The sequence below is a fragment of the Pyrgilauda ruficollis genome, unplaced genomic scaffold, assembly GCF_017590135.1.
Source record: "Pyrgilauda ruficollis isolate IOZ18807 unplaced genomic scaffold, ASM1759013v1 scaffold51, whole genome shotgun sequence".
Classification (NCBI taxonomy): domain Eukaryota; kingdom Metazoa; phylum Chordata; class Aves; order Passeriformes; family Passeridae; genus Pyrgilauda; species Pyrgilauda ruficollis.
In genome coordinates, this window is record NW_024526711.1 from 61,277 (window position 1) to 194,104 (window position 132,828).

At 36.9% G+C, this 132,828-nt stretch overlaps 1 protein-coding gene across 2 annotated transcripts; it reads right to left on the bottom strand.

Moving 5' to 3' along the window:
* Positions 1–10,616: 10,616 nt before the first annotated feature.
* On the bottom strand, positions 10,617–116,968 carry LOC121360486 (pleckstrin homology domain interacting protein). Of its 2 annotated transcripts, none has more exons than XM_041480346.1 (40): positions 116,795–116,968; positions 116,627–116,685; positions 116,417–116,446; positions 116,199–116,258; positions 106,270–106,420; positions 106,059–106,157; positions 95,438–95,598; positions 90,126–90,347; positions 89,433–89,533; positions 83,209–83,279; positions 82,333–82,433; positions 82,176–82,216; positions 81,009–81,107; positions 78,880–79,033; positions 77,773–77,907; positions 62,651–62,779; positions 57,373–57,598; positions 54,310–54,447; positions 53,052–53,235; positions 52,270–52,393; positions 44,380–44,520; positions 43,510–43,586; positions 42,601–42,832; positions 39,436–39,555; positions 35,741–35,848; positions 35,194–35,318; positions 34,906–34,988; positions 31,617–31,728; positions 31,338–31,399; positions 29,647–29,802; positions 27,553–27,673; positions 25,741–25,866; positions 23,658–23,730; positions 23,212–23,262; positions 22,770–22,919; positions 21,145–21,297; positions 18,945–19,108; positions 18,189–18,469; positions 17,715–17,876; positions 10,617–15,937 (listed from the first exon to the last, which is right to left on the bottom strand). In XM_041480346.1, exons 1-40 carry the CDS (start codon positions 116,838–116,840, stop codon positions 15,294–15,296), a joined length of 5,472 nt encoding a protein of 1,823 aa, XP_041336280.1. In that variant the 5' UTR covers positions 116,841–116,968; the 3' UTR covers positions 10,617–15,293. The 2 variants fall into 2 exon arrangements, with proteins under 2 accessions (XP_041336280.1, XP_041336279.1); XM_041480345.1 differs by having other exon boundaries at positions 10,617–15,940.
* Between the last annotated feature and the right edge of the window lie 15,860 nt (positions 116,969–132,828).

Here is a 132,828-nt window from a genome sequence, read left to right on the forward strand (position 1 = left end):
GAGTCCCTCCTAAGGCTGCAGCAGGTGTAGCTTTTCCTTCTGCACTAGACTGAACTTCATCTGAATTTAAAAGGTGGGCAGTAGGGGACAGACATGTTTAGAAAGGGGAAATTACTAACATTTTTCATTGCTATAGTGATAAAGAGAAAGTGTAAAAAAACTGAGAAAATGGAACATTTCCTTCTGCTGTCAATGTAACAGCAGCAATCTATGAACAGAGGTGTTTGGGTAACATTCTGCGTCCATACTAGCCAGCAAAGCATTGGTGCCAGAGAACTACGGGTTGTCCTAGTCTCCTTCCTCTTTGATGGTGCCTTTCAGTCTCACTCCCTTCACCCTGCCTGGAGGAAAGTGAGAGCAGGTTCCTGGGCAAACAATGTTTTTTTTCAAAAGTTTTGGTTTAGCTCACATGTGTAGAAAGACTTAAGGCTGACAAGTACCTCTTAACAGAAAGGAATGGGCAAAATCTTAACATGTCTAACTGCTTTGTTAAAACAGCTAATATAGAAGGTTTCAAATGACATTATTTTTAGGATAACCAATTCTTTCTAAATATAAATATTCAGAAGACACAAACAGCTCCAACTATATACAGATAATCAATGGATCATTTGATCTTTGCAGGCTTTATCTTTAGATATGCATGGAACTTTCCATGAAGTTGAGAAGCAATTTTAGGTGAGCACAGTTTCTGATTCCATTCATAGACCATTGCCCTAGGTTTTTCTGGGAGCGAAACTAAGTCAGGATGCTCTACAGTTCAGAGGACTTGACACCCTTGATTATTGTACATGGATCAAGAATAAAGGACCTTTGAAAGTCCATACAAAGCAAAACCTTTTGAGTATTTCTACTGTACAAGAATTAAATCTCACAAATAAGCCCTTCAACAAACCAAAAGTCCATGAAGTCTTCTTAAATTAAAATGCTGTGTATGTAGGAATGGATATAATTTTACTTTTTCTAGACCAATCATTGTTACATGACCAATAATCAAAATTTCACTCCTTCTTAGCCCACAGATTTTCTGTCTGCTATTCCTAATTCAGATTTTCTTGAACTACAATATAGAGCATAAGATAGCCATCCAATGCTAAAGCGTCTGATCCTACAAACATGTAGTTGCTTAATTTGGCCATTAATTTGGCTAATTGCTCTGCCTTCAGAGTCAGATAAATTTTGAGGATAACATGTATAGGATTATTGCCATGAGTTACGTTTAGTTTCACATGGAGTTCAGTTACGATGTTTGTGTAGAAAGTTCCAGATCAGTCTGAGAAGCAAATGACAGAAACTTCCTCTTTGTCACTTGCTTCCCCCACAGCACACCTTGCTGCTCAGAACAGACCATGGCTGACATATCCTGGGTGCAGACAGTAACACCCTACCTTGTCTTCGAGAGCCACAGCTTTAAACAATCTGCCCACGCATCCAGATGCAAGTAAGAGCTTGTTGAGATGCTCCAAGAGGCAATTATCCTTTAGGAGTAAAAGTGGTCATCATATTGTTTTTAAAACCTTCTCTAGTATTCTTATACAGATTTTTAATATTTAAACTTTGAAGTTTCACTTCCATAGCAAAGAGAAGAAAGGGTCAGTGACCATGAACAATTTCTCCTCAAGATTAATATCAACACTGCAAATGAATATTCTTTCAATCATCACTTGTACCAGTAACCCATATGTAAATTTTGGAAAATACCATTTTTCATTACAAGATTGCTTTCTTCCTGTACTCGGACCATAGGAATTGTTAAATTACATTCAGATTCTGCAGCTTCAACTGTTATTCGAGAATAGAGAGCATGAGATATTTTTAAAATGGTGTACATAATCAAAAGACTATTAAAAAAGCCTACAGGTTTTTGCATAAATCTAAATAATAAGTGGTTGATTCATTCTGTGAGGTCTGAAAATTATTTCACTCTGGGTTTTTATGCATAAGGCAAGCCTAGTTCTCATTTCATCAGGCCAGTCTTGTGCTTTTCCTGCTTTATGTGTTGGAGTTCCACAGGTGAACCACACAGGCAGCGCACTGCACAGGCCACATGTACAGCTGAGTCTCTCTTTGCATGGTTCATTTTCAAGATGCCAATGTCTGCCAATGGACACCACGATCAAAAATTTGGATCTGATGTAATAGTCTCCACTTTTTATTTGGAGATATGTGTGTGGGATCCTGTCAATACACAGCTTCTTAATTCATAGACAGAATGGCACTCCTTAGTTAGCTCTTATCATTGTCACTGCCTTAAGTAATTTACTGTGAGTGAATTTTGTTGGTTAAGAGTCTGTACTGAGTCATACTATGCAAGAAAATATTTCATAACAGTAAATGTCAAAAGGTGATGGAAAATTAGAACAAATGCTACTTAAAATCAAATGCTTAATTTTCATCTTTTGAAAGGGATATAACCCTTAGTAACATATATTGGAATGTCCCAAAAAAGAATGAGGTTAAGGCACTCAAGCAGATTAATAAGATTTTTATGTGAAGAAATCAACAATTGCTATTTGAATTTTGAAACTAAATACAGTCATATTAAGCCACAAAAATGCCTGAGGTGTGATTTAAATGTTGGTTCTGTATAGGAATAGCCAACCCACCCACCCTTCAGCTTCCCAGGACAAAGTGTCATTGGGGATGAGAAAGAGAACTCTCTTACAAATAAATGCAGTAGGCAAGGGGAGCCTTACAACCTTTCTGTTATTTGGATGCGCTCGGCAGAATCTGTTCCATACCACTGAGATATTAAATACTGGGCAGGAAGAGCAAAGAGCAGCATGAAAATCTGCAGAGCTGCAGCTGCATTGATGTGAGGCATTCCAACAGGAAGTTTCGTCAAAGACACTTCACTGCTCCCTACTCTGAAAAGAGGAAGAGAAAAATTTTAAAAAGAGACAAAATACGTAGCTGTGAGCTTTGCTAGATGTGTAGAACTTAAAAGTTTCCTTCTGGTTCACAATATAATGTACAATCTGTACTCAGGCATTTTGGTTACAGCTGGAGCACACTTATTTTAGGCCACTTTAACTGTATTAAATTTCATGGTACTTACAAAAGCTAATAGAAGACTAAAGTACACAAGACAGCAAAAACCTGTTATTTATACAGGCATCTCTTTTGTCTGTAAATGGGGGTGGGGGGGAAGAAAAAGGAACTGGGAATTTGTATGGTTGTCCAATTTGCAGTAAAAAGCTGCTGTCTGTAAAGCAAATTTGTTGTGCTGCTTTGTCATCTGATTCAGTGCGTTAAACATGTCTGGCATAGCAGATTGATGGCCTCAAAAATAATCTGTTTGGAGTCAGTGATAATTGCACATCTGACAGAACTAAGAGGTTTTTCTTTCAGGTTGAATGCACTTATAGCATTGTACCAGGTTGATAATGTGCCACAGTCCCACCACTAGATTAGAAAAGGATTTGACATCACCTCTCATTCCCACAGGCACCTGAAACACCATACCAGTGCATATTCATGACTCTTTCCTCCTTCCCCAAACGATCAAGATCTTCACCTTCACCTGAGGAGCATTTACTGTCTTTACATCTGTGAGGCTTTTTCAAATCAGAAGTAAGATGGGCTGAAATTTGAAACTTGTGTCTTGTACACAGGTGTTCTCAGAGTACCCAGGTTTACTGCAGCATTCACCCACTCTGTTCTCCAGGAGCAGCTGTTACAGCTCCTGCTCTCTCCTGGAGTGGAATACTCAGCCCCCAAGCAGAAGCAATTCAGTACAGGATCCCAGTTGCTTCTAGATCCTGCTGTCCTAATTTATGTAATATGCAAAATAATTTGTGTTACTGTAATATACACAGCACATGTGCACATGGAAAGGTAGGTTTATGAAAACTGCCCAACAAAAGCAGTCAGGATCACAAAACAATGCCAAAGGAGGTTCAAAGAATATTGTAAGGAATATGAAAACATCTTAGTGTGTGATGAAACCTTACCACAAACTGCATTTTTCACTTCTGCATCATCTGCTTTAGAACCACCAGTAAAGAAAAAACATCTCCTAATCGCCTTTTAGATGTTTTCAGTAGCTGTAGAGTACTTGGTTAGCCTTGTGTGTTGTGGGAGGAGGAAGAGTCACAGTTCAGCCAAATAGCCATGGGCACCCTGCGAGGCCGGAGGGCTGGGCAGGACCCGCGGGTCGCTGCCCTCTGCACTTACACAGTACGGCAGTACAACTTCTGCCGCTGCACATCTTCCTCCCGTCTCTAAAATCGGCATTTTGAGCAGCCCTCAGACAGAAAGGATGCGGTAGGACACAGTTTGCCCGAATCCAAACATTTTTGTGCATATTTGGAAGCACCCGAGCGGGGGCCGAGCCGCAGCAGCCCCGAGCCGGCAGCGCCCGGGGGAGCCGCAGCCCCTCTGCCCCTGTCCCGGCCCCCGCTGAGCCCCGCTCCCGGCCCCGCGCAGCAGGCGGCTCCTCACCCGGCGCACGGCCCGGCCCGGCCCGACTGCGCGCCCAGGCGGGCTGCAGGTGGGGCCGAGGGGAGGGTTGTGCCCTCCCCTGCACAACAACGCCCTAAAACACACCAGAGAGGCGAGAGACGAGCCTGAACCCGGGCCAGGCTCTCAGCCGGGTTGGGAGGTTGTCCCCTTCTCTCGTCTTTTCCTCACACAAAAAGTTCTAAGAGCAGAAGGGATCAGAATTTCTTAATCTCAAAACGCAACAAACACCGCATGGACTTTTTATACCCCGACAGTTTTAGAGAGATTAAAATAAAGAAATAAAAAGTTTAATTTTTTTTTTTTTTTCAGACTAACAAAGAAAGTAACATTTTCAATTTCCTTACCTAGGTATTTTTTTCTGTGAATGTGGATGAACAAGTGGCTTGAACCGGCTATGAATAGAAGTCCGGTGGTAGTTCTCTCATGTGAAGTTTATGCAAAATATGTCGTAACACAGCTCTGTAACGCAGCCTCATGTCGTGCCTCTCACAGCGCTGTTGGTAACTTCAGAGAGCGCCTGGTGCAGCCCCTGGCCCGGCGTTGTCATAGCTGGATGCCAGCACAGCCGAAGCAGGAGCTCCTCAGTGGTTTCCATGGCACACGTGTCAGCAACAGGAACTCCGGGGCTGCCCCTGCTGGGCTGCTCAGGGGGGTCAGACCCGGCCATGAGCCTCATCTGTGTCACGGATTTCTGTGGTGTAAATTCAACAGCAAGCAGATTTGCTGATGGCACCCAAATCGCAGTGGGAGCAAACAGAGGAGGCAGATTCAAACTGCAAATGATCCAGAGAGGTCAGAGCAATGGGAACATTATAGACAAGAAGAGAAATTCATCAGTAGCAAACGTTGGGCCTTACCAAGAGAAAGGAAATGTTCTAGCCATCACTTTTCACTGAGCACAGCTCTCCAAAGGGCAAGACTGAAAAAAACCAAAAAGGTTATCAAGCCATACCTAGTAAACATATGGGAACTAAGGGGCCAGGCCTAGGATGAAATTTTGTTGATGGATTTAAACCTGTGCAACATGGCAGGAATGCCCAATTGAAAACTCACATTAATATTAGCCTAGACTAGAAATACAAATTCTACCCTAAGAAAAATAGTTTTTTAATCATAGAATCTTAGATGGTTTGAGTAGGAAGGGATCTTTTCAAGGGCACCTAATCCAACCGCCCTGCAATAAGCAGACATCTTCAGCGAGATCAGGCTGTTCAGAGCAGCCTGTTTGCCCCACAGAGCCCACCCCAAGGAGAACAGACTCGCTGGGGCCATCGTGGCTGTGTCTGCGTCACCCAGCCCAGGCTGCAGTAAATACTGGGACCTACCAGCTCCCTTGAGCAAAACCTCAGGAGCCATGTAAACACCTGATCCTTCCTCAGGGAGACTGAAGGTTTTTAAGTGACTCAAGCAACTTATTACTACCCAAACATTAAGACATCTTCTTAATACAAAGTAAGTCAAATTGCGAGATGAAGATGCTTCTTTTACAAACAGGTTTTTGTAAAACTCCATGTGCTTGAGCAGAGATTTTCAGTGCAAGAGCCAGAAAGAAACCAGCCCTGTGTACTCTGTCTCAGAGGTGGGCAAAGAGGCCAAAGCCAGAGGAAAATACACAACTTCATAAATTAGCATGCAAGAAAAAATAAACAATCCTAACCATAACACAATTTCAGATGATCTGCCCCTTCTTAAGACAATGCTTATGTGAATTTTCTAGTAATTTTTCCTAAAGAACTTAACCACTGATTGCCCTTGTAAACTTTATAGATCAGAAGAGTTTAACATTAGCACACATTTTACAGCCTCAAACACTTTACAAGCATTAAACAGCATAAATGTTTTGAGTTCCAGATATTTAATCTTTCACCATGTACTTGTGCATGCAGACTAATTGGTGTCAGTGAAGGACAACAACAGCACAGACTGCACATAGACCCAGCTCCTCACGTTGAGGTTCTAGCTGGGTAAAAATAGGCAGTGTATTGAGAGGCACTCATTAATTAAGGACTTCTAAGTAGCTTTTTTTTCTTAACGTTTTTGACAACTGTATTCCAATTTTTAGCAGTTCATGGACGCTTACTCCATCTTCCTTAACAGTTAAGAGAATTCAAGTTTTGAATAAGGTGCTCAGATTTCAGAAAAATAACCCCACTAGATTTCTCTGCTACAGAATACAAACACAGTAATTCTTTCTAATATTTTAATCATATTCTAACCAGGTTTGCATTTTAAGTTCTGTCTTTATTATTTTGAATGTCCTTGTTCAAAGTCAGATTCCAAGATCTGAGACAAAACACAAATTAACAGCTGAGGTTGCCTGGCTCTTGAATGCTAACATTGTTTGAAGTCAGTACCTCCAGGAATAGGCCTCTGCAGAAATTTGATGCTGAATGACTTGGTTACCTGCCTCTTGCTTCCTCCTTCTTGGTTTTTTCTTTGGGTGTTTTTTTTTAGTATTTATGTATCTAGCTAAATTAAAATAAAAGGCCAACAGACCTAGTTTAGGTAAAATCTTCCCATTTCAGAGACAAGAAAAGGAAGCATGAAGGAAGTTTTTATGGCTGTTACCAGACTAGGAACATAATTCCCAAATTCTCTATCCTGTCCTCCCTTCAGCACTCACACAGATTTCAAAGTATAAGAGAACATTCATAAATTCTCACTGCAGTCCTGTCAAACAGTAAATTAAGCCTCTTGCAAAGATTTCTTAGCACAATATTTCTCTGGGCTAGAAAAACAACCAGACGTTTTGAGCTTTGAGTTTCCTGTTAACAGTAGTAAAAGCCACAAAAATTATATTTTGCATTATAATTTGTTGCACATTAACTCAACTTTATGCTATTTAAATTCCAGTCACATTGTCCATTGCTTGCTGGCACTTGCTTTATTTTCACATGTGCTTCAACAAGCAACATTGATTAATTTTTAAAACCATTATACTTTGCTCATTTATCTTTGGAAAAAGTGACAAACATTTTTTGCAAAGCTTATATTGATGGCTAGAGCAGTGAACACTGGCTTTGGCACAAAAACTTTTCACTTGGAAAGCAAAACGGTCAACTTCATCGACCACACGATTTCCTTCATTTAATGAGCATTATGGTCTGTCCTGGTTAGAGAGGGGGTGGAGTTAGCAGTGTGGGTGTGACCAAGTTGTTATTCTGTATCACACACTGCATCACCTGGACATGGACTCCGCAGGAAAAGCCAGGCGCCCTTACTGGAACTTGGCCACTTTTGCCTCTCCTACTTCAGCAGGAGGGTGACAGCAAAGGACTTGCAGACTCCATCCTGGGATACTTTTCTGGGACATGGTGCTGAGGCGAGACTGAGGTGTGGCTCCCATGTGTGGCACTGCAGGGACAGTGATCAGGGACAGCAGGAAGCCAGCATCCCAGTGGGACCATCCTCCCCTGCCCTGGTGTACAGGAGTGTTGGAAGCGGCAGCAAAGGCACTTGCACAGAACTGAGCTCGGCAGAGCAGCAGAGCAATCCTTTCCCAGATGACTCAGCTTCCAGGAGGGGTTTGTCTATCACTGTTTTCCATTATTTTAGGCTGGGAAACATTAGCCATGGGAGCTCCTCCACCACATTGCCTTTGTTTCCCGACTACCATGTGGGTAGCGTGCAGGAATGATCATCCTATTGCCTTTGGAAAAGCCACATGGACATAACTCACGGGGAGTGTCTGGCACCTTTGTTCTTGTTCCTGGTGGTGAATACCTTTCTGTGGGTAAAACACCTTCTCCTTTTGTGTTGTACTGTGGGTGTCTTATTCCATCATTTCGTGTTTCAGTAAGTTGTTATCTCTACCCATAGTCTCTCCTCTTTTGTCTCTCCTTTACTGGAAGGGGCAGGGGCTGGGGTGTGCTTGTTTGGAGTTGAATTTCCTACTGAAATTAAAATGTGTTAAAATCAGCAGATGCTCCAACAGCATTGCCAGGTACCATTTCACAACATCTGTTAATACTAAGCAAAGCCTTGATTTCTACACAAAGTGAAAGAACTACAGTAGGTTTCCAAAAGATACCTGTCACAGAAATGGGAACAGGGATACAATTGTATTTTAAGGACTTTGTACAGAGTTACACAGGAAAATATTTTTTTAGATATTTTCAAAACAAAGAAAACGTTATTAACTGCTTAAGACTATTCTCAACAACAAAACTAAAACCCTGGACCTGGAGTGGCTTATGCTTGGATGAGCACACTACTATTACTGTTGTGCTACAATACTGGAAATGTACATTCACCAGAATTACCACCTACCTCCAGGACAAAACAGCAGTACCAAAGTGTGTCATATTTTCAGTATTCTTAAGTGATTTTCTCCAAGCAGAATGTGCCAATGAGCAAAACTCACACGCTTGGGACAGAGATTTTTCTTCGGTTGCTAAAACAAGTCTCGCTTTTGCTAGACTTCACATGGAGTCTAGAAAGTCACAGGGAACTCAATTCATTCCACTGTGACCATTCCACATTCCCGTCGCTCAGAAGCACACATACCTGCATCTGTGAGGTGAGTGAGAGTCTCTTCCATCACTTCCTTGGGTTTTCAGGTAAGGAACGTAAGGAAAAGATCATCTGATAAAGCAAATAATGTGAGATTAAACAGAATCCACATTTCTTTTTTCTTTCATCTATTGAACAAAAAAAATGTAGAAATAAACAAACCAACCGTGCAGTTTTGTGAAAACATATCCTACGTTGACTTTCCCTGGCATCACCCACTCAGGGCAGCTAGGCTGCAGACCAGTACTCTAGAGGAGGGAGGCAGGGGATTCTCTCTGCTTAAGTGTTTCTAGCGTCTTCTAGAGCTGTTGGAAGCAGAGATTTCCATGGATTGGATGTAGCTCTGGTACAAACAGTTGTCACCTGAACAGGGAAGGCTTCCTGCAGAGTTAGAGGCAGGTGCCCTGGTGCACACATGAAGGTGAGCTAAGAGGACTCAATGAGGTGTCTTCAGTGCCAGACAGTACTGCCTTTATATTGCCTCTTGAACTGCAGGGCTTAGTGAAAACACCTGCCAAATAGCAAATTCTGATCTCTGTCAGAGAGTGCTCCAATTCCAATTTTATCTGTTCCCACTTACCCACTATACCATACTACCAGATACAGCTATTCCATATTCCACAAGGAATCAAGAGGAGCTGAATTTAAGGAGTTCTGAAAAACACACAACCAATCATCCCATAGCACAGTAAATTACCAGATAGAAACAAACACTGTTGGACAGCTTAGAAAAACATGTTTTCTATTTATTTAAAAATAAGTTTGTAGTTACTACATTGCAGTGACAGTAATTCTTACACATACATTCTAGTTTGTATAAAAGGATTCAAAGTATTATGCATCAAAACTAACATAGAAAGTGTCCACATAACAGTAAAGAAATTTCCAATCCATATGTACAAAAAGAAAGGGCACTGTTATCCTGGTGAGATATTTCAGGTTATATATAACATGATAATCTAGATTTCTGGAAGGAAAAAAGCCTTGATAAAGCTAAAGAATTATAGTTTTCAAAACTGTTACTCATTACATACAACAGATTTGTGTTTTACATAATTCTGTACAAAATAAGTGTAATTTTTAATCTGAAAATTTGTCAGTTTTAAAATTAACCTTTCTAGGTAATTTACTTGAAGTTGAGCTCCATTCTATACATATTGAAACATTATGACAGAATTTTAATTCACGCATGATCATTATCCAGTTGTCCACCACACTTCCGCAGTTTTAGTATGGTCCAAAAATGTAACTTCTCTATGGTCTCAATGCATCAGCAAACCGACCTGCACAGTTGTAAGCACAAAACAGTACATGTACATCACACAGTACATGACAGGTACTTCTATTTCTTTCTACTCCTAATTTGTGTGACCTCATTCTTTGTTCTTTCAGTGTAGAAATTCATAGTACAGTACTACTTTCCCTCCCTAAAATGTATTGTTTGCATTATTTGAAGTGAATTTCCTGATGTATTTATCTGCATTAAAAAGGACCCAAATGACTACTTGTCTCACTACATACCTCCTAAAAGCTAAATTTATTCACCCTTATTTTATTGCAGCATATAAGGTTTCTCTCTAGAGTGCCTTGAGGCTGTTAGAACCTTGGGGAAAAGGGCGGGGGGGGGGGGGGGGGGGGGGGGGGGCAGGGGTGGTGAGGGGGAAGCAGCTAATCACCTTTTTCTGCAATTTAAGATGTCCTTTAATCTGGCTGCCTGGCATGTTTCCTTCTCTAACACACTGTAAAACTGACATGGCGAATTCCCGCATCAAAATCTGCAGAAACACAAGAGCACCTGGAGGTTAGCTCTGGTTTAAAAGCTACCTGCTGTTTTCCCCCAGACATCATAGAAAGTGAGCAAGCTGCATTCACGGTTCAAAAACAAGAAGCTACATAAGCTGTCAATGCCAGATTTGTTACTTGAAACACATTGTCAAGCCTTGGCCAGATTTATGAAATGTAATACACTTTCCTCTGCACACAAACAAACATGTATATACAGTAATTTACAGCAGAAAACTAACAGCCCTTTTATCAGTTGAATATCTAGGTCCCCTTGGAAACCAAACTGTTACAAGAACTTCAGGGATAAAAGAAAATATATACTCATTTTACACAGTTCATTTGTCTTCATTTAGGTCGTAAACAGAAAATGAGCTTTTGCTGTTTCTAGGTGAGGTTTCAAAATCCTCTACCTTCTCTATCACAGCACTGTAGCAGACTTATAATTAAATATTTTAAAACACTGTTAAAAAAGGAAAAAGAAAAACCTTTGACAATCTACTGACAATCTACTGTCAAAATATACTATTTTAGAAGAAGGTAAGGAGTCGGGACACAATGTAAATATTGTGGTATGGGTATATTTTAATTGACCAGTGATGTTAAAATTACCTCAGCAAGATTCTCATGCTACAATAAAATGTGAATGTTGATGAAAGTGAGCTTAAAAACCTCTCACCTCCAATCTACTATATAAATACAGGGTGAAAGGGTCCCATCCAGTTAAGCCTATTGCTTTTATAGAACCAATCAACTATTTAACATGTGCCTAAATTCAAATTACACACTAAAGCATTTACTTGTAGTCCTTGATCCAACAAATGTGAGCAAAATATTTAAAAATGTGGTGTAAAAATCGTAACAAGCTTGAAATTACTGAATGGACAGGCTATTTTTTGTGTTGCATGTAGTCCTTTTTTTGGTAAGACAAAAGCCTCTGGCACAGAATTGGTACTTAAAAATATTTGTACAGCAGTATAGTGAATAAGCTGTCTCTACACTAAAACTTATTTTTTAATAGATATTAACATCTATACGTGCTGCATCAGGGTCCTTTATCAATTAATAGCTTTACAAATATTAAGCCATAGGAATATTCAACTCAACCAACTCAACCTTACAAGTCTATCAACAAACTGATCACAGGTACAAACCAGACACTGTACAAATAAACATCTGTAAATCTTTATCACAGCAGTCGAATCACTGGAGGAAGACATTTCTCTGTGAAGTTGTATCACTGGTCACTGCCAAGTGACAAAGAGCTCTAGTTCAATATTGACAATAATAATGAACACTACAGTGGTAAGATTTCAGTTCAGTTCCCAGAGAACACACTAACAACAGAAACAGAGTGGCTAAAGAGTTGTTAAGTATGTAGGCACAGGTACAATGATTCCTGTTTAACATTAAGAGCACACTTATGACAGAAGCAGAAGTATTTCCTCACTGGCAGTTAAAGAACACACTGTTATCGAGATACCACTCAGCAGCAAATACCAATTTTAACGCTTCCCAGTAGAGCATAGAAGTACCAGAACAGTATCCTTATATCCATGTCAAATATAAATGAATTTAATTAATAAAACTGAGTTAATTGCTGCCAGATCATTTGCATGTATGTGACTATGAAGCTATGTTATTTACAATGCAAATGTAAAACAATCACATGAGGTTTTGATACTCCATTTTCTGAACCAGTTGTTAGGTACTTGAGATGGCATTATAAAACATGCATATAACTATAGATCTTAAATTATTTCAGAACACTGACCAATAGTTTATTGCTCACATTTAAAAACCTAAGACTCTGTAATCAAAAGCTCTTTTTCTGTATTGATACAGTATCTCACAACAACCTCAAATAATAAATTTTTCCCCAACCAAAATACAGTCTGATGGTGACTAAAGTCTCATAAATAAAGTTTGCAACCTAGTGAAATTAAATTATAAAAAATATAACTTTTAAATAAATCTGGTATTAATTTCTAATAAATGTCTAGTGTTGCTTCTATAAAAAATTGACCCAAATTATCCACAGTTTATTTTTAAAGGAAAACATTAATGTGTCTAATAAGAATCAAAAACTTACTGGCTAAAGTCACCGATATTACTGGGTGGGAAGCAGTACCCATGTTCTCCAGGTAAGGCCTTCTACCCTCATAAAATTAAGATGTACACTCCTCTACCTACTGTTAAGGGAACGCAGATTATTTCAGTCTCCAAAACTTACACACAAGGTATTTTTGATATATAAATATATACATAAACATGCCATATAAAACATTATTACAAACGGAGTAAATACAGAAGATGAATTTTAGATATAATCTATTTTATATATTACAATGCAGATAACATCAGGAAATTACACATTTTCAAATGATTGCCTTCATCAGTGAGATTTGACAAATTTAACAAGTGGAATCAATCAGTTTTGAATTGTGAAGCTGTATTGCAACTGTACAAACGTAGCTTGTTATCTTACCACATGTTTAGTGACTCAGTTTTAATCAGATGATAAAGAAATACTTGTTAGAAAAAAATAAATATGCCAACAAATCAAATACAAACTAATCCCTGGCCCCCAAATTAAAATCCATAACAATTCAAAGAGGATCTGGAAAATATCTCAGCCATTTTTTGTAGCAAAACGAACTACCTAAAACTAGGTATGGTGGATAATAATCTGCTATCCACAGTAGCCTGTTTCTGTTACTCTTGGTGGCAAATACCAATATTCTTTCTTCAAACTTTTAGGCTTTTTTTTGGTAAGAAAATAAAGAGTGAAGAATCAGGCCTCAAATACATACACAGAATCTGTGCAAATTTAAGATCTTAATTCTGCATGTCTTCCCTTCCAGACATTGCAGATAATGTCTAAAAACAAAAAAAAAGCATAATCAGAAAATTTTGGTTACATTTTTGTACCATACCAGATCTCAGTAAATACGACTACTTAGGTATGTTTTTCCCTTGAAACTGGACAACACTTTTTTTAAGTGATAGAAAATGGTATTAAGGTTTGTTTGTAAAGGTATAAAATAACTAAATGTACCTTAAATAAATAACTGCTTTTCTTTTCCAGAGCAGTACATATAACAATACATTCCCCTAAGTCATATAGTTATCATTTACAATAGACAACTTAATTTTAGTAAGGATGCAAGAAATAATAGAATACAAGGCACAATCATTAAATGGAATTTTTCTTTAGGGTGTATATTGACATATGTCAGCGTGATATACCATAAAAAGTGCAGAAAAACACAATGTGCAATGAGACCACTGTATAAAACATGATTGCATAAAAAGTGATTTGGCCTTTTAACCCTAATAATTGAAAATAACCAATCTTCCCCTTAAAATTAAACTATAAAGTATGACATTTTAAAATTTTCAATTCTAGTGCTATCTAAAAAATCCTGAAAAAAATTTATACCTGGGTAATATTTTAGACATATGTGTTTATGTATATATTAATATATACACATACACTATTCTTTGTAGGTCATTTCAGCCTCTTAAGCATGTCTAAAGTTGTAGAAACAACAATCAATCTGGATCAGAAAGTAAACATCATAATTCCATACCTGTCCTGTAATTTCCTTGAATCCTTTAACCAATTATACATTTAGACTAAAACATCTCTGTCAAAGGACCCCACCAGTGCATTATTTTCTACCAGAAGTACCAAAAAGGATACATTTCAGAACAATGTTAACAACTTACTATTTAAAACAAGACACAGCTTTTATCACTGCAAATGGTATGCTGTACTGACACTCAAAAAGAAAAAAACGTTTTCCACTGCACTGATTCTCAGTCTTTGGCACAATAAACAGAGATTTAGTGATTGATACAAGAATCAAGGTCTGAAAAATTAGACATTAGTCAAACTTTTTCCAATGTGGATATATATATTTGTGATTATATTTTTGCTATGTTTGGCAGAACTTGGATAAACAATGGCCTGTGCTAGGCTTCTTTTGCAGCTGAACATTCCATCACAACTGAAATTAAACTTTTTCAGATTAGCAAAGTTTGGTATTGTATTATTGAATAGAAATGCAAGTGAATTTACTGCCACTTTTTGCCAAAGTCTGCCTTCCTAGGCGACTTGACTTTACAATCAAAGTGTATCTTGCTTGGTCAAAAATAGATTTCTGTTTTCAATTTGTGGCAATTAAAAGTTTTATTACCTTTTCTCAATTGTGTAGAGATATTACATACTACTTGAGCAGAGTAGCTCTGAACTCTGTACGTCAGTCAGAAATTGCTTCAATTATTCTTAACTGTGAACAAAACGACTGTTGAAATGTATAACCTATTTGGAGGGCAATAAATAGCAAAAGTTTAAAATATATATTTCTTTCAAAGAATGTTCTTTCAGTTTATCATTTTGCTAAATTTTTCTCCTCAAATCAGAGCATACTCTTCTAACCCATAATAGCAGCAGGGAAGCAGAAGTCTGTTCTGCTCTTCCTTAACTGTACCTGCTTCATAGCATTCTGAAGTAAAACCCTTGGTAAAAATTACCAACCAATTAAATTAGCTTTTGCTTTTTCAGTCAACTTTCGGACTCTGCCTCTGCTTGAAGTTCCAAAAGTTAAGGAGGTGTCTTCAAACAATAGCTGCCTTTGCTCTTCCTCAGAGTCATCTTCATTGTAAAAGGCTGTCCTCCTACCCTGGTTTCTAGTTCTCATGTGAGGTTCAGAATCTTTAAGCTCTTCAGAACCCTCCTCCATAGGCTCGTGTGTCTTTTTCCTCCTGCTTCTTGTTTGCATTTTAACATTTGCAGGAGCTAAGAGGTCTGAGCCTGGCTGGCGGCTCTTTATCTTCCTTTTTGGCTTTCTACCCCCTCGGCCTTTTTTTTGTAACAAGTCTTCCTTCACATTATTTTCAGAAAGAGAATTGCATGCAGTAGAAACAGAGGCTTCCTCTGGTATATCCCTTGTGGTCTGGACTGTATTCTGCTCTGCAACCTTTTGCTGTTCAACAATTTGTAGCTTTTTTGGTTTCCTGCCTCTTTTCTTGTGCACCACCACTTCACAGCTACTGTTGTTAGTCTCCACCTTGGGCTTCCGTCCAGGACCTCTTTTAACTGGAGGTTTCAAAGGCTGTCCTCCATGTCCATTTACCTGAATGCTTCCTGATGCCAAAGCATTATTCTTGCAATCTGCTGTAAAGAAATGGCACAGAAATGTACACGTCACATAACAGATTTGCATTTACATTCATTTTCACGCTGCCTTAATAAAACTCTTACTAAAATATCGGAATGGATTCACAGTGATTGCCAATCTGTCAAAATCTAAGAAACCCAAAGTTGAGCTCAGAGAGTTTCATTCTACAATGGAATGAGGTACTAACTTCTAGTTGGATTTAGCACATGGTAGCTGCAAGGAAAAAAACCCCGAGAAACAAAAAGCCAGGAAAAATGCAGGGGGGGAAAAAAGAAGGGAAAAAAGGGAAGGGCTGACGGGTTTTTCTCAGATGATACAACGCCAGTTGACAAAACTCCTATTTTGTATCTGCAACAGCAAAAGGTTGCTGAAGAAGCACTGGGAATGGTGCAAGGATTGGGAATGCTTCACAGTAAGTCATCTCTAGAGAAATAAAGATTTTCTTTCAACCTGAGGTAGCATCTTTTGTATCAAATTTTTAGAGATTTCTCACACTAACAGACAGCAGAATGTACTTGCTTGAAGACCTTTACAGGGTATGAGTTTTCATTACATGAGGGGTAATCAACTTCCTCAGAGGGGCACATCACTGGACCTCTTAGAAAAATGTTCTGACACCACAGCCTTGCCTAAAATATGGCCAAGAACAGGCTCACAGCCAGCATGATAGTTTCTGCAGCCCTTTCATGAAACATCCACACACAGCTTCTGCTGTGTTTGAATGTGCACCATCATGCACTAAAAGCACAGGCCTCCTCTGTCCTATGAGTGGATGTAAGGAGGCAGGACCATGTCAACAGCTTTCAGAAATCCCTCACATCCCATCCTATAACAGCTACATATTTAGCCATGCAGTGTGGGAACAGCTGGGGCCTTTGTGACAAAGCTTACAAGCAATGAACAGATGATTTAACTTATCAGACCATGAGCTACTTTTTCAGAAGCATAGATGAGTAAGAAAGAACTCCTTGGGGAGAGGACTACAAGGAGTAGGCAGATTAATTAGATGGGACCCAATTTGCAGACTACTGTGTCCCCATTTTCAGAGAAAAGATGTTTAGTGGATCTGCCTGCTTCAAGCATCTTCCAAACAGTTCAAAGCTCCTTCATAAATAGGAAAGCTTTCTGACTAGGAGATCTTATTTCAGCTTCCACAGAAGCTTTGAATTTTAAGGTATTCTGACATCAAAAGACCAAGCAAGCTCACTCAGGAGATTTCATGAACTAGGTCCAAGCAGGCCATTCAAATATACTAAATAGAAGCAGTAAACACTGCATAGGTTTTTTTGCTGCGCCAGAAAATGAAAGAATGAATTTGCAACTGGGGTCCTCTGATCTTTATGATTGGTCCTGTGCAGAATGTTATTACACTCAGTGTTACTGACCCAAATATAACCCACAGAAGTTTTATGTGATTAAACACACAGGATTTGAAGTGTGACCATGCAGAAGTACGCTTTGGAATTTAGGAACTTTTAACATTACATTTGTAATAATTTAAATTAAGGTACAGATATGTTAACATCTCAAAATCATCTAGACAACAGTTATCACACCATGGAAATGGTGTTAAGAGTAGTCAAAACCATGCTGATTCATCAAGAAGGAAACTAATGGTGACTGAGTTGTTCCATTAGATTTCCATATCCTGCTAAATCGTAATGCATTCTAATTTCCCTACCTCCAAATTACCACAACTAAAATACAACACTACAGTCACTACATCAATAACTCTGAGGGTGGGGAGGAAGTTCCAGAGAAATTTGGTACCTTGTGGATTAAGAGTGGAAGATTTTACTTTGCGCTTGATTTGCTTCTCTTTCTCGGGATTTTCTTTCGTGGAGTTATTCCTAGTGCTATGACTGTAATCAGACGGGGAAGGGTTTGATACAATATTCTGGTTCTTGGAATGTTTGGTTGAATTCTCCAGTACTAGAAGGATAAAAAGAAAACAAATTATCAACTTAAGTAGTTGACACTACATTCAATCTTATTGGGCTAAAATGGAACTCACGTTCTACTACAAACAATTTGACTCTGTGATCCAAAAGGAAGAAAGCTGCCTAGATAAAACAACATAGCCTAACTTGTTCAATTTTCCTCTGAAGAGCCTCAAAGGCCCATCAGTTTGAAAACAGACCCAGTCTTAACTGAGAGAAATATATTAGATTTCCAAAGAGCTAGTTTTATCTTAAAAAACATTCATGGCTTAATTAATAGAAAACCAAAAGCATTTGAACTTGCCTGACTTTCCTGACCCTGCAGTAGTATTAGGCTTTGTAATTAAAGGCTTTATAGTTAAAGGCTTTGCTCCTGAAGAAGTAGATGGTTGCTCTGTAACAGCCACATCTGTTATCCCCCTATTGCTTCGAGTCCGCACAAGGGAGGAGGCCTCAGCGGCTTTTCCGTTCATCTGAGGTGGAGCGTGTCTCAGCGCTGTCGACCGTGCAGGTGCAGAAGATGATGAAGTGGCAGAAGTTTCTGCCTTCAGCTGAGGTTTTATTAATCTCCTCTTCCTTTCAGGGCTGCAAAAGGAGTAACAATTTGTATCCTGGATGACCACCTTGTCATTTTACAGGAATAAATAAAATTAAATGCTAGTGTCTGAGATTGTGGGAGTAAAACAATCACCTCTGCATGAAGTATGTTAAAAATATGGCATTTACTGTGGAAATTCATGTAAGTTGTGAGCTTCTGGAAAGTGAATCTTTACAATAAATACTATAGTTATATGATAAAGCATGATGCCATCACTATCCTAACGATGCTGTTTTACTGTACACATTTAGCAGTTATTTGAATTTTAAGCACTTACACTAGGATAGCTCTAAGTAAAGTTTAAAACTCTTCCACATCATAGGGACTTGCATGTCAAAGCTACCATTCTGCAATATAGGGAATAGTAAAGGAAGTATTAAGAAAAAAACACACTAAGTTTTATTGTTTAGGTATGTCAAAATTTCACATCATTTCATGAATACTGTAAAGGAATTAATGTACCTGGATGCAACACTACTGGAAACTGAGCTGCTTCTACTCCTTTTTTTCCTTCGTTTCTTTATTGTATTTCTTTTATGAAAGCGTAGGGCAGATTTATAATCTGATAAAATAGAACTTATGTGTTCTTCAAAGAAAGCAGAAAGGCGCAAGCTCATGCTGTAGATCTGAAAAAGAAATGCCAGTAAACAAGTTTGATACTTTTCCAAAGTGTCCCTTTACTTATTTATCACAGAACAATAGCTAGAAAAGTAAAAAGAGATTAAAATAGAAATGTTTTAAGGAAATCTATAATCTGTCTCAATAAATATATGCTAACCCATGTGTAGGTTTGCTTTAACTATTTTAATGGTTTTGAAAAGTGTATCACAACTGAAGATGACACAGAAAAGGAAGAATGGGAAAAAAGAGTCTTTCAATTGCCTTTCTAGCATGTATCCCTTTCTAGTTTCAACAGAAATCACAAAGAGAGATCCTTAATGTAATTTTGCTGTATCACACCTAGGGTCAAGAAATCTTATTTTCTGCTCTGTTAACTTGCATCGTTATATCCTATATTTGAACACCAGTCTATTCCTTTTATAGATGAATTAATACTACAAGTAAGTTGGCTGCAACAGGTACAATAAATGTATTGGAATTATGTAGGTGCACCTTTTTTTCCCATCTCTAGACTCAGATGATTTACAGAGACTCCCAAATTCAATTTGGATCACAAGTAATTATTTGAGCACAGTTGCTATTAATTCTGGAAACAGAAAAAACCACCAAAGTGACCTGTACTTTGAGGAGACACAGCACCTTCAATGAAACACAAAGTAATGACACAACAAACCATCTGAGCACCAGACTCGATAGGTTTGACAGATTCTGCACGTTACTGGAGACAGCATGCAAAGGAATGTGTGTCTGATACGCCAAGAAAAAAAAAAAAAAAAAAAAAAAATCTGATGACTTTAGGTTTAGTGTTCAAGAAAGCATCAGTGACATCAGTTTACTGTTCAAATAAGCATCAATGACATCAAGTAAGATGCTAAAATATAATTACATATATTTTATGTCATTTTATGTGCATGACATAGTAAAAACATCACATTCAACTACACATTGCATGCACTGAAAGCAAATAAGTTCTAGAATATTAAGACTCTTGACATAAGAACCTTCCACTTCCACTTCTGAGTAAAACAAAGAAAGATTTATTACTGTACCAATCTGTTTGGAAGAAACATGAAAAAAATGAAAACGTCAAAAGACTCTATAAAAATACACAAATCTAATGTCAGGTATGGTGAGGTCAAGGAGAGAAAGAAAGACCACAAAAGAATCCAGACCTGCCCCAAAAGCCCTGCCATTTGCTGCAACTGAAAGAGTCATTCTTTTATGGGGTATGGCAGTCTCAACAGTGAATGGGCCTGTCTGCTACTGACTGGAGAGTAATCACCGATCCTGCTAGTCACCTACTAAGAAATTTGTGCCTAGGTCTTAAAACAATGAAGTCCTAATGATTAACTATTTAGAGCACCCAAACATAAAAGCTGTTAATAATTCTGGTCTTAAAACCTAACACACATTAGTAGAAGAAAAGCTACACAGAAGCCTTGAACCCATGTAAATATGCATCCATAATTTAACTGCTATCAGATACTGCACCTACTACTAGCAGGACATCTCAGCATGAAGAGCTGTCATGTTTGTACTGTCCTGTTTCCCAGAAGTCCTAAGAGCTTTGTTACAATCCTACTGCACAGTAGTGAACAGCACAGAATTTCAACATCCTCTTCTGTCCATACCTGGATGTTTCAGTTTGGGGCAACCTTCAAAGTAAAGAAGGCCCCTGTGTATTTGTTTTGAAAATCTGGTTTCTTCTCAAAAATATCGGTTAAATATCACTATTGTACTCATAATCCTGGTTCTACAGAACTCTTCTTCCATGTGGTTTTCCATTTAGACACACTTCCTAATATTTACTTTTGAAACACACATGCAGAACATCAGAACTTTTGGTATTTAAAAAGCACACATTTCTTTCCTTCGAATATAAAGCTGCAATAGTTTCTCAGAAATATTAACATTTTAAGAACAGAAATAAACTTGTTTTTTAAAAGCAATCAAATTACACTGTCTCTGCTTTTTCGGTCCTATATTTTTCAGATATAAGTGTTCTTTCAAACAACAACAATGGAAAACAATAAAATCTTACCCTTGATCTTTTACTTGGTGTATAGGCCTTGGAATTGCTGAAAATAAGTCTCACATCTTTACATAACTCCATTGGTGACTCATAGTTGCCAGCTTCCAGTGTTTCTCTAACAGTAGCAAAGTCCATAGGAGTGTCAATAATATCTCTATAATCCTGTTTGGAAATAAGCAAAGCAATTTATTACATTTTTTTTTCTCCCAAGCCTTAATATATCACTTTCATTAGGATGGGTTTGATAAACCTGTTTAATCAAAATGTCCTCTTTAAATAACTATGGAAGACTGCTGAAGACATTTTTCCCCTTTCCACTAATATACAACATACCTCCCTTGCAAACATAGCAGGGTCACAGTTAGAAGTTAACTGATAGATGATTTAATTGATTTTATAAATCTATTTTCTGAAACACAGAGCTCAGAATTTGGTGTCCCAAGGGTTGCATTACTGACACACTGACATGAAGATAACAGTGATATGAAAGTGTGACTACAAGCCTTCTGGGCAGCTTAGCAGCTCAAACTTAGGACTAAGACTAATACTGTTCTCACATATTAGCTGTAAAATATGAAGTTTGAATACTTGAGCCTGATCAGAGGCTTATCACATCCCTTCTGAAACCTGAGCAGTTTGCCAAATGGAGACCTGACAATTTACGAATGTAATGAAGTATCAAAAACTCCACAGGTTTAGGTAGGACCCAAGTCAAGCCAACAACAGAAAATTTTTTTCCAGGCAATGGAAGAAACAGAGACATGCTCATACAAGAAAAAGCTTAAATACCAAATTTAACCAAAAAGTTAAAGTTAATCCATCAGAGCAAATAGAACCTGCAGGAATGCCTCTGCATGTTAAACAGGCTTGTGACACCAGGGAGCAGTGTGTTTCATGCCTAAGCCTAGTAGAGTGCTCTCTATCAGCTCATTTGAGGGTCTCAGATATATAGGACCACTTGTAGTTGGCCACAGCATAAAGTTTAGGTTACTTAAAAAATAATGGTACCCAGTGGCTGCAGAAGTGTAAAGACAGATCTATTAGTGACTTCTGAAAGAGAAGCATTTCTTTTCTCTAATTGAGACAGTGAATTTTGCCCAAGTTAATCTCCCTGGAGTCATATTTTACAGAATTTAAGATATGCTAGAAGGAAAGCAAGCAAAATCTTTACTTTATTACTTTAAGTTTTCATATAATCTTACTTTCAGTTTTTGTACTCTGAAATGGAACAACTGATCCTTGCCAACACATCACATGCAGCAACCATATATACACATTTCATACATATGACCATTTTTGTGTCAGAAAACGAAAGACATCTTAATTGCAAAAGCTGTAATTTACTTTAAAAGCTGTAATCTACTTAATAACATAAGCATCCCTGAATATAAAATATTTTCCAACAAAAGTATCTGAGAGAGCAGAGAAGTATTATTTATTTTGAAATTAGTTGAAAAAAACAGTAAACATCATTAAACAAGTGACAGTGAAGTGCTGAAAAGAATTCTGTCACTACAACTGCCTGAAGTTTCAATTGAAAGAACTAAAGGAATGGTCAAAGTTAAAAAAAAAACAAACCAACCCACCACTTAACAACTGGATTATAACCAGTCATCTTGTTCTAAAATACTCACTGGATACTCAAGAAGATCCACTGGTTGTCGAAATGGTTCAGAGTCTTCACACTGAAAAATGAGATTCAGCAGCTCCTGGCATTGCTTCTTCCATGACTGAATGTCATATGACTGAGCCCTATTACGTAGCCGCCGCTTCGGCTGATGGTCCTGAAATGACAATATGGCCTGGTGTATATTAAATAAAATAGCTGCTTTTACAAAATCTAATGGAAGAGTTACCCCACAGGATATAAATGAATTCACAACATGCAGCAGCACAGACAGAAATACTTATACATTGAACACTTCAGTAGAACAACATATCACTAAGTCCAAAACCTTCAAAAAGCTGACATTACACAATACTAGAAATATTTCAGTTTTACATTCCATTGTTTACAAATACATTTTAGCAATTGTAGCACTAAATAAATAAATATAAAAATTTAAAAACATTTACCTTTCTTTTTCTAGTGGAAGTCCCTGGCACATTTGTGTCTTTCTCTTCTTCCTTTGAGCAAGATAATGAGTCGCATAAAAAGGTTAAAAAATATAAGCATATATGAGTAGGCAAGTTCTTTTATATTTTAAACTTATAATTTGAGTCTTTACAGTCCTACCCCCATCCCTCTGAGAAGCATTTCATATGACTGTCAATTTTGAGAACCTCTCAGAAATCTAATCAGCATCCTCCAGCAAACTACTAAAGCTCTCTGCACTAAAGGAAGACAGGAGGCTGGATTTTCACCCAGTTTCCCAGCTGACAAGAAGAAACATTGTACTGACAGAAAAGTACACTCCACTTCCCAGCAGTGACTGAAACCAGTACTTTGATCCTCCACAGGACAGACAGCGGTCTTGTTTCTCCAGCATATCAATGCCAGTGCCCAAGACACAACCACTTACCTCATCAGAGTCAGACAACACTTTCTTCTTCATTGCGTTGTATAATGGAATTATGTCATAGCAGCTCTGGTCTCTGTAAAAAGAAACACAAGCTAATGTTTATTTTCTGTCATCACCTGTGGAATAAACTGTAATTTGCTTAGGAAAAGGAAAATATTTATGAAGCCATTCCCAAATAAAATGAGAATGTGTTTAGTGCTATATGAATACTAAGAAAATTGAACTAATAAGTCAAGCTAACCATCTGTTCAAAAAGTTGTAAAATATAGATCACTTAACAGTGCCAAAGTTTTAAAATTAAAAATCATAATCCTTTACCGTGCATTTGCCAGCATCAGAAAAACCTAATCCTGTACTATATAAAAGATCTGAGGCCCATCTAGCTTTTTAAGGAGCATTACAGTACATTTATTGTACAAAAGTGAAATTTAATAATTTAGCACTCATAATGTATGACATTTGAAATGCAAGTGTGGAAGGACTAACACTGTTATTGCATAAACCTGCATAATGAAATCAGCAAAACATGCTGATTCTCAATTCTTGATTAACAGGTAAAACTCCTCTACAAAGGAAAGCTCAAAGATGTTCTACTATGTAGCAATATAAACCACTGGGAAGAAAAGTGGTTTGTAACACTTTTACCACTTGTAACTGTAAACACTCAGCAACTCCACATGGAATCAGAGTCCCTAATACAGGCTACTGCCATTACCACTAGAACAGCTGTGAGAGAAGATCAAAAAAGATAAACTAACTGCAACAGCCACCGTCCATTTTCAGCTCTTTAAGATACGTGGGTAACATAAGAAACTAAGACGTATATTCTCAGAGGCATCTAGATATTTTAATCTCCTTAGAACCATGGGCTTTACTTTCCATTGTCTAGGCCTTCTACCTTACAGTTACAACCATAAAGTCTGGGCTTTACATGTATTGCTAGTTCACTTAAATTAATAGACTCAAGCCACATTAATATTAATAGACTCAAGCTATAGCCCATTATTAAATTAGTGTATCCAAGAATATCCACTAATTTAACTAAGCCAATTAAAAACATACACTTTGAAAAACTCTGAGCTACATACACTTTGAAAAACCCTGAACTGTTTAATTAATCAGAAAGAAAAACATGTAGGACAAAGATGTTAAAGAATAAAATTAGTAACAGAAAAACCCTTTAGATATGTATCTGTTCCTAATGGTATATACTTCACTAAAACTTTTAATGTCTAAAGCAGTAAAGTGTTTTATATTTTCCAGAAAATATCATATATCACAGGTACTAGAGAAATTGAAGATTTATTTATGGACTCAAAGTTGTAGATTTCCAAATACTAAACAGAGTTATAATTTTTTTTAAGAACACACAAATAAAAAATAACTTGATTCAATTTAACACTGACAAACCAAATCACTAAAAATGTCACAATTTTTGTTAAACTAATGAAGTATCTTGCTGTGTCTACAAGGTGGAAACAGCAGTGCTCATTGTGTACAAGCAAACCAAGGCTGTGGGCATAGTAAGTTCTTACAAACTTCAGTTCTGTAGATGTGTCAACTGACTGAAAGATCTTAAATATTTGTCAATGAGTTTGTCTATAGATAATAATAGAATGTTTGAAAGACAGCTACAACTTCAGTTGACTACAAAGCCTTTAATTTTTACTTTGTAAACACATAAAACATCATTTTCAAAGCTATTATAAATTGTAATCCAGATTTTAGAATTATGTTAACACAGCCAGTATTAAACTCAAAATTAGAACTCCTAACTTAGCAATGAATATATCGGTAACTTAATGAAGATCTGTAACTCCATGAACTCAAACCCATTTTTATCATTTGGGAGAAAGTCTCTCAAAATAAAATGCCATGCCAATCTATGCCACTCAATGTATTACAAAACTTGTTTTGCAAACTTATGGATTCTTTGTCAACATAAGCTCTATTCTCTTCTGCCCCAACAGCGGACAACAGGTTTATTTAAAGTGCAGAACTATCTTATTTTAGAATTCAGATATAAAAAGGCTCTTGCCTTGGTAAGAGATAGGAATAACAACAGACCTACTAAGCAACTCACTTTATGAAGTGTAGCAGAAGATCTGTGACAAATTTGGCAGATTTGACAATAGGACTTCCAGGTTCGTTAAATGTGCGAGTATTGTGTTCGATGTACCGGACTTCCCACATTAACGAAGAAAGGCGCCTGCATCAAAACAGTTGGCAGAAAAGAAAAGGAAAAAGAAATAAGGACAATTTCTACCAATGTATATGAGCAGGGAAAAAAAACATTACAGCCTTCTTCTCATGCACCATTGTTTTTCCCTTACATCAGAAAATGTGCACATCAGATATGCTGCCCTCAGTGACCAGCAGCAGGCAGCTTCCTCTGGCTTCCCATTCTATGTTATATTCTGTGGTGATCTATACAAATGGCTTTAAGAACATACAGCTGACACCCCTCAGGAAAACTCAGCTGTGACACTTCAGCTTTTATTTTTCCGTTATGATATATATAACCATCCTACATCGCCTTTGAACTCAGTTAAGGATTAACAAAATAGTAATAAAAATGTTTCAGAGTATACCTTTTTCTGACAGACAACAATCAGATTTCCCCTGATTTAATAACCTAACTATAGAATAGCCACATTATAAAAAATTATGCACAGAAGCAGAATAACTGAAAAAATAGATCAAAATCTAAAAAAGATAAGAAGATAGTAATGACTGATGGCATAAAAGTTACAGTTTTATGGTAAGCCTCATGAAAAACTACCAAAAATCAAAAGTGATCTGAACAATCCACTAAACATATATATATATATACATAAATCACTGCAAAGTGCAATACAATGTGGTAGGTTATTACCTAACTAGGCCTCAGCAATATTTCAAACTCAAACAGTCCATTTATTGAAGGTGTGTTGATTACCAAAAATAACTGCTTTCTCTTTTCACAAGAGAAACAAAATCCAGCAAAAGTCCATCTGACAGCAAAGCAGTGAATTATAGAAGAGAAAGCTGGATTACCTCATATGACACAATAAACAGGGAATTCAATATTGCAATAGAATGATAAAAAACAGGTGCTATTTTGAAAATGAAAAAGCAAATTTAGTTTAGAATTCAGTCTTCATTTAGCATGTACAAAACAATAAAAATTAACTTCGAAATTGGGCCCAAACAAAATCCTATCCATATTTATTCAAAAGAAACTAAAGTGACACTGATTTTAAAATGAGAAATAGAACAAAAACTCAAGGAAACTGACATAAGAACTATAAAGAACTATACTCCCATATAGATATTTACTAAAAAAAAAAAAAAAAAAAAACAAACAAACAAAAAAAAAAACCCACAGCAATTGAAATCAGTTTAAGAAAATATCAAAACAGTATCAAAAAGTATAAGTTTTTTTTGTTGTACAACAACTCAGAAGTTCAACACCAATAATTCAAGAAGTCAGATTCTATGTAGCTGCTTAAGTGATACAAGAATATTTTCTAAAGCACATCAGGACAAAAAAAAACCACTTGAGATATTTCTAAGGTTTCTCTTATTAAATTTTGAAAGTACTTTAAAAACTATTAAGTGGAAACTTTATCCTTTGGACTAAAAGTCACTTTACTAACCCTGCAGTTTGAATCTCACATGGCATAAGTCATTTACATAATCAGGAATTTGAACGCCATATAGTTCGAAAATATACTTTGGAGGTGTTCAATCCATTGTTGAGTTTTAGAAAACGGAAACCTAGATTGAGGATAGAAGATGAAAGGAAGTAAAAGCACGCACCCATAGCCACCTCCTAGTTTGGTATGACAAGACAAAGAGCTACCAAAAATACAGCCGTTCGTAGATCACAGCAGAACTGAGAATTGGATCTAACCTGTAAAATCTGCTTTCCAGTCTTTGCTTAATGGTACTGAGGTCTGTGGGATATGCCACAACAGTGCAATACATTGGGTAAGCCTGAAGATCCACTGGTGCCACAAATGCAGAAGCAATATCTAGATGAAAAAAAAAAAAAAAAAACCAAAAAAAACAAGCAAACCACAAAACCCCCAGTGTTATATACCACAAACTTCCATAGCAGTTTCAAGATTCACCCCCCCAACATAAACCATTTCTTCACGTTTGAAATGCACAGGAGTTTCCCAAAAATAACAGTAACTAGATACTCCAAATGATTTCTGATATTCTATTTAGAGTGCTTGCTGAGGTTGTGCTGTACATCCCATTGCTGCAGTGACTGGGTGCCCATTATGTTATGCACGAAGCACCACACTCCCCAAAGGCATAGCAAGTGCATATTTGAAATACAGACATTTGAAAAGTATAAAAATTATACACAGATGAAGGCATGCAATTCAATATAGTTATTTACAGCACAGGCTCATTTCATTTCACTTTATATTGCCACTCTCACATCTTTAAACAAAGCAATACATTAAACTCCGGCCATAAAAGTTACAGTGCTATTTCAGCCTCTGTAAGATGTGGGTAAAATCCACACTCCAAGTAAACAGAAACACTCTCTCCTGTCCCTACCTAAAAGCAAAGAAGCCTTCCAAAGCCAATCCAATACAGAGCTAGAGGGCTGCTGAGCAATTTAAATCTGTGCACCTAAACAACCTTGCTTTTTGCCTCCTGTATTTAGAATCATCATGAGGGCTTAGACACATCATTCTAACATCTTGTATCTCAAGGAAAAAATACTGTAATACAAAACCATAAAATCACCTTTAAAAGTACCAAAAATCTTTATGTGCTGCTGCTAAAAGACTGCTCTTCTTCTAAAAGCTGTTTACTTACTCTTTTGAATGTTCTAGCAACTGCTACTTTGTACCGATATGCACCACAGCTGCTATAGCCGAATCCCAAACTAAGCGGTCTACCATACACATCATAATGCAATATATCAAACAATTATCCTTAGCTTACTCTTACAGCAAAAGCAGCTCAAATTTCATTTCCTCACAGTTTTGGGGTTTTTTAACAGAAATCTCTAATTTGTTCTTCTACACTGTACAGACAATTCCTTAGAGAGAAGGGAGGCTTCTTATGCAGTATGTCAAAGAAACCATATGGAATATAAAGGTAATCAGAATTAATTCAAGAGTTAAGAGGTTTTTGACTTGTTTTGAAACATAAATCTTACTTTGCATCAAGTGCTTCAAAACTCAGTTAAAGAAAGTATCTGTGACTTTTATGTTTAATGCATGACCACTGTTAGCCCAAAACCTAAGACTGCTGATTGAACATCTTTTGATCCCCATAAAGACACACAGAAGACTCAGAAGACTCATAATTCAGCCTGTATTTACTGATGGATCTCCATCCAGACATCCATCTGTGATCAGGCAAATTTTGCAGCAATGTGTTAAACATTTTAACAATTATTTTTTCAGAAGCTGCCTGTAAAGAATCATTGCTCCACAACCAAAGAGCAAGTAGCTTTCCTAAGATAAATCAATTGCTTTTCCCTCAACATTTTACGTAATTAAGGAAATGTGGGGAAGAAATCAGGAATTAGAAAAGGCTAATACAGGGAAAATTCACATATAGATATTAATTATCTAAGTAAATCTATGCTTTTTTTCTCCTCCCCCCATCTGTCTGTAATTTAGTTAATATCCACTTAATCATACAGGTTTTAATTTTAACCCCAACATGAGATTCTGGTAGCTAAAGTTAAAAAATCAAGTAACTTGCTTTTAACATATAAAACCCAAACCCCTAGCATATGTCAAATTATCTACCAAGAAACAATAGTTACCGTGGAAAACAGGAAAAAATGTAGGTTTCATAAGTACTCACTATAAAAAAACTTCAAAAATTTTCAATGAAAAAGTTTTGTTACTGTTAACCAAGAGGTTAAATGTGAATTTTATCATATTCATTTTGGTAATGTCAGAAGTGCACATGATCATAATCTGAAAAACATAAGCCAAAAACATTTGCTATATTATTCAAACTTTACCTAGAGTCATAAGCTGATTTATCCCTGCAATAATTCTGTCACACTCCTCATCTCGGGTCCTGGAACCCCACTCTCCATCCAAAGGTTTGTAGAGCAGTGTTCTACGTTCATCGTCAGTTAAAGGAACACTAGTTCCCAGTTCTTCTGGAAATACAGCTGGAATGTAATATGAAAATGAAATAAAACATAAATGTTTGTATCTTGTGTAATACACATACCTGTAAATCAAAGATACCATGAAATAATTTTTTATAAATGCATAGTTCTTGATTTGTTCAAAGACATTTTGGATGTATCCAGTATCCTGTATATTATTCTGTGTTACATTTAAATCCTTACAATGCAGTTTGGTGTAGAGGTCCTCCCTGAAGATTTATCCTCTTCCAAATACTAATTGTAAAATTTATTTTAGAACCAACTAAGACACTCATTTATCACAGTTAAAGCTTGTGGTTTGGTTTTGGTTTTATTCTGTGTTTAAAAGCCAATACTCTTGGTAATAAGTTATTTTGGTAAGGAATGGCAGATGATTTTCAGAGAGAGTTTAAGATAACTTTGACATCACTGCTAAAACATTCTCCAGGTAGTGGTTCTACACTGCCACAGTTTTGAGGTCAAATACTAAAACCACTGTTCCTGAGTATGCAAATTAATAGTCTTATCACCTTAGCATCCTTGAGGACCTACCAATTTTGAGTAGTTTATACTGTAACAGCAGATTTTTCAAGTATGATGTTGAGCAGTCCTCTTAACAATTTCAAGAATTATAACAAATGCTGATATTTGTGAATATAGCAAAAAAAAAAAAAAATCAGATTCAGGTTTAGGTATCCTAATCAGTACCTATTCCTTATCTGAAAATGGTTTTTCCTTTCTTAAGACAACAGGAATTGGCCTTTACTAAAAAGTAAACAGGGGCAGTCTATTTTAATTATTTATTTTCATCATGTTATCACTAACACCTCTCTTTTACTTATGACAAAGAGATACCTATTAAAAGAAGGATTGAACCAAATTAAAAAATTGAAATGAACACAATTAAAATTAAAATAATTATGAATTATTTATGCTTACTTTCAAGAGACAATATTATCAAATGTTTAATAAAAATGCCGATTCTACTTTGCTTTTTAACAAGAGTTCTATGAAGTCTTAGAAAAACCTGACCAACTAAGCAAAAAACTGTGAACATGTGAATAGTGCCCATGCTATGCTGTCCACTCTGCAGCCTCTGTATCTGCTACATGTGCTGGGCCAGAGGGGGAGGAAAATGCTGCTATTACCAAACTCTCTCACAGGCACAGGTTGCATCTGCAATGCACTGAATAGCTGCAGGAATGATGACTTATCTTCAAGCAGCAGTTTCTTCAAGCTAACCTAGGGCATGGGTTTATCTTCCTAATTGTACAAAGAGTTAAGTTTAACTGTACATTATCAATAGCAATTTTTGTATTATTTCTATTTTCAACATCACTCAGTTTATCTAGCATGGCTGTTTTTTCCTAGTTCTTTTATCTTGATTATTTTTTAGTTTAGTAATTGATTTAACGATATTCTTTAAATGCAACTGGCTTACATTTAAAGTGGACCTTTTTCCCACTTCCCCGAAAAAACAGGATTGTTTATGTATGACATATATTTTAATTTTAAAAAACACTTGTACAGCAAATTATATTAATGAGGTAACATACCATTACTTGGTATCAGCTCCATGTCCCAAGGGCTCATCTTCTCAGTATCACCATTGTCCCAGCTTAAAAATAAACACACTTAAATTATCTACTAATATTGCTTCATCAATGTAATTATTTAATGTTTGTAACAAAACTTTAAATTATACACCACAGAATATTATAATAAACTGGTACAGTGAGATGCATGACTGAATTTAATGAAAGTAAGTTTCTCAGTCAGTACTTCAAATGAAGTAACTAATTTACATTAAAAAGATTGAAGATAAATTTGCTAACCAGACATTGTAGCACTGAAATAAGCTATCAGGATAATCAGGCTGAAGAGGTTCCTGGCTTTCAATTGTTCCAAACCACCAAGCATCATCTATCACTGACCTGAAACGATCACCTAGGTAAGAACACAAAATAATTTTGTCAATATAAGGCATGCTACCCTCCCAGAAAAGCAGGTTTAGAGATATCTGGCTTCATCTTGAATACAGAAATCCTTCTGAACATTGGAAAACTGTAGGCAGGCAAGCATGAGTCAATGCTCAGTTAAAAACTAACCAAACTATTAAATTATTTCTGAAAATTGTTTTTTAACCAAAATGAAAGTTAATATAGCATTTTAGAAAAATCATTATTTGCAAATCTACCTACATCTTCTTTATTTATTAATTTATTTCTTAATTTCATATAAAAGGTAAGACATTTCAATGCTTTAAGACTCCTTTAAAACTCAAATCTACTTGCATTAAATACTACATGCTACCTTAAAATAACTGAGCACTGTGACACTTCTGTATGGGGAATATTTTACAAGCTGCTGAGCTCGTCCTCTTTAGTTTCTGAAGTGCTTTTTCAGCAATGCAAATGTAACTCAAGAGGTTCATTCTCTTTACTATGCAGGCAATCTGACTGATAATGGAATAAAATTTATTAAAGCTTGCTCAAAAGGTTAGCAAAGTAATTTACTGTGACTTGCAATGGCTTCACCACCACAAAGCATTCACACAGCTGAGAAAAAGGTCAGAAACATTATTAAAAAAAATTACACATGAGAATGCATGTATTACACACCATCATAAATGCTAACATTTTCTACAACACATGCCACAAAATTAAGAAACGATTTTAGTGTAGTATTCTGTTCAATACAAGAAAAAAATGTAATTTAAGCCTGAGATTCCAAGAACTACACATTTTTATGTCGGATTTGAATATATACACACTCTCAGCTGCTGCAGTATTTGTTCCATTTCAATACATCCACGCCCTGCCCAAATGCTTGCTGAAGTTGTCTGAAATAGGAAGTAAATCTATTCTCAAAAATGGTCTGCTTTCTTTACTGCATTTTTTAAAAAATTGAATTTAATGATCACTAATAATTCAGGACAATTATAAAGCTTCTACTAATAATCCTAATTGTGCTGAAGAGAACCAAGTAAACCAGAAATATCTGAAATGCAAGATCAAAAATGTAAATAAGGGCTGATGCTTTATTTTGAAAGAATAATTTATTTTCTGAAAAGCTATAAAATTACAGTTTTCCAATACAGCCTTCCCTAGTGATCAGTTTTACAAAGGAACGTCCATAGGTACAACTAGGAGTGACTTCACTGAGCTGAATATTAAGCAGATCAAAACCACTTAAAGAGGCATATAGTGGCAGCTGCTTCTAAGGTCTCAAGAGCCACAGCATTCGTACAGACAGAATGCTAAAGCAGAAAACAACATCAGTGAAAGAACCGTCTCCTGAATCTCTACTTTCCCCATGTCCTCTGTGCTACCTCATCTATGCAGAGAGCAGTCTAAAATCTCTCAGAAGAAGGCAGCTCTAGTGCAGTTTTCCAGAACTGAGTATGCCTGAATAATGTTCACTTGAAGATAACAAAAAAATGTATGTGCAACTCACAGTGGCTGCTATGTAAGAGACAGGCATGCACACCTGTCCTAGACACACAGCTGAAGTTGCAGGAATACTTCTGGAATAGCTTTTAGCCCAAGTGTTAAACTCTTTAATACCTGGGTGAAACTTACAAAAGTTTAACTACACCTTACTATAGTTAAACTTGAAGTTTAACTACACCTTACTATAGTTAAACTTGAAGTTTAACTATAGTAATATACATCTATGCAGTAAATAGAATCTGAATGCAAATAAGAACATGTAATTTCAAACTTTATGTTTGTTTTTTTCTAAAAGGATTCATACAATTATACAAATTTAATATTAAAAAATATAATAGATACGCAGATATTCTTCCCTAAAACAAAGCCAAAACAAAAACAAAAATTCACATTATTTGCACTGGAAGCTTGATAAAAGGTCCTGGTACTTCCAATACTTTCTGTGTAGCTTGGATTTATTCCAGATGGCAAATTTCTTGAAATACAGAATGAGCTCAGGAAGCCTGGCTAGGCTGTTCACAAACAATGGCAATCATTCTGCTGCTGCTGCAATGATTTTGTGCAAAAACATGGCATGGCAGAGGAAGACAAGACCACAGATCCATAACCATAAGGAAAGAGCAAAGCTTAGCAACCTATTAGTAGATCTTCATCAACCTTGTCACTTATGAGATCTTGAAACTGAAATGATCTTTGAGAAGAAATCAAGGTTTACATTTCTTATTGGATCAGAAGTCTAGGATCTTTACCAAATTCCCTAGAGAACTGAAGATGAGCTATCTTTTCAGACAACAGAGTGTAAAGTATGAAATGATATGGAACTTATTCCTATGGCATCATGTAATTATACATTAGAAAGTACCCAACCTAAGGATAGTGCTGAGGCATACAACCTAAGGAGATCAAAGGACAGGAGATTAATTCATTCTATGGCTGAAAGGTGATCTTTGTCATCATATGGATAAGCTGACTTGTAAATAGATCTGACTGGAGGACCTACCACTCATGGGCATTGTTCCAATATCCAGTATTCCAAAATAACTGGGCACAGGCAAAGTAAAAAGAATCCAAGTCATTCCCTCATCACTTGGCAGTGAATTTTAACTATATATGCTTCAGTGAAGTTAAACCACAGGGTTTAGAAAAGAATTCCAAAAGTATAAGAAGATGGAAAGAGCATTCTTTTTGTACAATCTAGACATCAGTTTGCAATTTTTGGAAAAGTATTCCTATGTTTTCAGCAGAAATTTCAGAAATTGGTAAAAAATAATCCTAGTAGCAATGCAGTTGTAGGAGGGCCTTCAATTAAAAAAAAACAAAACAAAAACTAGATACAAACAATATATAGGTTACAAAAAGTTTTCAGCTAGCAATAAACACCACATTCCTAAAATCTATCCCTAACTATTCTCTCTGCAAATATACAAATGAAATTTTCTTTGCATTTTCTTTTAAAGATCACCTGCAATATTTAGCTTGCTTGCTGCCACTTTGGTCAAGGACTAAGTAGAACTCCCCAGCTAACTATGGGCAGAGCTTACTCTTTGACTTCAGTATAGTATTAGGATTTCTTTACCATAACCTACTTTTAAGAAAGCTATCATGAAAATAGGTAGACACTTAGAAAAACAAACAAACAAAACCACAGCACACAACTTTCCCCACAACTCACCTATATTCCATCGCCTATGCTTTGCATCATCAAACTGCTGCCTCAAAACTAGGAAATCTATGACATCTGGCATATCATGGTACCTAATTACAACAGAACACATAACTATTAAGCAATAAAACAGCAAAAGCATAACATAAAGCACATAAAAAATTAACACTTTGAAATCAACACTTGAAAAGCACAAGGTCAATATTAATGTAATCATTTAACTTTCAACCTCAACACGCCCCTGGCCATCCCCATCCAAGAAAACCCCCAATTTGCATACAATATTGCTTTCCTTACTTCATGGTGAAGGCTCCTCCAGTCAGTTTACCCGTATCAGGGTCAAGAAAAGCTAGTTTAAGACAGCAGAGAGTAGGCAATCCCACTTCATACTTAATCCCAACTATTTTCATCAGCTCTTGCTCCTAGAATAAACAAAATACTATGTACCACCACTGAAGTTAATTGAAATAGCTTTCTGAAACATGAAAACATGGGTAATTGAATGTACTATATTTCTGCCAGATCATGTGAAAATCAAGAATCTGAAATTTAGTCTTCCACAACGAGCTATTATTTCGCAATGCAATATGTTTGAAAATATTTTGCTATGAAGTATAACCATCTTATCTGCTCAAGCTGATACAAAAAGTAGGACAGTTTAAGGTCTGATTTAATTTGACTGCAAGTTAAATTTTTCCCCTTATCTTACAATATTAAGAGCACTAGATTTACTTGTATCAGGGACTTACTTCCAATTAGTTGGGGTTTTTTTGTTTTTTGGGGGGTTTGGTTTTTTTTTTTTTGTAATATTAAGATACAAACAAAAAAGAAGAAGTTGTCATACCCGCAATTCCATTTTATGCCACGGTTGTTTCTTGGGATTAATATTATAAATTTTGTTCTTCTTGGCCATTACAACGTATGCTTCATGACCTTGTCGGAAATAGTAAACCTAAAAGTGAAATGTGACAGTTATCCCACAAAGACTCTATGGAGCTGAAATGCTAAAAAGTCACTGCCATACAATGTGTGTACTTTCTATTTCATCAACTTTTCAGTCTGTTTTCCTGCCAAAGTCAGAGGTTCTCAAAAATTAAGTGGAGAAAAATTTAAAAAGCTATTATAGAAACATTTACCAAAAAAAGCAGAAAATACTTAGAACATAATTTTCTGTATGGACAATAGCCTAAATTACACATGAGTGAGGCCAACAAAATCACTAACAAAACCATCCATTTATCATTGCACCATGGAGCAATTAAATGATGGCAACAAGAATTCCACTAATCTACCTGGTTATACATCACTGCAGGACAGCCCTAAGTTAATTATGAAGTATCACTAAATTCACTATCTAGCTTATTTTTTTTGAACAAGAAATATATTCTAGAAGGAAATGTCTGTTATTGTTCTGGTAAGATTTTGGTGTTTGCTTCCATATCACTGAAAAAATAGCCTAACAAATGCCTGAACAAATTAAAATAGACATTTCCAATGCTTATTAATTTTTTTAATCCTTCTAGTATAAATTTCCATGGTTCAGACATCCAAAGTCTAATCCAGTTCTGCTTTGATCTTGTTTTATATCATACCACATGGATGAATGCTTTTATTATAAGCCATCACTGTAATGAGTTAGTGAGCTGAAACCCATTAACATGTATTCAATGAATGTATTTGAAATAGGAAACAGAGATTCCACAAACTAGTTAGAACAAAGATCTGATAAATGGCTGTATTCTTGCTACAATTTATGCCAAATAAAAGATTCTCTTCAAGTGTCCCAACATGGGATTTCCATCTAATAGCACAAAGGAAAGACAGCTTTAATGTAAAGGTCCAGTACAACAAAAAAAGCAGAGCAGAAATCACTCAAGTTTTAAAATACACAAATAAACACACTAATATTTGTATTCCTACCTACTTTCCAAAATTCTTGTATCATAAAACATTATAAAGAAGTCTTTGCCAGGTTTCTGCATTAACAGGTACTGAACTCCTAGTGTCACATGGCAAATTTTATCTTTTTTAAATAGAGGACTCAGCTCCACATTTTTTTTAAATCCCTGTTTTTAGAGTATTCAATATGCATAATATCCTCATAGGGACAAAACGTAAGCAGATACAAAAGGCATGAAAGCAGTGAGAATCTCCTAGGCACTGTCAGAATCTATCTGTCAGGAAAAGGAACAGAGGCTACTGAGAAACATCTGAAGGCAAATTTACATTACAGTCTAAACATTGTGATGATTGTTTCCCATACATTCCAGTGAATCAAAACAAAGAAAAGTGCACAGGCTACAAATGATCCCTGCTACACTTAGTGTTTCTGCTAAACCACTACATAAATTCAACCCACTGTTTACAGAAGTGAAATATTCTTTATTTTGCAAATGACTCTAAGCATTGCATTTTCTGGCAGATGAACAAACTGGAAAGATATCTGTGAAAAAAAAAAAAGAAATCATGTCTTTTCCCAAGAAATAATATTTTTATTCTTGATGAATTCCTGCTTCTGCATGTTTGCTGTAGTACCCAGACAAAACTGTTTTTTATCGTGTTAAGAGCAGAACACTGCAACAAACATGCCTGGTATTTGGGTATTCAGACATCGAAGTTGCAACCCCATCTCTCTGGTGTGTTTCCACCATTCCTCAAGTCACAGGGCAGAATCTGTAAACAGCACTATTCAGAAAGGGAAATGGGATGGTATGTGCTATTCTCATACACTAAGTGTAACTAAATATAGCACTACTGTTTTTTCCTTATTTGTTTGTGCAGCTTGAGAACAAATTTTAAATGTATCTCCCCCCAAATCTTACAAAACATACCTACCATCCAACAAAGTGTTGGAAGGCCACACAATATCTCTTCTCACAACATTCCTATAATTAAACCAACCCTTTATTTCTGTGTATCTCAAAAGTAACTTTCTAGATGAATAATTTTTTTTTCACATATTAAGTAAATCCAGACAAGGCAAGTATCACAGATGGAATTTGAGAGAGAGCAGCTGGATGACAAACATACTCTCTGTTGGGGCAATTATTGCTACTTTCTAGGCACAGGGCACAAAACTTCCTGTTTTCCCACATAAAGCATTTTCAGCAAAAGGATGTACCCTACTTAGATTATTCCTAGTACACACTGTACATGGTATTCAGCAGGTGCCAAATCAAACACAATTGTTTATCTTACTAAACCAATACGATGTTAAAGTCTCCTGAGCAGTATGGTACTGATAAATCCTTGGCTGCTTCACTGTATCCAGATGGTATCAGGCACCAAAAATATTTATTTGGACTTGATCTTTTGAACAGCAGTCTCCAAAACATGCTTCCTGGAGGGTATCAATCCATAAGCATTCTCTCTAGCTGCAACTCTCAACTTGAAATGCTCCTTCCCTCCTTCGCTAGATTTTGCTGATGTAATTTTTGTATAGCTGTGCTGTGAACTGGATCAGTGAAGTGATCCAGTAAAAACAAAACTGCTTGCACATGCAACCTCTGCTTGCAACATGCTCCTGATTCCATTTCTGAGGTGGTGCTCCTAAAAAGCTTTAGCTTGGGAACAAAGTTAATCAACTTTGCCACCATGTCAAGTATTTCTCCAACAGCATTCTGAACTATACAACAACTATGTTTAGTAACTCAGAACACATGCTGCCCCCCAAAGAGACAACACACACTGCCCATTACAGCATAAGCCAGCTATTTCCTCTTATTTTAACCTGAGGGGCTTTTAAGAAACGTGCACAGACTCTGGCTTTCAAGATTGCATTCTACCTAATACTACTTATTCATAGAATTCACTGTAATGTTCACCTGCTACACATTCCAAAACAGAAACTGGTGGGTATCCTTTTGCTATCTTATTTTGAGACATCTGGGTTATGTTTACGAAGTATTTACAGTCTGGTTTGGATAAAATACATATATACAAAACTTTTCTCGTGGTTTTCCATTGTAAGAGATGAGCAGAATTTTTTTATATCAGGAACACAAGTGATAAGGACAATATCAGAGATTTTCTTCAGAATAAATGACTTTTTTTTAAAATTACATCAAAACAATCATATCAAGCAAAAAAACCTGCAACCTTCCCCAGGAGGCTTAATTCCTGGGGTTTTTTCCAAGTCCCAAAGGAAGTATGTTTTCCAGACTTAATTTCATACCTGATTTCTTACCTGTTCTTCAAGACACTAAATGCTCTACAATTAAGGAATACTTTCATGACATAAAGCACTTCACACGACTTGTCTACAGGTGTCATAAGGAAATCAACAGACTGAATACCATATAAGAAGGAACACTACTGCAACAGCATGGAATAATAATAAAAAGTTAAAGCAACACTATGCAGAATATTTTCTAAGTACAAAGAAGCGAAAGCAAATTTTAGCCAGACCAAAGAATGCTTTTAAGAAAATCCAAAATATTTTGATTGTAAGTCTTCAGGGAAAAAAAATGCACAGACAAAAATGCAAAAGGCAAAAACAAACTGAAAGAAGCAAGGACACAGAGGGAAAAACTACAATACCTCATCTCCCATCTGTGGGACAAATGGGCACCGCCGAGGAACAGTGTCTGTAATCCATGCTGAAGGCAGCCATTCTTCCAGTGTCAAACCATTTTCTGTCAGAACTCCTACAGCCAGCCTCTGAAGAAAACATAAAGAATTAGTAGAAAATTATTGTTACTGTGAGGATTAATCTTAACTGCCTTTTGAGATTTTTTGTCGGGTGTGTGGGGACGAACTCCAACAAAAACTGAATTTAGTAACAGTCTAGTAATTATGTCTCATGCCCAAAAAGATAAAATAGAAGCAGGTCATTCTCTTGAGCCAAATTCACATGGTTGCATTGGCCAAAAAGGCACTAAAATTATACAGCTGCCTCCAATTAAGGAACCTTGCACAAAACAAGGAGGAAGAGATTTATTAAGTAAATCATGTGAAAGTCTCCTGGACTGCGTTCATCCACGTTACCTACTAGCATATTTACTATAAAGTGCTGTGGAACTGCATTTTCACAATGCATTTCCACATCACATGCTTGTAAGCAATGACACTCAAGGCAGTTGCTTCTCCTAGGTGCACACTGCTTGTCTGTATCCAGTAAGTCAGATAAAGCAGGGGTTTGTATAACAATTCGAGCAAGGCTGCTTGAAAATTCCTAACAGGATCTTGTGTGTGTGTACAGAAAGCAACCCTGGACATCTGTACAGAAATCCACTTCATACAGCCACTGCTGGAGGACTGCATCTCCAGACTGCAAAGAGGATATGCCACATGTAATTCCATTACACCAATTCAAATGTGGTTCCACATGACAAGAAGCACTGTGATGATTGCACCAGTATCACAGAAAAAAGCACACATGTAGTAAATAAATTTAAAAAAAAAAAAAATCAAAATAGAACTTTTCTATTGTAATAAGTCAATAACATAGAAGCACTTTGTGAATTCTGAGGTTCAAGCAGCTCTGTCTTGCAAAAAACTGGTACACTGCATCAGAGCAAAGTGTCTAGCTAACTGGTGAATTATGGGAAGGTAAGAAACAGCCTTTAACCAGAGAACCTTCCCTTGTTATAACTTTACACATTAATCATCAGTTTAAATCTTTCTAGAAGCCAAGTCTGATGTTAGTTACTTATCAGGAAAGGACTACTCCCAGTGACTTTATTAAATAATTTCTGAAACTGTACTAAATCCTTTAGTAATTAGTTCCACTACCTGACTACACACTCAAGTGGGTTTGGGGTGGGAGGGGGATGTATAATGGGAAAATGGCTCATATTTGAGCTTTATGTCTTTGTCATCAGGTGCAACATCTCACTGTAACAAAATAAGGAAGGAAATCATTCTGCATTTATTCCTTCCTAAACCATGATAGTTTTATACAAGTCTTTTCATCATATCTCTTCCAAACTCTCTCCCTTCTAAGAGTCAGCCTCTGTGACTGATCTCAAGAAAAATATGTTCAGTACTTTTGATCTTCCTGGGTGATCTTTCCTTGTCCTTCGCTGCTGTATCATTTTTTAGATTGATTTTTGGTAGAAGGAGATTAGAAATGTAAGCACTATTCAAGATCATTAAACGCATGTATTAACAGAGATGAACGTCAATTTTTCTCTATTCCTTTTTTAATTTTAGGATTCTGTGTGTGGCTACAGTCAGAACTTCTTTTTCTTCAATGGAAAGTCCTAATTTTGAATCAGGGTCAGAGTGAGGAAGAACTTTCTACCAGAAAGGTCTGTGAGCTCTCTGCTCAGTAAGGAGGTAAAATGCCCACCACAAGAAACTTCAAAGACTAACATCTGTCAGGAATGACAGGTATAATTAATGTTACCTAGGGATAGAGGAAAGAGAAATTATTTTCTGCAATTACTTCCGGCCTCATATTTTCTTCTGACTCAAGAAATAAGCAGGTCAGCTTTCAAAGTCTGAAATATTTAGGCCTGGTACTTTTTGAATCAAAGACATCCCATATCTCAATAACTGGGACTGAAATGGATGCAAGATTCCCAAAACACTCCTTTAAGTTTTAACCTAAGTGGAAATACTAGGCTGTCAACCATTTTTTTATTTTATAATAAGAAGCTAAACTACAAGTTTCAATCATTTAAAAAGTCCCCTACCATCTATTTTTCTTATCTGCTTTCTTATTCCTTCTGATAACTTCTTTTGGTTTCAGACTGTGTAAATAGCAATATACTATTAGTATTGACAGTGCAACTAATGACTATGTACAATACAGAAAAAATAGCCAAAACAAAGAATAGAGATTACCACCTGACATCCTGTATGCCATACCAGAGATTCACAGCTGACCTGACACTGTGCCAGCCTCTGTGTTCAAACAGCTCTTTTGTCAGTCTACCTTCTAATGAGGGCTAAAACACTGAAATAATTATCTTAAATAATGCTGAGGACTCCTAACCTAATAAATAAACAAAATACAGCTACTTAGTTTAGATGATACAGTTAGCTTCTTTGGGTACTGGAAAAATAGAAGCTATAAGTTTACAAAAACAACTAACATCTACCAGATAGATCACTTCTGGTCTCTGTAAAGAAAGAAGGAAGAATGAAGTTTTCAGATCTAACAATTAAAAACAAAACAACCTCTCAAAAAACACAAAAATAACTGAAGTCACTGGAAATTTCTATGTATTGATCTAAACTGGAATTATATTAGAAAGCAAGCAAAATACGGACAACAACAAAATCCTGATCAAGTCATATTTCCCTTGATGGAGTCAATATTGGCAAACATAATGCAAATATCATATATCATAGAATTGACAGGAAAAAATTACATGGCTGTGCAGATCTAAGAGAAATTGCAATTACATAAAAAGACAAGTCAGCACAGCTGTAAAAAATACTGGCAATTCATAACAATACTCAATTGTATTGGAAGTTGAACACTCTGCTTCCACAGAAAGGAAGTTTCTGGTGTGAGCAAGGATAGTGATAAGGACATTAGAAGTGCTCCTTACATCAAATGTATCATATTCAAAAGGCTTATCATTATAGTCATCTGTCTTGCAAGAGGTCTTTCATTACCATTTCTAAAGAGCAAAAGTCATTATGTGTTTTAAAATTAGACAATATTAAGTTGTATATGTAACTGAATCATACATCCAATTATTTCTAAGTCAGCTGGAATGAGCAACCTGTAACACACAAAGAACATCTAACCTTTTGTTTTCTCTCTTTGGGTTTCTTCTTCTTTGGTGATGTTGATGGTCCATCTTTCTCCTCAATACCCTTTTTCCTTTCCTTTTTAATTTGCTTCCTTTGTTTTTCAGGTCCTTCTTCGTCCTCTGAACTACTTTCTGCTTTCTTTGTTTTAATTTTAGGAACTTTCTTTGGTGGTTGCAAATTGATTCCTGCATCTGCCGTCCAGTCAGAATAATCACTAGAATAGTCACTATATATGATATAATAAAAAAAAAAGAAATTAAACCCTTAAAGTTAAAAAGTGTGTTGGATTACATAATATAACCCAATAAAAGATTACAGTTAACAGTCTAGCTAACTGCAATGTTTTAATAGTTAAAACCCTGATGATTAAAACCCTATATTCTATCTACAGTTTAAATGGTAATATACCAAAAGCCCTGAGATCATTTGATCTTGCAAGAAACTTAACTTATAGCATCCATTAAACCCTGTGTTTGCTTCAGCAATTCAGGATGATAAACACTGAAGTCTAGATATTGTTTTCAAGACTTCTGGTTTTGAATAGCTTTGAATGAAAAAATAAAGGATCCTCTTATTTGCTCTTTAATTTCAAGAATCACAGCTTAGATGGAGAGCCATATGAAACTGCTGCTACCTGCCTCAAGTGTCTGTGTGCCTGAAAAGAAATACCTTCCTGCAAAACAATTCTGCTTCTAGCAAACAAGGAAAAAACCTTCCCTAAATTTTAGTTAGCAACATGACTGAAAATTAAATCCTGAAAGTTTTGTGTTTTTGTTCATTTTCTTCTAAATCTGCACAAGTGTTAGTTCTTACTCATTAACTGTTCACAGTAAAAATTATTAACGTTTTCTTAGAAAGAATTTTCTCTGATTTTCTCTGCATGTTATATATACTGTCATTTACCTGGAACTGCCATCACTGTGCCATGCTCTTTCATCATCTTCTGATGTTCCACCACTGGCAACAACTACCTCCCCTTCCTAATAAGGAGAGCAGAAGGCATTGGGAAGAGGCAGAGGGGGAAGCAGAGAAAAATAAAGGATTTTCTTTAGAGCTCAATCTATAATATATGACAATACAGTGAAAACTTTTCTAGGCTTTATATGTGTTATAATCATTTGGCATTCTAGAAGTTTTATGTTAAAAAGGAATTTTAGTTTGCAGGAAGTTCCTTTACTTTAGTGGACTTATATAAAGAAGTATGAAGATATCTGTGCCTGGCCAGATGCAGTGTAGAGCAACATTTTTCGTCACCATTTGACAAGGTTAGTTTACCTTCTCAAAAATTATTTTAAGTGTTTTTAACATCATGTCTCCACATCTTTTCAAACAAACAAAAACCCAATATGAACGTTATGCACTCCTCACTCATTCTCTACCATCGTTACAGAAGCACAGAATAATTGAGGCTGAAAGGGACTTCTCGAGGTCATAATATCCAACCTCCCTGTTCAAACGGGGTCACCTAAAGTTGGTGACCATATTGCTAGGTCATGTGGGCAGTACTGACTAGGCTTACAAATTGCACATATACTTTGCAAAATACCCTTACAAATGAGCATTTTTCTCCTTTATCAATTACTTTTTAAGTCAAAGCTAAACATATACAACAGCACGTGAAAACCTAATACAACATAATTTTGAAAGAGGTGAAAGGAAACGCCCAATGAAAAATGTAACTTGAGTTTCCACTAAAACATTTCATTAGCTGAAGCAGGAGCTCAATGCTTAGAAAAGGAATGTGTAAGACTGTCTCAAGAATAAAGCTCTTACATCTGAAGAACTGTGTCCATTCTCCAACTCTTCAGCAGGCCTTGCAGTTTCTTCTGCTGCATATCTCGTACGGTAGTTGTGCTGATTAGCTGCTTGTTTCTTTGAGTCACTAGCATCTAGTAAATTATCATGAGAATGGTTCTGTGAAGATATAAAAGTCAAAATACTTAACTTTTGAGTATACATTTTATTAATACATAGCATTTTCTTTAATAATACTACTCCAGGAGGGAATTTTTGCATTGGCAAAAAGCTACAAGTCCAAAACTAAAGAGCTGGTGAAGAAAACACTCCACATGCATAGCTGAATGAATATCAGCACCAAACAGTTCCGTGTATTCTGGAAATAATTAAATTTCTCCCAGACACAAAAACAATTTTTAAATCTGCAATTATGAAAAATAATCATTCTCTGCAAAGTAAATGTCAGTTAATAAGGATTAAAACAAGGGCTAAAACATAATTACTGATAGGCTGCTAAGGGCTTGTAAAAGCTTAGAATTACACTAAAAATGGCTAAGGAAAGAAGACTCTTAAACAGAAGTCCAGAGTGTTATTTTGCAGCCAAGGGGTCAGATGTGTTAGGAAAAAAACCCGCACAGTAATACATCCCTTAGCATAGAGAGATGACTCTTAGCAAATACAGACCTTTAAATAGTATGATGATGCATTGAAGAATTCAAATGAATGAGTCAGTTTGAAAGAATATGAAGCTTAAAAGAATGAAATAAAGCTGTAATTTAGAAACACTTATGCTACAGCATTAAGAGATTTTGTTCCTCCTGTAGAATATATATAATGCAAACACTTGCTCTCTACATCAAGTGTGCAATCTTGTGTTAAGTCTCCAATCACTGCGGAAAAAACCCAAGAGTTATGATCTCAATTTCAAGAGTTTTGTGCTCTTTTTTTTTGGCACGTATAGTCGAACTTCACCCTAGCTCAAATCCAACAAAGTATTTTTTGGGCACATTACTAAGTGTCACAAAAACAGGTAAACTTCCCTCTGTTCCAGTGTTATCCTCCTGCCATAAAAAAAACCCCTCGGATATCTACTAGATGCTGATAATAGTTGGAAAAAAACAGTCCCAGAGATGAAGAATGTAGTACTGGAACAAAACAAAGAAAGGCACTAATATTTTGACAGTCTTCTAGTAGAGCAGACTGCTTGTACCTATTCCTCTTGATTTTTTCTTTTTCTTTTGCAGGAAAGAAAATACCTTTTCTATCATGTATGATAAAAGCTGGTTCATAGGTTAAATTTTCTTCTTGAGGAAAATAACTCCCATTTTTTACAGTAAAAGCTGTACTAAAACTTGGCTAATCAACACTAGCTAAGATTTAGTTTTCCTTAGCCACAACAATCATCATTCAAGTGCAAGAAGTCTAGTAACTAGTTTTTCTCCCACGCTCCCTGTTAGAAGATACACACCTTCTGCAAGCATGACTGCAACAGCTCTGTAAAGTAAGCCAGCACATCACTCTGTAAAGTTGTGTTCCAGTTTTCATCAGAGCACAGAGGACTAACACAAACTGCTCCATGCTCATTTCCGTGAGTACTGTGCTTCTGTTGTTCTGTCCTTCTGTCTAGTTGGGGAAAACTCAGCACTGGCAGCACAGTTACCAGAGACACTTCTAATGGGACTGCTCAGCTATCAGCATTTTAACATTGCCTAAGACTTTTGAGACCTGGGGCACTCATTCCTCCTTCTGGATTCAAACTGGCAGCACACAAGAGATATCCTCAAGCTCCAAGGCAGCCCTAAGCCCAGTAGCTGAATCCATCACACAGCCTTCTGTCCTTCAGCCTTCTGGGGCCGCTCACTTCTTATCAAGCTCTCAAGATTCATTATAGAAGCAAAGAGGTCACAAAAGCCAGTGCTATAGTAACTTGTTTCTGCTACTGCACTGTGCCTTTTTCACCATGAAACATAGTAGGGACATAGCAGGGACAACAGAATGGAATCACATAACCCCTGTGAAACAAATTAGTCAAGTATCCATTACAATAAGGGGACATATTTTGCAGAAGATACATTACAGCTTGACTGCAATGCTCATGTCTTCTCTCTAGAAACAAAAGTCATAAAATCCTTACCTCTCTGTTTCTCTTCAGAGGTGAGGTTTCTCAAACAGTTACTATAAATACAGCTTTTCCCTACTCAAATAGAACTACAGATGCTTGGAAAACTGAAGCACTTTGCATTACTCTTTGGTTTTGAAAAGAGCTCTTTTCTTCTGGCAGTTCAAAGCTTGAGGGGAAAAAACAACAGCCCCTCCACCCCAATCATTCCCATATGGAAAAAAGTAACACCACTGTATAAATACTGGGTCATAGTGATGCTTTGGGAAAGATACAATGCCAAGAAGAACAGGAGAAAAAAAAAAAGAAAGGAAAAAACCAAACCCACAAGTACTTATCCATGAGTAACAGAATGATAGAATGAAGCTGAAAAGGATCTCTAGAGGTCACCTTGTCTAAATCCACTGCTCAAGCAGGGATGAGAGAAGTGGTATACAATTGCCTCATCTTGCAAAAAAAATGCATTTTAACATCATTCCTATTCAACTTAGCTTTTCAAAATCTGAAGAGAAGCTGTAAGGCAGAACTTTATTTATTTGGGAAGGGGTGGAGTTGAATGTGGAGGCTTGACTATAAAGAACTACAGGTTTTTTTCTGACAAAATGTAATTATCACCAGCATGTTCAACTATAATTGAAGATATACAGCTGATGCCTCCTCTCCCTCAATATTTAACCTAAAGAAAGATCTTGGAATTGTACTCTCAACTCTAACAGTAGGCTGGGAAATAAAGCCAAGATAAACCTACGATTTGAGGTTCAGTCATCATTTTCTCTCTAAACACTTTGATGAGCAGTCATATATGCTGACAAGTACCTTGTACCTTGTCCAAGGCTTCCAGTCAGTATCAGAACACATCTGTTGATATACCAGAAATTACAGCTCCTGACAGAAGTTTTTCTGTGAAATAAAAATGATGGCATTTCCTGTATTTGAGAGGGATACTGGACACTGCTGGGGGTCTTGGCAACATCATTTGTGAGAGATACAGTGGCAAGCCAGTGATGTCCTGACAACTCAGACCACACTGCATGCTACAGTCCTTATGACTTTGGCTGCACTGGGAAGCACAGCTTTGCTGCAGTCTCATACAGGGCTGAAGCAATTTTGGGAAGCTTTGGCTGTAGCAATTTCATGGTATTTCTTAACCAGCAGAATCTATTTTTTAATGTGAAAATAAAAAAAAAAACTTTTTAAAAAAACAGGAATTAACTTCTACTAGGAAGTTTAACAGGGGCAAGGCACAAGCAGTATCAGAACCCCAACATTAAACACGTCTCTTGCTCTGGCATTTTCTCTTTGGCTAAAGAGCACCCTTCCACACTCTCTTCAAGTCTGAATCAGTGTCTGTAATTACCTAGTTTTTACTCTTACCACATCACATGTATGTAAAAAATTAATAAGAACTGTTCCAAAAACAGTGAAGATAACAGACACTAAGCACTAAGTGCTAGGCTCTGGAGTTTTAGATTATTTTCCTCTTAACATCTTGCTGATTTAATTGGAAGTATTGTTTAAATAACATGTAAGTAGAAAAACTTATTTCTGTGGAACAAAAATAAGCCAGTTCCAGGAGAACAAATACATGTTGCTCCTCCCTGGGTTCAGTTAGTTTACAATACAGTCATTTGCACCCATCACAACAGAGGCCTATGCCTACTTTAGTCCATCCATAACAATTTCCCGTGTTAATTCCTGCAAATTTTGGCATAACATTTTCACTTAGTGATAATGAGGAATATTTCCATTTTTGTCACATTTTACTAGGATGCACATCATATTAACCCTCTAGTGTACAGAAATTTCACTCTTAAATATTTATTAAAATGCTCTAATCCCAGTAGTTTAATAGACTAATCCTCTTAAGTACTTGGACTGGGAATATTTACCTAAGCATGTTATTTATCTCAATTTTCATCTGCTCCTGAAAACAAGTAATTTGGAATACAGCTCCATTTTGAAGATGTAAAAATTCCATTCTAGCCTCTTTCATTAATGTATTGGGGGTTCAAGTTTCTGCTGTTTGGTTTTTTTAAGAGTTTTTGTTTAATAATAGAAAAAACCCTCTTCCTCACCAATGACTTTGAAAGTCAAACCAAGTTCATCATTCAGCCTGCAGGTCAGTGATACTAAATACTATTTACTAAGTACTATTCAGGTCAAAATACCCAAGTTTTTAGCTTCTCCCCCACAACTCCATTAGTCCCTTAAGCAATCATGTACAAACAATTTTCTGTATGACCTGTGTCAAAGAGACATGGACTTTCAATAGCAGAACACCTCTGTGACTCCTATTTAAATTGCAGATATTGTTAAAGAAGAAAGACTAAGCTACAATTCTGTACTACTTTTAACACACACTACAATGACCCTGAATTAAAAATTAGCAATAGGACTTTGGCATCTCCTCAAAATGTAATTACAGCTGCTCTGTGTTCTTCCTTATTGACCTATACTTCAGTTTGCAATCCAAAATACTAATAACATTCATTCCTGCCCATCTTTTAATTTTACTTCTTTTGACTTCTTTCAGTTAGAAGGGAAGAAGGGAACAGAAGAAATATTATTTCATCATTATCATTATTATATGAATACACCTGATAAATTTCAAAAGTTGATATAAAAAAACAGTATTTCCTACTGGTATGAATTACAACTGAATTTTCCTATGAAGACAATGTTTTAAATACAAGCTGTGTTTTACTCTGCTCCCAGAGAAGCTGATAGTTCTATAGAGTGAGACATTTTCTAGAATTCTTGATGCTGTAGTTCTTAGGTCTAGAGATTACTGGAAGAAAATGTCATGCCCTGTATTTTGTTGGATGGGTTCCCTATCCCCTTGAGCTCACAAATTCTCTCATTAAACCTGTAAGAATTCTCTATGCAATAAGGACTATAGTTTTGCAATGGCACTGCAATATAACTTACAAGGAATAAGAATCAAAACCTACTGGATGTTCTCAAGGAAAAGAAAGATTTACACTGTGCTTTCCAGTTCTATTTTCAACCTAACAGTTTGTATTTCAAGTAACACTGCCACTGTAAAAGAACAGCAACAGAAGAGCAACTATATTGAAGTTATTAATTTCCACTTCAAACAACCCTAAAAATATTGCACAACAGTTTTTGGATTGCAGTCAATCTTGGTTCTCTTCCCAGGTGTTTATTTGAATTTATTGTGAACACTACAGAAGATGACAATTCCAATTCACTATTCCTGTTGCTCAGACACTCCTGAGCAGAAGTATTGCTCATGTTAACTGTAAGCAACAACAAAAATCATGAAAATCTGAGCAGTTAATTTAATTGTGAGACTCAATCACTCAAGATCAAACACCTTTTACTTCTTGAAACGTGCTTATTTAAAGCCCATGGGATATCTACTTACTTCGAATCCTTCTGAGATTTTACTCAAGAGATTTGAATTAGTATACTTCTCAGCAGTCTAAGTCCTCCAAAAAAAGATGTATTTAATGAAGAATCAGCTGTGGAAGAATACCACTTTTTTATGCCAAGATGTTATAAAAAAGTATTCAGTAGGGTTTATGAAGGCTTTAAGTGGTCTGAAGGTATTACTAAGTATATCAGTAATGTTTATGTAGAAAACTTACTGACATACTCATATGAAAAGACCTCAGTTGCCAGGGGTTTTTCGTTACTTCCTCAGAACAAAGGTAGAAAATTACTAAAGGATTTACCATGTTATCTCCCTCACATTCTGAGAATCCAGAATCCAGTTCACAAAACCCCAAAACTGTAAATATATGAAACTAAAGAAAGTTATTCCTAAGTAGCAGTTGCTCTGGGACATAAATATCCGGAATACAAATATGGGGCCCAAAAGATAACAGTGCTACTATTATAGTTTGGAGACAAAAAAAAAATTTTTAAACAGGATTTTAAAAAAAATTTTGCTTTAAATTTCTTTGTTTCAAAGATACCCTAAAAGTAATTATTAAAGCCACAATGCTGGACCAGCTAGCCTATTCTCTTAAACTTTTATGTCCTAATGATATTCTAGAAGAAAACTGTAACCCAATTAGAAATTTAATGGTCATTTGGTATGAATTCACATTATCAGGAAGGATCTTTTTACTAGGCTGCAGTGAAAGACAAGGAAAAAAAATAGAAACCCTTCAGCAGTGCAACTGTTTAAATAAACTAGAAGAAAGTGTATAATTCAGCACCAAAATACATTCCCTCAAGACATGAAAAAAACTTTGTTAAAATCTGAATTTGTCAGGCCCATTTGCTATAATTCCCAAAAGAAAAATAAGAGTTAAAGATTTCTGACGTCCTGGTCTTTCACTAATGAGTCCTGTCGTGTGACATAAAGCTTCCCCCCTCTATGTATAAAAGCTGGAGACAAAAGTGAACAAATTTCTTTCAGTGTATCTTGGGAAAACACACAATGTTGGTGCCTGCAGAACTGAAAAGAGTGCATCAGCACCATTTTTTATGATAGCAATGCATTGAAATTTTAATACAAAAAAGAAAACAAAGGAAAAAGTAAGAAATAAATTCAATAAAGAAATGTAAAGTTATTAGGGAACTGTGGGTAGGGGACTGTTCACATCACTTCTTTTGAAATATTTACTTTGGTTGTTTATGAAAAATGTAGCAAAACAATACTCAAATTTAATATCAAATATAAATGTGTTCATTTCAAACTTACTCTACTACATATAAAATGAATTCATCATTATTAAAAATTACAGAATCACTACAAAGCATCTGAAATTTACTTATTTTCAGATTGTTTTCAATCTCAGTTCCTTCCTTCACAGGCATAAAGTATGGTACTCTAATGAATTTAAGAATTGCAGTCTTTTGAATACTGGTTCTTTTTATTTCATTTATTCATTTTCGCACCTTATATCCCATAAGTGATTTTTACTTTTCAATCACAATTGCCACAATTTGCAGATGTTCCTGAAAGCTGTATTTTACAAGCTTTGGATTGAGGATGAACAGTCTCCTCCATATTAAGCATACTATGAAACCCAAAGCATGGGTTCTCCTTTACCATTGCTAAAATTTACTTCCTTTATTATAAAAACATAGTTGGCTATTTAGCTAGAAAAGCATATATAAGCATGTGCAATTAACAGCTAAAACCAATTTTAAACAAAGAAGACCTAAAATTCTTTCTGTAAACATAAAACATATATATTTCAATTTTTTTAACCAGCAAGAATATGCAAGATTGAACCTTTTTGCAAGTGATATTTTTAAAAAAGCATGTCACTTATGACAATCTAATTCTTAATAGAACTTATTTCCTCCTACTTAACCTATCCTGCTTTCATCTTTACTGAAAATGTACTCCCAGCTCTATCAAAAAGCATGACTTAGATATACCCCATAACAGCCCAAAATATGATTTTTAGGGTACTATGAAAGAAAATACCCAATTCTCTATTTGGAGATGTATTTAATCTGTTAAAGTTAAGAACTGTGACTTGAGTTTTAATACAACCTTTCCACAGAACAGTATGTCAAACAGTAGACAAGAGCAGCAGGGTGTATTGATTGATAGTGACAGACTCCCTACAGCAAATCTTGTCCCTAACACCAGATTTGCAGGGATTTCTCCCCACTTCTGAAAGCAATCCATGTTGTTTATTATTAAGAACATATTGAAACATCAGTACAGATAGGCTTCCTCATTCTGGGGATGCAAACAAACTCCCATACCCTGGTGTGTAAATTTAAAACTGAGAAAAGGAATGTAAATTTATGTGACCCAACTTATTGAATTAAATTTTATACTTCATTCTGCGATAAGGTACAAGTGGACTGCTTACCTTAGAGAAAGCAGGTATTTTGTTTTCTCTTGGAATGTGACTCATTACATGTTTTCTTTTCTCTTCAGATCGATACACCCTTACTTCTTCTTCTCCCTTTGCTGTTCTCCATTCTTCTTGCCTACTGAAAAAAGAAAATGGAGATGTTAAATTTAAAGGACATTACTAAAACTAAGAGGATCTGTTCCAAACCAAGGAAGAGACATTCAACATTTACACCATTCTTTGAGCAGAAGTTCTTTCCTTTACAGTTAGCATATGGCTTTAAAATTAGCTTTTTTCAAACAAATATTTTAATCTTATTTAATTAAACTAGAGCCGCTTATGCTTGACTATGGCAAGCAGGTTTTTTTTACTTAGTAATTTAAGTATTCATCACAAGAAGTAATTACTGAAAAAAAAATTCAAGTTCCAGTTTGGAAATCAAAAGTCATCTCAGGCACCTAATAGTTGAGGTCAGTATTCCAGCCATAAAACACCATATAATGACAGGATATAATGTTATGCTACAAGTCAGAAGATACTGAAGCAACTAGATTCCATTGCCTATACAAGTTCAATTACTGTCATTCATTAAAAGGACAATTTTTATTCCTAATCTTCCTATAATTACAAGATTTTTCAAGTGATATACCAACAAGTGATTGCAAACTGAAACCGATTTTATAAGAAATTTCAGATAACCAAATAGAAAAGAAATGATGATGAGAATGGCAACAGGAATTTCAAAACTGTACCATTTAATTAAGTTCACCACAGTAAAATTCTCCATCTTTATTTACCTGGCCACACCAGAAGACAGTTCAGGCACTACCACCCTGCGGCTCCAAGCCACAAGGTCCCGCTCAGTGGCGATTTCACTTCTTGGTGCATTGCTGTGCATCTGACGCACACCTTCAATTTGTCCACTGCGCCTTAACCCTATGTTTGGTGGGGAGTGTACTTCTGAGGTAGAGCTTACAGATCCTAAAAAGTCAAAAAGCCATAGTTCTTGATCTGAAATTCTTAGAGAAGCATTAGAAAAGAAAGACTTGGAATGAAACGGAAAAAATAATTTTACTTGATCTATTACTTCAAAAGAAATCATACTAACTCAGTGTAAGTATTTCAGCAGTTTCTACAGTCACCACAACACAGCACAAACACCTACTGGGCTGCAGCACCCTGTTTAAAAATTCACATTGAAAAGTAGCAGGTATACCAACAATCTGAAGTGAAGCAAATGTTTGCTTCTTTAAAAATACCTTTGAAAACATTTATGCAAATCTGACTATTGCTACTGCACTCTAGATCTGCATTATAAAACAGTGAGCTATCTCACTGACTCAGTGCTCAGTGGGCTCCTTAAACAGTCTTCTACCTTCAAAAAAAAAAAGGATGCCTCAACCCTGGAAATTAGGAATCAAGCCGTAAAATTTACAGACAAAAAACTGAAACAGTCAAGAGGTCAAAAATAACCAAACCAAGCCAAAACAAAACCACACACACATGCAAGAGCCTTCAAACACCTACACAGTACCAAAATATCAACATTTTTCCATATCCTTACACACACAATCTAATCCTGCTTACTTCTAGTGGATTGCTAACTATAATTTTTAAAGTGTTGAAAACTACTGTGTACTCTAGTGCAAGACACTAGAAACATGGAACAGCTCTGCAGAGAAATAAGTATTTCCTTCCACTTTTCTTCCTCCTGTGTACTTATTTGAAAGAAGCCAGATTTCAAACTAGATGGCCAGTTCCAGATTAAACAGCAGGGTAGTTACTCCTAAGGGAACACAGCTGCTGCATTTCCCTGAGTGAGGAGACAATAAAAAAGATAAATCTGTACTGTTAAGAAGCCCAACATTTTGCAAATGGCAAAAAAAAAAAAAAAAAAAAAAAAGAGAGAAAAAGAGAAAAAGGGAAAGCTGTACTATTTTCTACAGCTCCCTACCTCCTTTCTACCAGTTCAACAAAATGCACAGATCATGGACAATATAAAGGGATTTATGTTTTCCAACTCGCAGCCTCAAAACCCAGCCCGCAGTGATCTACCTCTGTTTATCCGGCTGGTACTACTGGTTCCTGCCTCCCCAGAACGTCTCTGGTCCTGCTCTTGCTGAAGTCTTTGAATCATGCTATCCAACGGACTAATTTCTTGATTTGCTTGCTGACTAAGAACTTGATTCAATCCTGTGAAGTAAAATATACAGAACAACACACAAATGTAAATTTCTAGGAAGTTAATGTTACAGACAGCTCATCTAAGTTTTAGCTTTGAAACAAGTACAGAAAATTATCATGTGTAACTATGACCTAATGCTTATTGTTTTAACGGCCATTTCTTAAAACAGGACAACTTCTTTCCTTAATATATTTCAGAGCATTATATTTTCTGGACCAGGGTCAAGATAACCACACTTCATTTCTAATAAAAGGTTAAACTTGATCAAGTGCCAGCAAGACACAGAAGCTTAATACAACTGTTGTTTGTCAGCTCAGTCAATCGAAATTGTTCAAATGCAAGATTAGTCTGCCTCAAATGCATTAAAAAACACTTTCTAAGCTTCAATGAAAGAACCACATCAAGAAAGTCTAACTGAATTAGAAAATAATTGTCTATACTGTAGAAAATGAAGCAGTAAAAATATTTAATTGAGCTCTACATGGACATAATGACCGCACAGATCAAGTAATGGTAATTTTCTTTGGTATGTAAAACAGTCAAGAAACCTCCTTTTGGGTAGGTCTTGTGAATAGAAGATGGGAAACAGTTCCAAAGAAGTGATTACAAAGTGATAATATTGTTTCTGAGCAGCAAGCAAAAGACACAACACATAAGCATGAACAACAAAAAACCTGTTTTCATACTTACAATGATCACAAAAAACAGTTAGAGAGATATAGAGAAAAATACAAGGGTTACAGTACTGATTCAAAGAGAAGTCAGACATCTCCACACAGAATAGTGAGATGGTGGAGTGGAATGGTGAGAAACTCTAGTCAAGAGAAGCAGAACTTGGAAAACTTCTTAATGAGGAGTAACAGTGTTCAAAGAGACAAGATATAGAAATTATTTTTCCAGCATGATTCCAAAGAAATATCACAGTATAAACTGCACTTTGCAAGATCAAAGACTAGATATTACAGTAATTGTGCTATGAAATGAAGAGCTTTGATTATGTGGCTGAACAGAAACTGCTATCTCTTAACAGTATGCGGAAAAAACGATAAATATTTAAGATAGTGCTCTCAGGCTTTAAAGGTTATTGAAGTCAACTTCCCTAAAGCAGCAGAACCTTGGAATAATAGAATGAGCTCTGGTATAACTACAGTTGGATGTTTTCTGAGTCAGGTAAGTGAGACAGTAATTTGTCAATCTTGTGAGCAGACATACTGTCTACTGAGAACAATAGGAAATACTACTAATAACCCAAGAATGATCTTAAATAAGGAAACTGCCTTCTAAACAAAATGAATGCTTTTATGTATCTAGCCTGTGAGACAATGCCTTAACAAGAAACAGCAAGTGGTTTCTTCTTAAATGTAATAAAGACACTGGTGTATACTTGATTTTTCAAAACATATGGTTTAAAGGAGCATCGTGTTCATCAAGGCAGTAAATGAAGTACAACTATCTGAAATCCCCCTACTCTTAGAAGTCCCTACAGAAAACTTAACAAGAAATAAATGGCCAGTGCTCTGAGTGAGATGCATTAACAAAGCTTCAGAAAGAAAAGGAATTTTCTTAGTGGAAAGGAACATATAAACTATATAAACACTGTTTAGGTCTGCATACAACTGCATTGTTGCTATATTGTAAAAAGGTAGAAAAATGTCTTGTGTCTGTCCACCACTTGTGAAGCTGATGGATGGCTCCCTTCGATTAAACAAAATGGTAGGGATATCATCTCCATATAGGCATTCACGTGTCATGCAGACACACTTTCAAATTTAATTTTGTTGGGTCTGTGTGCAGAGTCTGACTTGTTTAAAGATACACTGAAGAATGTGCCCAGGGACATTTTCAAATTTGGAGAGTTTCACAATGCAAAGGATTCATACTTTAACAATGAAGTAAAGTCACATCCTTCCCTAAAAGTCAAATTTTGTTTCAAAGCCACTAACTAAGAAATTTACAATCACCAGGAAGGATATTTTCCTTCTTACAGTTTCTTCTCAAGTAGCATTTCCTCTCATAATTTTGGAGGGAATATGGAAATCCTTCCCTAAAAATATTTAAATATTCACTGCCCTATAATTCTGAGGTCTACAAATAAGGATAAAGAGATTTTTTGGTAAAAACACTCTCAGTTACCCTTCTTGGAATGTATGACACACCACAAGTTTAAGTATAATGAACATATAAACTACAATTTACAGGAACAGTCAGTTTTCACGCATTTTCAAGAAAATCCAAATAGTTAACAATGCTTATTTTGAAAACATTTAAAGCTACTTTCACAATTGTTTGCTTATTCATATCAAATTAGTAACATATAATAAGTAGAAATTGTTTTTCCATCCCTACCCATGTGAAACACTTTCAGGCAGTTTCAAACAGACAGCCATTGGCCCTATATATGCATGTTCTTCTCACATCATGTGCATGAGAGTAAAACTTTCAAGGAACTTCCTAGATTTTGTATTTTTGTGAAGTCTTCAGTTCTTTAACCAAATTACCAAAGCTTAAAATTAATGACTGTCTTCAACTAATGAGGAAGAAAATTTTGCTTCTTTCAGATGTCTCCTCATTTTTCTGTTCTTGTGTTACTTTTTCTAACTGATCTGTGGAAGACCAGTCTATCTCCTAGGTTTTCTGAAGCAGGAAATCTTATCCCAAAGAGATAACTGAGACCCCAGACAGCATTATGCATTGCTCCAGTAACAAAACAAACTCCAAGCTAACTGGTGTTGTAGTATCAACTAGTGCCAATGTGACTGATGACAATACTGTAAATGAAATTGTCACAAGCAATCAGTGCCAAAGACATCATAATTCTTCCACACTACATGAACTACTATGCCCATAAATGAAGAAAAAGGACAAAGTGAAAGCGTAGAACATCTGAAGGTAACTAGATAGACTACTGGTCAGTGAAGTGAAATTTTCCATACCTGAAGATGTCACTCCCATCTGAGGAATAAGCTGTTCCTCCCTGCAGTTCTCACGACCAGGAACTAGTCTTTGATACCTTGCAGGATGAGGGTTGCCATCCACATCAACCAAAAATGGGGGAGGCATAAGGTGTGGAGCCTGCTGTGTCTGTTCGTCCAGGACAAAGTTGTTGGCATCACGGATAAGGGGCCGATAATCACTATGAAAGAACATCTGATCTGCTATCTGTAAATAAAGTCATTTTGTAATTTTTTTAAAAGAACCTATTACAAAAGCATACAGAAGAGAACTGCCAAAAGTATTTTTAACAGTGGTACTCATGGTCAGTTTTGCAAAAAACAGGGCTATAAGCTGATGTGTTTCAGTGTAAAGGGGAAAATTTAATGACTCCATTATTATTTTGTTTCAAAGTACTCTTTCCTACATAGCACTGCAAAGGGAATAATCCACATGTTTGAGGGTGGGAAGCATTTAAAGAATAAGGGAATTGGGTGATATTTAACTACTAGAAGACATATGACCAAATACAGCATTAATGTATTAGTTTATAAATTTTCTTCTACAGTCTGAATACATGAATAAATTTTCCGCTAATAAAAATTGTGTCACAGACTTGTAAGATATGGTGCAGGCAGAAGACTAGGAAAAATATTTATTGCATGAGGACATTGCCAAATATTTTAACATCATCAAAATATATATATCCTTACTATAATGCTAGATATCAGAAAAAGTTTCAGTTGATAAAATAAGGCCAAAATAAAAACTGAATTTCTCACTGTATCTTTTCAAAATAAAAACCAAAGTTTTCTTTTTTATTTCTGTCCACCTGCTCCTAATTTATTATAGATGACCATCCACAGACCCTCAAGACTGAAGAATATTTTTGTCCAAATAAATATAAAAAGATGTATGCTCCATCTCTCGCTGGCACGGGTATCTAAGTATTGTGCAATAAGAAAGATATTGAAGCTCAAGGAGAAAAGAAAAAGTGAATAGGAGTGAAGATGATGCATATACTACACATCCCAGGACCACTTACTGGCAAGCAAACCTTGTGGCAGCTCAAGTATTCAGCTGAACTGAATGAACAAGTGAAAATCAAATCATAAAATCATCATTGACACAAATTAAAGATTTCCAGTGCAGTATGAAAACAATTAAATGATTGCCTCAATGCATACAGATCTCAAAAAATCTTGTCTTTGGAGCATGGAGAGAGGAATGCCCAAGCTGTCATAGAACATCCTCTGATTTCTGGACAGTATGCTCTATCATGACCAATCCATAACATGGTTTCCAGTAATTTGTTAAGTAAAAATCAGTAAGGCAGAGATTATAGCAGCTACTCAGAGGTCTGGTCTCTCAATGACAAATATCTCCCACCCTGGAAGCAAGAAGACCAGGCGCAAAGATGACAACAGACATTTGTCAATTACAACATCAGAAAGTGCATCCGTACCATATAGATTTTCAAAAAAGAATTGGGGAAAAAAAAAATCAGAGATGTCATGGGCTCTAGACCTCACAAAAACTCAGAAAAATAAAAACAGGAAGAAATTTGAAAGATACACAGAAAGATGCAATGGAAAATAATTAAGTTCAGAGATTTAAAAGACTACTCTTACAAAATACATATGGACAAGATGATATCCCACTGCAGTAAAAAAGCTGACTGGATGAAATCTGCTAGATTTTTTGTTAGCAGAGGCTGAATGAGAAAGATAAAAGTGCTTTCATGTGTCTGACTGACAGAATCAAGGCCTGATTAACACCTTTGTTTCTTCATCTCACAATAACTCAATATGATAGAGACAGAGGTCCCCTAGGAGGACTTACAACGTCTGCGAAAATCATAATAGAATATGCATTACTTACATCTAGTATAAGTCTTTCTACTAAGTACTTCCCACACTAAGAAAAAAAAGAATTTTAAATGGCAAGGTCATACAACCTGTGAGTTTTATTATGTTGTGTCTTGGCTGTACAGTGTAGTCTGCATCTCGGGTTTTGTGAGCAAAGGGAAGACCTGGTACAAGATCACAAGGGACTTTGTTGCAATTACATTTCTGTGTACCCTATATTGCAATCAAGTATAATAGGAGACTAAATAACAGTTTTCTACTCCATAAGATAATGTGGCATTTCTTGGCGAACACAGGCTCAGAACAACTCTCAAGTAGAATACCCCTACTGGAATCCAGGAAAATGTCTTATCCTGAGAAAAATTAGAAGAATTAGACATTCCACCAGAAAACCAGCCAGAAGTATTAACAATGAGACTTATTTGTTTATATATTAGAGATCAAATTAATGACAATAAGATGGTATCACATCACCATTTGCATATGAATCTTCTATTCATATGATTTCACAAAGCCAGCTTGGGAATGAGCACAAAAGCTTTCCACAAGGTCTGAGCTCTATAGATAGATTCTCCTCCAATCACACATTCAGAATGCTCAGTTTCTCCAAATGGGCACAGTTACACAAAGAGGTTTTTCCCAGTACCGCACCAATCCACCAAACACAAACTGTCAACTTGCAGCTAAGTACTGTGGTTTGGGCAGTCTGCACGAACGAATGCCTTAGAAAGCTCAGAGATCAGGTTTCCCAGCAAAGTGGCCATGGCACCGAGTCTGCCAGAGTTCAGAAAGCATTTGGACAATGCACTCGGGCACATGATGTGCTTTGTGCAGAGCTAGGACTTGGTCTTGATCCTAGTGGGTCCTTTCCAACTCAGAATATTCTATGTTTTAAAATCAACAGAATAGTACCTTACACTTTAGAACTGCTAGTCACTCCTGGACAAATTTCCACCTAATCAAGAACTTCTGAAGTGCACATGCCCTGTTGACAGTGAACTCAGCTCAACTCTGGTGATGACACACTCAGATGTCAGCTGAGATTGGCACAAGCAACCCCAGACAAGCAGCACATGTATTCTTTTTATTTTCCCCCACAAAAGAATTACTTCACAAAAATATGTATCATCAAAAAAACCCCACAAAAAAACCCATAAACTCCAAACAAAAAACCAACACCCCACCCCATTCACCTTCATTGTGGCCAATGCACAATGACACTGCAGGGGAAAGAAGGCCTAGGCACTGGTTCCAGTCAGCTAGGAAATGTAGATACTATCTGAACATAACATGAAAAAACAAAGATGTAGAAAAATAAGAGCTTGTTCTCTCAGTAGAATTAACACCAGCTCAGCTATAATCACTGTCAATTCCAACATGCAGGAATACAGGACAGGTTACCATACTTCTTTCTTCTGTAAAATTCATTTTCCCAGAGAGATGGGAAACACTTTAAGGGCCAAAAAACGCATATCCAACCAGATCATAGTCTGACAAGACGTCTGAAACCCTCCCCAGTATCTGAGGGGAGAAAGACAGGAAAAAACCCCCACCATCTCCAGCACCTACCTACCTGTAAAAGCATTTTCCCATAAATCAGGTCAGACAAAAACAGAGGTGATGAAACCACACATGGAAGACACCAGACACTTCCAAGCTGAGTTTTCTGTGAGTGAAAGACTGAGATTAAAGTGGTAACAAATAAGTCCTATTTGCTCCCATTTCTTCTATGATGAAGAATGCCAAGAGTAACATTGGCACAGCAAGAGCTGTAGAGGATTATTTTAAATCATTCAGTAAGTGAAAAGTTAAAACAGTCTTTTCTCAGGGGCTGCAGCAAAAACCCCAAGAGAGCCAAGGGTCTGTAGAATTCAAGCAGGGAAAAGCAACTGTATTCATTCTACAAACACATCTAATCCTTCATAGGTAAATTCTCAAATACCAGTGTAAAGCAAAATTCTGATCTATCACAGCAAAGACCAAAAGACTCACAGTTTCAATTTAATTTCCAACACTTCAAAGTAGCAGAGAACTACACTTTTCCAAAACAACTGGAGAGAAAAAGAAACCTGAAACAATCCATGGATATAGTAAGAAAAATGTTCCTACTACAATAGGCTTTAAAGTCCAGAATGGTAAGAATCCTGAAACACAAAGAAAATTATCTGAAAATCCTGATTTCCCTTGCTTGTGATGTCTCTACTTATTTGTTTTATTTGGAATGGAAGGGGAAGTGCACAGATAGTAACAACTGAAGGATAGCAACAGTAGCTTAGTACTGAGGACTTCAAATCATAGTTGAGAAACAAGGAGAAAAAATAAATCCCCAAATGCAAATCCTTCTGTAAGACTACAGAAAGAAATCCAGTAGCTTACAAGATAAAGATTAGAATTCCTTTTGCACTCCCTCCTTCAGGTTCCTCTGCACTGCTGTTTGCCAAAATGCTTTCAAAACCAGCCTGAGCCCAAATATCCAAAGCAGGAGGCAAGATCCAAAAAACAGCACTTCACCAACAGCATTCAAGTGTCAGCTACCAGAAGCAGAGATGAAAATAGAGCAAATAGGTCTACGTAAGTCTTAGGAAAAGGGAGAAGAGACACACCTCATTTCTTTCCTGGGTGGTAAATGAAGAACTAAGATCTTGTGGACACTCCAAAACTGTATGGTTCCCAGAGCACGTTCCTCCACAAAGGAAAATAAAGAACACCACATATCTTTACAGTCATGAGGGTCTGTGGCAAGACACCCACACTCAGAATACGCAATGTAGACTATTAGAATAGACATTAGATAATAGACATTAGAATAAAGATATAATATTTAAATCACACTAATGGTGGAATATTGCTGTATAAGCACAAAGGTGTCCAGGATGGTACCTCATTAACAGACATAAAATTGCATAACTAAAACATAGCACCTTTTTTGTAAATAATTCTCTCATAGGCTATGCGATATTTAAATACAGATAGCAGGAATTAGTTCTATTATACACCCATTTTTTGGGCTTAGTTAGGAAGCAGAAAAAAAAATTCAAGTAGAATGTGTAACTATTATCAGTTCCAATGTAACTATTCCCATTATGCATGTCGATCCATTAGATCCATTATTTGTAACTTTGTCACTTAAGAGAGTAGACAGTGACTGGTTAATTTTGAATTCTGTTTGTCAATTATTATTATTAGTATTATTTTGAACTTCCCATGTAAACAGTAGCTTAACAGAATCTTTCTATAATTTAAAAAAAAGACAGTGAAAGAAATCTCATTGTCAACAACAGACACTCAAAACATCCCATATTAGTGGCTCAAAATTGTGTCAAGACATGACCTCTTGAAATGAAGCTCTGAAGAAGTTTGCTCAAATGCATTCAACACAGACAAATATTGTGATTTACATCTTGCACTGTACCTTGTCATATTTGCTACTGGAACCAAAGCCAAAAATCAGAAGGTGACCGTGAGAATCAGTACATGCAAAATGCTGTCCATCAGGAGAGCACTTGCAGTCGAAAACTGCACCATGTCCTTGTCCTTCAATCTGAAATACATCAACATACAAAATAATTAACAGAAATTAATAATTTTCAATTGTGATTCTCAAAACTGTGGTGCTGACATTGAAATTTATTATAAAATCTGTATGACAGTATACTGCTAGATGGAAATTACTTTAAAACAAGGCTTACTTTTTTAGCTATTCACTTTTCAGTGAATTTTGTAATAATGCTCATGAAAGATTCCAAATTGATAGCAGTAGAAACGGACAGACTTTATCCACAAAGCAGGCACAGTATAGGAAGTGAAAATAAAAGCTTCCCCTTGAACGTCCTGCTAATGAGCCTAACCAGAGAGCTGGGCCCAGTTCAGGGCTTAGTCACTGCACCCTTTCCATCCTCTGCCTTCTTGCTAAGCTACCCCAGCAGCAGTGGCTGCTGCGGGGTGTTTCACAACACCTGCCCCCTGGAAAACGCACTGACAGACAACCCACATTACACAGCTTAGCAGCTACCTGTTTCTGTAATTCCTACTCCTAATTTATTGGAGTGGGGAAGGAGTAAATTTGTGTAAAAACTCCACCTTTTATAGGAGAACTGCAAAGATTTTAAAAAAGGAATTTTTACCTGATACTCATTTTCTGTTTTCCAGTTCCATTAAGCCAGAACAAATGGGTTTTTGTTTTTCCCTGCAACCTGTCAATCAAGCAGAGGTGACCAATCACCACTCTGAATTTTCATGTCTTCAGCACCTCTTCAGAAAGCCCCTTTCTATTCTCCCCAGCAAAGCACTTTTGCATTTTCTTTAAAGAGACACCAAACAAAATTCTTTCCCTAACTGTGGTATGCCTATATATTGCCAGGAAAGGGGGAAAAAAACCAAACCAAAACAAAAAAACAATGATATTCAGCCTTCAGACAGTAACGCTGTGCACTTCTGCAGCACCTTCCAGAGGCCATCGGCATTATTTTAAAAAGTTAACAAAGCCTCAAAAATCCTGTGAGATACGTACTGTTTTCACTCTCTTACAGGCTGAGGCAAAGGCAAGAATTTTAAATCTTTTCCCCACAGTCTTACAACACATCCACACCCCTGCACATCCCCCCAGTGAGAGAGGCTACTACATCTATTGCTTTCAGGTCTTTCTCACTACAGGTAATTTCCCTAAAAGTCAAATGAGTTTCTGGACTAGTGAAAGAGGAACACAAACCAATGCAAGTCTTACGTTCTATTTTGCCCATTATTCCAGAAGAAATGAACAGAAGTATCTCACAGAAAGAGATGGAAAATAAAAACAGAACTTCAAGCAAGTGACACTAACATCACAGCAGTCAGGAATGCAGAATTAATTTAGTCTAAGCGAGATCCAACTACCACAGCAAAGTTACAACTTGGTGCTGCTTTTTGCATATAGAAAGCTCACTGTATTAAAGGGAGACAGTTTGGGAAAGCAGGTGGAAAGCAGACAGAATTTCACCACAATAATAAGCTTTGCAGAAACACAGTTAAAAATTGGAAAAGAAATTTTATACATAGAGATTTCTGTTCCCTTACCCTTCCTTCAACAAACGGAACATCAGTATCAAGCTTCCTAATGTTCAAGTCCTTCATAAATAGAATTTCACGGTTCAGCCTAAGTTTTGACTACCTTTTGTTTTACAAGGAAAACAATACATGTTGTGGGAAGACCTATTTGCTAACCATGGTGAGGGGAAAAATTATAAACAGAAGGAAAAAAATCCAGCTACTAAGATGATGGGTTTTTTAATCCTTTCCATCAGGAAATGGTTTAGATGGACCATTTTCAAGAAACCCCTGGAAATTAGAGTGTTAATCAGAAAACATTCCTTTCTTATGGAAAGTAAAAGAATAGTGTTCTACTATTTGGGGACAAGTACAGTGCAAATAGTTTTAATCTAAACATGCCCAGAATTTGGTTTTAAAAAGTGCTTCCACAAAGGGCAACTCTAAGACCTTTCAGTACAAACCTTCAAGTCTGAAGTACAAATACTTGGAAATAAAGATTCTTATAGGAACAAAACCTACCACTGAGGATAACCTTCCAAGATATAATTACTATTCTATATTAAAAAACAAAGTCAACCAGAGTGACCAGAGAACCAAATTCTACCCAGTAGAATCTTCTTTTCAATAAAACTATTTCAGGATTAATAAGTGACAGCTTACAAAAGATTTTTTTCCATAATAAAGCTAACACAGAGAAGCTAGTAATTTGAAACAGAAACTAAACATTAAGTTGCAAAAAGGGAAGCTGTAGTAAATCAGTGAAGCTGTTACTTCAGCAGGCTAGATAAAGAATTTCAGCAAGGATGAAGCTGTCTTCCCCTGTCCATCCCTTTTAAATCAAAGATGCCAGAACTACGTAAATACAGTATCCCAAGAACATTTAGAGTGCTTATTCCATCTTAAACCTTCCCCTGCTGCTTATAAGGACATTCCTTCATCGTGAAGGAAAGAGACTGCTCAGGAGTACAGAAAAAGCACTGGTTAATTAAGAGCTGTCACAGAATCACAGAATTATTTGGGTTGGAAAAGACCCTGAAGATCACATAGTTCCAAACCCCTGCCATGGGCAGGGATACCTTCCAGACCAGGTTGCTCAGAGCTCCATCCAACCTGGCCTTGAACACTTCCAGGGATGGGGAGCCCCCAATTGCTCTTAGATCCTGTTCCAGTGCTTCAACAAAGGCTGTATCACAACAAAAGGCTGTGAAAAGTGAACGAGACACTCCTGGTAGCAAAGCAGGTAGCAAGGATTTTTCACCTAAACAGGGAAGAACTAGTGATGCTATATAATGAGGACTACGTAAAGATTTTTAGTTTTAGCTCCAAGAATTAAGAGCCGTATTTGCCCATACTTTCACTAGCAAGGAAATGTGGACATATGTATATCCAGAAGGGAGGGGAGGAATGATGATGAAATAAGAGAATGAAAAAGGAAGACTTTTCCTCTCAGTTTTCAGGAAGGCTTATTGTTTTTTCCCAGACCAGGGAAAATAGAGCTGTCAAGCTTGTACAAAAAGTAATGTCTTAAATGCATAAAATTTTTTTGTTGTATGAAATAATAACACTTACATAGCAAGCTCAGTAATAAGACTTTTGGACCCATTATCAACAGATAGTATGAAACAGCTAAACCCTACTTTTCAAGAATAGCGTAAGACATGGAAGAAAAAGTAAAAAATTCCAATAAGATGAAACATCAATAGAGCAGATAGCACCGGAGAATTTTAGCAGACTTTCTTCAGAAAAATAACTAATTTTTTAATGCCAAGAAAATGTAACTCATTCAACCTAGCTAGATTTCAAAGGCATAATGTGATATTTAAATTTTATTCAAATTATTGTGATTAATAGGAGAAATGCAGAGTAGGCAAACTTTACAAAGAAAAGTTAACAGTTATTGATTTCAGAAAGACATACAGAGCTAAAAGGATGTTATCACTAAAGTTTCTCAAGTCAGGCCATTCTCTTATTGACTAAAGAAAAAATAAGAGCCCTTTGATGAAATGAACATTAGGGAATCATCCACTGAGAACAAATTTGGGACAGCATAAATTATATCAACTGAAGCAATTAAAAGCCAACAGGACAAAATGCAACAGAGCATGAACCTAACAAGATTATTAGAAATAACTTACTAGCACATTTACTGCCAGAAAAAAATAATGAAACTCTGTCTACATAAAATAACACTACACATTTCTAAAAAATCTTCCAACACTAGTCACCAGCACATTAAAAAAAAAAAGGTTTAAAAAACAAATAAAAATCAGTGAACTAAAACTTCTACTAGCCTGAGGTAGAATCCATCCTTCATGTTAAGGAACTGAGACAATTAGTTGAAAATACAGGGAAAAAGATCACTGTGTATTCCTTGCAATACATTATATATAATGCAGCAACAAAAAGAAAACTGCAATTCTAAACCAGACCAGAAGTGCATCCAGAAAAGAAAGTGCATATGTGCTAGACAAATAGACAATGCTAAGAACAAAATCTTCCAAAGCAGTACATATTTTTTGCTTCCCATGTTCAAGATGAATATGTTTTAAGAGGAACAGCTACAGAGTCACTTATCATGATAACACAAAATCTAAGAGCTCAGCTTCTTTATACGAACACTAAGGAGAGAGGACTATTTTGTATGACTATACTGAAAGACCTTTAGCAGGAAGAGAACTACTACACTAAAAGACCTTAAAGAGGATAAGAACTTCTCTACTTACATGCATAGGAACAAATGAATGTAAGTTACAAGCAACATCCAAACTTCAAAAGTGAAATTCAGATTCTAACAAAGAAAAAAAACTAGCAAAAAAAAGCAGCACTAATTATTATTAAAATCTCTTTTGTAAGTGATGAAACTACATCATAACTGTTCAAGTCAAACCAGCCTCCAAGTATCTGGAAGTTCCTTTTGTAGGTTTGTGCTCTCCTTTGCTTTAAGGAAAAATCTTCAATCACAACATACTTCCCTAAGGCAAAAACTATCTATAGACTTTCTGGAAAGTTAAAGGAGGTTGCTACTCTTCTGGAGGAGTGGAAAGCAGACTTACTTTTTAAGCCAGTTTATAAAATTTTTTTAAAAAACCAGCAGATCTTCTACATTGCTCCCAGAGCAGTAACAAGAAAAGAAATGGTAGGAAGAAGACAAGAAATAATTAAATTCAGAGTAATATATTTACTAAAAATGCTTATATCCTCTAACCAGCCAAGTCAGTTACTTATTCAGGAATGCTGCATGTGTCTTGAAAAATAAATCTATCAGTTAAAAGGTCTGATAGGTCACCCACCCTGTGGATACCTGAAGTTATATAAAGGCACTATATATAAAATTTACTGCATTTTTGTAATTGTTAATGATTTTTCCCACTATACATCCTGCAAACTTAGTACTGGCTTCTTCTATTTGAACTACTAGAGCATTATGCTGGTTTTGTTCTCTAGAGTCTGTTTCTCAGGATGTGCTCTTACGTGCTATTCAAAGGTGGAACCTCAAATATTTCAAACCATTACAGAAGGACTATAGACAAACTGATTCAAAATAATGCATCCATAACCTTACTTAGGTTATTCTGTATTTCACATAACTACAAAACCTGACCTAAAAATACAATCCTACATAATTCCACTGAAAGTGAAAGCCTTTATGAAAGCCACAACATAAGAAATATTGTTTTCACATCTCTAGTTCCCACTGGAAGTTCATATAAGCAAGAGACATGCCTTTCAGACATTAGTCAAAAAAAAAACCACCTTGTGTGGCAGAAAATCCACACACAGAGCATTCTACTGAGGTGTTCTAAATGGAACCTGATCTTTCAACAACGACTTCCAATCTTTTGGCATGTCATTTAGCCTAATACTAATTAAGTAGCTGCTAACAAAGACCTAGGTAGGCCTGATAGGTTTAAAGGAAAGAAAACAATGTTGTAAGTGATACGATAATGCTATCACGGCCTTAGAGTTTGCCAGTTCGCATTGAAAGTAGAAGTAGAATTAGAGAATAAGAAACCACATCAACCAGATCAGTGGAAGATCAGACTTCAGAAGATGGGGCAGGAAAAACATTAAGGTACACAGACATAAGTAGCCATAGCATAGGAAGTGCCTGCAATGAAATGTCCACTTAAAGCTAAAAATAAAGGACAGTCAACAACCAGCTCTCTGAAGGAGCAAGAGCACACAGAAAAATCCAATTGCAATTCAGTGGTCTCTGCTTGATTGACAACTTGCAGGAAGAAACCCTTTTAACCTGAATCAGTTAATGCCATAACACTGACAGTAAATTCTAAACAAAACAAGGATTAGACTGCACTAAAACATTAAAACAGTCATTAACAGGGAATGTGTGTGCCCAAATTCACAAAAACTAGACATCATTGCCATTATGAAGTACATTCCTACTACAACCTCCATGGGGTTTCTAATATTTTTGATTGATTTATATAAAAAACATTAAATGTGTAAAGAGGGCAGAGAGACTGGGCAAGTAGACAACCAACGCATCACTGCATCCAGACAGTCTGATTCTTCAACTGCACTGCAGACCATCCTTCAATAGGATCAAAATTACACCCTCCACAATTTCCATAGTAGAATCAGGAAAATTCTTGCAGCTTGCTTCAACTTGACCTTTTTATAGCCAAGTTCTGTACATGATGACTTCTATCACTGCTTATGCTAATAACTCCAAATAAATACAAAACATATCGAAAGCTCTCAAAAGCTAAGAAAGTGCTTCTATTAAAATTTTTCAAAAGATACATTGTTTAAAAGTTGGAGAAAATGTATAAGCTTAAAAAAGAATCATGCAATGCAACTACCATACATCCTAGAAAAGTAATTAAGGACTTGGAAAGAAACACATGGAACCAGGAATAGCACCAGACAACTTCACATTAGACAATCAGTTCACTACAGACTTGGGGACAAAACACTTGGACATTATCTTCAGCCATCTTATTCATTAATTTCTCTGTAGCCATAACTTTCAATCTTAACATCATTGTGTGAGATGAACTTTAGTGTTGAGGTTTTTTTGAGTTTGTGTGTTTTGGTTGGGTTTTTAAAATATATAATATAAAAATTTATCTGCATTTACACACATTTACTTGTATCTGTCTATGAAAAGGCATATATTCACCATGGTAACTTCATGTAGTGAATATAAAACAAAATTAGCATGAATGTACTCACTTGCTTCAAAGCTTTCTCACTGGATGCATGGCAATACGCATTTTCAGTTTCAAAAACAAGTTTAATGTTTTAAATACAATAATTACTTCATTAAATTATGTATCACCCCATTTCCTGATTTTATGCCAGCATATCTAAATATAATCTGTTTCACTACTACATCATTTTAAATAAAAGCAGCATTTAAAGAGACACAACTATAATCTTCACATAACCAGATAAGCATGACCTTACAAGGTAGGTTAGTATTTGCTTGCTGATTCTACTGCTCCAATTGTTTTCAAAGGCAATCAAATGAAATAAAGGAATTTCAGAGATCACCTTCAAAACAACCTTATCAAAGTCACTTTTTGTTTCTTCAGCCCAAGGCTTCTCAACAAAGAAGCAACCTGAAAAAGAAAACTAAGGACCAATACAAGTCAGGGTTTTTTCTTTACTATAGCGAAGTCGTAAGAGCTTGGGTCTTAACTTTAAGGTTGGCCAGAAAATCAAGAGATCTAAAAACAAGTTTGTGAGTATATTCTCTCAGTCATATGAAAGCACTCTTCACTACATAAGAAGTTTGAATGCAGTCAAATGACAGCTACTACAGCAGAGCTAAAAGTAAACAAGGTTTTAATGAGTGATCCTGCACCATTCCAAGATCCTTCCAACACACCTTTTCTTCTACCTAACTTTGGCAGCAGTAACTGTTAGAAATATAGTCATGTTGTAACCCTTAAAGCGAAAAAGCAGATGCTGTAGTCTTATCTTTTCAAGTAACACACAGAGGTCTCCCAGCAAAGTAAATGTTTTGTTCTTCACAAACAGTATTTCAGGAATAATCAGACATAACCACCACAGCTTTTCAAAAACATCTAGTAAAATTTATTTACACAACTGTCTCACTTCATGTACCTGACACTGATGTGTAGATGTTAAAAATTTAACTTACAATTAGTTGATTTTTAATGTACCAATAACCCTTTCACTAAAAATTAAATAGCACTTAGAGTGGCATCATGCATGGTGGTTTGAAAACTACATAAACAAGCTGTGGGGAAACTTTCCTCTTTGGGGTATTTTCTGTAGAATTTGTGATAAAACAATTACAATAAGTTACTCATGCCAAATACCTGGTCCTCATGTCTTGCTAAGAAATCCTGACCAGCTTTCTCAATCACAGCTCAGTATTTTCATCTTTCTGATAACAAGCACTGAACCTCATATTTGAGACTACATTAGAGAAGCCAACTCAAGCTATGAGTCAAGTTGGTAAGACAGCATATGACATTCAAATTTTACAAATCTATAGTTAAAAGTAGAAGATGCTTGTATTTTATAATTCTATAACTAAAACATTTGTAGAGTCACTAACAATTTTACTCTGCTGCAAAGCTCTGAGCTTTTTTTTTTTTTCATTTGGTTTGGGTTTTTTGTTGGCTTGGATTTTTCTCCTAAGGATTATTAACTTCTGCAGTACTTTTGTAACTCCAACCAAGAACATAATCAAAAAATCAGCCCTCCAAGTTTGTTAGATCTGATAAAGTCGCTTATACCTGTTGCACTGTATGTTCAACAACAGTTCATATTTAAGTTCTTTAAAGAGTTTTTCAGTACCAAGAACTTTAGAGTTGCTATTCCCTATTAATACAGTTGTTAAAGAGAATGAGTTCATTTAAATTTTGATGTGGTAACTTAATACAAAGTCATCTAACTTTATCTTGCTGAAAGGATCTGTAACTATTTACATAAGGTTCCAGTAATATGTTCTTTCATCCTTTCAGAAATAAAAGTTTCTTCACCATTTCTCTTTTAGCTGCCATGATTTTAATTTAGAAGAATAAAAATTCCAAAAAAGAATCACATCTTTGTTAACGGAGTTAAATCCAGGTTTATCCTAAAATTTTAAGTAACTTCCTCCTGGGCTGAAAATTTTAAGACAAAAGAATGTGCTGCTAAATTTATATGACAATTGCAAGTGCAAAACTTTAACTTATTAGAAAACTCTCACTTTTCAATTCAGCTGCTTATATTGTACCTGTTTTAATTTGGGTTTTGACACATATGTGAGAAACTATGCTCATCACACTAACCAAATCTTTGAATAAGCTATTAAACCTTTTTAAATAAACACAAAAGTGTTTAAATTCTTACTTTGTTTAGAAATGTTCAAATTAAGGTCTAGGTTTCATAACCTGTTGAAAATTAAAACATATTGTAAAGAACACATGTAAATCACAATGTCACAAGCTTTCTAGTTCTGGATACAATGTCTATTTACATAAAATGTAACTAATGCATTTTAAATGAAAGTGGGGGACTATTCATCATGAGCTCCTAACAGAACACTGCCTAGAAACAAAGAAAACAGCTAGAATTCTGACATAAAGACTTAGAGCAAAATATGCCCCAGATAAAAAAAAAAAAAATTAAATAACTACTTTTTTTCCCTAGGACCTATAAGAAGTTTCATTCTACCTTACGCTAAGTACAGCTACCAAAGACATTGTTGTCCTTCTAGGTCTCAGTAAAAGAGCATATCTTACCTCCAGGATCAGAGTCTTTCAAAAACAGCCAAGAAACAGAACTGTAGCCTCCAGTAACGATGCAACAAGCATGTCAACCTGCCCCTCAGGCCTTGCCATTTTAAAGGTTGATTTTATTTCTTTTTCCTGACCATTTCCATAAAACTGGGAAGAGGGTATAAGAATAACAAACACCAATACAAGCACTAAGAGTTACACTGCTGTTTTTGAACTACCAATATGCTTTCTAGGGCAAGTAGTATTTACTAAGTGGAGAGTGAGCATTTACACAGAGGAGAACAGTGGTGCTTCTGGGAGAGATTAAACTTTTCTTTCACAAATATAACTGAGTTACTTGTCATTTCAAGGGAAACTGAAGGTGGGAAAGGAGAAGAGCAGGTTCAGTTAGAATTTGTTTTTCTTCCTCCTCCTCCAAAAGAATCAGAAAGTTTCTTCAAATGACTAGTTTACAGTTCAAATTGTAATGCATTTCTGAAACACCCTTGGTATTTCTATATGCTCTCATGAAATGTGCTTTGCCATTTAGAAAAAGACTCATCATACAATTCTCAACAGTTAGAGATATACACACTGTGATGTATAAGTGTCAAAGGCTAAGGTGACTTAGCCTTTCAGCAACTCAGATAGTCACAAAGGTAGGGGGATTTTGAAGTACCCGCATCTGTGAATTTAATACCAAATTGCTAAAAAATTCTTTTCGTATCAGTATTTCAAAGCATTCCTCACAATACAATGAAAGAGCTACAGCCATCTTAGCCCTGAGTTCCAAGGGAGTTCCAGAACTGCCACCCAGAGCGTGTTAAGGATACCCTAATACAAACAATGTTCAGAAAGACTCTCTTAGCACTAAGGTAATGTCTCAAGAATCAGTCCAGATGAACACTTCACAACTGGCAACACACTAAGATTACAAATAAGCAAAAGGCTGACCTTGACAGGCTGTCAGGCACACAGGAGCCCCAAGGCACACATGTCAGACAAAAGAAGGCTGACTGCTGGCTACAGCTGAACCTGCCTTCTCAAAGAAGCGGCTCACAATGAGAGTCAACCAAATAAGACAGGAGAACAACACCTAGCCATGAAAGATCATTTGTTGTTGATTTTCTTTGGGTATTTTTTTGAAATCTGTTGTCCAGAATTTTTTTTTTTCTTTAAAGGCTTCAATAGTCCTACTTGATTAATTTCTACATTACACAAAGATTTCTTAAACATCACAAGGCTCGTCTTTATCAAAACACAGGCTTCCTGTTTCAGTAATTGCAATGCCTACCTACAGAATCTGCCTAGTCAGGTATCAGATTCAGGTAAAGCAATGACATTCAAAGACAAAGTAAGAATTCCAATATTCAATTGGGACAAACATTTTTAAAATGCCTGCTCTCCCCTAATCTTTCACTATTGCTACTGTAGTACAGTCTTCATACTTCCAAAAACACACTTTAAAGTAATAGGAGTCACCATATGTTCCTGCAACTGTTCATAAATCTACACTATAAACCAAAATGTTCTTCAAAAAATTTTAAAAAGACACTGAAGAAAAAAAAAAAAAAGAACCAAAAAACCCCAAGCAAACCAAAAAAGATAAAGAACAGAACTACAGGCTTGTACATATCCTAAAATCTTTTAGGAAACATCTTTCAATATTCTTTTCCAGGGCAGCCCACTCACAGGACAAGAACTATCAGGAGAAACCTATGCTCCAAGGCCACAGACAAAATGCTTTTTGCAAGCAGTCTAAGTCAGCAGAACTCATCCCCAAGAGGTACTTCTTAAAGGAAAGTGTGCTTACGTGAAACTGCCTAAGTCCAAAAACGAACAATCAAGGGCAGCACCACCACACCACAAACCTATTTAGGGTCAGACTCAAGGAATACCAATACTTAATGTCTAAATTATAATACCAACAAAAACCCAATCACCAAACCAAACAAAGACCCATGCATCCACTTAACATTACCAGACATCTCCATTTAGATCTGAAATATTATATCCCTGTAGGGTTTTTTTGCCTTCTTATGTTCTCATTATTGAGAAACTTCTGTCTAAAGCCTAAGGACTAAGCTGCAGCACATACCATCCAAGTGTCAACCCTGGAATTCCTAACAAACCAACAGCTTCAGATCTGGAAGTAACTTAGTGGGAACACCTGAAAGAAAACAAATGCTATGACAAGAACTGAGTGGTGTACACCTTCTATTTATGACCTGAGAGAGCAGGAATCCTGCAAATACAAAGGCTTGCCTGAAGGCAAAGAATTTCTACCACTTTCTCATTTACCTAGAATGATTTGTATACCCAAGAAAACTACCCAGTACCTAATGCACAGGGAACAGGTTCACTTCTCTCCATAGTAGCACAATTTGGGAAAATTGGGAAGAAGTCCTGCCTAGGCTCTCCTATTTATAGCCAAGATGCTCTCCTGAGTAAGCAGCAGATGTTGAATTGAGTGCTTTACTACTGAGGATATAACAGAATCCAGGTCTTCCATTTCCTGACTCCAACAGCCAAGGAATCCCAAAAAATGAGTGCCACCTGCTCCTGTAGGCTCCTTTAGGAAAGCAAGGATCTCCCTTGGTTGCTGGGAACATGCCTTACCACTCAAGGGATCCAGATGCCTTCCTTCAACTTTGAGTAAGGGACTGCATTTCAAATATATCTTTATGTACATTATCATGCAGTTGCTCTCACCAGAGAGCCTACTATTCAGTGTATTTTTTCACTTGATCATCCACCAAGACACCTACAGCTCATACATTCTTCAGCAAAATTAATTACAATTTAAACATTTACAAGAGTCTGCGATGTTCTTCTGTAGCAACAACACTGTTTTTGTGAAGTACATAAACTCTGAAATAGTGGGATAAAGGAACCACTTAAGAATTATTATCCTGTTTCTTCAGAATGCTTCTTTGTACCTGGGAGATACTGCATATAAAACTGTCCTAATATTGCACCAAGAACACATTCTTCATTAGCAGCTGTATTAAGTCAGGCCTGGTGTGAATATGACATAGTCCAAAAACCAAACACCTGTATTTACACATGCAATTTAAAACCATCTCATCATCTTGCTAAATGCCAAAATTGCCTAAAATGCTTTAACTATCTCACACTCTTGATATTTCTACGGCAAACTGCACTCTCTGGCATACTGAAAACACCCCCTGAGTGTAGGGGACTCAAGTCACTGAATTAAACCAGTTTCTGAATGTCCATGGACTGCAACACCAAGTTATGCAATACTTACACAATTAGACCAAATGAAATGATGGCTACAGGTGAAAACATGAAATATATAAAGCATATATACTTACTGAGAGTACCCCATGTGACAGTATGGGGTGACTATTAATGATAAAGACCAAAATCTGGCAAACAGACCAAAGATGTTTCAAACAGTCCAAAGATGCTTCAAATTAACCACAATTACGACAATTAATTTAATAGCAAATCTTCAGTTTAAAAACCTAGTAAAGGATGTTCTGCAGGACCACGAGAGTCACCTAGTGGGACCGAATTGCAACCAGCAAGAAACAAATAAATGGAGGAATCAAAGTTTAAGTTAAATACAAAAAAAACCAGTATATTTGGGTACTATGATTTTCTTTGCAATTTCATATTCACTGACTGGATAAAAGAATTAAGACTGACACTGCTTGCAACCCTTGGTCTTTTGTTTCCTTTTTGTTTTTGTTTTTTGTTTTTTTGGTTTTTTTTTTTCTTATTTTGGGGGTTTTTTACAAAACCGTCCAGGGTTTTTTTTCATGTTGACAATGACGGCATTTGAGGCAGGGTGGAAAGTAATTTAAAAAAATCCAACTCTACTTTAGGGATTTGCCACAAGGCTTTAGATGTACAAAGCAATCCATCTAGGATAAAAATACCTGACTGGACTAACATTAAACCAACAGTCATCTATGATTTTGCTAATTCAACCAATTCCCCCAAGTTCTGCAACATTTTTTAAGGAACTTTTGTTATGAAAAAATCACTAAGTGCTACTTCTGGTACCACAGACCAGGCAATGATAATGAGATTTTTCATTTGCCATTTAGTAAAGAGAGAAGACTGGCAGCTCTGTATGAATTCTTTTACCCCCACTGTTGTAAATCAGAGCACTTAAACTTTGCAGCTCTGCAGAGGTGACTGCACAATGTCGTCTGCCTGCCACCCATCACCTAAGAAAACCTGTAATTTCCACCCATGTCTTTTGCATCAAACACAGTGGTGAAATATTCAGACCATAGAGAGATGCCTCTCTTGCATACCTGGCTCATACAGTGTAATTCCTTGGTTTGAGATGAACTGGTTGTCAGACTTCCAATTCCCTCTCACCTCACAGAGCAGGCAGACTTTCTCATATTAGTTTCTAGCACAAAGCACATAATTACTAGCTGCTGAAATCTTCTGTTTGTCTACAAATTTGTCTGACTCCAAAGATCTTAAAACGTATGTGAATACTACCTTTTTAGACTTTAGGTGTTTATGTTGCATGGCACTCTTGACATAAATATTTCAGTGTCTTGGGCCTGCCTAATATCACAGGCATCTGTAATTTAGATTCTGATAGCTCTTAAACAGACTTGGTTTAAAAAGAGCAGATTAGCTCAGACTCTTCTGACCTAAACTCCATGAAAACCATCATACATCCATTGTAAGTAGAACTGGAAATGCAAGCTAACCATGAAATGAGAACATACACTTCAACTGGCAACAGTGAATAGCACCAAGTAATGAAGATGCATGCTCATAGCTCTAATATAATTGTCTTGGATCCTTCATAAGCTCAGTTACAGAAATCACTGCAGAGAGAACACTACTTAACCCAGGCCATTGCTGAAGGAAATCTAGGTTGCACGCTTGCTGATTAAGATTGGCTGAATTTCCTCTAAGACCTTATGAACTCTACTGTAATGCAAATCTCAAACCCTTTCTTTAGGTTCAGTGACCTTACTGGCTTGAGTTTATTTCTAAATGTCCCTTATCTTTTTGTGAATATATCTATGATAGGTCTCTTCTTCAGATGATTTTCTTTATGCTGGTCTCCAAGACTGCCACTCCACTACAGCTGAAGCCCATTTGCCTACTCTCAAGCATTCCAAATGATTGTGGATATTCTACAAAAGCTTTTGTAATTTTGTCCACGAGACGAAGCCTGAATTACACAATACATTATCTTTTTGTAGAAAAAGATATGCACTAAGACCCATTTAATATCAAGAAACAGATGAAAACACTTATTGCATTCATCTTGCAGGAGAAACAGTCTAGTGCAGAACAGACCAGATCTGAAACCTGCATGTGGAGGAGCTCTGCACAGAAAGACTGACAGTATTCATCCAATAGGCCAAGGCAACATACAACAATTTTGTATGAGATCAGGAGACTCATGAACAGCTTTAGCCAGACTGAGAATTAGTAATGCAAAAATAAACCAAGTCCCACCTTGGCTCCCCAGGCAGGAAAAAGAGCACTAAAGGAAGGTCTTGGTCACCCTGTCTCTTACACACGACCTCTGACAATGTAACTAACATTCCAATTTCGTGTGGATCAAGCATATGAAAATAAAACACTATGAAATACAGCCAAAGAAACATCTTTTAACATTTTACACATTTACTCTTTGCCCCACTGAACAGAAAAGGAATTTTTTGTAACTTCACCAGATGTAGGATCTTGCTCTATTACATAAATCATACTTCAAGATGGCCTACATAAGATTGTATTAAACGCAGAAGGTTTAAAATGATTGCTTTGGCATATCTGTGTAAAGCACAATAATTACCATGTTGAAGTAAGACCGGATTTTGACCCCTCTTGCCAAATCCCAAACTATGACATTTCCATCATGTCCAGCAGAGAAGAGAACTCTTGGATCAAATGGGTGAGGTTCAAGCACAAACACTTCATCTTCATGTCCCTGAAAATAAAGACACAGCAGAATTAAAAAGAGCATTGTCTTAAATATTTACCCAAGGACTCAACATGGTCTCAAAAAGGACACAACAAGGACTCAACTAGCAGCTGCCATATTAACCTATGAAAATACGCAGCAAAAAACTACTTTAACCACACTTTATTTTGGTAGCAGTGGATTACACTCTTTTCTTTCCAGTTGCAATTTTACCTTCCTAAGTAGTTTGTCAAGTATGTCACCTTCACAAGTACGTCCCAATACTTTCACCAGGACTTAAAAAAGATTAGTGTCCAAAACACTTGGTATCTTGTGGTCTTAATATTCCACAGATTTCCATTTTTTTCCAGTAGAGTATCAGTTAGAAATTTAATTTAAACTCATAAAGAATGAAATATATAACTTAAAGGTAGAGAGTATCTTCAAAATTAATGCTATATTTTAGAGATTTGCAAGAAGTATTTCCATCTCTAAGCAGAGTATCAAGTTACCTAGAGTTAACAATTTTCTCAGTTACAGAAGAAGTGTCAGAGATTAGTAACACTGTTAATTTATTTTAGTTAGAAGACTAATTTTTGTACTCATGGAATTATTAGATTGCAGAAGTGTCTCTGGTTAAAGAGGGCAAATTTACTCATTAACAGTATTTTAAAACATCACATTAAATAAAGATTAAAAAGCCAATCATTTTCTTCTCTCCCTCAAGATAGAACTCCATTAAAAACAAACAAACAAAAAACAAACAAACAAAACCACTAAAACGTCCAAAATTAGTTTCAGACATCCTGAACAGCACTGGTTAGTTGCAACTTCAAGCTTTTCTTTTCTAATAAGCAGCTGATAGACATCTCTATTACCCTTCAACTATCTGCAAACATTTGTCACAGCAGTTTCAGGAAAAAAACATAAGGAAGAATGTCAATGATGTATAAATAAATTTTGCATTCAAGATTGATAAATCAATATGGTACACCTTACCATGAGAATGTGAATGAGCTGGCCAGTGAAAGAATTCCAGACTTTCAGAGTCATATTATTAACTGCAGTTATAACAGAATTGTCATGGCGATCCCATGCCACCATGGTCACTTTCAGCTTTGTGATTTTATCTTCAACTCCTTGAAAACTTTGTCTAAAACAAAAAAGTAAAAAATTTCAGTGTAATCCTACTTTGCCAAAATACTTTAACACTAATAACCAGTGAAAATACTTCGGTATTTTGCAGTATTTTTAAGAGTATTTCTTGAGAAATATTCTTAAAAATTCTCTGAAATCAGAGAAATCAAAGATGTTTTCTATAATGTAGCACATACAATCACAAAGAATCATAGATACTTAAACAATGACTAAAGGATCTTCCAGAAAATGCCCTCTGATACATGACCTAATTTACTTCAATTGATAGCTACAGTACTTTTTGTGACATCTAAAAAACAAAAATCCAAATAAATCAACCAAGTAACAGCAAATTGTCCCAAAGAATATTTGTAATAAGTAGTTCTCAATATGGAGAGCAGTATTCTATACCTTTAAATTATTTAAATTCTCACACAATATTTAGACCTACACCACTACCCTGGCATCACTTTACTATTGGTAATAATGGCACTTAATCTTGCATGAAACTCAAGCAACAGTAATCTGTAATATAACATATCAGAATACTCAAAAATTACATTTTTGGCAGAGTTATTTAAAGACTAATCACCCTTGAATTCTCTAGCACATTTACTTCTATCAAAACATCAACCAAATGCAACAATAGCATGTTACCACTATGTAGGCAGACAAAATACAGAATCTTCCATATAGTAAGCACAACAACACACTGCACAATAGTATGTATTGTAAAACTCAATAATAGAAAATGTGGTTATAGCCAAATTCCTTTCTAGATTCAATGCAGAACCCAGCAGGCTTTATAAGCTGAATTCACTCTTTCCTTTCAGTGTAGTGATTTAATTTTTTTGATAAAACAGTTCTTGTGCAGAAAAGATCAAATCTGGAACTGCACTTATTCCTCCCATCAAAAGGATAAAACGGAATTCTGTTAGTGTTTTACAAAAAGAGTATTTCAGTTTCTCAGATAAATTCAGTATTTATGACCACAATGAAGAAGAATCCATTCCTCTTTTACCCAGTATCAATTAAAATTGAGAATTTTTACTGAGAGTAACTCAGTCTGTTATCAAAGTAGCAGCATTTTATACACTCTAGTCCAACAGTTTGACAACCTATGTTTTGCTGCATCTGTCCGTAACTGAAAAGATAATGTCTGATCTAAACATCTACCTAAATTACAGCTTATCTAGCCTTCTCTTCCATCCCTCTCTTGGGCTTTGATTACTCCTGAAACCATTATATATATATATATATATATATTTTTTTTTTACTAAATATCCTTCAAAGCACTCACAAAGGGGAAAAAGGTTTATCCCTTAAACCTGTTATAAATCTTCATAATTTACGTCAGCTGAAAAATATCTTCATGCCAAAACAAAAAGGTGCAAGCCACAATTCCTACTAAGTCATTCTCCATCTTCAAGCATCTTTTGTTGTTTGTTCTAGTGTACAGAAGTTTCCCATACCTACAAACTCTTGTAAACTCTCATATTGTTTTAACAAACACAAAACTATTACAGAGCCAGAAATTTCTTTGCTCTGGCATGTTGTACGAAATGGTCCCAATAATGCTTTTCTGAGCATGCAGGTTCCACAATATCTGTAAATATTACTAAAATGCAAGCAGTCTCAAGAAGAGACCTGCCCTGGTTTTCATGCTCCAGAAATAAATATCTATGTAAAAAACCCATATGAATTTGACCTTCAATGGGTTTTGATTATCTTTTATTGTTTTAATCTAATCAAAATACCAGTGGCACTATTATGAGGACAAGCTCATTTCCACAGCTGAATATGTAGTCAAATATTTATTTTAGTTGGATTTCAAGAACTAGATAAGCATACGGTGCATTTAAGCAATAATAATTTAAGCCTCCTCTTTTTCTTTTCTTTCACTCTTCTTAAAAAAATTTTTAGTAAGTCAGCAAATTATATCAAAGGCCCTCAAGAATCTATGTGATAGCAGAACATTTTACATCACTTACCCTGCTGGGCGAGTAGCCATATCTAACAAAATGCTTTTCCATTCCCTTCGCTTAAATTGCCAGATTCGCGCTGTTCCATCACGGCTTCCACTCACAAATCTAACAAAAGGGGGAAAAAGTTACTCTGAGATCAAAGGCAGATCTGTACAGAAAAGACATCTGAAAATTGAAGTCCCAGACATTAGAATTCAAAAGCAGAAGGTATGAGTAAGAAGTCCAAACAGTGCCAGAATGCTGTACAAGTGGTTTGAGGTTAAAAACACTTCCCATACCAGCAACAAAATTGAAGGCCTCTAAAAAGTCAAATCTGTTTCCCTATCCTGAGCCCCTTCCAAAGTAACTGTTCTATGACCTTTGGTGCACCTTGCTGAGTTATGACACTGCACTGGCAGAGGGACACCACAACCCTCGAACATTTCAAGGGACAGACCCTATAACACAAGGTCAAGAGGAGAGCCCTGCAAGCAGAAGTACAGACGTGATTTAAAACAAAACCTATTCCCAATAAGTTAGCATTGTATACAGAGTAAGTATTATGATATTTATATGAGGAAGTGTTTCCCAGCCTGAGTTTCTCTCCCATCCTTTTCGTCCCCCTTTCAGAGGTTCAGGGGTAGGAGGAGGAGAAAGAGGTGGGTGAAGCTTGGTTTGCAACTATTTGTATCATGATAAAAGTGTACATTAGAACATCAAATAAGTAAAGTGTGAGATGCTTCATAATAAACCAAACTATTTTCTTGAGCATCCTTCATATCCAATATCCAGAACGTATAGTGAAACATTAAAAAAAGCAGTAGGCTAGCTAAACAACACATGGTTAGATCTAGTTTGATAATTTCTCTGTATGCAGCAGTCACTTAACTGAAAAAAGGCTTACATGTTAAAATATATCTAAAAGTACATGTATTTGATATGTGAATACACACACCCCCCCCCCCCAAGTTTCTCAGGAAGAAGTTTCAAGTATTTTTAAACCCATAATTTTAGCAATACAATGAAACTGTGAAACTAAGGAGTACCATTAAAAAGAAAGAGCGAGACTCCAATAGTTAGAGATTTTACTGGATGAAATTCAAAATAAAGCTCTTTTTTTAATAACTCTCTCTGGAAACTGGTATTTACAAATATCTACAAGGTCAAAAAGCTAGCTCTGAATAGTGTGCTTACCTGCTACTACTATTAGAAAACTGAATGCTGTCAACTTTGTCCTATATAAAAAAGAGCAGAAAAAGAAAAAAGAAATCAAATTTCTCCAAGTTATCCCCTTTTTATCCAAATTATTACTTTAATCAAGTACATATGTAATTTTAAAAAATGTATTTACAGTATGAAACTCCAACTCTGATATCTTCTCTGGCTGACCTGATCCAAAGAAATAAACCCTAATGATGTGATCTGTACTCCCAGTGGCCAAAAACATTCCACCTGAGAAAAACAAACAGATAAGTCTTAAAAAAAGGGCAATCTACTGTTATTACAGTATTTTCAAAGGGATATAACATCAAATATTTCAATTTATTCTATGAAATTTATAGCTGTATCGCATTTCAACTATGCCTGTAACTGACCTTTAAGTAAAAACAAGATTTAGAAACGCCAAAGTTTAACTGGAGCTGAATTACCTCACATTTGGCTGTCAGTAAATATGCATCAGGAGATATATCCAAAAGATTAGCTGACCAGAGTAATTTGCTTGCAGCTAAGCCCTTAGAGGCCTCCCTCTTAAAAAAATTCAAACGGAACTAGCGCTCCAGTACATTTTGATATTTTATCCAATTATTTATGTAGCATTCTTCAGTTACCAGTTCTAGAATCAATGAAGCCCAGACCGTGAGAACTCTGTAATCAGCCTCTTCTTGTACAAATCCCCATATATTTACATCTCAGATAGAGCTGACTCTCCTAATTATTCTGCAAAAAAGGTATATATCTATCCTCTTCTGAAAAGACTTGCAGTCACAAGAGACTTACTTACAACATTTCATGTTTAACTGTTTCTACGAATATCTGCAGCAGCAAGTATTAATGCATAAATTCTGAATTTCTATTTTAAATATTTGGGGTCTTTTAACAGCCACTTAAACTCAAATCCATCTCATTAAAAATAAATATGCTAGAGTAACTGTACTGTACTTTTTTTTACACTTCAAGTGACTTCCTATATGCATACAAGGAGAGGAGGAAAAAAGAAGTTGTTTACCAGCACTAAAAGAAGAACAGATCATTTGGACTCCAGGCCGAGGACGTTCTGTAAACTTTGTTGGCCTCGGACTACAAATAAAAAAAAATCAAAAAAAACCAGTTAGATAATTTCCTAATAGGGTTTCAAGAAACAAGTCAGTATCTTAGAAATAAAGGACAGAAGGATAAAATTAAATATGAAGGAACAGATGGCTGCCCATTTATAAACAATTTTGTGTGACTATGCTTCATGATCTGATCTTTAGGAAACTAAGACATCCAGATGGACTAAGTAATCTATGCATCAAGGAGAGTTGTAACATAACTTAAATCCTATTCCCTTCTGATATTGCCATACATAACACTCTCCTCAAGTTATCAGCAAGGCAGAACGGAGCCAGTTTCCCATGATGTTCAGTTTTAAACCACTGGGTGTACTGGTTTTCTCTTGTGACATATGTTTGCTTTTACAAGAAAGAAACAGAACTGGGTGCTCTATATAGACAAGGATATCAAAGAAATTTGAATAAATTTGGAGGTTTTCACAGTATTAGAATATAAGAGTTTCTTCAAATTACATATACCCTTGTAGTCTAGTTTCAAACAGTACCCAAAATGTCAGGACAAAGATTAGAAGTTTGTAAAAGATTTTACTTTATGTTACTCACTTTTCTCTAGGCATTTCAGAATCTCATGTACAAGCAAAACTAAAACTTCAGTGAACTTGGCACTTTAAGGATGTGTAAAACCAAAACAAATCAGATCAAGTTCTTCAATCATTATTTCAATTCTGTTCATGCATTGCAGCAACCTCAAACCAGTAGGTGGTCTTGCACAGTATGCCATCTGCAATCTTCCCTCAAAGAATTAACTTATGAGAGAACAGCAGCACTACACCCACGAGTGTCATCACTAAAGATTTGCTCTAACATAAAAGAATGTATATTCAGAACTTATTCAAAATGTTCTCTTTTAAAAGCAAAATGGCCTGTTATAATTAATTTCACCTGAAGGCAGATGCATAAGAGATCTTTGTCCACTAATCAGTTATTGCTATCTCAAAAAAAGTAATAAGCATTAAACCTTGTTGATGTTTATGCATAAAACAAAGTAACAAACATCAGCAACACCAGTTAAGAAATATTTCTTCTAATTACCCATTCACTATAGGCTGTTTCTGTGACCTTTCCTGCAGGACTTTTAAGGTAACTCCATGCAGACAGGGAAATTTCACAAGATACACTAAACAAGACAAAGATCTTTCCTACAAAACAGCTGAAATACTCCTTAACTAAGGAGATACTAAGAACTACCAAACAATTCAATACACAGTTTACATAATTTCGAACAAATGTAAATAGCTAAATAGGCTATTACTTTCTTCCACTGCTGTTTGTGAACTCTGGCACTAGGACAGCTACAAAATAGAGAAAGTATGCACTTACATTCTGGTTTGGAAAACCAATTTAAATTCTCAAACTCATGTCTCTCCAATGTGTGCTATTTTAGGCATTAGGAGACGAGACTACAGCACTCTTCTACAATAGAGCAGATTGCAAAATGAGTTGGGCAATCAGTATTTTTGTGAAGTGTGAAAAGGGGACAAAAGCTGGTTCTCCCCAGGACAGTATTTCACTTTAAATATATTTTCAATGCATTTAGTGTTTTATTAGTTTAATAATCTAACCTGCAAACTAGTCTAACTCTGGTCAAGTAGTAGTTAAAAAGCAAGACTTCTTCACAGAAAACAGATGTGTGATATAACCTCTAACTTAAGTCTTTGTTCACATGTTAATGAAAAAGGTTCAGCATATCTGAGTTCTGATATATTACCAACCCCTTTAACATCAAGTGCCTTCTGCATAAGAAAGCAAATGGGAAATATCACATCACACTGATAATTGAGAAATCAGTGTCCTGTCCAAAACAGGAATGTCAAAATCAGCATGTGTTTTTCCCAAGGTTTTTTTCCCTCTTTTTAAAATTATGGGAGAATAAATAATAAGAAGAAAAGCAGTACACCAAGCTCCTCTGTTCAAATCTGTGAGACGGTTCTGCTGCCTTGCTCATATGGTCTGTCAGTAACAGGCTAACACTGGAAACTTGTGATGCAAACAGGTGTCAGAAGAAAAATGAAACTCAGTGTCTTCCTCTGAAAGGATACGTAGGCAAATATTTCACAGTGCAACTAATTTAACTGTGATGCACTGACCAGTTGTAATAATTCTCCCTTAAACTTGAATGAAGTACATGAATATTCAGTTTCTGATGAAGCACACTTTCTCACTCCTCCCTACTGCAAACTGATGCAGGATTCAACTCTTGTGTTTACTGTCACCACCCAGAATAGTAAAAGAAGACTAAACCCAGGGTAAGACTTGATTGCCTAAATTTTCAATTGTTTTCCAATCTTGTTTAGGTTACATTCTATGAATTCCTTGCCTGTAGCAACAACCAGTCTTCCTCTGTTTGGAAACTGAATTAATCTACCTGGAATGTTACTGCTTTTAGACATACATGACAGCTTCGTGGTCATAAATCTCTTCAAGGAAAGAATAGGAGCACACAGGTGCCCCTGTAACACCAAAGAACATGTATCCACCCTAATCACAGAATCATGTGAACAAGGTTGCTCACTTTCCAATGAACAACCTGAGAATTTTGTGGTCAGCTGCACCAATGTCTCTTTCATCCTATGACACTAAATCTATTGTAATGTGTCCTTTTGCAGTTCATCAAAACAAAGCTGTCACTAACATCTCCAGACTAGGCTATATGTCTGACCCAAACACAGAACATGTCTCAATTAACAAGGTTATCAAAAGTAGGAGACCAACATGGGAAGCCCCTAATTTCAGACATAATATTAATTAAATAATATTAACTGCAACAGAGTTGTTGGCAAAGCTGATTTACAAGATTTTTGCAATCTGAGAATGAAACAAAATAAACATTTGCAAAGAAAAAAAAAACCACAGAAAGTACAGCTCAGTGTATTTAAGAACAAAACTGATTCTTTTTGAGAGCACACTAAATACAACAGCAACTCTGCCTTTCCCGTATTCCATGAAAAAGTTCAGCAAAGTACTAATGGCACTGCCAATCATCTTGAAATGACAATCAACCACATGATCATCATGAGAGTGCCCTTCACCAGGGGCACCAGGTGATTCGAGTAGTTTCGAGTACAAAAAGCGGGTGTGGGATATATTGATTTTTTTTTTCTTTAAAGCAGCTAAAATTTCAAGACTTTACCACCCATCCCCATTTGAAGCATTGGGTAATTTAGTACCACACTTTCATCACTGACAGCAATTGCATCCTTGTAGAGCAGGCTGCAGTCAAGCTCAAGAGAAACATGAGTTCAAATTCTGACTTAAGTATGTTACAGCATCTTTCACCTGAACTACACAAAATCCTAAGTCTTGCTTGAAAGCTCCAGTTTCTCCTTCCTGGGGTGGGAATTGCACTAGAACCAAGATACAGGGCAACAAGCTCAGAGGCTGAACAACCATGGTAAGATCTTACTGTCCCTGCCAGCTTTTCACCTCTTCAAAAATACTGAACAGAAGCAAGCCTGTATTTTTTACTACACAGATAAATGGAAGGATAAACTTCCCACCTTACCAGTGATCCTCTCTTCCAGATGGCCTACACATCATATTTTTTTAATGTAACTTCAAAAGAGGCCTTAAGACAAAAATTAACAGACATCTTTCTTTCTCTTGATGCTCTTATATTGCTGGTACTTGTTCTCCCCCAGCACATAACTGAATGGATGTAGAGGCAACCTGCCACACTTCTGCAGCTCTGGAAGGAGAACCACATCCAAGTGTGTAAGAAGTGCAATCACGTCACTGAAAAGTGTTCTGACAATATATACACCCATTGCTGAACTGCACTGGCCATGCAATGCAGCCTTCTTGTGAAAAATTACACTGGATTGCAAGTTTCCCAGTAAAATTTATTTTGGTTTACTGGAACAATCATGATAAGCACAGTTAGAAGAGTTTACAGCTAAGGCACATTGAGTAAAACTTCCCCTAACTAACAATTTTCCTAAACTAGTATACTGTTCAATTCAGGAAATTAAGAATTGTCTGTGTGTCCAACAGTTTTGATATCATAAATGGCACACAATTACACTCCAGTCCCAAAAGACACACCTGTTGCTTATTTAGACATTTTTATCAAGTTTTAGTTCGGATTAAAAAACATCAATTACCTCAAATACATTACAGTTTTACTAAGCTTAACAAAGATCTAAAAGAAGAAAAAGCAGACAGTGATGCCTTTTAATATCTTCATATAATGCATAATAACCTGTGGCAATGAGTTTTGTAACTCAGTTGCATGTTTTGTAAAGAACCATCTTCTTCCAGTTTGAAAACTGATACTTTCATTTGATACCTTCTAGAACCATAAGGGCCCACAAGCAATTCCTCATTATATTCCTTCTTCAACACACTCTCGACTGTACATTACTCATCTTCACGTACTTGGGTTTTTTTCACAGACTGAAGAAATACAGCTTAATGACTTTCTTCTCTCTTCTCAAACCCAACATAAAAAGTATTTCCAAAACAGAAGGTAAGAGCAGTAGAAAAATTCCAGCCTCAAAATTTAATCTGCACCCTGTTGTTAAGCAACACGAGTCACTGGCGTGACTTAGGTTACCAAACCACTTCCTTGTTGTGCTGCACAAGACATCTCACCTGATCTGTTTTCTCTATGCCCCTGTCCAATCACATCTGTTGAAATGGCTTCTACATGAAAGCATTCCTCAAATATCTTCTCTTTTAATATTTGTTGAGCACGTCACTAACAATTTTTTTTCTACAATTATATATCACCATGGGAGAATCCCCTCCCAGAATTGGTACCAATTTTCTCCCTCTCTAAGCTTAATCTCAAGACAAATCTCATCCAACTCCATGATTCATTCAAACTTTCATAATTTCTAAATATTCATCTCCCAGCTTATGTACTATAATCTACCTAACTCTCAAGGATTCACTATTTTCTAATGACATAATTAGTTTCAAAAATCAATTCCATAGACTAAAACTTTACTTAGGAAAAGAAGAAGAAAAGAAAGGAAAAAGATAAAAAACATGTAGGCTCAAAAGGTTTACCAATCAGAGAGACTAAAATTTCATCTTGTCAACAAGAGCTCAGTCTTAGAAAGAATTAAGAAAAATAATGTGATGGCAACTCCTTTCCTTCACACAAAAATAAGCATGTAAGCTATCTCCTCCTGTCCTCAGTAAAAAGGGGAGTCTTAATTTGATTACAGCATGCACTAGGCAACAGAGGAGTTAGAACCTGAGACACAGCTTCATTTACAGTACCAAGAGAGACAAAACATCCAGGGAACATCAAAATAGTTAAGGTCCAAACAACTAGAAAAGTACCTATGCAAGTGCGCCTGCAAGCTCTGCATAACCTCAGCACACTGGAAGAAAAAGATTCTAGCAGCAATTACCAAAACTACAAGGAAATTGAACTTACCTGCAAGGAGCATATATCCATAAGAACACATCCCATCATCAAAGCTAAATCATTGATGATTACTAAAACAACTATTTCCAATTTTAAGCTATAGGTTTCAGTGATAAAGAGCAAAGAACATTTGAAAGCTGCTGAGCAAGTTGATTTAAAAAAAAACTATGTAAGAAAGTCCTGACAACATTTTTAATATCTTTGAAGGCAGAAATTTCAGGCACAACTTCAGCCATCAATACATGGCTGTCCAAGAATTCTGCCTTCTGACCTGTTACAGCCAAGAGCAACTATGAAAAGGTAATACAGGTAAGGAAACAACAAACATTAAAAATATTCTATCCTGATTTATACTAGGACGTTACTGTCTCCTTTAAAAGTGGATTTTGCAATCTAAATCGCAATAGTTTTATTAACATAATTTTAATTTCATTTGAAATTGTGATGACATCAGAATAATGCAGTGCCAACTTTGACATTATATTCAACAAAAAACCGCAACAGGAGACTCATTTTCTAAATTAACAGATCTACATTATCACTCCACAAAATGTTGTGTTATCAACTTAGTTTTTAAGAGATAAGCAAGCAAGCTATAGCTACATCAGAAATAGATCATACCCAACAATCATATACTGAAGTAGTCAATGACAAGCTTGGTTTAGTCAAATTTTTCTCCATATTTGTACATCATCCTTAATTACATAAACAGAAGTAGCAATAAAGAAAATAGCAACTAACTTTATTTTAAGGGTGCCAGCATCCCACAGCCAAAAGCATATAGTTCCATCTGCCCCGGTTGAAGATAAGTATCTCTTTGAGCCACTGCATAATGGAGAGAACTGGGAAAAGGAGGAAGAAAGGAACAAAAAAGAAAAATTTTCCTGTTAACCTGTTCCAGATGTGCTAAGGAGTTCCACAATTCACTTCAACAAGAACAACAACCAAAAAAAAAAAAAAAAAAAAAAAAGTCAAGCATCATACCATATTTAAGGGAAACTGACTGGAATGAACACCAAAATAACAAAATGTTGCTGTCAACTCCCTCCAGAACAACCCTTCTGGGTTACTTGCCAAAGCACTCCAGGTTCCTCCTCCCTCCCCATCACCCAAGTTGCACAATAGCATGTAACTCATGCCAACAACACCACAGTACTGCCAGTGACTGCAGTTTTTACCCAATGCACCTCTGCTTGCAATCACAGCCTACAAAGAAATGGTACTTCAAAACAGAACTGCCCACATGTGTCACACAATTTTTTTGAACAAGGATTATGTCTGGGATTCTTCAAAGATCAGGCATTTTGACAATGAACATGTTTTTTCACAATGCATACCATGAAAATTCCTTCTCACTTCAAGCTTACTTGCCAAGCATGCATTTTTATTACACTGAATGTTCTCATGACTAATTTTTGCAAAGTAAAAACCCACCTGCAATGACGTTATAGATGCACTGTGGCCCTGCAGGACTGCTAAGGGTGCACAAGTTCGAAGGCACCAAACTCGGATCATTTTATCACAGCTTCCAGCAGCTATCATGGTGTTTTCATAGTTTACTGCCATATCAGATATTTCAGCTGCATGCCCTCTCAGGGTAGCCAACAACCTTCCGTCATCAGTTGCCCAGATTTTTACAAGGCAATCATCTGACCCCTAGAAGTAAGGTAGAAATAATTTCAACCATACCATGGGCTGCTTTGATGCTACAGTTAGCACAGTGAAGTGAGAAACAGAACTAGCGACATGCAGATACTCCCACCCATGCTTTTAACAGTTTTCCACACTGCATTCAAAACACAATTTTACAATTGATTCTCAACAGTATGTACAAATCATGATGCATTTATAATACAGATCACAAATCCTCCAGCATGTTGGTTTATGCTTCAGTAAGACATTTTTTTCAAAAATCCAGCACAAACTGAAGAAGCGGTTGCAAGACATTAAAATAAAGATTCACATTAAAAGTGGAAGTTAATTATAAATTGGTATTGTCTATCATTTATACCCACATATGTTCCTTATCTTCCTAGTTTCATCATCATCATACTTACCACAAGAAGTTAGGTAAAGAGCATTTATGAACACCTATTCCATTATTAGGTCAAACTACTACAAACCTGCTTAAATATTCACATTCACATAAAAATCAAAATGATCATTCTTTCTCAACAAACTCAAGAGGTTTCATCTACATATTCATGCTTAATTAAAGTTTTGCTGCTCTTCCCACACAATTCTAACAGCTACTTGCCTGTATATAACAAATTCCCAGCCCTAACAAAAAATTCAGAACTCATTCCTTGATTTTTTTTATTGCATTTCTGTGCCTTCCTGAAAGTCTGAGCATCTGCACCACACCATGGCTCAATACCATGACATTTGAACACCGCACACACACTGACAGACAAGATTTATTGTAAACATTTAATTCAATTACTTAGGTTTAGAAGCAAGACAAAGCTGGGTTTTAATATCCAGAGCACTGATCTGCTACCGGACACACACAGGTGCTAAAAGTTACAATGTGACACCACACTTATAAAATTTCACCAGTTTTTCCTCTTCCATCTATTTACAGTGCCTCTGCACATCTGCCTCTGTAATCCAGCAATTACAGTTTAAAGACAGCAGAAGGCATGGCAATACTATCATCTACCTTTTATAAAATAGAACCAGGTCTCCTAGGCAAAGGAAATAGTTACAGAAGCTTATTCATAATCATATTTTTTGCCTCTTGGGTAAGAAGAGAAATGATATAGTCTATACTATTTCTATCTATGCATAAAACTTCCATGCTGAAATTGTGTGGAACACATTTGCCTCTTAACTGCTAGACTGCCACAGTGCCAGACCAGGAACACAATCAGAGTCTGAGTTACAGCAATGAACAGAGGCCAGAATCACAGAATTGTTGAGGTGAGAAGATATTTTGGTTTAGTCCAAACTCTCTGCTCAAGCAGGGTCAGCAAGAACATGATGCTGTATCCACCACTCAGGCTTTGTTATCTTCCAGGCATCTAAGGAAGGCACCCTCTTGTTCGGTCACCCAGGTCCTTAAATGAAGCATGAGAGCGTACCGGTCTCAGTACCAAACCCTGTGGTACACCACTAGTGACTGGCCTCCAGCTGCACTTTGTGCTGCTAATCACAACACTCCAAACCTGAAAATGCCCTAAACTAACAGTCTCACAGTCCACACATCAACCTGTACACCATCATTTTGTCAGTAAGGATGTTACAACTATCTGAAAGATAGTATCTGCTCATGCGGTTCTGTTATCATGATATGAGACTAGAGTATGAAGAAAATTGCATATTCTTCTCAAAATGCAATCACCACCAAAAAACCCAAAAAGCTGAGAGAGAAGGGTAAGTTTGCTTGCTGCACACACATTTGCTGTAAAACTGCAAATAAGAGCCTCACCACTCAAGAGAGACCTGAAAGCAGGAGGAGGGAATGGCAGACCCAACACTACCAACACTAGAAAAGGTAGAAATCAGTTACAGACAAAGATGTAAAATGGTCAGCAAGGAAAAAAAAAATAGTTGTGGCACATAATACCACCTGGAGGGTCCCCAGAGGTCTTTTTAGTAACAGCAAACCAAGGCAAGAAGATCAGCATAAAACAGGCCTGCTCCCTGCCAGCTGGCTATAGTGTCACTATGGAGGCACATGTACATCTCCACTGCAGAGGAAAAATACTGTCAGCCAAGTCTCAACAAGGAAAATGAGGGAAAAGAAGGCAGAGGGAAAGGCAAACAAAAGAGAAAAAAACTAAGGTAAAATTGTAAATTCTGTAGCTCCTTGGCAAGACATCAATACTAGAGTTCAAACAAATTCATGTGTTACTATCTGATCTGAATGGGACAATACACAACTCTTAAAATACTGTTGCAATTCTACTAGCAAGGGCATTTGGCTTACACCACAACTCATGTTTCCAAGGTTATATCCACAACTGTTACAAATTATATACCTATTAAAAAGCATCTGTCAAAAGTGAATCCTAAAACAACTTCAGCACTGAGAGAGAATTGATGAGTGCATTACCAAGGTATGGAATAAAATTGGCTCATTTTCCTACCATTACACACACCTGTGGGATGAAGTGAAACTGCCAAGCAACACACAAATTAATATGGGGTTGGAAATCTTACACAGACTATTACACAATGCTGTTTATTATTCCCTAGAAAGAATAATCTCAGCTGAGACAGGAAAATAAAGGTGAGGAGAAAAGGAGGCTTTTGCAGTCAGAAATTTAAGTAGTGCAGGAACTAGAGAAGACAGTATTTGTTTCTATTACCCCACATGGGTTCTGCAAGTCACACTTTTCAGTAGAACCAGAACATAAAGTTTCTGCAGGCTGCAGGGAGGCAGCTGCTTCACCACAGTCTTCCCCACAGGTTGCAGGGGAATCTTTATTCCAGCACCTGAAACACCTCCTCCTCTTCCTTCTTCACTCATGATAGGGTCTGCAGGGCTGTTTCTCTCACATATTTCACTCCTCTCTCCCAACTGCAGCCACCCTGGGATTTTTCTCCTCCTTCTTAAATACATTATCCCAGTGGCACTACCACCATCACTGATGTGCTGAGCCTTGGCCAGCAGTGGCTTTATCTTGGAGCTGGCTGGCATTGGCTCTGCTGGACATGGAGGAAGCTTCTGGCAACTTCTCACAGAAGCCACCCCAGCCCCACAACCTTGCTATGTGAACACAATAAAGATCAACTAAGCTAGTAAGGAAAAATGTATACTGTCCCATTTCCGCTGTCTTTAGGCAAAATAGAAGTAACGTCTTTCTAGCAAGGACAACATCTCCCAGATGACTATGACTCAAAAATGTGCTGAGCATACCTTCTTTTCCTTTTAATTTGAAACAGAACATGAACAAAGCTTAAATTTAGAGGCTTTCAATCCTTCAGATGTCAGGTGGAACAGGAAACTATTATGATGCAGTTTCCAGAACCAACTACAAATCTAAAACAACTCAACTAACTAACATCACACTGAAGGTTGTGCAGTAAAAATGTAAGGCAAGAACAATTCCCTACTGATGCACACAAATTTACATACCACATTAGAGACTTTAGTAGTTGCAGTGGTCTAGATTGAAAAGAACTGGCACCATTTCACTATGTAGATGCAGTTGCAACACAACAGTTCATGACTGTTTATCCACTGACTATAGGAGGCCAGCTAGAGCAACTTGGATTTTACTGAAATGTGGAATACAACCATTTGCCAGCAACCACTTAACATGAAAAACACTGGATTTACCTAAAAGTGCAGAGATAAGAAGTTCAGTCCTAGGCCCTCCAAAATGAAAATTCAGCAACCACAATTAATATCTATGGCCACTTTATTTAACACCTTAAGTAATCATGATCTAAACTGGGAACTTTCTTTCAAGCAATTAGACCAGGACACCAGCCACCAAAGGAATGCCAGCAAAACTCAGGGGTTGCAGAAACATATTGCCCCTCTCCATCTCCCATTTTATTTCAGGTTGTTCTACTTCTCTCTTCAAAAAAAAACTGCTGTTAGAGTCAAGAGAATTCTCTCAAAATCTTTAATGCATTCTGCCATGTCACATACAAAATAAACCCACAACGCAGAGCCCATTTCCTGGCAAATAAATCATGTATAAACCACAGGACAGAAGATTTTAATGCCTGTGATTTAGCTTGCTGACGAAAACAAAATAAACATGGGAACGAGTCTCTTCTATGCCTGAAGAAACAAGTGAACAAATAAATAGGCCTGTTCAGAACACTGCAAGGTGTCCCATTCCTTCAACTACACACTTCCCCGTGGGACAAAGCAAGATATATGTGAGCAAAAGGGAGACTCATATTTACAACTGCCTTGAAAGAATTTTAGAAGTTAGGACTGCAAGGCAAAATAGGAAACGTGAACTGTACTTCTATCAGCATTGCTCAAGCTATCTGACATGAGGTTAAAAGGACACAATCAAGCTCCTGAATCTACACAGGTATCAATCACATCCAGTGTCTGTAGGAAGGCAATAAATGCAGCCAAAGCATCCTGGACTGGCATGAAGTGTGTTTATGAAATCTTTGTCTCTACTGAAACTGAATAGTTACCAAGACATCTAAATATCACACTGATATCTCTGTATTTTTATAAATCCCATCCCTTTGGAAACCTGCAATTTCAGTACTGATTTCAGACATCTGTCTAGTATATATGACTTAACAACAATTTTAAAAAGGCGATTAGTTAAAAAACTAAAAAAACTAGTATTTTTTAAAAAGTTCCTAGTATCTCATAAAGACAATTTGTTGTGACCCAACATTTGTTGCAAGACACCATGCAATAGTTCCCTCTCTGACTTCCTAATCTAATTCTGTGGTGGCAGTTCCTTGTTTTGCTTATGTTTTTGCTAGAGAAAACAAAGCCAGAAGAAAGAACCTATACAGAGTAAATCCTTCCCACTGAAAATGAACAGTTTTCTGAATGAACTGCACACAAGCAACAATCATCACATCTAATGTTCAGATACATATGCCAAAACTATTTTGGTGTGTAAACCAGCATGGCTATTAAAAAGCAAATATGAGAGGAACAGTAGTAAAGGACTTATTCTGCTTTTCATTCATAATCATTATCTATCTGACTGTATCTATCCTATATTCAGGTTTTGGAAAAAATTAGGTGACAAATTATTGTAATTAAAAATGACAAATATCTACGAAAATAAAGACTTTGTACTCACAGTAAATATCCGCCTGCCAGTCCGATCAAAAGTTACACAGTAGACAGAAGATAAGTGTCCTAAAATTCGCTTGTGCATCTTCATATGTTGATAGACTGCAGTTGGAACAAGGCGTTCAAGTCTGTATTTTCCATTTAGTTTTCTTGAAAATAGGGTATCCACTACCAAATGGGTAAAGAAAAAAGAAGAGACACATTTATATGGCATTCATAAACTAAAACATTTGACAAGGATGGAAAATTTATTTTAACACTGGACCACCTGCCCATATGAACAGCTTGCTATAGCAATTCTCATTTTGCCGTAGTAAGAGAAAAACATATACAAAAGTAGTCTATGATACAGACAGGGAAAAAGTATTGAACTACAATGCATAGTAGAAAGATGCAATATAACTTCCAACTTGAAGTGCCCAAATTCAGGAGTACTGAGGCAGCTTACTACATCAAATATAGAAAGTGTAAAAGCTTCCATATAGCTATTAAGTGGAGGTCAGCATGCATTCAAATCTTCTCCAAGGCAACCTGCTTCTTGAGGTCTACTCAAACATTTACCAATCACTTGTAAGACCGCTCATTTTTTAAGAAGGTACAGCTAAACAAACACACACACAAAGCCACCAAACAAAAATTTACAAATGAATTTACCAAAACTTACAGAAATTTCTGATTTTGAATAACAAAACTTTGTTTCAAAGAACTTGGTGATATTTTTCAAGTTTAAAAGCTAACAAGTTCTAAGGGCAAGAATTCGGTTTAACAAAATGGAAATCTTCCATCAAGAAGTAAGGGAAGAAAATTAAGCTCACTGAAATTAATTTCAAACTGCTATTCATGCAATACCAAAGCAACAAAGTATAATACTTCTCTGCATGGATACATAAACACTAGTCACATTCCATATCCTTATCAGACCAAAGAATGGCAACGGTGATAATTTCATAATCTACAGAAGGCAGGTAATATAACATTCATACGTGAAATGGTGTTGGACAATTTAAAGAAATTTGGAAGGGACCACAGGCAGTCATCCAATCTAACCTCTCTGCTCAAGCAGTACCATCCTAGAGCACGTGCCACAGGACTGCACCTAGGCAGTTCTTGAATGTCTCCAGTGAGGGAGACTCCACAAACTCTCTGGACAACCTGTTCCAGTGCATAATCACCCATACAGGGAAGAAGTTCTTCCTCAGATTCAGGTCGAAGTTTCTGTGCATCAGTTTCTGCCTGATCCCTCTTGTCCTGCTGCTCAGCACCACTGCAAAGAGTCTGGCTTCTTTCTCTTGGCACCCTCCCTTCTGATAAGAACAGACATGGATATGGCCACCTCTCAGTTGCTGCTTCTGAAGAATGAGAAGGCCCAGCTCTCTCAGCCTGTCATATTTATCTCAGAGAGAGACACTCCAGTCCCTTAATCATCCTCATGGACCTCCACTGGATCTACTCCAAGACCTCCAAGTCTTGTGCTGACAATCCCAGAACTGGACACAGCACTCCAGACTGACCTCATCAGGGTTGAGTAGACAGATCACTTCCCTTGACCTGCTGGAAATGGTCTTCCTAAGACATCCCTGGATACCACTGGCCTTTTTGGCCACAAGGGCACTGCTGGCTCATGGACAACTTGCTGCCTAGTAACAACTGCAAAAGAGCTATAAACCCCTTGTACTGCTCGGGTTTGGCCCAGACCAGCATAACAGTGGTTCACAAGCCAGCACAGGTCAAACTACATCAGATACGCCAATTTTTACAGTGAGATTGTAGCAACTCTGTAAGAACCAGAAGCTTCCTGTGTTACAGCCAAGTGCCAAGTCCATTAGCCTCTAGCCCTAATTCAAGGAATTTTTCCTAGTTCAAGAAGATCTGTGAAGAAGTGAAATTATTAGCTGCAGAGCAAGGCACTTTCAGTCAAGGAGCAATTGCTGTCTTAAGGTTCTACTGCATCTTCACCCTTCCCTCATACCAGAAAAAGATGCAGTTGCATATGCTTTATGACAAACTTTTCCCTTGCCAGCAGTCTACTGCAGAACAGCAGGAAACCAAGATTAGTTCAGGGACAAGATAAATCTAGTTTTGGTATCTGACAAATCATCCTACATTTAGAAAAAAATCCTCAACAAAAAAATCACACACACAAAAAAGAAACCAAACAAGTACACACACACAAATAGAATAAAGGTCTTGGTCCCAACAAAGTGAGTTCACACAATAATCTCAACCCACACAGAAATTACCTTTTGTCTACTTTTAATATAAGATGGATATAGTTGATGAATATTTCAATGCCTTCAAATGAAACAATAGCTCACAAAAACTGAAAAAAAACTTAACTAAAAGTTTAATTTGTAGAGATATGTCAATGAAAGAAAACTGCAGGGAGACTTTAGGATAAAAGAACAAATGACTTTACATAAGAATGCATTTTTTAATATACACCTGAATTTATTAAAAAATTCTTAAGTACTTGAGATCAGCTTCAAGCTTTATGGGAGTGAGTTGTTTGGTTTTGGGGAGTTTTTGGTAACACTGGAGAAGATAATTTTAGCAGAACACAAGCCAGTATTTCTACGAATGATCTTGCTGATGCCAATCACCAATGGGCAACTTGCTATTAGTTCACATATCCCTGGGAAACTCAACAGGTGAAAAACCCCTTGTTCAGTAACAACCAATCTACCAGAAGATATAAAAGGGAATACTGTGACACTAGAAACAATACTGGAATCCATCTTACTCTTTAGCCTTGATCAAGACTTAAAATGTGTAAAAAAAACTGGTTAAAAATAAAACTAAGTGAATTAAAAAGCAATTTGACGCAGAAAAAAAAAAAAAAACCCTCCACAGTATTATGAACTTCCAGATTCAGGGAAGACTTTTTTTTACTAAGTTCATGCAATTAGCAGAGGGAAGGAGAAGAATCAATCTCCCACAGGTTTAAACACTATCCATAAGCACATAACTTTTGAGATTTCTCAAGCTGGGGGGTATCTTTTGGTTATTTAAAAAGGAAATCTCACATCCTCCACTGTTTTTCAATATCCCTTTCATTTATCTACTTTTCTATTTACTCTTATGAACTTTGCCAAGTGCCAACAACCTATCCTGATTTCTCTAACCATTTCCCACTATTTATTCCAAACACCTGCAAACTTTGCTAGCATACTATCTTTTTTATTTCACCTCCAGAGTATAGGTAAAAAATCAAAAATACCTGTGTGAAAAATTCCTGCATTCAAACAATAAAATTGATTTTTCTTGTCCAAACCAAGATGAGAAAGGTTACCCACTGTTCATAATAATGCCTTTGTACAAATTACTACAGGCCCTTGGGTTTGTAACAATTGTACATCAATGCTTGCCAAGTCTATGCTATTTAGCTTGATTTTAACTGCATTTGGAAAACAATGAATTTAGAACTCTCTGCAACAGCAAGTCTAATCTCTCTTATTTTAGCCATATTAGCACTTTTCTGTCTTTGCTTGGCCTCACACAAATGAGTGAGTATGAACAAAGCTGTTAATCACAGGAAGAATGACAAGGTATAAGTAGTTAAACGGTTGCAGTGGGAGCCACAAAGTACATAAGGGAGTGAAGGAAGATTATACATTATCCCAGGATATGTTAGAGAATGCTGGTTGGGCCTTAAGGTGAATCAATCAACTAAAAGGGAAGGGTTGTAAAGAAGAAAATACCAGAATAGAGATTGCATGGTCCTTACTGGAAGGGCACTGTGAAATGGACAATGCATTGAAAAAACTATCCAATGCCTGGCTGACCAAGGAAATTAATACTACCTTAGTTTTATATTCTCATCTTCTACTTACACATAAGGTCCTGTTTAAAAAATAAATAAATAAAATAGAAAACAAATTTAAAAAACAGATATTACTAAGTGGTTGTTACACAACATAGTATGATAAACCACCACTTACTCCCAAATGATATTCTGGTTTCAAAATCAGAATTCTTCTTATTTAATAATCAGTGAAAGCCAGTGTCTGAGAAAGCTGTGAATTTGTTGACATTTCAGAACTTTCTCACAAATTTTATTATTTTAATTTGCTAACAATTCTTTACTAACTGGTTCCAAATGAAATTGAGTGGCTTCCAGTTTTTAGTAACTGGGCTTATGTTTATATACTATTACCAGCCTCCAAGACTGATACGATCTACTACCACCCAACCACTGAATGGCTGAGGTGGGAAGGAACCTATACAGAGGTAATCTATTCCAAGCCCCCTGCTCAAGCAAGGTCAGCTAAAGCAGGTTGCTCAGTGCTGTATCCAGTCCAGTTTTGAGTCTCTCAAGGATGAAGACTACACAACCTCTCTGAGCAACCGGTGCCAGAGATCTTATCAGCCCCCAAAACTGTTCTCTTATGCTTAAATTGAAGTTCCTCTATTTCAGTTTTGGTTCATGACCTCCACCATGTCAGGATACACCAATGAGAAGAGTCTGGCTCCATCCTCACCACATGCTCCAATTTAATTATTTATAACCATTGATACTACCACCACCATCCTGCCCATGCCACGCTTTCTCTACTCAAGGCTAAAAAAGTCCAGGTCTCTTGGCTCCTCCTTGTATAACAGATACCTCAACTTCTTCATCACCTTTCTGGTGCTTTGAGAGACCAGTTAACAGCTATGTTAGCCAGTTAACAGACTGCCCATGTAGGTCTTTTCCTGAGGAGCTGGATCCGGGACTCCAGGTGTGATCTTATTTGCACTGAGTAGAGGGGAAAGAACACCCACGACCTAATGGCAATGCACTGCCTCCAGCAACCCAGGATGCTGCTTGGGTTTTGTGTGCAAGGTCACATTGTGTCTGGCACATTCAGCACCAGGACAGCCAGGTAGTTCTCTCCACAGCTGCATTCCAACAGTCAACTCCCAGTATATCCACTGGTACATGAAGTTATTCCTCCCCAGGGGCAGGATCTCTGCTCTTCTCTTTGTGAAACTTCATTAGATTCTTATTGACCCATTTCTCCACTCTGTCAAGGTCCTCCTCAATCATTCACTTCTCCTAGATTTCAGGTTTGACAAACTTTTTGTTCCATCATCCAAGTTATTAATGAAGATGTTGAACAATACTGGCTCTTGCACCAGCCTCTGGAGTACACTGTTAGTGACTGGCTCTTGTGCCCATCACTGGAATTGACTCTGCTGATCACAGCCCTTTGACCCCAGCAGTTCTGTCATATCTTTCCAGTTTGTCATTGAAAATGCTATGGAAGTCTGTTCAGAAAGCCTTGCTCAACTCGGGATAAGTAACATTCACTATAGTCCCCTAGTCTCCAAGCCCCTCATTTCCTTTAAAAAAGACTATTGGGCTAGTCAGGCATGATTTCTCCTTCACAGATCAATACCAACAACTCCTAACCATGTACCTGGCTTTTCCTACCTTGACCTCCAGAAATATTCGCTTCATCACTTGCCCAGGGACTGAGATGAGGAGGACCCTCCTTTAGTTCTATAAAGTCTCATTCTCATCCTACTTCATGTCCCCTGTCCCATTCAGCAGCAGGACTACTGTTCCTCCTACTGCTGATAGACCTCAAAAACTCTTCATGTGTTGATTCATATACCTCACCATATCTATTGCCAGAAGAACTCCAACTTCCATTACTGCAAAATCACAGAATGGTTGAAGTTAGAAAGGATCTCTAAACATCATCCAGTCTAACCCTCCTTTGAAAGAAGGGCCAAATATTGCTCAGAATCTTTAATCTCTAAAGTTCAAAAAACCAAGTGGGATAGAGAAAAAACCTGCCATGCTTGACCAAAAGGCTCTAAATGTAAGAGTTTAAATTCCTTATTTTCATAAGGGCCAGCCAGGAACCTAAAATGCAACTTTGTTTTTTAAAATATTGCTTCTGCTGTCACAATTCACTGCTGCCAACAACCTTAATCTCAAAACCACACATCTCAAAGCATCAAAACCATCTTATTTGTTTGGTTTCCTGTGGAACAATGTAAAAATCAAACAAAGCTCATGGAAGTGAAGTGGTGGGAGTTTTCAGTGGAACTTACAAAAGAGTATAGATTTTCTCCCACTCAAAAGGCATGCAACAGGCACCAAATTAATGCCTTCAAAGTTTCAGAACTTCTCTAGCTCATTCACACCCCAAATAGAACAGGCAGCTCAAAGAAAAACAGAAACTTGTTAAAAGGATGATAAATTTGGGGGTCTGAAAGATGTGGCAGTATTAGTCTTTTTATTTTGCATTTGGCTTTCTTTCTACTTTCTAATTTTACCAAAAAGATAGATTCTATGCCCTTATTTACATGGTCTTATCCTTGAATATAGAATATGCCTTAAAGATGGGGGATAGTAATCTTAATTTTGTACCACATATATGTTACATTTTTTAAATGCATACCCAATCTTTCATTTTCTTCCTTTCTGGAGTTGTATTTAACTAATGGAAGTTCTGTTCTGAAAACCAGAATCCAACCTCATTCCCCTTCCAGTCACACAAAAATAGAACCAGATTCAGAAGAATCCTGGAAGGGTACCCAAAGGATATAATTCACTTACAACTCTTACCCTTATTGAATCAAGTTTCATTAACTTAAGAGGCTAGACAGGCCTCTAATGAATACCACAGAATTCAGAGCTGTTAAAAATAATAGTAGAGACTGCTAGACAACTCCTTCCTCTCTCCAGGCTAGTAAGACTGAATGTATCAAGCATTCGGTTTGGTGCTGTTAAAGGCTTTTTTTTTTTTTTTTCTAACTTCCTACCATTCCTCTGTTCAGCTTTAGAACTCTATATGGCATTCCAAGTCTCTTGACTTAGACATGACTGTCAGCCAAGTAAAATGATTAAGCTCGCTATGTTATCAAGCTAAAACTTGTCCCTGGTCAAATTATGAAGGTAAAAGAATATCAACTCCAAACTGGAGTATTTCTGAAAACATGAAAATTCTATAGACACCTCAAACTTCCCATACAATGTTCATTTGCTTGATGAAAGCAACTGCCAACCCTTCCTAATTCAGAGTGGTAAAAGGTGAGATATTTCAAGAGGCAGAAAACAAAAACAAATGAAAGCTACACAATCTTCCAAACTTCCCTAACTTCAGTAATACCTCACTTGCTTTCACCATATAGTTCCATGACTTCTACCACTTATTTACTCTTGCACACTAACAAGTCATTTACTTTAGTATAATTCACTCTAGACTTGACTTAACATGTATAACAAGATGTTACTTTTACACAGATGTTTTAATAGAAATGCAGTCTTTGCCTTTATTTTCTTCCTATAGTTAACAGAATAATAGAGTTCACAAAGTACTGGGAAGCTAATTTTTAGATCTAAAGTTTTTAGGCATTTCTAAAAATAGACATTTACACTGCTTTCAGAACCAGGCATTCTCTTTACAACCAAAACACCAGTACCACTTAATAAACATACTATAAACATAAACATACTAATAAACATACTATAAACATAAACATACTAATAAATAAAAAAGTGTAAAATGCCTCAGAAATTTTCTTGAGATTGATTACTCTCCAAAACTGTGAAATACTGGTTTTGGAAGGCAGATATTTTTGCTGGTAAGGGAAAAAAAAAACTTCTTTGTCTGGGGCAAACAGCAAGTCTCATTCAGATCCTCACACCCAAGTGGTCAGCTTTCCCAAGAGTTCTGAGCTCAAACTCTTGAAGGTTTATGCTTAGGTTTGGTCCTTTTCAGCAGTTCCCAAAAATTACTGAAAAAGAGCTTCTTTTCTCTTTCTGCATCCACAAAAATGAGACCTTTAACAAAACAAATTAGCATATGACTTGGCTGCTTTTGCTCTTTATTAAGAACTTCAGCAACTTTTTAATAAGATATATTGCACAAGTGAGCCCAACTGGACAAAGACTACTCCATATTCAAGTTTTACTTTTCATCATATCCTACAGATACTCTGTAGTTTTCAGGGGAAATACATATTTGTACAGATCTATTTTAATTGGTATAAGCCAACTAACTACAACGCAGGTGGCACAATATACACAAAAATAATTCTAAATAATACCCCATCAGCATCATACCTGCATTGATTAACAAGGCTAGGAAATAAATTAACAACTTTATACATTCACTGAAATGGAAGTTTTCCTGGACAACACAGAAGAATTTCAGTGTCTTTGTTCCTGTTCCTTAAACATTAGTAGGTTATCTACCTGAAATACATAGAGCCTGAAGAATAATAGGTTCTAACTTTTTCTTTTACATAAAATGTAGTCTTCCCAGGGGAAAACTGGAAGTTATTTAAGGAAACAGAAAAAATAATTCTAATTCAATTTATAAAAGAAGTGTTATTCAGGTTCCTTATTTCATTGAGAGATCAGAGTAGATAGAATAAGATACGTCAAAAGTAAGTGCTTTAGCATACAGCTCTGAAACAAATATCCCAAAAATTCAAATACACTTCACAGTTGAAAACATTCAGTTACCAGCACTTACATGAATGTTTGAAAAAGGAAATTACTGGTCATGAAAAAAGTGGTATTTGAAATAACTGTAATTTTGCAAACATTCAGTGCTCTGCAAAAGGTTCAATAAAAATAACATTTATTTAGAAAGCCTGACTTGTTCTTCTCTAAAAAGAGTCTGAAAGTTATTTTTCTTAACATTTTATTTCACTACCACAGCAGCTCTACAGCTTTCTTTGAACTTCAGCTACCATGGATCTCATACACTGATCTTTTTCCCTTTAAAAATACACACCAGCTACCATACACTATAAGCAACAGTACAACATAAAACAGTCCTTTATCATTCCGAGTCCTCCAATTTTAAAATTTCTTCACAAGAAAAGCTAAGCAACCACTACAGAAATCTTAGCTATTAAAAAGCTCAGTCCTACAGTCACCTTGCAAAAATAGCCCAAGGTTTTCCAAGATTATTATCATCAAGCCATTGCACAACCACTCAAGAAGAAGGGAATTTTCTAACCAGAAACAAGCATTTTCTTCTACACAGCTAGAGCATAACACAGAAAATGCCCTCTAAGTGAATACAAAACTAGTGGCTCTAAACAAAACCACATTGAATGATTCAGGCACCACATTAGGGTTTAAGTGAACACTTCTGATCAATACACATACTAGCTGAGGATTTATTAAAGCTCAGCTCTAAACAGCAAGCAAAACCACATTCTCATCCTACAGTACAAGCATCTACAGAAATATCATGGAAAGCACGTAACTTGTGCTTTAAAATGGAAATGCTACTAGGACACTAAATACTCTGGGCTCTACCGAGTCAAAATTGGCTGTGCTGAACCTGAGAGTTTAGCTATAGCATGGTTCTGCTCCAGCTGTTGAGAGAGAACTATAATTCTCTGGATTAAGTGTAATGGTGTGTATTTTGAGATTTGATTTTGAGTTCCTTCAACTGAAGAAAAAATAGAAATAGCCCAAATTAACCTCTCTTGATTTTATATTTTATACATGTTGTGTGTATCTTTTTAAATTCATTAAAACTTAGAGGCTACCAAAAGCCTCCAAAAGGAGTTTAGAGATTGAAGAATTGCCATGGCAAGTTACCACATTAAAAAAGTCTCTGTTCCTAATAGTGTCTGCCTACATATTTATATCGTGATACTATATATGGGGTATGTAAATATATTTTTTCACATATTTTGTTATATATTAAGTTTCCCAATATATCTGCAAATCTTCTCTTTTTTTTTTGCCAAGGCAGAAACCTTTGTCTTTGCAGCAGCAGCTGCACCTGATCCAGAGCCAATCAACTGGATATTCTCTGCCCAATCTCATCCAACACTGCACATCTATCTGCAACTACCATTTTAGTAAAAAAATCCAGTCCTTTTCTGGTGTAATCCACACAGACAATTTGGACTTAATCATTCCCCCTTCAGTGGACATCAATAGAGAAAGATGAAAAGATGCCAATGATTCTGCTCATTTTTCTATACATGAAAAAAAGAGAAAGGGTGCTCCTTAAAGAATCTTCTAAAACATCACATCTTGATCCTTCTAGCAACTAAACAAATGTGTATCTTTGTTCTTAAAACATGAAAGCTAACAAACATTTCAGTGACCACGTGAGAGCTTAAAAATAAAAACTGGAATACCTCTGACCTTCAGCTTTCAATTTTTCAACAGTACAGACAGCACATGCACCCTTCATGATACAGCACAGCAGAGAAAGCTAAAGGACAGCTACAAAATTAGTGAATGGTCCAGAGAGCAAAAAGAATAACTTCTACAAGACTCAATTTTTTCCAAAGGAAACCATTACCAGTCTACATGACTTACTTTTCCTAACAATGGGTGTAGGCCTTGCTGCCCTATAATACTAATTATTTATCTACTGGCAGCCTTATTATATCTTTAAGCAAGAGTTTTGTTTGTATGTAGTAATTGTTTAAATACGTTTCATTCAATTTCATACTTCAAAGACAAAATTAGCTTCAGAGAAAATGCTACAATAAATATAGAAACACAGCATCTTAATAAAAACACTAGGAGTAAGGGATGTGACACTAACAAGGGTAAATATAAACAGAACTACTATTTATCTCTCACCATCACAATAATCACCCTGAGAGTTAGGTATTAAAATGGCAGTGCCAGAATAAAATTGACTTACCTATACTAGGTGGACTGCCATAATTTACAGGGGACTCTGGAGGCCTTCCACAATGTAGTGCAGCAAGAGCAGATCCCTTCCATACAACATGCTTGCAACCTGTTTGTTAAAAATCACACCAAAAAATGAAGGCAAATGAGCTTTTTCATGCAAAACCACAGGAAAGGTATGAAATATCAAGAACTCTCAAAATTCTCATGAATTTTCATACTTTTGTTTGTACGAAGCAAAGACTGTCTGCCAGCCCCTAATAATGTCTGCACTCCAGGGACACTTTGTGGAATTTCTTGCTCTAGAAGCGGTCCAAGTCGATGGCATATTTGAAGCAAGTGATCAGGTGCCAAGTGTCTGTAGTATTTCACCTATTACATCAAAGAGCAAACAGAACACTTGAGAAAGTATACATTATTTTTGATGCATTACTAGTTTAATCTCCACCTCCCCCCCCAGATTGTTACACAAATTTGTAACAAAATTATAGGATATTATAGGATAAAAAGGAATAATGACCTTTAAGTACAATAATTAATTCCAGCTGGTCCTAATTAATTCTTCTATTCAGCACATGCCACTTTGTACAGAGAACTGTCGGTATTTACTATTTTCTGATTTCAAGACACAGTTGGTCATACACTAATAACCTCCCTTATAACCACAGTAAAAAAATGCAAAGTATATATTCAATATTACATTTAGGTAGTGGTCTGGTCAATTTAAGTTACTGTAAGACAAAGGTGAGACCAAGATTGTAAAGACAGGAACATTCACTTCTTTCAAGAATTACAAAATAAATAACAAATAATAAATACCAAATAAATAACATAGCTTTGTAAAAGAAAATGCAAAAACATTCTGCATCAATTTACTTAAGTTTAAACACCTTGAAACTTCACAATTGGCTTGTTTTACATCTAAAGCTTTTAAACAAAAATGTTGGCTCAAGTAATTTAACTTTTAAATTGGTATATGTCTTCCCTATTGCATCTATAAGCATGACAAGTTTTTGCAACAGGTCATAATTACACAGTACAAAAACAAGCTCCTATTATCACCAACATAATTTCTCACCACTTGATAATAAACCACCTTTAATGACTGCCAGATAAAAACAGTTTATTCTTTTGAACTACCATAATTCTAGATCAGAGAACTGTCTTAAATAACAATAGGGGAAAAATGCTTTTGAAATGTATGTGACAACTGTAAAAATCCTACTAACATAAGGCTTTTGGTTAAGAAATAGCATTTTTAAAATGCAAAAGCTATTGCCAATTCAGACTATAACAAAAACAAATTAAAATAATAAATTAAGAGGGAGAATAGACTCAATTTCTCCAATTCTTGTATAGAATTTGGCATGCAGTCATTTTGTCCTTCATACAGCCTGAAATATATCTTCACAGTTTTACTTCACAGAAAAGGGGGGAAAAAACAGCAAAATACTGAAGAAAAAGCTTGTGATGTTTTGATATTCTGTAACTAGAGGAGGTCTTGACTGACACACAGAATGATGCTTCTGTATTACACCCAATTAACAGAATATACCTCATTCTTCATCAAATGTGCTCCTATCTTGCTGACACACCACAATGGTTTAATGTACTCCAGCAGTTTGTTAACACAGAGTGCTGATGTCTGAAACTGAGGTTCTGGAAAAACCTTGCTTATACCAGTAATTCCCACCACCACCACCACCATCTCCTTGTGAAGGAGGGGAAGTTTTCTCTCTCCTGTCTTGGTCTAACACTGGCCAGCAGTCCAGCCTTCTGCATCCACTTGCTCATTTTTCACTGTAGTGGAATGGTGGAGAAAATCAGACGGGTAAAAGAGAAAAAACTTGTCGATTGAAATAAAAATAGTTGAATAAGTAAAGGAAAATCTGCACAGCAAGCCAGGCAAAATAAGAATTCATTTACTACTTCCCATCGGCAGGCAAATGTTTAGCTGCTTCCTGGAAAGAGGGGTTTTCCTTCTGTGAATTACATTAAATTTGTAGAAAGCCTTGCAAACTGTCAGAATTTGGCTGCCTAAAAATAAAACAACTTGCAAAATTCACACAAGTGAAAAAAACTTTTCTTTAAAAAAATATTTAAAATTTTATTTTACTTAAATAAAATTGCAGCTCCTCATAAAGATCAGTTAATTTAAAATTACTAAATTCAATGTAATCAGACAAGCACAGAGAAGAGTGGCAAAAAATAATTCAGAATTATTATGACAAAAATTAATCATAATAGCAAATCAACATGCTTTTTTCTACTTAAAGGAGTAATCATAGTCAAAAATGCATGAGAGCTCTAAAATATCTAAATAGCCATAAGAAGTTATGAAGCTGTATACACTTTTGCCATCAACAGTCCTGACCAATTTCCTTAGCATTTGTTCTCCTCTTTCCTACCAAAAGGAGCACAAAAGCTTAACAAACACTGCTCTTTGCTTAATTCCATCTGAAACCAGAATCACATCTGCAGAAGCTGAATTCATCTCTCAAAGATTAATAACTACTGAGTTTTTCTGGTTTAACCATGAATAACACAACTAAATACACAACACAGTTGTCATTTTAGACTGCTCAAGACCGTACAGTTTTACACAACCTAAGAAATGCACAAAATCTAAAGTAAATGAAGTAAATAATCTTTGACACATCCCAAAACTACAGCAAGCTGACATCTTGAGTCATATTTCTCATGATTTGTTATCAGCCATGTGCTCACTTTTTATTTTAGCAGAAACTAGGTAGGCTCAATTCCTCTTGCAGTTTTTAAAGCAAATGTTTTGATAAGAGGTATCTCTCTGTTTTGTTCTTGATCATCCGTATTAAAGATCTCAATATATACCTTACACCCACACTACAGTCTCTTCTCATTTAAGTCCATTTGTGTGAAAAGAGCTATTTATGACACATTATGCAGTAGTTGTGTGATGCTTCTTCACAGTATTTGTCTAAGTAATCACAGTACACTACTAAGCAGCATTTGCAGCAGGTCATTAACAAACTGATTCAACAATCCTTAGCGAGATGTCCACTTTGCCAAAATAGAAGTGGCATTGCCCATTTAAACACTTGTCAGTTGCAGGAAGTTTATAGAGCTATTTCATGAACCATGCACAGTCAACATTCAACCCTCATTTTCCTCCATAAAGGTAAAGTACACACAAGAAACTTAAATAAAAAGGTAGGCTTCATTTCTCTGTAAAATCAGATAAGAAAACTTATTTAATAAAGTCTTCTTCTGACTGATTTATTTTTCCTTTTCTTCTTCTACAAACAAGTAAAATGTGGAACTTGAATAACTTATTAAAAACAGGCTATTCATTTTCTCTAGGTGACATGTGTTATCTACTCCAACTGCCTGACCACTTCAGGGCTGACCAAAAGTTAAAGTACAGTATTAGGGGCACTGTCCAAATGTCTCAGCCAGCAACAGGCTTGGGGCTTTAACTGTCTCTCTGGGAAGTCTGTTCCAGTGCTAATTTGTATGTGTGAGTATTATAGTGGAAGTCACTAATTAAAAAACTGTGTAACAGAAGTTCACTCAATTTCTCCCTTTTGAAAAAGGAAAAATGAGAATTGCAGAAGAGATAACCACAACCTGGTAGCAACAAATCAAGACAAGACAAGACAAGTTTGTTTAATACATTAAACTAAAATTATTCAAATTGTTCCATGGTGCAGTCTACCAGGAAACAACTCTTGCAGTGACAACTGAAAAAGGAACCTAGAATCAACAAAAATGTGTCAGAAACAGAAAAGTTAAAGACAATTCAGAATGACATTTGAAATTAATAGAATGAAAGAACAGAATAAAATTTGGTTTGATATCAATCTCTGATTCCAAGAGAGAAAGGAAAGCAAAAAGAAAAAAATAACAGATGTACAAGTATTTAAAATTCATACAGCTCTAAATAAAAGTGAAAACTGGACTATAGAAACAGGAATTTTAAAATTATATGCCAAAACTGTGATGTCAAACAGCATAAAAAGCACAGGATTTTTTCTCTGCCAGTCTCGGCTGAAATTCTAGCTCTTTTTCTTCCTTGCCCTATTAGACTTTCTTCAGTGTCTAATTCTGTCTGTTCTCCCAAAAGAAATACATAGAAGATGTGCTTTTAAGGTAAAATAATAAACCTCTTTTTGTTCTCACAGTCTTTTCACGTAAGTTAATACTTCTTAACTATTACCGTAACATAAATTAAACTCTGTTAGCAAGTACAAAATTTTCAGATCTTAAGCATAAATATTATTTTCTAGAAAATCAGAAGCAGCATTACCCTCAAACCTCTCCCTTTACCAACTACCCCCGTTCCAAACAAGCAGCACGGGAATACACAAAATGCAGCTACACACCTATCTGGACCAAGGTACAAATCTTTATCACCTTTGAAATGGACCTAAGTGCTTAGATTGTCATTCTGCATGACTCTGCAGCATAATTCAGCATCAGAATCACAATGAATAAAACAAAAGTATCGTGATTTGACCTAGAGCCTTTAGTTAAATTTGCAATACATAATGCAGTTATTCACCACCAGTGTTTTAGACTCCAAGTAAAATATGACCTTATTCTAATGCTCCAAATACTCCGCACACTGAAACATTCTCTCAAAAATTGTTAGTTCCCCCCCTCACCCTGCTAACAGTCAACATGTTCAACTACCAGGTTTGGCTGTAAATATGTTTCAGAAAACACATTGCCGCACAAGGACATTTAACAACAAAACCTGTGGCAGTCAGCTACCTATATTCCAAGATGTGAGAGCCCAGTCTTACTAACACCAGCAGCTCTCCCACTTTAACTACCCTGCTATGTAACATGCTACCCAAAACAAGCCCCAAACTAAATTACAGTAATTGTTGTACTGTATCAGATCATCAAGCTAATAGAGCACTGTGTACCACCAGCCACTGCCTTATCACTTTAAAATTAGGAATTGCAACAAAATGCAAGTAGTTTTTTCTGAAGAATTCTCATTCCCTTTTTTCTTTTTTTTAGGGGGGAGGTGGGGAGTGGTCTGGGGAGACACAGCAGGGACAACCAACAACAGGGAGGGAGAACTACTTCCCAAAAACATAATTATTTCTTGTATACTCTCTAATTCTGCTTGAGCTAAAACTATACGAATATTTAACCACTATTTCCAATCAGAATGACTATTATTTTACTGTGAGATTACTCTTTCTCTAATTAAATACATCTGTATGAAACAAGCCGTCCCAAGAACACATTATTTTTTTAATAATTGTTAACTATGAATGCTTTTAATGCTATTTAATAGGTGTGAGGCCAGAGCAGATAAACTCAAGCCTTAGTATAAACAGTCTGCCACAAGCTTAACACATGAGAAGGTGTGAGCAGAGGCAGCATTTTTTACCTTATGGACTAAGATGTTCAGCTGTGCCTGTTACTGTTAAATTACTTGTAACTGTGTGCCTTTCTTAACTCGCTCGTAATGTTTTGTGGGTTTTGTTGAGTTTGGGGTTTTTTAGACTAAAGTTACACTTTAGAAACTTGATATTCCTCTGCATCCCATCTCGCAACAGTGTTTCTTAGTCAAAGTTTGAAAGAACTAGCACAAAACAGTTGGCTTGGCCAATTCTCTTGATTATCTGTGGAGCAAACCAGTGTGTGGTGCTACCCACAACAAACAAGTGTTTCCCCATATCAAAATATAGTTTGAATAGAGAGGTTTTAACATCACCCAAGTTCTCAACTATGGGAATAATCTGTAGAGCAGAAGCACTTGTCTTTCAGAACTCAGAGGAGATAATTTAAGACATAAGTCCAACAGAAGCATTGTTAATGAGACCAAAAATCTGGCTAAGGATAACAATCAGAACATTTCAGTTTTCTTAGCCACAGTGCCAAGTTTTTCAGAAAACTTTCCATAATATTGTATAGACTGTCCCCAAAATACTGTTAATAAAATCTAGGTGATAATGCAGCTCTCTGATTCAACTCAATTTTGCTCCCTAATTCTTTGAATATCTTTACAGAACAAGCTTTCTTTCCTAAAGAAATAAACCACTTAGTATCTGGTTACTTATTAAGAAACAATTTCTAAATAGTAACCACAATTCTGCCTAGAAGACTTAACATTAACAAAGAAACACAGTATCAATGTACTCAATGTCCCAATCCCATAAATATTCTTTGTAACTTCATGTAGGTTTGCATCACAAAAAAAGAACAGTGCAATGGCCTGAAAAAAGTGTTTTGTAATTTTCACTTGAAATAACATTTAATAATTGTGGTCTGGAGAAGAGAAAGGCACAAATGTCAGCAAATCAATCATCAACAGCTCCTGAGACCAAGACATACTGCCTATTAAACATATTGGGCCATCCTATTTGGGGTGAAGTCCCAGCTTTCTCCATCCTCAACCACCACCACCACAGCAAATAAAATTCTAATTCAACAGAATGACAATTACATTCATATTCTGGATAAGAAAATTTACACAATAGTTGTGATCATCTACACTATGATGCTTGTACCATAGAAGACCTTAAAAACAAAACAAACAACAACAATAAAAACCCAAAAAAGACACACACACACCCCCCAAAAAAAAAAAAAATCCAAAACCCACAACATTCCCTATGGTAGCTCTAAATTGTCGAAATGAATCTCAATCGTTGGTTTCATTCAGATGAAGTCTACTTTGCTCCCAAAAGAAGCAACTGCAACACATTTTCCATCCCCTTCGCACACACTCCTATCATCTCCCTCATGGTGGTGGTAAGACCCATGGTGTAGCACACAAAAAGAGCTGAGCCATCTTAAAATTACAGTTCATTTTTCAGACAGGTCTGCTGCCTCATCCAACTAACCAAACATTTGGATGAGCACTCGTGCCTACACAAAGGATGCAGCAGAAACGCACAGCTTTCATCCACAGCATACAATTAGAGCAGCTACACCCACAGGGAAACTGCAACATGAAAAAAACAATTACCCTGGAGTCAAATGATGCACCAAAGCTTACTCGTGTAACAAAGGCCCTAACAAAGGCGTTGAAAAGCTTAAAAATGTAACACAACACTTAAACATCTTATCCACAATGTCTAAACAATTCACAGGACTGCCTTGCTCTGCTGTTAAATCTTAAAATTTCTCAGTTTCTGTTCCCCATAGTGAGAAAACCTCAATCTTTCAAAAGAGAGAAAAGAAGCTATCCTACAATTTGCAAGTTTTCACAACAAAACCAAGAACACAAGACATCCTGAGATCTGTTACTGAGGAGTCCCACCATCCTTGGTAGACCTACATTGAAAGCGGTCTACCAGGGACTCAATTGTCACAGGGTCTTAGGTTATAGAGCACAAATAGAAATCTTAATACTGGCAATATTAGAAACAGATCAGCACTCTGAAATAAGAGGCTACACTATCAAAGCCATATTCAAGTTATTTATTTAACCACACATGCTGACTCTAGAAAAATATAGTATAGGAATACTGAAATTCAAGAAAAATCATTTAAGAACATAATATAACAGCATTTCTAAACTCATGTATTTGTCTGTAGCATTACAAGGATTCACAGCATGGTATTCACTTATTTAAGAAAATGAAACATTTACTTTCACTGGCCAAACAGAAAAATGAAAGTAACTTGCAAGATTAAAATTACACCAGATTTAATATTATTTGCACAAATTAAGTAACAGAAATAAAATATCTAGGGCTGTGAATTCCAGTTTAATAACAAAAAGTTAACTCCAATAAAAATTCTTAAATAAATGCTTTCAAATGAGGACAAAATCAGAACGGTCATCTCTTGAAAATACATTCATATACATTAAAGGAATTATTTTTCAAAAATATGGGTATAATAAAAGGCATGATTTTGTACACAATGAAAGAGAAGCTTCGGATTACATTTTATCCCAGTTACACAGAGCCCTTATTCTTTTCCAGAGTAAAAGTCACATATCTAACATTACATTTACTGGTAATTTTATTTTTTAGCCTTTTATCCCTTCAGATCTCTTTACAAAGTTTCACAAAAGCTTAGGGCATTCATGTCTGAAAAAAGGTATCAAAACATGGCAAAATCATGCCATCTTGAGAGGGAAGAGTTGGCATCTTAACACTGGAAAGATTAAAAATAAACAAAACAATGTTAGCTCAACCATTCTCTATCTCAAAGGCTAAGAATCCTTTGGTTTGAGACAAGTAAGTTTTTGTTTAATGAAAGAGGACAGAGTGAAAAACTCTTCTTTTGTATAAAATGTAACTGTCATGCTGCAAATATGCTTCCGTGCCAGCTTTCACATGCCTAAAATGTCAAGTAATACAAAGCTTTGACAACTGAGGCAAGAACAAATACAGGATGGAGGGAAGCATCAAGAACAAAGTAACCAATTATACACACATGCCCCCCCAAAATCTAGGTAGGGAAAAGGTGGGAAAGCACTTAGAAATGTTTATTAGGAAGTCTAAGGAAACTTTGTTATGAACAGAAGACTAGGAGAAGAGAAAGGACCTAGCTAGCATCACCTCTCTGAATATAAGTATCCAGAACCAAGTCCAAGTTTTGAGGAAGTACATCATGTCATTACATAACTATGCTGACTAAATTGGTATTTACCTGCATTCCACAAAGAAAATAAGTTTCTTGGAAAGGGTCTGAATGAACATATTTCTCACCAACTCTTCTTACTTCAAACTTTAAAATGTCTTTTTTCCTCACTTTTCACTTCTTCACATCCTTTTATACTCTGACTATATAGAAGAAACTCAAATCCATACTACACTAAGAGTGTACCTCCAAGTCTTTACAATTTATAGGATTAAAGAGAAAGGTTAATGATAAGTTTTACCAAGCAACTCCTTGAAATGGTTAAAACAGCCTCACAGCCTTACAAATAAATAAGTAAATAAGCATAGCATAATATATAATGCACTTTGAAATTCCTAGTTGAGTTTCTTCAATATTTGATTTCAAGAAAGTTAAAAAGTACTGGTATGTATTCTTGTTTTCCACAAGTTAATTGCTGTCAACTCTTCCACGCCATACACATGAAAATGCTGGTGCCAGTGCAACTCTTGCTACAGAAAAAAAGCAATGCTGTAAGTAAACCTGTTCTAACCACAATAAATACCTATGTTTCATACTATAACATTTGATATAGAATGTTAAAAAATTTATATGGCAACAGTCTCTATCAGAGGCATTACAAATGGAGACTGTTCTGTCTCCTTTCCTGTTAAGTTCAAAAGTTCTCAACATATCTGTGTTTCAGAAGTACTGGAGCACAGAACTACTACAAGCAACCAGCAAGTAAAATCTCTCTATGATGAGCATCACAAACAGGGTTCAGCCTCTCTCTTAAATCATTGTCAGAAATTCAGAGACTAAATTATACAATAATGTAACTGCAATTAAAACAATACTAGCAACAAGTTGCTAACAGACACATTTCAGACACCTTAATTGCTGTCCTCCCAAGTGCTGCAGTTAACAACACCTTAGGAAAAAAACTATCCAGGCCCCTCTCTGACAGCCAGAGCTACATCACTGCGAGTAACACTTTAACACTGACCTAACCCGAGATGAAAAGCACACACTAGGAAATTTTTAAAAAGAACAAATCAAAACTCCACTTAAGTCAAATTTCTGATGTGACCCCGGCAATCCCGGTTCCTCCCACGCACCAGCTACACGGTACATCAAAATCTCCGAGGCACACAAGGCACCCCGCGGCGGGGCACGCCCGGGGGCAGCCGGCGGGCCCTGGGCGCGGTGCGGGAGCGGGTGCGGGTCGCGGCCGGGAGCGCGGCGGGGCGGCCCGTGACGTCGCGGAGCGAGCGCGGCCGGGCCCGGCGCGCGCGTTGTTATTGACCCCGCTCGGGCGGGCACCGGCCGGACCCCGGCCCGAGCCCGCCCCGGGACACTGACAGGGGGAGCAGGGAGGGACAGAGGCTGTCAGAAAAATTTAAAAATTTTAAAAAAAATTCCAAAGTTTTGTTGCCTTTTTTTTTTCCTAAGTTGCTGCCTTTTTTTTTTTTTTTTTTTTTTTTGCGGGAAATTCAATTTTTTTACCGGGCTGCTCAGGGAGAGTGAGGGAGGGGGAAAAACAACTTTGCCCGTCGCAGCGCTCTCTCCTGTTACCAGCGCCTGCTCCGCTTACCAGGTTCTCGTAGCTCCGGGGATGCTCCTTGCCCGTCCAGTCCGTGCGCTTGGGCAGCAGCTGAGGGAGGGAAGAGAGGACGCCCCGTGAGCAGCTACCCCCTCCCCCGAGGAGCCCCCCGGCAGCGCCCGGGATGGGGCGGGGGAAGCGGGAGAGCGAGGGAAGGGGGAGGGAGGCCGCAGGCGGGGCGAGTGCCGGGTGCACGGCGCCGCTCTTACCTCTTTCTCCGCCACTTCTCGGATCAGGACCTGCAGCAACAACAAAAGCGAGGCGTGAGAAAAGGTTTCAAAAAGAGGGAAAAAGGGAGAAGGAGGACGAGGCGGCCAGCGCGCCGCCCGATCAGCCGCCCTGCCCGGCCGCCCCCTCCCCACCAGGCCCGGCGGCGCCATCCATCCATCCCTTCATCCATCCATCCCTCCATCCCCTACCTGAGCCGCTTGCTGGCATGGTCCGTCCTCCAAAAAGCGAGCGATGAGGAAGTAGAGCTCTGCGGGAAGAGGAGAGGCCGTCAGGGCTGGAGCTCGCCTCTTTCCCGCGGTCTTCCCTTTCTTCCCCCTGCCCGCCGCCCCTCTCCGGATCCCCGGGCCACCACTCACCCGCTCGCAGCTCCGCCGTGTGCCGGCTACCGCCGTCCCCGGACATGGCGAGGCGAAAACCGGGGAGGGGAGGGGGGGAAAGGGGGAGAAGGGGGGTTGCCCGGGCCGCGCTCCCGCGGCAGCGTCGGGTCCCAGCGAAATGCGCCCGCCCGGTCGCTGTCACTGCTCGTTCACCGGGGAGAGTCTCGGCTCCACCATTCAACCCACGGGCAGCAGCAGCAGCAGCAGGAGGAGGAGGAAACAACAACTCGCAGCCGCCCGCCGCCAACGCCGCCGCCGTCGCCAGCCAGCCAGCGCGAGCGAGCGCGATCCCTCCGCCAGGAGAAAGAGTCCCCTCCTCCTCCGCGCCCCCTCCTCAGCCCTCACGGCCCCGCGCGCCGCCCCTTCCCCGCGCCCCCCCCACCCCAGTCCCCGGCGCTGCCTGGAGGGGGCGGCCAGGCAGGGCAGGAAGGGGGGAGCCGGACTCTCCTGACCCCGGCTACCGCCCCGCTGCCGCGGCGGCCCCCAGCGCTGTCCGGCGCTGGAGGGGAGAGAGGGGCGAGCGCTACGCGTTTATTAGCGGGAAGGCGGGCGGGCTGTGGCAGAAGATGTCGGCGGGGTGGGCGGGAAGGCGGCGGGCGGGCGGCTGAAAGGCGCTTTCTCTGCGCTGTGCCGGAGCGCGGAGGGATACGACGCACGGGGAGGAGGAGGGGCTGCGGCGGCGGGGCCGCGGCGACTCGCGGCGGTGGCGGCGGCGCTGGAAGTTCCCGAGTTCCAGCGTCGCAAGAATGGGAAGCGAGCGAAGCCAAAATGCCCCCGGGGAGCGCGGCCCCGATGGGGAGGCCCGGCACTTCCACATCCCCGGCCCGCGGCTCCCCCGTAGCCCAGCCCGCTCCCTCAGAGCCAGCCAGGGACCTCGGGGCGCTGCCAGGGGCTTTGGCATCTGCGCGTAAGTGCCACAGTGTCACGCGTTGTTGGTTCTTATTCTTGCAACATCGCACCCCGGTTCCTGCCGTGGGTCTGGAGCGGGGGGAAATCCCAGCAAGCCCCCAGCAGCCAGAAAGGCGCCTTGCTACGTTGTTCGGCGGGGCTGCCCAGGCGGCTCCGCCTGGGGTGGGGGGGGTGAAGGGCTCGCTGGGCGCTCGCTTTGAGAACTTCCCTTTAAAAAAAAAAAAAAAAAACGAAACAAAAATCAAAACAAAAACAACCAAACAAACCCCGACAGCTGATAACGATTCTATTCATTGCTCTTGCCGCCAAGCAGGATCAGACATGCGGGACTGACGAATCTTCTGCCTTCCAGGAGCGATGGGCAAGAGGAGTGTTGTCAACGCGAGGACGAGCGATGGATGGTGATGCCTGCAACCTATGGCTGAACTGGAGGTAAATCACTAGCGGATCGATAACCTACCGAAGGTTCCTGAAAGGCTGCAACATTGTACGGACCCCGGCTAGCGGTTAAATAATTTCTTTATTTAATGTTTGCTACCTTGAGGCTACTGAATAAAACCTTCTGGTTTGTGCTGTAACTGTTTCTTTGCTGCTTACAGTCAAAAGAAAATAAAAACAAAGCCGGTGTCCGCTGATAATCAGCTTTTTTTAAAAAAATCCATATCTGATGAGGGATTTAAAGGAGCATGATTCGTTGTCTTTATGTTTTGCAACGTGTCTGTGCTTTTTCTTGTCGAGTTGGGGCCTTGCAAGAACGAATGTATTTGTGGACAATAAAAATTAATATAGCAGAGATCAATGTAAACAGGGCAAGCTATAATTTTTAAATATTTCTTTAGCCCCAGTTATTAACTGATGCAACTTGTGAAGCAAAGACAAAAGTATATTTGAAATTGTACAGAAACTAGACAAAGAACTATTTTTTCCTGTACATAAAACCCCCTGAAATTCTCAACTATCTAACTTTCAACAAAATTAAATTTGAACAACATTTCTGTGCAGCTTAGGGTAACCAGCACTGAGCATTTTTATACGTGTTTCCAAGGCCTGCAAGCTCAGTGTACGAGCTCGAGCTTTGTGCTTGACATGGTGAGAAAGCTTCGCTGCAATCACCCTTCTGCATTATTGAAGAAATGTTATCCTGAAAGGTTAAAGAAAGGAGGCTAAAACATCACTTCTTTCCATTGTCTTATTACAAAAGCTATATTTATATAGTGGATGTCTAGATGCTGTGCATTTTTTATATACAATTATCACATGTCCTAAAAAATCATTAAAATCCTAATCTAGAATTTGTTATCATTAAGGTGAATTATTTTGTAGGATAAATTCTTTTCTTAATAAAAAGAAAAGCAAGACTGTATGTACTAGATTTGATCACTGTATGTGTAGCTATTATCACTATATATTTAAAAATGTACATGTATCTCCCTTTCCCCAGATTTGTTATAACAAGCACTCTGTTTCAGCTTCATTTTAAATCCACACTTCAAATAATCAAAAAGGAAATGAAATAATATTTAATGTCTAATAAAGATTTTAAAAATAAAGTGACTTGAATCTTTTCTTAGCCATGTAAAATGTGCATTGTAATATCTTTCATAGGTGATTCTCACAACAAAGGGCTACATGAATAATGTGATTAACATTTTAATTTCCCTTGATGTTTACATAAAAGAAAGTATAATGACATATGACATCACTGAAACTGTAAACCAAGCAATAGAAAAATTTCATCAGTTACGGAGTCTGAAAGTAGAGGAAAAACTCTCCTAGATATATTGACTCTCCTTGTTCTTTTGGCAACTCATAACTTCTCCTATTGCAGTTCAAAATACAGCCCACAGAATCAAGAAGTTCTTGGTGTTTTGGCAATAAAATAAGGATGGTGTATTTTATTTAATTTTTTTTAGATCACCAAGCAAAATGGAATCATAGTCCCAGACTTGAGCACTGCAGTACTACAAGCAATATTTAATTAAGAGCTTTTACAAACGTAAATGTTCCACTTTCTTTTTACAGATTCAACCTGATGGGATTTTTATGTGCATGTGTGGCACAACATGAAAGTCACACACAAGATAAAATGCCTAATTATTATTGCTTGGTGATACACATTAGATTGAATTCCTGCAACAGTGATAAATATTCCATTCATTTCTCAGGGATATTTTTAAAGGTTTTTTTTTATTCTTTCAGTTAAAATTAAGATTTTTTTTTTTTGTAATGAACACAAGTGAAGAAAAATATAATCTTTGAATTTTTACTATCTTTATTGTTTTGCTTTCTAATAATCCCTTTTCTTTCATGCAATCTTTTCACCTTACATTATTCTAAAATAAAATACATCAGTCCTGCTTTATCAGCAAGATTTAACGTTTTCAAGAGAAATTACTCTGAAAGGTCTTCATTTAAAAAATAGTAATGGAATTATTTCATTTTGTGACTTTTGTTACTTTCAAATGTTAATATTCACACACAATTGCTAAATTAATTTTAAAAAAAAGGGAAGAATAATGTTTCATAGATTTTCCTGTTGCTGGAGATTTTACACATCAGCTATACTAAGCAATGGACTGATCCTAAGAGTTGCTGGTTTGGGATGTCTCTTTTTACTCTAACCTGATAATTTTTTTTTTTTTTTTTTTTTTGTTCCATCCCCCTCTTCCCCCCTAAAAAGTGCTATAAGCTCTGTAGGTATCCAAATACAGATATATTAGAATTTTCTTGAATTACTGGTTACCTTTGACAGATAAGAATGTAGTATCTTTGGTTTCTTCTTGAATTTTCTGGTATCTTTCTGCACGTTTGGGATTAGTTGGTTTGGGGGGGGGGGGGGGGGGTTGTTTGTTTTTTAACTGATATATTTTAGCCAGTGTTTTTTTTGTGTCAGTATGATTTTATACCTTGTGCCCAGAAAGTACATTTTTTGGACCCTACTAGTGGCAGTACTTGACATGAAAAGCCTTTCTGTTTCTTTTGAAATTTGCTCTTCTTTTCTCTAGAGACAAAGGAAAGTATTTAGGGTTTGTAGATTGTCAAGCTGAACAATGTAGCTAAATATTTGAAGCATGATATTGGCAGGGGGTGGCTGAGAGCAACATAAAGCAGTGACTAAGTTTTCCTCGGGTTTGGATGGTCGGTTGGTTACTTGAACAGGGCTTTTTTGGTGAGATTTTTCCACCTCAAATGAGAATTATCACCACTAGTTGCTTGTTGATTCTAACTCTTGAAACCAACCATAAACCTCACAAGGTTGGGTGTAGTGCGTGCTTGTGAAGCCAGCAACTTTTTTTATTATCATTTGTGTTAACTTCATGCAGAAAGAACCACACGTACTAAAATACAACACTACTATGAGCAAATTTCCTCTGTAGTTTCAAACAATAACTTGGAGCTTAACTAAGTAGTTTCACATCAAAATTCATTTAAATACTCACTTGTTCATGCATTCATGCCAAGAATACATCCATACCTTTTCTGCACCCTGCATCAGTAACCTACCGGAACTTTCTACCATGAAGTTTCTAACAGAGTGCTTGGCTGCTTTGTATTCTACCCTTATCAGATATTAAATAGTAAACTGTATGCTTCTAGTTTTTACTTTATTTCCCATTTCAGTGTGCCCTTTACCACAGCATGTGCATGTCTTCCCATTCCACTATTTTTGAAAATATTTCCTGTTACTCCTGCTTGCTTCTCACCAGTGGTGAAGAGGAGAATAGAATTAGGCACCTGTATTACCCAAACCACCAGCAGCACTGACAAATTAACATTTTTTTAAAAGCACACAAATAGATTAGCCTCTGAAAATGTTTTCTATCAATTTTGTGTAAAAACAAATAATTAGCTGAAAATCTACTATCAGGCTTTTGAAAGTAGATCTATATGTCATTTACATTTTGAGCAGTAAATTAGCCTTGTTGGAGTTCATCCAATGAACCTAAAAACCTCTTTACTATGCTGTTACCCAAATAAATATGAATTGCACCAGCGTTGACATTCTTTCGGTTTCACTGTTATATCTTTGAGTACAAAACCTTCCCTTACAAAGAGAAACTAAGAATAAGGCCTATGTTATTCCTACTGAATAGAGGAATTCTACTGGTTCATGCTGGGGATTTTGTTTGGGTTTGTTTTGTTTTAAAGCAAATTTATTTGTGTTCCTGTATTTTGTAAAAGACTTTCAATTAAATTTCCTGGATCTGTTTGACATTTCAACTTTCAACGCTGAATCCATTCCCTAATTATCCAGAGGATATTGAGAAAATTATTAAAATGCTGCACTTAATTGTTTGCTATTGGGCTTTTCTTCACAGAGACTCTTGGAGATTTGCCATGTCTATTTTCATGTCTATTTGATGTCTCCAAAGTTTTCTGAGTCTTCTAAGGATTATGTAGAAGTTTTTTTTTTTAAGAGAAGCTCTGAAAAAATTAATGCAAAGGGTATATTTTAGAGGAGAGTCACTCTATAATGAAAATAGGAATTATGTTGCTTTGTATATTGACAATTATTTGCTTAGATTACTACTTCTACAAAAATTTTGAAAATGTTTGCTGTTACTTTACTTTGTAGTAAAGTGTTCTAATATACTAAGGCAATTTTTGTTGAGCAGAAGATTCTCAAAATAACATGTATCATTCATTTGTTTCAATGGTTTCATATTAGTGTTCTGAGTCTAAGAAGATTTATTTGAGATCTTAAGCGACAAATTTTACTTAAATTGGTAAATTATAAAATTTGTTAAGGCACAATTTAATAGTGGCCTTCAGCTACTCTTTGTCTTTCCATTTCTCTAAATGAAAATTTAGATTTTTATTTAACCAAGTTTGAGATTCATTTCCAATTCAGGGTTTGGGTGTGATGTTTTCATTTACTGTAGTAGCCTGTTAGAAATGCAACTTTTAAAAATACAGATGAGAGGTTATTTGCCTGATTTTTCAAAATTATGCTGGCTATCATTAGCTTTCCTATAGACTTGGAATTTCTCTGAGTTAATACAAAAGACTGTTAAAGATTTACATCTATGTAATAACTTAAGGGATTCTGTGATATTGTTATCAGACATACAGTCTGATAAACTTGCTAATATGCAATTTAGATAAAAGTAGAGGAAGCCCTAAGAAATATCAGTGAGATCTACCGAGGGAAGAGATGAGCAGAACAATGTAGGTATAATTTCATGATGTTACATTCAAAATAAACTATTGAAGAAATTATATGAGTCATTCATGCTCCTTATGGGCTCCAAATCAATATAAGGGGGAGAAAAAAACCCTCTATTTTCTAGCCAGTAGTAAATCTTTTTTAAAGACCATTCTATTTATTACATATTCAACATTGAGAATATGGTGATTTTTTTTCTAGAACTCTAATATGAAGCCAGTGAAACAAAACAATAACACATCTTCTGTTGTAATATTGCATTAATTCTTTCACCTTATCTCAAAAAAATTAGAGTTCAGGAGAAAATTAGGATCAAGGAAAAATACTTTAGGAATAGGATTAAAGACCAATGAAAATGAATAAGATACATGGAGGAAGTAATATTCAATCAGTGCATACAAAATTTCTCTGTTTCAGAGAAGACAAAGCAAGACCCTCTATAAACTCTAGTGTATAGTTCAAGAATTGAAACACTTGAAAGATTTCAAATTAAAAACTATGTTTTTCCTCATAACAAAATATAACCATTTGGGCTTCACTTTTGCCTCAGAAGTCTCAATGGCAAGGATTTTAGCAGTCCTTAGAAGAACTGATACTTCTACAGGTAAGAACAGCCAGTGATAGTACAGATACACAATTTTAAAGCTCATTAGTCTGATCCAACACAGCCTTGCTCTGTTGCCAGCCTAAAGACCATCCTTAGTTCTTCCCAAGTGTTTCCTTCTAATGTTGTTTTAGTTTAGACCTACCAAGTATTTTTATTTCTATGCAATTGAAATATCTACTTTCCCCAAAATAGCAATGATGTAGAATGAGTAGTACCAATATTTGCACTTACAGTAAAAATTCAGGGCTGTTAGCATTGAGCCATTTGGCTGACAGTGCCTACTTTGTGTAGGATATGTGATTTGTCAGTCATCCATGAAATACGCATCACTGAGATTCCGATCTCCATTTATTGTTCAGTCTTCTGAGAAAATGCTGGTCTGCTGATCCAGATTTCTCAACATTTTGTATTCTTGTATAGCATCTACTTGGTGCCTTGAAAGTATTTTTTTATATTTTCAGTTTGCCCAGCTCTGGTGAGCCACATAGGCATGGTGTACTAATTGAGATACAAGTTGTGTAAGATAACTGCTGATTTAAAGTAATTGAACCAAGCTCTTGATTTTACAAGTTGTAGAGTACCAGTGCTTCACAAGAAGTGTGATCAGACCGCAAATGATCCCTGTATGTATGTGACACTGGTTGCATTTTTTCTTTGCTTCCTTGTTTTTAACCTAATACTAATGTAAGAAGAAGACTGGCACACGTGACTCCCTTTTCCCAGGTGAGGCCCTGCCACAAGATTAAAAGATTGTGATCATTCTAGATGGACTAATCGGTAGTTTTCTCATGCAGAGTGGAGCAGATTTCTTAACAGAAAATTAACAGAGATTAAGAAGAACCCTCTCTTGAGGATATTTTCCCAGGTGGCTAGCTCAGTCTGTTCTGAGGTACAAAACACTGATTTCTCTTCCCTGGAAGAATTTGAACTGAAGTGGGATCCTCCTGCACACAAGAGTAAATTAAAACTGCACAACCCCCTCTTTGGTTAGGACCTAGTTTGGTAAGCATGCTCAGAAAATGATCCAAGTATAGGGCGTACAAACAAAACAAGCTGAGATTTGTGGATCATGACCTAGCCGGAACAGGCAGTGCTGGGCAAACTAAGAAGATTTTTAGACACTCAGAGACTCTCACTGTTGGAAAATGGTGTATCTATATTTCGAATGGTAAAATAATGGAAAGATTATTTTATAGTGTAGTGTCATGCACATTCTCACCTCATCACCGATGGGTGTTCATCCAATAAGCTCTGGAGCACAAGCACAGTGCTAGTTTCTGCATGTGTGAATTTTTTTTTAAAATCCAACTTCCAAGATTGAATAAAAAAGGAATTGAACTTGGTCTTTCAGCATCAAATTTGACTACTAATAATTACCTCTTGACAGACCATTATAAATAAAGCATCAAATAACACTAAAAGTCAATCAGCTAATGTAAAGAAACACATCCTGTGAAAACCAGGTTGAATAAATACATATGAATTTATTTTTAATATAGTTGTTATAATAAAACAATGTCTATTTAGTCCATGTATCAATTTTTTTTTTTTTTTGTTTTGTTTATATGTTTGAAAGTGCTTTCCTCAGACACTGCATAGCAGTTTCTGATGGTTTTAACTACATGCCTGGCTTGATGCATGCCAGATTTCACCACATTAAGTGTACCTCTGAATTGTGTTGTTCCCATATACTCCCAACCCTGATTTTTCAGTTGAAATTTTTCAGCAGCCAGCATACTTACATTTTTCTCTTCCCCCAGGAGAGTGGTGTGTATGCCTTTCAGTTCATTCACTGATGGATAATTCTAATAGCGTAGGACTCTGTAAGAGGACAGGTCATGACCTATTTGCAGACAACAAAATTTCAAATTCCTGTACACAGAAGATAAGGTGTTCTTGCTGCTATATTCCTCAGTTTTGAATTTTACCCATACTAGTAATCAGAAGAGCACTACTGCCCACTCAATTTCTGGCCAGTTGCTCATGCCAGTGGCCATATCCATATTACTGGGTTATTTCAACCTCCAAAACAGGACAGCTGCATCTGCATTGTCAGCTGGGCCTGAGCTACCCCCTGAGCCATGCCAAGGGTGGCTTGGGGGAATGCTGCTTGTCCTGGACCTAGTGTAGGGACTCTGCTGTCAACAATTTAACAGTGTCAGCTCTGGGCTTCAAGTCTGCAGGCCCTGGCACCTTTTAGTTTGCTAGCACAGACACAGCTTTTGCAACAAACAAAACGGAAGCTGCCATTGTGCTTTACTTCTGAAACTGAGATATCTTTATAGTAAGGTATAGTATCTAAAACACGGAATACATTCCACAACAATGTCTTTGCTAGGAAGTTCTAGAGGCAGAGATAAAGCCTAGCTAGTTTGTAACAAACCCTAAGACAGCTCGGTTCACTTTTGCTCAGCTTCCAAATTACTTGAGACTTCATTATGTCCACTAAATAATGAGAAAATGCTGAAATGCTTAAAATGATCATAAAAGCTTCTCAGGGCCACACTAAAGATCCTTGAAGGAAGAGCTGATGTGGAAAACAGACCAGAAAATACCAAGTCTCAAACTGATGAGAAGTTGAAAGAAAATAATGTATCATTACAAGAAGGTAAACAAACTAGCATTTGTCAGAGAGATTCACAGTGTATCTCAATTATTGCTACAGTGTTCTGACCTGATAACTACCTACAGTTTGCGGTAGTCAAGCACCGGCTGCAGTTGCTCCCAACAAATCTATTTAAAGGTGCTTGAGCGATGTCACAAAGGACATCTTACATCTTAGAATCATAGAATATCATGAGCTGGAAGGGACCGGCAAGGACCATCAAAATCCAACTCCTGGCGCTGCAAAGGTCTGCCTCAAATATCTCATAATGTGCCCGAGAGCATTGTCCAAACATTCCTTGAACTCTGTCAGGCTTGGTGCTGTGACCACTTTCCTGGGGAGCCCATTTCAATGCCCAGACACCCTCGGGGGAAAAACTTTTTCCTATTATCCAACCTAAACCTTCCCTGATACAACTCAGGCCATCCCCTTGGTTCTGTCTCTGGTCACCACAGGACAGAGATCAGAGCCTGCCCCTCCTCTTCCCCTCACGAGGAAGCTGTTTCCAGCATCTCATTCCCAGTCTGCCTGTACATTCAGGGTTGCCCATCCCAGGTACAGATACAGCAGTTGCCTTTGTTAAACTTCATACAGTTGGGTGATTGTCCAGTCCTCTAATTTGTCGAAGACTTTGTCAGACCTTACTAGGAACAGGAAGACTTGTGCATGGGAAGCACTGAAAAGAATCCTCAAGCAGTGTTTGGCCATAAAGCTTCTTGCCACTGGCTTGTTATCTGGTGTGAATATGACTATGAAGGGGAACACCCCTTTTTGAAAGAGGTAATATATAACTGAGTCCTTTATTCATGGTCCAACAATAATATAATCTGCTAAACATGCCAGATGCACTGCTATTAAGAGATATATGATACCAAATGCTTTGTCTAATTGCTTGATGAATAAAGGGACAGCCAGTATTTTCCATGCTTGGTATAAACAAAGTCTATTGTTATAAATGATGAACTGAATTGATCATTGAATTTTGTAAGAATGCAATATTTGTGCTGCTGGCTTCTTTCTGTATGTTACCTAATGCATTGTAGGATCTATAAACCTAAAATACCACCCCACCATGAAATGATGAATCCAATGCTGATGCTGAAGCGTTCATCAGATGAGGAGCATTATTATAGTTTTCATTTAAAGGAGACAGCATCTAAAAAATAAGTTAGGACACCCCTGTGATCATTCAAGCGTGAATGGGACAGTGGCTCAACAGAGCCAAAGACAAGTGCTCTAACATCAGTTGCTTACAACCTGTATTGCAGCGATTCACCTTGCAGTTCCCTCATTGAGGATGACATCTATTTGGAAATACAATTTTTTTGTTGTTGTTTTTTTGGGATGTCTTCACAATTATATTAAACTGCTACTATAATTGGCACTTGCAACTCAATATTTAAAACCAATTTCATATACTTCCCGTAGTCCTAACAGCATATGTAATAGCAGAGCACTAGCCATCTCTTGTCATTAACTCCTGTTTACACTGTACATATTCACTATTTTTGAATAACTATTGTCAACTTTCTGATTCATCATAGTCATGTAAGACAACCAGCTGCCAAAAATGTCATGACCAAATCTATCGTTATGCAACTTTTTGGAAGTGTGCCTTTTCTGTGCTACTCTGCATTGGAACAAACTGCACCACTCACATTGCTCTCTCTGAGGAACTATCACTGCACACACCTTGTGAATCTGAGGCCCCCACCTCCCCTCTGCTGCCAAGGCCAAGCAACCCTCATTTTGTGTATGGCCACTATAAAGAAGTCTCAAAACAGTAGTAGAGGTGCTATGCTCACCTGGCCTTCCCCTGGCTCTCTCTCTTCCATCTCACCTCAAAGTCTGGCATCTATTGTCACTGAGGTAGATAGCAGACTCACCAGTAGCCTCTTGATGCTCAGATTTATCATATATTTAAACCTTTACTCGCCTAGTTCCCTTGGGGGTAAAGAAGGCAAAGCTTCCTGAAAGACTCCAGAAGTTCATCAACACAACTAGTAGTTATCCTGCAGGTGGAGATTTGGCACCAATACACAAATGATACTTAAGTGCAAAAATGCCTTCAAGGAAGTAGGAAAAAAACCCAAAAAACCCTACAATTACAAGCTTTACCAGGAATGTATCCCAGAAGGAACAAAACAAAAGTACTGTGCCCTCAGTAACTGGATTGTTGATAAAGGACCCAAGGGGAAAAAATAAATCTAGTGACATTTAAGGCTTGCTTGCACATGCAAAAAAATTTGCTTTTTCTCTCTTGCTCCTATTCCTAGAAAAATGTTTCTCCTATGTTGTACAAGACATCTTCCTCCACACCCACCCACTCAGATTACAGGATCAGACTACTTTCCCCCTCCTGCCGTTCCCAGCTCTGCCCCCTGCCCCCCACCCACCCAGATTGTCTTCCAAAAGCATCGCTGCTGTGCAATCACCGCGGAGTATTCACACATTGCTCCTGCACTCAGCCACCAGGGAACTTTCTTCCAAGCCCATTCTGGGATGACCCCCAGCTGCTGCAGTAGCAGCGCTCCTCCCTCTTGTGAATAACGTACAGCCATCGATAAGCTGACAATGAACAGAATCACAGGAATTCTCCACTACTGCTACTTCTTACTCAATTATTCTAGATGCACCTGACACACGCTTCATCTCCAATAGTTATGAACCCCTTTAAGAGTTCACATCTTCCAACTTCTTACAGAATATGCCTGACATGTACATATCTATATGTGACATTAGAAACTAGGAAGGGTTTAGTTTGGTTTTTAGAAATTAGATTTATTATTTTTATTATTATTACTATTCCAGAGAAAGCTTAGAATGGCCTTCCAGCTTTGTCTTACAATGGGACAAAAGTTCTTGTTCTACAACCTTTATTTTGCAAGGAACTACAGTAATATTTTATAGCCATTTTAGAAATAGACTGAGGACTTTGACAAGATCACTCTTTCCAGTCACTGCATTGTCATCTTAAATTATATTGCTCTCCATTAAATTGTTCATTATTGGAAGATTCATATCAAACAGCTTAGTACCTGAAGTTGTCCGGTATAAATTCCGTTTTTATGGGCTTCAAGTCTGAAATTTATTTCTGAATGAGAATGGAAACAGTGATAAAACAATTCCTACAAGTTATACTACCGTGACATAAATGCAGTACTAAAACTAAGCACAATGGCCTCACACAATCAGGTTTATTTTTTGAGCATGGATTTGAATTACTAGCTTTATCCTTATCTTAGCAGCTATGCAAATACAATTTTCCACTCATATTATGATTGGTATCAATAGACAAAGTTAAAATCTAGTGTTAGTTAAGTCAGTTTTCACCAGAACTCATTTATAGCCACTTTGAAGATGATTGTGAGGGTGTTTTGCTGTGTTAGTCAAACACCTGTTAGTCCCCATCATCACAAAGGGCATAATGTGTCAAAACAGTTTATTTCTTATACTGTCCATTTTCTATGGGAAAACCATTGAACTATTTCATTCTGATCTATTATAAATGCAGAACCACAGTTCTGGTCTGAACTATTATAAATGCAGAACTAGAAAGCAGCTGCTGGCAATTTGGCAAGCCAATCTGGCTATAGCTAGGCTTTAAAATAAAGCAAAAAGTATGTATATTAGAGAGAACAGGAGTAGAAAATTCTTATTTTACCAAAAATAATAGCACTGAACATTCTAATGCCTCTCCTGACCACTATGTATGCAGCAATTTAACTAAGAGTGAAAGTATTCTTCACACTTTCCTACAAATACAAGAAAGATAACAAACCTTGAGCCAGCAGGGTGACAGAGTTCTTGCTATACTGGAGCTGTTTACAGGCAGTCTCCTGTATATTTAGTGCTTTAATTCACATGCAGAAGTTTACTGTCTTATTTAATATAAATGGACATTGTGGGCTAAATCACTGCTTTTCCCAATTCCACTAGAAATTTAACTTGCATGTTATTTATTCTAGTAAGCAATCTTTATTGTCTTGCTGGTCCTTTTCTCTTTCCCTGTTTTTTCCTTCTGCAGTTATGAACAGACCACATAACTCTCAAACTTTTAAGGGTTGAGCAAGATGCACCAAAACAACTTAGTTTTCACTGCTGTATAGCACAAGGGTAAATTTTCCATTAAAATTTCTGTTAATTGGTTGCATCGTTTCTGCAGTTCAGAAAAAGCTGCCTTTGCCATTGAACTGACAAAGTACCAAGACTAACCTTGTGCTGACATATGCAGTTAGCCCAAGGTCAGTCAATGATAGGGCAATAGTGGAAAGTGACAACCAAGGGGAATTGCATGGTTTCTGATGCATTTGCCTCCTTTAAATTTAAAAAAACCTGTCCTTCTGTCGTGGTTTAGGAATGGTACTCTCCAATTCAGTGCCCCCACTGGAGACTCTCCTGAGCCAGATGCCACTTCCTCACTCTCCTCAATTCCCCTCTTCCTTCCCACACCAGGGATGGAGTTGAAAATTGGAGGCACAAAAGGTTAAAATCACAGGTTGAGATAAGAACAGCTTACTGAAAACAGCAGTAAGATAATAAAAGAACAGTAACAGCAACAATACTAATGACAAGTGTACCCAGAGTGGGTGATTCACACACAAAATGCTCACCAAGCTTGAGATAACTAAACAATGAGGGATGAACCCTAAGCCCACCACTGGAAAGGGACATGCTTCTCCTTGGAGAAGACAGAGTCCCTTCTCCCCAACCCTGCGACCCTGGCCATAAGGTAAAATGGTGTTGAATAACATTTGGGTCTTGGACTTGCCCACACAGCTCCAGGCTCTGCCCCCTCACAGCTACTGCAAAACATTAACCCTGTCCTTGGCTGAAACTTGGGATACCCTCACAATTTTTTTTTAATGTACCTTGAATTACCCATCTGTTACATCCCACAAAGGACAAATACTGCTTTCAGGGATCCCTCCAAACCTTGTGTTCAAGTGTGAAGCAGTCAGTCATTAAATACTGATGATACAAGTTTCCTTATGGCAGAGATGTGACACCTGGCACTTCCAACTGCCACTTCAAAACTAAAATACTTACATGCTTCCTGAAGGTGCTCTGCAGATCACCACCTGCCCACGAAGACTCTTGCTACATATGTCTGAATGTGTGACCATTCTAATTTTAAAAAAACATGTTCTAGAACTTGATACAGTGCCTTGAAGATTTCTCTGAGAATTTGACACGTAGAGAAAAAATATAGGTAAGCATGACATTTACAAAGCACTTTTGAAAAATCAGAAATGTTAAGTGAATCAGCAGGGTAGTGTGTTTCACTGCACTTTAGCCAAGTGGATCTTTTGTTAAGTGCTTCCAATGGAAATCTGGCACTGAGCTGAATCTCCTAATCCAGTTGGGACAACAGAAGAATTTTGTGCCAAAATTACTAGGTCAAGATATTGTGCAATTAGTTTAAGGACCCAACTTTTGCCCACCTTTTAACCATTTATTAAAAGAGTTCTCCTTAAATAAGCCTGTCCAGAGAAGTGTCTTCTGATGCTCACGCCTAAGTTAAAATCTAAGTTAAAAGGGTCATTTCAAGAGCTTCAAGTGTCTAGATAGGATTAGGCAACTAATCTCTTGGTGATCCACACAAAATGATTAGAGTATGTATATACACAGAGGAACAAGAAACTCATAAATTGAAAAAATGCTTACAATTAGCACTTTGATGATTCTGTGAAAGAGTTCAGATGGTTCACCTTCCCACAACCATAATCTCTAATAGATTTTCAACAGGGTCCATCAGAAAGCAAATCAGAAGTAATGTGCAGGATTACCAAACACGTATCACTGGGTAACACTAAGGACTTCCCTTCTCATTGTCTACAGTTTCTGTAATAGCCCTCTGCCACCAAAAGCAGAGCATTGATTTAAATTTTCTAACAAAACTAAGTTCATGCTGCAGAGAACAGCCTCCTCTTCTGTGGGTGTAGCAAGCATATCAAAAAAGTGTAAGTGACATTTATATCAATGCAGGTCTTAACTCTTATTCTAGCTAGCAGAGAGAGTTTTGGCAATCAAGCTTCAATTTTCAAGTGTAGATATGCTTGGCTTATTTTTGGTTTTAATTTAAAAAGGCAACTAGAGACTTCTTCTCTAGTTCAAAGAATGAATAGAACGCTAGGTCAGGCAACAGTCATTTATTTATTGACTTAAACAAGCAAAAGGTATCCTCAGACATAATGGCTACCACTTGACCAATACAAATCAATGCTACTGAAGAACAGGGAACATCTTTTCTTTCACCCCTCCCATCCCAGAAGTAACAATAGAAACACCAGGACCCCTAGAGAAAAGAGAAGGAGAAAAATCATAAAAGGTACTTAGAATGAGCTGCAGAGTTGAAACATGGACACTAAAAAATCATTAGCTAATCCACCACATCACCACAATTACCTCAAAACCAGCTTTCATTGTTCCACTTCCACCAGGTACCAAATATATAGCACTGTTTAACAGCGATTTCAATGCATTAACAACTGTCCTCAGCTGAAGAACAGTAATTACTATTTATATTAAATTTGAGGCTACAGATAGAAAGAAAGGTTTCCATAGAGTACAGTGCACATCAATGAAAAGAGAGTGGAGAGAAACAAAGCTACTTTTAAATTACTGTACGTCTCTATCAAGCAATTTGTTCTGTACTGATAGCTCATTGAAGATACAATATCCTGTCAGAGTATGGCAACTCTACTCACCCTGTGACAGTGTAT

Excerpts from the sequence above, each read along its gene's own strand:
- LOC121360486 (XM_041480345.1), bottom strand. The coding sequence starts at position 116,840 with ATGTCCGGGGACGGCGGTAGCCGGCACACGGCGGAGCTGCGAGCGG. Across the intron at positions 81,108-82,175 it reads TTTTCTAATAGTAGTAGCAG|ATTTGTGAGTGGAAGCCGTG; the intron begins GTAAGCACACTA and ends CCCTTTTGTTAG. Across the intron at positions 18,470-18,944 it reads TCCAGTAGTGTTGCATCCAG|CCCTGAAAGGAAGAGGAGAT; the intron begins GTACATTAATTC and ends CTCCTTTTGCAG.